Here is a 144,179-nt window from a genome sequence, read left to right as displayed (position 1 = left end):
CCACCATGGCAGATGGTGAAATTAGAATTTAATTTTTAAAAATCTGGAATTAGGAGTCTAATGATGTCTGCGAAACCATTGTTGATGGTCGTAAAAACCCATCTGGTTCATTAATGTCCTTTAGGGAAGGACTGGTCTGGACCTGGCCTGGGCTTCAGTTCCACAGCAATGTTGTTGACTCTCAAATGCCCTTTGAAATGGAGGATAGTTGGAATGGACAATAAATGCTGGCCCAGCCAGTGACACCTACCTCCCCTTAATTAATAAAAAAAACCTCATAGTGGTTTATTTGGCTGTTAAATGTTCAAACTGCAGTTTATAGTAAACATTGCTGACAAAATAGTGTTTAGTCAGGAGTACATTCAGTCTGTTTGTTAAAGTAAATACATAACGTCTTAGAATCTTGTGATAATTTTTCAGTTATTAACTGGAAGTTTGAATTTCTCCTTTGAAAGTTATCAATCTCTAAAGGGATAACAGCACCTCACAAATTACTGCTCTTCCTGGCAATATCCTAAGCTTCTTCTTATGATCTAATATTATTTTTAAGATCTTTATTTAGCCATGGGCAAACCTCTTTTCCTGTGACACTTTCATTTCACAATGGAATGTATGCATGCTGAGAATTGTGAAACATTTATTTAAGTATTTACCATTAGCTCATCCATTGTCATACCATTTAACCTAATTTCCCAATGTACCTTAGCCAACTCACCCTCATACCAATGTAATTGTCTTTTTATCTTTGTCACTCCCAACTCAGTGTGAAATTCATCACAATGTGGTCACTTTTTCCAAGAGGATCCCTTCCTTACTAGGAGATAATTAAGAACAAGATCTAAAGTAACCCTTTCTCTGACTGGTTTCATGATGCATTGTTCTAGAAACTGTCTCAAATTTATTTCATTATTCATTCTCTGAACTACCTTGACCGATTTGATTTGTTTGGAGACTTTTGGCTCGGAGAGTAGGCAAAGAAGTAGCAGATGGAGTACAATGTGGGAAAGCGTAAGGTTATGCACTTTGAGAGAAAGAATAGAGACGTAGACTATTTTCTAAATGGGGAAAGGCTTTGGAAATCTGAAGCACAAAGGGACTTGGGAGTCATTGTTCAAGATTCTCTTAAGGTTAACATGCAGGTTCAGTCGGCAGTTAGGAAGGCAAATTCAATGTTAGCATTTATGTCGAGAGGGCTAGAATACAAGCACAGGGACGTACTTCTGAGGCTTATAAGGGTCTGGTCAGACCCCATTTGGAGTATTGTAAGCAGTTTTGGGCCCCATATCTAAGGAAGGATGTGCTGGCCTTGGAGGTGGCCAGAGGAGGTTCATAAGAATGATCCCACAAATTAAGAGTTTGTCATATGAGGAGTGGTTGAGGAGTCTGGGTCAATACTCGATGGAGTTCAGAAGGATGAGAGGGGATCTAATGGAAACTTACAAAATACTGAGAGGCCGAGATAGAGTGGATGTGGAGACGATGTTTCCACTAGTGGCAGAGACTAGAACTTGAGGGCACAACCTCAGAGTGAAGGGACATTTCTTTAAAACTGAGATGAGGAAGAATTGCTTCAGCCAGAGGATAGTGAATCTGTGGAACTCATTACCATAGAGGGCTGTGGAGGCCAGGTCATTGAATGTCTTTAAGACAGAGGTAGAATCATAGAATTCCTACAGTGCCGAGGAGGCCATTCAGCCCATCAAGTCAGCACCGACGACAATCCCACCCAGGCCCTATTTCCGTAACCCCACCTATTTACCGTGCTAATCCCCCTGACACTAGGGTCAATTTAGCATGGCCAATCAACGTAACCCGCACATCTTTGGACATCTTTGGAGATAGATAGGTTCTTGATCAATAAGGGGATCAAGGTTTATGGGGAGAAGGCAGGAGAATGGGGATGAAAATCATATCAGCCACGATTGAATGGCAGAGCAGACTCGATGGGCAAAATGGCCTAATTCTGCTCCGGTATCTTATGACCACATGGTCTTATGGCTTGGTCTATATAAAGATTAAGGTCCCCCATATTTTCTGCCTGATTATTGAGAGATAGTTAATTGGTTGGGACACGAGGGAAGACTAACTGCTCGTCTGCAAAATGGTAACATGAGATCATTTACAATCTTCTTTCAGGGCATGGTTTAGAATCTGATCCAGAGGACAGCAGGTTTGAGAGTGTAGCATTCCCCTGGAATGTCAGCCTAGATTTCACGCACAGCACCACAGCTTAGGAAGGTATATTGCCCCTGGAGGGAGTACAGCATAGGTTTACAAGAATTATATCGAGGCTTCAGGGGTTAAGTTATGAGGAGAGATTGTACAAATTAGGCCTGTTTTCTCTCTAAGTTAGAAGGTCGAGGGGTGATCTGATCCAAGTCTGCAAGATACTAACAGGAAAAGACAGGGTAGATAAAAATAAGCTACTTCCACTGGTTGGAGATTCTAGAACTAGGGGGCATAGTCTAAAATTTAGGGTCTACCATCCAGGAGAGGTGTTAGGAAGCAGTTCTCAACACAAAGGGTGTAAAGATTTTGAAATCGCTTCCACAAATGGCAGTTGATGCTAGGTTAGTTGTTATCTTTAAGTCTGAGATAGATACATTTTTGTTAAGTAAAGGTTGTAAGGGATATGGGCCAAAGGCAGGTAGATGGAGTTAGGCCACAGATCAGCCATGATCACATTGAATGGCACAACAGGTTCGAGGGGTTGAAAGGCCTGCTCCTGCTCCTATGTCCCGATCTTCCTATTACATGGAGTGGGACTTGAAACTGAAACCTTTCAACTCAGAGGCAAAAATAAAAGCAAATTACTGCAAATCCTGGAATCTGAAACCAAAAGAGAAAATGCTGGAAAATCTCAACAGGTCTGGCAGCATCTGTAAGGAGAGAAAAGAGCTGACGAGTCCAGAATACCCTTTGTCAAAGCTTAAAGGTATAGAAAGCGGGAGATATTTATACTGTAGTGGGAGGGAATGAAAGATGAGTCATAGCCACAGAAACCAGGGGAAAAGACTGCTAATAGCAGCCCACAGAGAGAATAAAGGGTGTGAATGGCCAAACGGCAGAGAATCTGTAAGCTATGACAGACAGATGAAGATGTTGGGGGAGGTGAGGGGGGGGGTGGCGGGTGGGGAATGGGACAGAGGTAGAATGTAGAAAAGGGGAAGCAGGAGGGAGAAAAGGTAAGGGAAGGGGATGAAGTAGGGGAAAAGAGTGGGGAGGGGGGAAGAAAAATGAAGAAAGACAATAAAGAAATAAAAGGTAGAGGACAGTAAAAAATTCAATAAAATAGAATGAAAACAAAGGGGTCGAGGGTGGGGCAGAGCAAATCATCTGAAGTTGTTGAATTCGATGTTGAGACCGGAAAGCTGTAAAGTGCCGAGCCGGAAGATGAGATGCTGTTCCTCCAGTTTGTGTTGAGCTTCACTGGAACATTGCAGCAGGCCGAGGACAGACATGTGGGCATTGGAGCAGGATCGTGTGTTAAAATGGCAAGCAACCGGAAGATCAGTGTTCTGATTGCGCACAGACCGAAGGTGCTCAGCAAAGCGATCACCCAGTCTACGCTTGGTCTCTCCGATATAGAGGAGACCACATTGGAAGCAGCGATTGCAATAGACCACATTGGAAGAGGTGCAAGTGAAACGCTGCTTAACCTGGAATGAATGTTTCGGACCTCGGATGGTAAACATGGAAGAGGTAAAGGGGCAGGCGTAACACCTTCTGCAATTGCATGGGAAGGTGCCATGAGTGACAGGAGAGATATTGGGGATAGTGGAGGAGTGGACTAGGTTATCCCGGAGGGAACGGTCTCTGCGGAATGCTGACAGGGAGTGAAGGGAAGATGTGTTTAATGGTGGCAGCATGTTGGAATTGGCGAAAATGGCAGAGGATTATGCTTTGCATGCGGAGGCTGGTGGGGTGAAATGTGAGAAATAGGGGGACTCTATCCTTGTTTTGAGAGGGAGGGGGTGAGGGCCATGGCGCGGGAGATGGACTGCACGCTGTTGAGGGCCCTGTCGACAAGTGTAGATGGGAATCCACGGTTGAGGAAAAAGGAGCACATGTTAGAAGCACGACTTTGGAAAGTGGCATCATCGAAACAAACGTGACGGAGGCGAAGGAGCTGAGAGAAAGGGTTGGAGTCCTTACAGCTTCTCTGCCGTTTGGCCATTCACACCCTTTATTCTCTCTGTGGACAGCTATCAGCAGTCTTTTCCCCTGGTTTCTGTGGCTACGACTCATCTTTCATTCCCTCCCGCTACAGTATAAATATCTCCCACTTCCCATGCCTTTTAGCCTTGACAAAGGGTCGTCTGGACTCGAAACGTCAACTCTTTTCTCTCCTTACAGATGCTGCCAGAACTGCTGAGATTTTCCAGCGTTTTCTCTTTCAACTCAGAAGCAATTTGTCTATCGCTCTTAGCTATTCCAGCTGTTAAACATGCAAATGTCAACAGGGAAGAACTTGCTCCTCTTGGAGCTTTTAGATGTTTCCTCATCCTGTGAAAGTTTAGTATTTGTGATGGTAGCAACGTTCCTGAGGCATCTTTACACCGATAGCATCAGATTCAGTCCCTGCTGAGAGTTATATAGGGCCAGATGGTCTGCTCTCTAACCTATGAATATTGAGTTCTAGCAATACATTGATTTATTATCAGTTTCGAACTTTGTAAATCCTGCTGCACAGGTGATTGGCATTATATTGGAGCCTCTATCAAGCTGAACCAGAGCGACACGGTCACCTAATGGAAGTCTTATACCGCTTGCCAAAATTGAACTGAAACGGTTCAATCTCCAAATTACACAGTACAAATTTCATCAGTGCGAAGCCAAAACCACTTTGCATCAACCTAGCAAACTGGCCTAATGTTTGAGATGATAGAAAGATTCAAGAAAGCAGCGAATGAGGAACTCTTTCTCTGGTGGGGCCATCTCACGAAAGGAGGCAAAAATGATTAAAATTAGACATAGGTCATTCAAGCCCAAAATTCTGAAAACGCTGCTTCACAATAAGTGGCACAGTGGTTAGCACTGCTACTTCACAGAGCCAGGGACTTGGGTTCGATTCCCGGCTTGGTTCACTGTCCGTGCGGTGTCTGCACGTTCTCCCCGTGTCTGCGTGGGTTTCCACCTGGTGCTCCGGTTTCCTCCCACAGTCCGAAAGACGTACTGGTTAGGTGCATTGACCATGCTAAATTCTCCCTCAGTGTACCCGAACAGGCGCCGGAGGGTGACGACTAGGGGATTTTCACAGTAACTTCATTGCAGTGTTAATGTAAGCCTACCTGTGACATGAATAAATAAACTTAAACTTAGGTATATAAAATATGGAATCTCTCCCAGAAATGGAGGGTGAAGAAAGATTGCTTTCTGAATCAACTCATCTGAGAGCAACAGGTTTTTGTTAGATAAGGGAGTCAAGGAATTTGGATCAAAGGCAAGAAATTAGGGATGAGGTATGGTGGCACAGTGGTTAGCGCTGCTGCCTCATGGCGCAAGGGATCCAGGTTCAATTCCAGCCTCAGCTGACTGTCCATGTGGAGTTTGCACATTCTCCCCGTGTCTGCGTGGGCTTCCTCTGGGTGCTCCGGTTCCCTCCCACTGTCCAAAGATGTGCTGGTTAGGTGGATTGGCTATGCTAAATTTCCCCTTTGTGTCCAAAAATGTGTAGTTTAGGGGGAATAGCAGGGTACAAATGTGCAGTTACGGGCATAGGCCCTGATTAAGATGCTCTGTCGGCCAGTCAGTACAGACCCGATGGGCTGAATATCCTCCTTCTATGAGGAACAGATCACTTGTGATCTATTTAAATGATGTGCAAGTTTGTGGGGAGCTGTGTGGCCCACTGCTGTTCCTCAGATTCTCTAATAAGGTCACAAATGCTTCGCATGTAATGTGATTACTTTGTAACTATGCAAATTATACCTATAGAACATAGAACATAGAAAGCCACAGCACAAACAGGCCCTTCGGCCCACAAGTTGCGCCGATCACATCCCCACCTCTAGGCCTATCTATAGCCCTCAATCCCATTAAATCCCATGTACTCATCCAGAAGTCTCTTAAAAGACCCCAACGAGTTTGCCTCCACCACCACCGACGTCAGCCGATTCCACTCACCCACCACCCTCTGAGTGAAAAACTTACCCCTGACATCTCCTCTGTACCTACCCCCCAGCACCTTAAACCTGTGTCCTCTCGTAGCAACCATTTCAGCCCTTGGAAATAGCCTCTGAGAGTCTACCCTATCCAGACCTCTCAACATCTTGTAAACCTCTATCAGGTCACCTCTCATCCTTCGTCTCTCCAGGGAGAAGAGACCAAGCTCCCTCAACCTATCCTCATAAGGCATGCCCCCCAATCCAGGCAACATCCTTGTAAATCTCCTCTGCACCCTTTCAATGGCTTCAACATCTTTCCTGTAATGAGGTGACCAGAACTGCGCGCAGTACTCCAAGTGGGGTCTAATCAGGGTCCTATATTATGGAAATTAGTGTCTCCTGGGGCTTGGTTTAGAATCACAAGGAAAGTTTTGGCAGAGAAATAAATGTTTCTTTGTGTTTCATGGAAGATTACTGATAGAGTTGAATTGCCTTTATTTGCAAAAAGATCGAGTGGGGACACAATGCTTATTTTTAAAAATTTGACTGTCTTACTGAACACAGCTAGATGGTGACGTTCACTCTGTGAGAGAGACTTAAGAAATAAGAAATAGGAGCAGGAGTAGGCCATCTAGCCCCTCGAGCCTGCCCCGCCATTCAATAAGATCATGGCTGATCTGACGTGGATCAGTACCACTTACCCGCCTGATCCCCATAACCCTTAATTCCCTTACCGCTCAGGAATCCATCCATCCGCGCTTTAAACATATTCAGCGAGGTAGCCTCCACCACCTCAGTGGGCAGAGAATTCCAGAGATTCACCACCCTCTGGGAGAAGAAGTTCCTCCTCAACTCTGTCTTAAACCGACCCCCCTTTATTTTGAGGCTGTGTCCTCTAGTTTTAACTTCCTTACTAAGTGGAAAGAATCTCTCCGCCTCCACCCTATCCAGCCCCCGCATTATCTTATAAGTCTCCATAAGATCCCCCCTCATCCTTCTAAACTCCAACGAGTACAAACCCAATCTCCTCAGCCTCTCCTCATAATCCAAACCCCTCATCTCCGGTATCAACCTGGTGAACTTTCTCTGCACTCCCTCCAATGCCAATATATCCTTCCTCATATAAGGGGACCAATACTGCACACAGTATTCCAGCTGCGGCCTCACCAATGCCCTGTACAGGTGCATCAAGACATCCCTGCTTTTATATTCTATCCCCCTCGCAATATAGGCCAACATCCCATTTGCCTTCTTGATCACCTGTTGTACCTGCAGACTGGGCTTTTGCGTCTCATGCACAAGGACCCCCAGGTCCCTTTGCACGGTAGCATGTTTTAATTTGTTTCCATTGAGATAGTAATCCCATTTGTTATTATTTCCTCCAAAGTGTATAACCTCGCATTTATCAACGTTATACTCCATTTGCCATATCCTCGCCCACTCACTCAGCCTGTCCAAATCTCTCTGCAGATCTTCTCCGTCCTCCACACGATTCACTTTTCCACTTATCTTTGTGTCGTCTGCAAACTTCGTTACCCTACACTCCGTCCCCTCCTCCAGATCATCTATATAAATGGTAAACAGTTGCGGCCCGAGTACCGATCCCTGCGGCACGCCACTAGTTACCTTCCTCCAACCGGAAAAACACCCATTTATTCCGACTCTTTGCTTCCTGTCGGATAGCCAGTCCCCAATCCACTTTAACACACTACCCCCAACTCCGTGTGCCCTAATCTTCTTCAGCAGCCTTTTATGGGGCACCTTATCAAACGCCTTTTGGAAATCCAAAAACACCGCATCCACCGGTTCTCCTCCATCAACCGCCCTCGTCACATCTTCATAAAAATCCAACATGTTCGTCAAGCACGACTTTCCCCTCATGAATCCATGCTGCGTCTGATTGATCGAACCATTTCTATCCAGATGCCCTGCTATCTCCTCTTTAATAATGGATTCCAGCATTTTCCCTACTACAGACGTTAAGCTGACTGGCCTATAGTTACCCGCCTTTTGTCTCCTTCCTTTTTTAAACAGCGGCGTAACATTAGCCGTTTTCCAATCAACCGGCACTACCCCAGAATGCAACGAGTTTTGATAAATAATCACTAACGCATCCACTATTACCTCTGACATTTCTTTCAATACCCTGGGATGCATTCCATCCGGACCCGGGGACTTGTCCACCTTCAGTCCCATTAGTCTACCCAGCACTGCCTCTCTGGTAACATTAATCGTATTAAGTATTTCTCCTGCTGCCAACCCTCTATCGTTAATATTTGGCAAACTATTTGTGTCCTCCACCGTGAAGACCGACACAAAAAACTTATTTAAAGACTCAGCCATATCCTCATTTCATAAGAACATAAGAACATAAGAAATAGGAGCAGGAGTAGGCCATCTAGCCCCTCGAGCCTGCCCCGCCATTCAATAAGATCATGGCTGATCTGACGTGGATCAGTACCACTTACCCGCCTGATCCCCATAACCCTTAATTCCCTTACCGATCAGGAATCCATCCATCCGCGCTTTAAACATATTCAGCGAGGTAGCCTCCACCACCTCAGTGGGCAGAGAATTCCAGAGATTCACCACCCTCTGGGAAAAGAAGTTCCTCCTCAACTCTGTCTTAAACCGACCCCCCTTTATTTTGAGGCTGTGTCCTCTAGTTTTAACTTCCTTACTAAGTGGAAAGAATCTCTCCGCCTCCACCCTATCCAGCCCCCGCATTATCTTATAAGTCTCCATAAGATCCCCCCTCATCCTTCTAAACTCCAACTAGTACAAACCCAATCTCCTCAGCCTCTCCTCATAATCCAAACCCCTCATCTCCGGTATCAACCTGGTGAACCTTCTCTGCACTCCCTCCAATGCCAATATATCCTTCCTCATATAAGGGGACCAATACTGCACACAGTATTCCAGCTGTGGCCTCACCAATGCCCTGTACAGGTGCATCAAGACATCCCTGCTTTTATATTCTATCCCCTTCGCAATATAGGCCAACATCCCATTTGCCTTCTTGATCACCTGTTGTACCTGCAGACTGGGCTTTTGCGTCTCATGCACAAGGACCCACATTTCCCACTATTAACTCCCCCCTCTCGTCCTCCAAGGGTCCAACATTCACTCTAGCCACTCTATTCCTTTTTATATATTTATAAAAACTTTTACTATCATTTTTTATATTAATTGCTAGCCTAGCTTCATAGTCTATCCTTCCTTTCTTTATCGCTTTCTTAGTCTCTCTTTGTTGTTTCTTAAATTTTTCCCAATCACTTGTTTCTCCACTATTTTTGGCCACTCTGCACGCAGCTGTTTTTATTTTAATACTCTCCTTTATTTCCTTCGTTATCCACGGCTGGTTCTCCCTTTTCTTACAATCCTTGTTTTTTGCTGGAATATACTTTTGCCGAGAACTGAAAAGGATCTCCTTAAAAATCCTCCACTGTTCCTCAGCTATCCTACCTGCCAGCCTGCTCTCCCAGTCTACCTTAGCCAATTCATCCCTCATCCTATCATATTTCCCTCTGTTCAAACAGAGGACACTGGTTTGAGACCAAACTTTCTCCTCTTCCATCTGAATCAGAAATTCGACCATATTGTGGTCACTAGACCCAAGAGGGTCCTTCACAATAAGATCCTTAATTCTACCTACCTCGTTACACAATACCAGATCCAAAATAGCTCGTTCCCTCGTCGGTTCCGTAACATGCTGTTCAAGGAAACTATCCCGACAGCATTCTAAGAACTCTTCCTCCATTCCACCCTTACCGACTTGAGTCTGCCAGTCAATGTGCATGTTGAAGTCCCCCATGATTATTGCCGTTCCGTTTTTACACGCATCCCTTATCTGCTTGTTTACAGCCCTCCCTACCTCAACATTATTATTTGGGGGCCTATATACCACACCTACTAGTGTCTTTCTCCCTCTACTATTCCTCATCTCTACCCATAATGATTCCACGTTTTGTTCCTCAGAGCCTATGTCATCCCTCAGTACTACCCTGATATTATCTCTTATTAATAGCGCGACCCCACCACCTTTTCCTTCCTGTCTATTCTTCCTAAACGCCTGATACCCCTGGATATTCATCTCCCAGTCCTGGTCACCTTTCAGCCACATTTCTGTAATGGCCACTAGATCGTACCCACTTGTGCTGATTTGCACCATCAACTCATTCACCTTGTTCCGAATGCTTCGTGCATTCAGGCAAAGTGTCCTTATTCCAGCTTTTATCTGAACCCGCTTTGATGAGTCGCGAACACCGTCTCCCTCTACTCCCTTATCTAAATTACCGCCTTCATTCACTTGCACCCTCTCCTCTACCATTAATTTTGTAATTCCCCTTACCCCTGCATCCTCCCCCCCATCAATTAGTTCCTTGATCCTAGTCAACTCTTCTAGCTCCCCTCCCCCCAACCTATCTAGTTTAAATTCTCCCCAATAGCCTTAGCCAACCTACCGGCCAGGATATTGGTCCCCGTGTGATTCAAGTTCCACCCGTTTTTTGTATACAGATCACCCCTGCCCCTAAAGAGGTCCCAATGGTCCAGGAACCTGAATCCCTGCCCCCTGCACCAGTCCCTCAGCCACACATTCATCCTCCACCTCACTCCATTCCTGCCCTCACCTTCCCGTGGCACAGGCAGTAATCCTGAGATTACTACCTTTGCTTTCCTCTTTCTCAGCTGTCTCCCTAATTCCCTGTACTCCCTTTTCATGACCCCTTCTCCCTTCCTACCCACATCAGCGGTACCAATATGTACCGCTACCTCAGGCTCCTCTCCCTCCCACCTCAGGATTTCCGGGACGCGAAAGCATAGCTTCCCCAACTGGGATTTTTAAACCCCCAAGGGGAGCCCAGGGATTTCCGGAAGCCTTCAGGCTCTGTTAACCAGTCATCTTATTTCTGTAACAAAAACAAATTACTGCGGATTGTGGAATCTCAAACAAAAACAGGAAATGCTGGAAAATCATAGAATCCCTACAGTGCATAAATGAGGCCATTCAGCCCATCCGGTCTGCACTGACTCTCTGACAGAGCATTGCGCCCAGGCACTATCCCCGTAACCCACCTATTTACCCCGCTAATCCCCCTAACCAACACATTTTAGGATGCTTATGGGCAATTTAGCGTGGCCAATCCACCTAACCCTCACAACTTTCGGTCTGTGGGAGGAAACCAGAGCACCCTGGCGCTGTGAGGCAGCAATGCTAACCACTGTGCCATAGTACTGCCCCTCAGCCGGTCTGACAGCGTTTTTGGAGGAAGAACAGAGCTAACGTTATGACTCTCTCCACAGATGCTGTCAGACCTGCTGCGATTTTCCTGCATTTTCTGTTTTCAATCCAATTTCTGTGTCTGTTGACTCACTTACATTTTAGCTCTGCTACTACAGATACATATTTCGTGGAATGTTAGCTTTCGCTTGAGTGACTGTCAGAATTCAGGGCAGGTGTTTCCAATTCTTTGGGCGTGCCTGAGGTTTTATAATGTTTGCATAGATTCGCAGTGGCACAGTGGTTAGCACTGCTGCCTCACAGCGCCAGGGACCCGGGTTTGATTCCCGGCTTGGGTCACTGTCTGTGCGGATTCTGCACATTCTCACCGTGTCTCCCTGCATGGAGGATGCGGAAAGTCTGCAGAGAGATTTGGATAGGCTAAGTGAGTGGGCGAGGATCTGTCAGATGGAGTATAACGTTGACAAGTGTGAGGTTATCCACTTTGGAAGGAATAATAGTAAAATGGACTATTATTTAAATGGTGAAAAATTACAACATGCTGCTGTGCAGAGGGACCTGTGCATGAATCGCAAAAACTCAGTTTGCAGGTGCAGCAGGTGATCAAGAAGGCAAATGGAATGTTGGCCTTTATCGCGAAGGGAATGGAGTATAAAAGTAGGGAAGTCTTGCTGCAATTGTACAAGGTACTGGTGAGGTTGCAACTAGAGTACTGTGTGCAATTTTGGTCCCCTTATTTGTGGAAGGATGTATTGGCCTTGGAGGGAGTACAGAGAAGGTTCACCAGGTTGATACCGGAGATGAGGGGGTTAGCTTATGAGGAGAGATTGAGTAGATTGGGCCTGTACTCATTGGAGTTTAGAAGGCTGAGGGGAGATCTTATAGAGACATATAAGATAATGAAGGGGCTCAACAGGGTAGAGGCAGAGAGATTCTTTCCACTTAGAAAGGAAACAAGAACTAGAGGACGCAGCCTCAAAATAAGGGGGAGTCAGTTTAGGATAGAGTTGAGGAGGAACTTCTCCTCTCAGAGGGTAGTGAATCTCTGGAATTCTCTGCCCATCGAAGCAGTGGAGGCTTCGTTAAATATGTTTAAGTCACAGGTAGATAGATTTCTGATCAATAAGGGAATTAAGGGTTATGGGGAGCGGGCGGGTAAGTGGAACTAAACCACTATCAGATCAGCCACGATCTTATTGAATGGTGGGGCAGGCTCGAGGTGCTAGATGGCCTACTCCTGCTCCTATTCTTATGTTCTTATGTCTGCGTGGGTTTCCTCCGGGTGCTCCAGTTTCCTCCCACAGTCCAAAGATGTGTGGGTTAAGTGAATTGGCCATGCTAAATTGACCCTTAGTGTCAGGGAGATTAGCAGGGTAAATATGTGGGGTGACAGGGATGGGGCCTGGATGGGATTGTTAGTGCAGTCACGATAGGCTGAATGGCTTCCTTCTGCATTGCAGGGATTCTATGAGTGTCGGCAGGATCTCGGTGGTGGGTGGTCTCCCTTTTTAGAGGTTGTCCATGTTTTTGAGTAACAATCAGTTTTGAAATAGCCTATTTTTCCAGAGTTATGACACAGCTTCCTCCCGCGTTCTTATCATTTGTGTGGATGGTTCCAGCCAGAAGGGAGACATTTTAAAATGGTGGTTGACACACTTCTCCCCGTTTTGCCGGATTTAGGCACATTTTCTCTTTTACAGCCTACAGACTGAATGCATCACTCGATCTGCTCCATGAGACCTTCCCTTCCCTGTGAACACACACCCGATTCTGTTTCCTGAGTTCCGTTTGCCTCAAAATCTGCATTGCCTTCACCAGTGTTAAATCCGCACTTTGATTTGATCTGATTTATTGTTGTCACATGTATTAGCAAACAGTGAAAAGTGTTGTTTCTTGCACGCTATACAGACAAAGCATACCGTTCATAGAGAAGGGCTAGCGCTGTGAGGCAGCAGGGCTAACCACTGTGCCGCCTTGCAGAAGCAGGCCAGTCAGCAGTTAGATAGCGTAACATCCCAACTATGTCAGGGATTGTGGGTTTTACACAAAAAGAAACAATGTGGGGTGGAATTTTCCCATCCTGTCCGCCATCGGAATCGTAGCGGTGGGACAAGGACGATGCAAAGGTCCGTTGTAGCCGGACGGGATTTTCCAACCTTGGGGGGAGCGCGGCTGGAAAATCCCGCCCGTGGTTTGCACACTATGAGGGGAATTTTACCATTTTGAGTCTAAGGGCTGGATCAGGGTCAAAGGTAGGGTTCTGAAGACTGTGGAGGAACAGAGAGATCTTGGGGTCCATATCCACAGATCTCTGAAGGTTGCCAGTCAAGTGGATAGAGCTGTGAAGAAGGCCTATAGTGTGTTAGCTTTTATTAACAGGGGGTTGGAGTTTAAGAGCCGTGGGGTTATGCTGCAACTGTACAGGACCTTGGTGAGACCACATTTGGAATATTGTGTGCAGTTCTTGTCACCTCACTATAAGAAGGATGTGGAAGAGCTGGAAAAAGTGCAAAGGAGATTTACCAGGATGCTGCCTGGTTTGGAGGGTAGGTCTTATGAGGAAAGGTTGAGGGAGCTCGGGCTGTTCTCCCTGGAGCGGAGGAGGTTGAGGGGAGACTTAATAGAGGTTTATAAAATGATGAAGGGGATAGATAGAGTGAACGTTCAAAGACTATTTCCTCGGGTGGATGGAGCTGTTACAAGGGGGCATAACTATAGGGTTCATGGTGGGAGATATAGGAAGGATATCAGAGGTAGGTTCTTTACGCAGAGTGGTTGGTGTGTGGAATGGACTGCCTGCAGTGATAGTGGAGTCAGACACTTTAGGAACATTTAAGCGGTTATTGGATAGGCACATGGAGCACACCAGGATGATAGGGAGTGGGATAGCTTGATCTTGGTTTCAGATAAAGCTCGGCACAACATCGTGGGCCGAAGGGCCTGTTCTGTGCTGTACTGTTCTATGTTCTATGGTCTATGTTCTATCTGGGAATCAAATAGATACGAGCCTGGAATCCTCTTTCCAGCGCGCCCATAAGCGTTTTGCCGGCTCTGGCCCGATCCGCGCTGTGGGCGGGGCTTAGCGCTGCCGGACCGATCGGAGCTCTGAACTGCGCATGCGCAGTTCGAAAAAAATCTGAAGCAGCGCCCCCGGGTGTGAAAAAAAAAGCAGCAAGTGGAGAGAGCGGCTCTCTGACTATCATCCTCTGGTCGGTGGGGGTGGGGGGGGGGGGGGGGGGGGGGGAAGGAAGGGGGTGTGACGTATCATCCCCTGGGGGGGTGGGAGGAGAGGGGGTGTGACGTCTCATCCCCTGGGGGTGGGAGGAGAGGGAGTGTGACCAATCATCCCGTGGGGGGGCGGAGGAGAGTGGGTGTGACATCTCATCACCTGGGGGGGAGAGAGGGTGTGACGTATCATTCCCTGGCCCGGGGCGGGTGGGGGAGGTGGGAGGGGAGGAGGTGTGACGTCTCATCCTCTGGTTGGAGGGGTTCCGCTGCGTGTCTGCGGCCGATCCCTCCTGGCACCATCACTGGTACTCTACCAGCCACAGATTACTCTTCCCTGCAGGTGCGAGAGAGCGGGAGAGATGGCTGTGGCTGGTAGTGTACCAGTGATGGTGCCAGGAGGGATCGGCCGCAGACACGCAGCGGAACCCCCCCGACCAGAGGATGAGATGTCACACCTCCTCTCCTCCCCCCCCCCAGGGGATGATCGGTCACACCCCCTCCCACTCCCCCCGCCACCCCTCCCCAGGGGATGAGACGTCACACCCCGTTTCCTCCTCCCACTCCTCCCCCGCCCCGACCAGAGGATGACCTGGGTCAGAGAGCCGTTGCAGTCTCTGACCCCGCTCTGCGGAGGCTGCAGCGGTGACTTCAGACTTTTATTTTGCAGGTCGGTAAGAGCGCGGACGCGGATCGGGCCAGAAGACGGGAAAGTGGGATTTGGCGGTAGGGTTGGGCGCGCGGTTCATTAAGTTGATTTAATTGCATGCAAATGCATTTAAATCGTCGGGCCGCCCGATTCGGGTGCGCGCCGGACCTGCGCCCGAATCGGGTGTCGGTAAAGCCGCGATCTGCTCGGAATGGGGTGCAGATCGCAGTATAGGCCCGACGCCCAACTTTACCGTGATTTCGCGCCCAAAAACGGGTGCGAAGCTTTGGTAAAATCAGGCCCATAGATTCAAACTGACAACAGACTTATTCCACAAGGTCTTTACCTGTAAAGAGTACAAACTGAAAGTAAAAGCAGGAGCCTGTGAAACACCCCAATGGATCACCATCGAATCATGTGACAGGCTCTTAAAGCAATCATGCAACTACTTAAATATAAAACAAACAGTAAAGGTAGGTCAGTGATTTAAGAGGCACCTGTCATCTGAATGTTTCATCTTTTAGATCTCTAAGAATCTTAGAGTTTCCTTTTATCTCACTCACCTGTAGCATACTGTTTTGAAAAAAGTGAGGCAAGTGAACACCTATTGTGGTTGTGAATATAAGTGTGATTGATCTGATAGCATAGGGCGAATTTCCCCCTCCGCCTCTCATGGGAATCGTAGCAGGCGGTGTTGACCTCAGCGGGATTTTTCCGTTTCGGAGTGAGCACGGCTGGAAAATCCCGCCCTATGTGTGACATGGTCGCCTCACTATAGGAAGGATGTGGAAAAGATTGAAAGGGTGCAGAGGAGATTTACAAGGATGTTGCCTGGATTGAGTGACATGCCTTATGAGGATAGGCTGAGGGAGCTCAGTCTTTTCTCCTTGGAGAGACGAAGGATGAGAGGAGACCTAATGGAGGTATATAAGATGTTGAGAGGCATAGATCGGGTGGACTCTCAGAGGCTTTTTCCCAGGGTGGAAATGTCTGCTACGAGAGGACACAGGTTTAAGGTGCTGGGGGGTAGGTACAGGGGAGATGTTAGGGGTAAGTTTTTCACACAGAGGGTGGTGGGCGAGTGGAATCGGCTGCCGTCAGTGGTGGTGGAGGCAAACTCAATAGGGTCTTTTAAGAGACTCCTTGATGAGTACATGGAGCTTAATAGGATGGAGGGTTATAGGTAGGTCTAGAAGGTAGGGATGTGTTCGGCACAACTTGTGGGCCGAAGGGCCTGTTTGTGCTGTAGTTTTTCTATGTTTCTATGTTTAAAGCACTGTACTGCTGTAAGTACCAATGTCATCCAGCAAATGCAATTAACTGTGATGATCAATGAAAATGATTAGTGTCAGCCTGGTTCTAATTTAAGGTTGCTCCCATCTCACCATGGGCAATTTGGGAAATTGGATGCAGTAAAGATGATCATTTGCGATCTGGCACCAGATAAAATCATGAAAGCTGCCAAGTCATTATAAACATTTAGCTGAATCACTGAAGTCAATTGGAGGAGGGAACCTACCACCCCTGATGTATAAATGAGTGGAAACCCACTCCACATTGGTTGATGATGATTGCCCTCTGGTCAACTTTGTTGGAACAACAATTGAGGCCTTGGCAGCATAATCCACATCCTGAAAATGATTTTTTTTAAAAATACAGCTGCAGCAAGATGCATTGCAGCTACTCATCTAGTTTTTCTCACAGGAACTTCCAAACCCATGACCTCTGCCACCTAGAGAGACACGGACTGCAAATCCATGGGAACACCACCACCTGGAAGCTCCCCTCCAAGTCATATCCATCACCGTTCCTTCACTGACATTGGGTCAAAATTCTGGAACTCCCAGCGCTGTTGGGGTGTCTGCACCATACGGACTGCAGTGTTTCAAGAAGAAGGCTCTCCACCACCTTCTCAAGGGCAATTAAAGATGGGAAGTAAATTGTGGTCTTGCCAGTGGTGCCAAAGTCTCAAGAATTAGAATCGTAGAATCATACACTGCAGAAGAGGCACTTTGGCCATCATGTCTGCATGTTCTCCCCATTGCTGTGTGGGTTTCCTTCAGGTGCTCCAGTTTCCTCCCGAAAGACATGCTGGTTAGGTGAACTGGCCGTGTTAAATTCTCCCTCAGTGTACCCACACAGGCGCCCGACTGGGGGATTTTCACAGTAACTTCATTGCAGTGTTAATGTAAGCCGACTTGTAACACTAATAAATAAACTTTAAACTTTAACTTTACTGATTGACATCAATAACCTGTGGTGCGGTGGTTGTGTTACTATATTAACAACCCAGACACCCAGACTGACAATCTAGAGGAGTTGTTACTGTACAGATTGAGAAGCTGCTTGTCAAGCTGGAGAGTCTAACGCTAGAAATAGGGCCTAAATTTTTCAGATGGTGGTATCTTGATCCCCACTATCCTAAGAGTCAGCGGGGACACATCCCCATCGATTCCAAGTGTCCCTCGTGAGAGTTCAGTGGCTGCAGGTGAAACTCCCACCCCTCGCTTGGGAGGAAGTCCTGATTTACAGAGCGACCCATCAATCATTTTTAAAATTCATTCATACAATGTAGGCGCCACTGGCATGGCCAACATTTATTGCCCATCCCTAAATGCCCTTTGAACTGAGTGGTTTGCTCGGCCATTTCAGAGGGCAGTTAAGAGTCAACCCCATTGCTGTGGCTCTGGAGTCACATGTAGGCCAGACCGGGTAAGGATGGCAGATATCCTTCCCTGAAGGACATTAGTGAACCAGATGGGTTTTTCTGACAATCGACAATGGTTTCATGGTCATCAGACAAGATATTTTTAGTGAATTCAAATTTCAACAACTGCCATGATGGGAGTTGAACCCAGGTCCCCAGAGCATTACTCTGGGTTTCTGGATTACAAGTCCAGTGGCAATACCAATGCACCACTGCCTCCCCGCGACACCATCCAATTGGCTGGCAGCTCTCCAGCAACAGCGCTACAGTGGACAAGGCTGGAAGTGCAGGTGAATATCAGAGTCTAAGTCGAGACGCAGGAGGGTCAGTAAGATCAAAGGGTCCCAGAACGGGGAAGGTAGGGAAGTCTCAGGGGAGAGCTTAGGGGTTGAGGGAGGTCCATCTGCCACCAGACCTTAAGAGAATGGGGAGGAAGGAGGTGCGTGTCAGTCTTCAGAAGAGAGCTTCTGAGAGAGGTGCCCCCTCCACTCTCCTTCCCACCTGAGATATAATTCTCCTCTTCCTCAGGCTTCCCTCACGGATGTTCAAATCTGTCGCTAGCCTTCACATTTAAGCTGGATAGGAAATGGCCACTTAAGCGCCATAACTGGGGCAAGGCCTAGGTGTCCCACCCTTGCCCTCCCCAGCATAAAATCACTGTGTGGTCGGGGCAGGTGGGAACCCGGAGGAAATCCCATCCCTTCAACTACACGCGCCTGTCTGTCTAAAACCCGCCAGTTGGGGTGTGTAAAATTCTGGATTCGGACACACGAACATACAAATCAGGAGCAGGTGTAGGCCATTCAGCCCTTCACGTCTATTCCGCCATTCGATACCTTCATGATCTGATCTGATTGCAGCCTCAACCCCACACTCCTGCCATTCCCGATAACCTTTCACCCCCTTGTTACTCAAGAGTCGCTCCGCCGGATAAGGAGTCAGCTACTTATTACCTTGGGAGTTGTGAATTTTTGGAATTCTCTGCCCCAGAGAGCTGTGGATACTCAATCATTAAATATATTCAAAACTGCAATCAGTAGAATTCTGGACAATAAAGGAATCAAGGTAAGGGGATGGGGATGGGGAAATGAGATCAGTTTAAAAAGGATCTCACTGATTGGAAATGAGATAGAAGTTTAGAATTGAATGGTGAAGCAGGCTCAAAGGACTTTATGGCAAATTCTTGCTCCTACTTATCATGTTATATTTTATTTTAATATGAGTTGAAATCTTACCAAGGCAGTTTGAATATTTAAATTCAGTTATCTGGAAATCATTTTTAAAAAGCTGGCATCATGAAACTGTGATACTGTAATTAAAAAAGAAACACATTTTCTTTTAACTAAAATCAGAACACAAATTGCTGGTAAACTCTCCAGGTCTGGCAACATCTGTGGAGATAGGAGCAGAGGGCGCAACTTCCCGACTGTTCATGCCAAGGGATCTTCTGGTCCCGCTGAGGGCACATGCCTTGGCATGTTTCACAGGCTGAGGAGTGCAGCATAGTAAATCTGTGTGATCTCAGCACATTTCTCTAGTAGATGCGTGGGTGAGCGTACTGCCCATTCTGCCAGGCCATTGGACCGTGGGTATAGGGGCTGCTCATGATGTGCTCAAATTCCAATGTGTAGGCAAAATTTCTAAACTCAGTGAAGACGAACTGGCAAGTCTTGTCCAACATTGTCCTCTGAGGGATGACGTGTGTGGCAAAGTGATGACTGTGTTTACTCTTCATGTCTGGCAGGTGGTCAAGTTCAAACCACCTGGAATACAAGTCAACTGGGTCCAAGTGTTGTGCGTTTCATGGTGCACAAATGAGTACTTCCCCCTCCATGTTGGCGTACATGGAGGGCCTGTATAGTGATTCCTATACCTCATTGCTTCAAAGTCTGGGTGCCTCTGATGGAGTTGCTGGGTATAGTACCTCTGAAGAGGGGTAGAGATGACAAACTGCTGGTCACGCAGTCTCAGTCCGTATTGTATGGTCAACTCATCTCTGAGAGCAAAGAATGTGTGGAGCTCGTGGGGAAGCTCCCTTGAGGATTTGGGCCAACCTTTCATGATGATATCGTGAAGCTGTCAGCAAGTGGTATCCTCCTGTAGGGCATGCCTGAGTTCCTGAATCAATGGGAGGACAACACCTCGATGGTGATGATGCCTATGTCTCCCTCACGATCTGCCTGATCAGTGGTGAGTAGGAAGGCTCTGAAAAAGGCATCAGCCAAGTACAGCTCCTTAGCACATTTGTAGAGGACATTGAGTTGCAGCGTTGTAGCTTTAACATCATGCATTGCAGCTGCACAGACACAGTGTGAAGAGACTTTATAAGATAGTTATGAATGGCCAATGGCCAGTTTCAATAGTTACAAAGGGACCACATGTGAAATCATACAATGTCTGACAGGCGAAAACGAGAGTGATGAGCTCTTTGTCGATCTGAGCATAACGAGTCTCAGTGCCAGTGAGGGTCTTTCTCCACAAAACTTTTCTCTGAAAGCTTTCAAGACTGTTAACAAAATTTCCCGCAAGTATGCCTGGATTTGCTAACTGTATTTATTTGAAAGTGGATTTGATCTATGTATGAATGGGGTTTATTTGGAACTGGATCAGTCATAAGCTAGAAAGTAAAGTTGCTTCCTTTCATTTTAGATATTGTTTAACTGTAAATGGTTAAGCTCCTTCATTTGTTAGAGTTATATTTAAACTGTGTTATTAAATACAGTTCATTTCACTATAAAAGATGCAAAGGCTATTGGTCTGACATTCTGGATGCAGGCTGCTCCAAGTCCATCAAGTCTGTTTGCAACCAAACGACAAAACCTCAACTGTACTGTAAGTGGTTAATCTTCAAAACATGCCGATACTGAAACCAAGTCAACGGGGCTTCACAATCTCAACAACAAAACTGTGGCCATCACACAATCCAATTAAAGAAACTGGGAGACTGTCAATGCTGATGGCCCCGGACAAGAACCACTACATGAACAAACATCAACAACAGCTGAGGAGAAATGCACTTTATCACATACACATCAACTTGGCAGCCAGAGACAGTGCAGCTGAATGAGGTTCATTGGTTTGATTGTGGAAACAACATCACGATGAATTGTTTGTCTGGACTAAGGCAGGCACCAGGCTAAAAGATGCTATGCACTGACCATCCAAACAGGATGTCCCCAGGAAAGATGTTATTTTTGATAAAGTTTTGTAATAAAAAGGCCAATTTTGAGTCTGGCACTGCAGTCTCCATGGAGAGTCAGAATGAATGGTCAACCTAATTCACAGACCCACAGGTCGCACCAGGAGGACCAGCCTTGTGCGGAGTTGTATCAGCCAGATCCGAGGGATATTTGGAGTGAGCTGTCAGGATAGTTTAAGGGTAGCACTAAATCCTGAGGGGGGTTGAGATGAAGTTTGGCAGTTTGGGGTGCTGGACCAGAACCCCAAGTCACATTAGGAAGCCAGGCTAAACCTCAACATTTTTTTTCTTTTTGGAAGGATGAGGATAAGATATTTCCCTCCAAGTGTAAGCCCATTAACAATGTATGGACACTTTATAATGAAATGAACTGTATTTAATAACACAGTTTAAATATAACTCTAACAAATGAAGGAGCTTAGCCATTAACAGTTAAACAATATTTAAAATGAAAGGAAGCAACTTTACTTTCTCACTTATGACTGATCCAGTTTCAAATAAACCCCATTCATGCATAGATCAAATCCACTTTTAAATAAATACAGTTAGCAAACCCAGGCATACTTGTTAGAAATTTTGTTAACAGTCTTGAAGCTTTCAGAGAAAGATTTTGTGGAGAAAGAGTGAATTCTCAGGAACAGCCTGCACATACCTCTGACGTCAGCCCACTTGCAACTGCAACTGTGTAGTTTTTCCCTGCTACAGACCTAGCTCCTCCCATTACATCACTAGCACCTGATTGATAACCCATGACCCTGTCAATCAACCTAATCATAAACTCCAGAGGAAATTTCCACCTGTAAACAAAAGTCCATTAGCTCTATCCTAAGTAAACATGACATGGCCAAAATGAGTAATTATCTTGCTCTTTCAGCAGCTGAGCTGCATTCCCTCCAAACATACCGACTACCTGTAGAATAAAGCAAATTTTTAAACATTCCCCTTGAACATAAAAAACCAATGGGCAGTACTTTACAGCCTCGCTCATCCCAAATCTGTAAAATTCCACCTGAGGTCAATGGACCTTCCTATGCTCCATCACCCATCCCACTCCCGCCTCCCCGCCCGCTGTGATTCCCGTGGTGGACGGGCCAGTAAAATTCCGGCAAATATGTGTATATCAACTGCACTACTATTAGCACAGTGGAAATGTGGAGGCTTTTATTAATAAGCTGTGGTTTCGGTCATGGTGCGGCTTCATTACACTGGTTTAGAGCTCTTGTAGTAGAGTATTAAGAGTGTTTCGGCCTTTTGGCTAAGATCAGGTGTGGTCTGCTGATGCTGCACTTGGTCGTGGCCATTGGGTTGCATTTGGGCTTCATTTTCATATGAAGCAATTTTTGGGGGCGGCGTCTCGGCCTTTTGGCTGGGATGTGGGTGGGGTCAAGCCTTGGAGGCGGAGACGTCCGCCTACTCCAATCAACTTGGCTCATGTAGATCAGGCCCAAGACAGGGTAAAGGGTTGCATACCCTGTCTTGTCAGCTTGGATCGGTAATGTCTCAACTTGTTGAGACTCTGAATTGGACTTGATTTGATTGAATTGGAAAAGTATATATTTAAAAAAAATTAAGAGTGTTTCTTGCGTAATAAAAACATTCTTGGTTCAGATTAAAAGCCTTTGTCCATATACATTTGTCTTTTACAAAATCTTAAAGTCACGAACTGACAGTAAGAGTAAATGAGAGCGTGCATCACTTACAGAAGTGACAAAAAAGTTGTTACTGTTGCAATTTTTAATGAGACGGGGCTGCTGACGTGTGGGGCTTGGTACCCCTTCAAAAACGTTGAAAGAGCTGACATAACTGCAGCAATACAGGCAATTGAGGCTGACTGCATCACTGGGAAAGAATTTTTTGAGGATTTACTTTGCACACTTAAATATCAACCTCCCACACGACATATTTACAAGCTCCAGGAGATGTATTGCCGCAGCAGATGATAGACGCTGCCTCAGAGTGAATGTTAAAACCAACAACATTGCTTCTGCCTGCTTGCATTGGCAACCCAGAAACAGTAGCTCATTGAATGATTCATGCAATAAATGCTCTGTCGACCCCTCGCTGTCCTGATGTTGCTGACTCTCTGGATTCATGATCATGTGTACCTTCAGTCTTTGCAAAGGAAAACACCGGTTTGGAGACTGTTTCATGTAGACAGTAAAATGGTGCTGCCCTAGTTTCTGATAAAAGCTAACTGCCCTCACATAAAGTAATACCAGTGCTTGCTAAACCTTGCTGAGAAACTGGGCCCAAGAGAAGGCATTTACCATTTGGAGCAATACGAATTTTCTGGCTGCTTAATTGAGGAGAGCATTCGGGAACCTACATGGAGATTTTGTTGCAGTAAAATTGGAAGATGGAGCGCCGTCCTGGCCATATTTTGGCCACAATGTCATGAAAGTTGAAGACAGGCAGTTTTGGCAATAGCATGCATCATTGCTTTTGGTTTAATTAGACTTTAATTGCTTCCAATTGCTTGAGATTGAATCACATTATAAGTTGTGTAGGACGTGAAAATGTCATTTTTAAATTTGGGGCCTTACTCTGGGCGAGTCTGGATGGGACACATTCGATCAAATCAGATCCAGTTTGTTTTCACTCAGCATGGGAACATTTATGGTCAGTACCAGTTTTCCCCCCTTTTCCTGGCTGTATTCTCCTTTTTTCCGTAAACTTATTCCCAACGATTTGCCCCCACTGTCCCTGATTCGAAATCTGTTGCAACAGACATAGAAACATAGAAGATAGGAGCAGGAGGAGGCTGTTTGGCCCTTCGAGCCTGCTCCGCCATTCATTACCATCATTCTGATCAGACACCTTTCCACTGACCATGGTTTTGGTTTACACCAGATTTGATTTGATTGGATTTGATTTATCATTGGCGCATGTATTAGTAGTCATGATGTGGAGATGCCGGCGTTGGACTGGGGTAAACACAGTAAGAAGTTCAGGTAAGAACCTGGTGTTGTTAAACTTCTTACATGTATTAGTATACAGTGAAAAGTATTGTTTTTTGCACGCTATACAGAAAAAAAACATTGACAGAGAAGGAAAGGAGAGAGTGCAGAATGTAGTGTTACAGTCATAGCTAGGGTATAGAGAAAGATCAACTTAAAAAAGGTAGGTCCATTCAAAAGTCTGACAGCAGCAGGGAAGAAGCTGTTCTTGAGTCGGTTGGTACGTGACCTCAGACTTTTGTATCTTTCTCCCGACGGAAGAAGGTGGAAGAGAGAATGTCCGGGGTGCATGGGGTCCTTGATTATGCTGGCTGCTTTTCCGAGGCAGCGGGAAGTATGGATGGAGGCAATGGATGGGAGGCTGGTTTGCGTGATGGACTGGGCTACGTTCACAATGCTTTGTAGTTTCTTGCAGTCTTGACCAGAGCAGGAGCCATACCAAGCTGTGATACAACCAGAAAGGATGCTTTCTATGATGCATCTGTAAAAGTTGGTGAGAGTCCTAGCGGACGTGCCAAATTTCCTTAGCCTCCTGAGAAAGTAGTGGCATTGGTGGGCTTTCTTAACTATAGTGTCGGCATGGGGGGGACCAGGACAGGTTGTTGGTGATCTAGACACTTAAAAACTTGAAGTTCTCAGAGAAAAGCAAAATACTGTGGATGCTGGACTCTGAAATAAAAACAGACTTTTACTGGAAAATCTCAGCAAGTCTGACAGCATCTGCGGAGAGAGAATAGAGCCAATGTTTCGAGTCTGGATGACCCTTCATCAGAGCTTGATCAGTAAATTCGAGTGGAGGGTATATATATAACATATATATATATATATCAGAATCCAGGATCATTCAGTTCCGAATCCCTTCCTTCACCAGCTCTGACGAAGAGTCATCCAGACTCGAAACGTTGGCTTTATTCTCTCTCTACAGATGCTGTCAGACCTGCTGAGATTTTCCAGCATTTTCTCTTTTTGAACTTGGAGCTTTTTTATTTGATTTGATTTATTGTTGCCACGTGTGGTAGACAAAGCATACTGTACATAGAGAAGGGGTGGGCGCAGAATGTGGTGTGACAGTCATAGCTAGGGTGTCCTAAGGATTGCCAAATCTGTAAGAGATTGAATTAAAAGCATTGTTACAGAGTTTAAAAAACTCACCTGATGAAGGGACAGCGCTCCGAAAGCTTGTGATTCCAAATAAACCTGTTGAACTTTAACTTGGTGTTGTGAGACTACTTACTGCGCGTACCCCAGTCCAACGCCAGCAACTCCACATCATGAGTTTAAAAGAGTTAGAATCGAGTTTTAAAAGCATGGAACGTGAGTAAAAGAGAGCTCTCGACCATTCCCACTTTATCACCATTGATGTAGACAGAGGCATGTCCTCTACTGCTCTTCCTGCAGTCGAAGCTTTGCAAAGTCATGTCTGTCAGATTCAGCACATCACAGATAACAACTCCTGGTGTACAATATGGAACCTTCCGCATTGGAATCAAAAGAGGAACTTTATGCCATCCCTCCCGACATACCAGATGATCAGATTCAATCAGTTTAAGGGATACTGAGCCCGTATGTTCATTGCTTAAAACACACTGGGGGCTGCCTACTGTTGGACAATCGATGGGTCCCCAGTTTGTAGTTGCAGTTGATATCAGTATCACATGGAACCAGTTTATCCTCCCTTGCTTAGTTTCAGGATAGAAGTCTCACAACACCAGGTTAAAGTGCAACAGGTTTATTTGGAATCGCGAGCTTTCGGAGCGCTGCTCCTTCATCAAGTGAGTGGGTCAATATGTGCGATCTTCTTGGCGATCCTCTCCACTTTGAGCCGCCGGTTTGTGTTGTCGATGGCAGCCATGACGTGGAGATGCCGGCGTTGGACTGGGGTGGGCACAATATGAAGTCTCACAACACCAGGTTAAAGTCCAACAGGTTCACCTGATGAAGGGGCAGTGCTCCAAAAGCTCGTGATTCCAAATAAACCTGTTGGACTTTAACCTGGTGTTGTGAGACTACTTACTGTGCCCACCCCAGTCCAACGCCGGCATCTCCACATCATAGTTTCAGGATGGCAGGATCTGGGGTTCATTTTGACTCTGAGGTCACCATTTTATTTTGTTCTCCTGGGACATCAATGTGCGGACGCGAAATGGGCTGCAACCTGGTAAAGTCGGATTCGTCGGTAAAGTTGGGCGCGAGCTTCATTAAGTCGTGGCCGATTCGGGCGCGCGCCAGACCCGTGCCCGGATCGGGGCTCGGTAAAGACGCGATCTGCCATGAGTCGGGCGCAGATCGCGCTTTAGGCCCGACGCCCAACTTTACTGCGATTTCGCACCCGAAAACAGGTGCGAAATTTTGGTCAAATCGGGCCCCTTGTCTTGTGTGTGATGGGTGATGATCCATACGTAGCTATTATTAGGATCTGGATCCATGCCTTTCGATTCTTCTGTGAATACAAAAGAAAAATTCTTGCCTCTGAGCGATCATCCTTTAGACATGCGGCAAGTTCAATTACACACATGTGCACACGAACAGACGCAAACATGCACACACAAACACTTACACACACAAACATGTGCACACATAAACACACACGCAGACACACAGACACCCATGCGCACACATAAACACACAGACACACATACACACACGAACAGACAAGCACACACATAAACATGCACAAGATGTGCACACATAAAAACACACAAACACGTAAACACACACATACAAATAGACACATGCACATGCAGACACACACAAACAGACAGACACAAACACAAACAAACGTACGCGTCCGTATACTGTTTCTGGCTGCACGAACACGCTAATTAGCAGCAACCTCTCGCACGGTTTCTCCTTCAACTACTTTGCCTCGCCAGTAGACCCATACCAATGAGCTGATACTCTTGATGCACATAACCTGCCCCGCTGGGTGCAACGTCCCTTTGTTTAGTTTCATTTGGCTGATGTGGAAGCATTTTGTTCCTTTTGGAAGTTTTGCCACATACCACCAGACTGACTACATCATCCACACTGTAGTATGATGCATTGGGCAAAGAATCAAGCATTCTCACCATGCATGGGTGAGCATCATCACTCGATCATAGCCATTCCTGTGGTTTTGAAAGAGGGCAGGACAAAACTCTCCCTGGGCAGGTGATTCAACACCATGCCCCCTTTGAACAAAAGAGAAAACTAAGAAGTTCCCATTTGCTGTAGTAGTACCTTACACTGCTTCTTTTAAACAGGGAGTATACCTGAATCTACCCCTTTTGATATATTTTGGTTTCAAACTTGTGTTCTATTTTTTCCCTATAACTTTTGCAGATTCCAGAATGTTCTGCTGAGTACTTATTTTAAAATCACCCTTTCAATTGTTTCAAAATTCCAAGCTTAATCAATAAAGCAAATGCATTCTACAAGTACAAGTACAAGAGAAGGATTTGGTGGATGATGAGTCTGGGAAAGGATGTGTAGATAGTTTGAGTCATGTTGAGATCAAAAAGAAAGAGATATTGGGGTTCTTCAGAAACATTAAGGTAGACAAGTCCCCAGGGCCTGATGGGATATACCCCAGAATACTGAGAAAGGCAAAGGAGGAAATTGCTGGGACCTTGAGAGAAATCTTTGTATCCTCACTGGCTACAGGGGATGTCCCAGTGGATTGGAGAATAGCCAGCATTGTTCCTTTGTTTAAGAAGGGTAGCAAGAATAATCCAGGTAATTACAGGCCGGTGAGCCTTACATCAGTGGTAGGGAAATTATTGGAAAGGATTCTTCGAGACAGGATTTATGCCCACTTGGAAATAAGTGGACGTTTTAGTGAGAGGCAACATGGTTTTGTGAAGGGGAGGTCGTGTCTCACGAACTTGATCCAGTTTTTCGAGGAAGTGACGAAGATGATTAATGAGGGTAGAGCAGTGGATGTTGTCTACATGGACTTCAATAAGGCCTTTGACAAGGTCTCTCATGGCAGACTGGTGCAGAAGGTGAAGTCGCATGGGATCAGAGGTGAGCTGGCAAGGTGGATACAAAACTGGCTCGGTCAAGGAAGACAGAGGGTAGCAGTGGAAAGGTGCCTTTCTGATGGAAGGGCTGTGACAAGTGGCGTTACTCAGGGATCAGTGCTGGGACCTTTGTTGTTTGTAATATATATAAATGATTTGGAGGAAAATGTAACTGGATTGATTAGTAAGTTTGCGGACGACACAAAGGTTGGCGGATTTGCAGATAGCAGTGAGGACAATTAGAGGATACAGCAGGATATAGATCAGTTGGAGGCTTGGGCGGAGAGATGACAGATGGAGTTTAATCCGGACAAATGTGAGGTAATGCATTTTGGAAGGTCTAATACAGTTGGAAATATACAGTAAATGGCAGAAACCTTAAGTGTATTGATAGGCAAGGGGATCTGGGTGTACAGGTACACAGGTCACTGAAAGTGGCAATGCAGGTGGAGAAGGTAGTCAAGAAGGCATACAGCATACTTGCCTTCATCGGCCGGGATATTGAGTTTAAAAATTGGCAAGTCATATTGCAGCTTTATAGAACCTTAGTTAGGCCGCACTTGGAATATAGTGTTCAATTCTGGTCGCCACACTACCAGAAGGATGTGGAGGCTTTGGAGAGGGTACAGAAAAGGTTTACCAGGATGTTGCCTGGTATGGAGGGCATTAGCTATGAGGAGAGGTTGGAGAAAGTTGGTTTGTTCTCACTGGAACGACAGAGGTTGAGGGGAGACCTGATAGAAGTCTACAAGATTATGAGGGGCATGGACAGAGTGGATAGTCAGAAGCTTTTTCCCAGGGTGGAAGAGTCTATTACTAGGGGGCAAGGTTTAAAGGAGATGTACGAGGCAGATTTTTTACACAGAGAGTAGTGGGTGCCTGGAACTCGTTGCCGGGGGAGGTAGTGGAAGCGGATACGGTAGTGACTTTTGACAAGTACATGAATAGGATGGGAATAGAGGGATATGGTCCCCGGAAGGGTAGGGGGTTTTAGTTCAGTCGGGCAGCATGGTCGGTGCAGGCTTGGAGGGTTGAAGGGCCTGTACCTGTGCTGTAATTATCTTTGTTCTTTATACAAACAGGACAGTTCAAAATGTTTTCATTTACTCCAACCCAAATTCTGTTACTTGTCTTCTTTTTCAAAACTTCTTGCAGGAAATAAAAACTCAGAAACAAAGGCTATTGGCAAGAAAAACCTTAACATATTTATCTCAAACCAGAGGAAAACTAATATCTGTTGCCGTTGCCTTTCAGTTCGCAGGGACACTTTAAGCTTTGCTAGATCTGGACTCTCTCAGTTTAACTGTTGTGTGCATGTGGTGTCTGTCACTTGAAATCATAGAATCCCTACAGTTCAGGAGGAGGCCATTCGGCCCATTAAGCCTGCACCGACAACAATTCTACCCAGGCCCTATCCCCGTAACCCCATGTATTTATCTTGCTAATCCCCTTGACAGTAAGGGGCAATTTAGAATGGCCAATCAACCTAACACACACATCTTTCAGACAGGGGGAGGAAACCGGAGCACCCGGAGGAAACTCACGCAGACACGGGGAGAACGTGTAAACCCCATACAGACAGTGACCCAATCCTGGAATCGAACCCAGGTCCCTGGCACTGTGAGGCAGTAGTGCTAACCACTGTGCTACTGTGTCGCCCTAAGCCACTTGTTAGAGACCAGATCAGGAACTCCAAAGTATCGTATGAAGTTAGCCTAAACCCTAACTTTTCCTTCTGATTTTGGCATTAGGGTGGGCATCAGGTAGCTCCAAGTATGATTCAATTGACCCATTAGGAACTTTTATCAAAACTAACTTCATTTAAGAACACAGTTAGAATATAACAAAAAGAATTAGCATCACTTTTACCAGTTAAAATATTTAAACATGTCAAAGTGAAATTCTTAACAGCTATCCATCTCTATAGTTCCAGTGCAAAACAATATTCCTGTAGAAACATACCCTTCTTCAGAATTAGTTAGCACAAAAACAAATATCACGTGGGTGCTACGTTTCCAGCCTTTTAACACGTCTGGACAGAGATCCAAACAGACAATTATCTATTGATTGTCATACAGCCACCTCCAGAGGAAGATCCACCCCCAGACAGCAGAATCTCAGAGAAAGAGATTTATTTCTGGGCAGATTCAACTCTCCAACTTCAGGCGGAGAAAGAAAGACAGAGAAAGCGACCTCTTTCTAAAGATCCCAAACAACAGACTGCTCTTGATTTTTCTGTGTAAGCCTAACTCCACCCAGTCACCTGTTTTTTTTCTGTTAATTAACCCTACTCCCAGGGAAAACACAAAACAACAGAACACTTCATTAGTCCAGTTTCAAGCAAGCATTTTAGCAATTAAGATCAATTATGCTGCTCTAACAATACAGTGCTGCCAGATACAGACCCAGTGGCTCCAATAATGAAAACAAACAGATAAAACAGATCCTGCACAAGACACATGACACAAAAACATTTCTTAAAGGCACAGCATCGTCACACACTTTAAGACAGTATAGTAGACGTGAATCACCAGAGCCTTATTGGGAATTCTTTAGAGATCCAATTGAATGATTGAACCACTAGTTGTGTGGAAAAAAAACAAATGTGGAAATAAGAAATCGGCATTCTGCAGAGAGGCAGAAACTGTCCGGTGCTCCGAGAACAAAGCAATGGCAAACCCAAAGAGAGAACACAACTGTTAAACACTTTAGCAATTCAGGAGAAGTGTCTAATGAAAAAAATCGCAAGAAGGAAGAAATGTTAAATGTCGAAGTCGAGTTTTGATGCGACTACAACAAAAGGAGTGTGGCAGTTGTCTGAAAATGTAAGTGTAAGTAGGAAGAGATTGTTACCAAATGTCCAGAGAAATGAATGATGGATTCAACTTGGAAGAAACTCAGAGATGGATGAACTGCATTGATTGCAAAAGCAAATGTATGGAATGAAGAACAACTCAGGTCTAAACAGAAGATGAGTTGATGTGGAAGATGGAAGGGAGTGATTGGTAAATGAATCCATTCAGCTGAAGGAGATGTGCTCGGGAGAACTAGACAAAGCAGCTGCAACCCTCCTGCACTCTTATCAATAAATCCCCTTTATTTCTAACAAAACCTGAAATCTCTTCACGGTGCCATAATAGCTACAACATAACAGGAACTCCTGAGTTCTCCAGTGTCAGGTTTTGGGCAACCCCCAAAGAGGCACTTGACTGGTAACTCTTCTTGGAACCGTGAAGGTAAGCATTTGTATGGCAGTTGCCCAGAAGTGTTAATTACCTCTGGACAATTACGCTGTGCTGGGAACCATCTGAAACTGTGTTTAAATCGCTAACATTGTTTGGTTCGGGCAGATTTACACTAATTGTTAGTATGAAAAATGTAGAAGAATTAAAACATCTTCTAACTTCTGGGTAAAAATTGTAAAGACCCAGGCCGACCCTCTTGCAAGGAATCCCCCACCTCTGAACCCCCATGGAATTCCGCCCACCCTCACGGGGCAATGCCCCCCCTCCCCACCCCCATCAACCTGTAGTTTCCTATTTCCTACCTCCCTTCCTTTTTCAATAATGGGGGACTTGCATTTGCTGCCTTCCAATCTAATGGGACCTTAGAAAAATCTAGGGCATTTTGGAAAATTCAATACAATGCATCGTCTATCTCACTTAGACACTTCTTTTCAGGCCCAAGGATAAAGTCCATCAGGACCGGGACACTTGTCAGCCCACAGACCCAACAATTTATTCAATATCACTTTTCTGGTGACTAATTATCCTGAGTTCCTCTCGACCATTTCCTGGTTTATAGCTGCTCCTGGCATGTCATTTGTAATGATGTGGAGATGCCAGCGTTGGACTGTGGTAAACACAGTAAGAAGTCTGACAACACCAGGTTAAAGTCCAACGTTGGACTTTAACCTGGTGTTGTTAGACTTCTTACTATGTTATTTGTAACCATGAAAGTGACAACTGATGCAAAATATCTGTTCAATTAATCTACCATGTCCTTGTCTTCCAGACTCCAGACTCACTTTCTACAGGATCAATGCTCACTTTGTTATCTCTTCTCTTTGTAAAATATTTATAAAAGCTCTTACTATTGGTTTCTATATTTCTGGCTAGCTTTCTCACATACTCTAATTCTTCCCTCTTTAGTAATCCTTGAGTCATTCTTTGCTGTGTCTTATTTTTTGTCCAATCTTGTGTAGGTGTGTGAGGTTAAGGGGATAGGGCGAGGGACAGGACCTTGGTAAGATACTCTGTCCGGTATTTTTTGTCCAATCTTGGGTAGATGTGTGAGGTTAAGGGGGTAGGGCGAGGGACAGGACCTTGGTAAGATACTCTGTCAGGTAATCGATGGGCCGAATGGCCTCTTCTGCAATGTAGGATTCTATTCGACGATGATTGTGCACCTATTTCCCCACAGGTTCAACTGCAGGGCAGTTTGGAACTCACTGAATGGCAGTGGGAAAATGTCACAGGCCAGAGGACACACTCATTATCTATTGGCTCTTTGGGGATCAGGCATGCTGAGAGGCGGCTCCATATTTGGTCACATGCCCACACTTCATAAATAAAGGTAGTGCCTTTGTGGCACATCAGTCTTATCAAACAACAAGATCCCTGCTCTCACACAAGAAGATAAGCATTGTGAAAGGGAGCTTTCTTCAAGTGTTATTTTTTCTTACTTTGCATTCTCTGCAAGGACATTGATGTCCATGTTTCTGATCTATTTCTCTTTCAGCATCTTATCTCTCCCTACGCTCGGTTTTGCCAATATCTCAGTTGAGACTTCCATTGTCACTTGATGGTGTCAATGAGTCAATGCTAATATTTATCCTCTCCCCTCCCCACGCCCAATTTACAGCACATTGCATCCATCACTTGAAGACAAAAGGGTTGAACAAGGTGGAGATCACGAAGAAGTGAAGAGATGATGGTGGATCTGAACAGAAAATCAAAATTGTCCCTAAGTCAATCAGCAGTTTAGTGTCGTGATAATGTGCAGTTATTGGGGGCGATTCTTCCATCTTGCCGTGCTAATTTTTTAGTGCAGCGGGCCAGGAGAATCCCACAGCTGGTGATGCACAGGATCCGCGCATGCATTCCCACAGCGAGAGTGTCTTCCAATGCCGGATTTCCAGTGGCCTCATTTAAAGAATCATTTGCATACAATTTAAATGAGATTAGCGGGCCCAGGACTGAAGCCTCCAGGCCCATTACATTGGGATCCGGTCGGGGTTGGAGGGAGGCCAGCCATCAAGGTGGGCTGGGCGGGGGTGGTTTGCCGGGGTTCTGCCTCCAGTGGGGGGGGGGGGGTTCTGCCAGGGTGAGGGGGGGAGGGTGTGCCTCCCCTGGGGGGGTTCTGCCAGGGTAGCGGGAGGTCTGCCGGGGTGGGGTGGGTGGGGGGGTATCATCACTACTGGGGGTGGTGCTGGAGTTCGGGGCACTCCAGGATGGGGGGGTGGGGGTCGGAGCTGGCCTGCGACTGCTTGTGGGGCTGCAATCGGGCCGTGGGGGGTGCTGGAGGGGCAGCATTGCCGGGGTGTTGGGATGGCCAGCGATTGAGCTGGCCAGCAAATGGGAGGCTGACGGTTTGGGGCCACTGCGCATGCACAGAGTTTGGAACTGTCAAACTCTAATGAAAATAGGCCTCCCCCGCCTCCCCCGAGCTTTTAATGATATTCACGATTGTGGCCTCTGCTTTGCACAGAATGTGGGAGATTCTTGTCTGAACTCCCACTTAAAAAAACAACCATTTTTCCCACAAATTCAACACTTAGAATTTTTTGAGGAGAATTCCGGCCCTTTGCTTGCTTCCATCTTCCAGCAACAAAACTGGTGCAGCTTTTACTGAAATATTTATTTTGAGTTCCTTTGGTCTGGGATGAATTCTGTATTTTAATTTTGTAATGGTTGTCATTTTTCCCAATAAAATGTTGTCTGGACTTCACTCCCAAATCTGCTGAATCACGCTTATTCATCTTGAGTGCCTTCGTCCATACAAGTGCACATTGCATTGGAACTGCTTACTTCCAGTTTTTGACACCAGTTGATGCTCATTCAAGCTTGCACCATCAATAAAGATAACAGATAAACGCATAAGCAATAAACGTAAGTGAATTGAATTGATTTATTAATTGTTTTATTATTGTCACATATACTGGGATACAGTGAAAAGAATTGTTTCTGGCGCACTACACGGCCAAAACACACCGTTCATCGAGTACATAGGGGAGAGGAAAGGAGAGGGTGCAGAATATAGTGTTGCAGTTACAGATAAGGTGTAGAGAAAGACCAGCTTAATATATGATAGGACTGATGCGCTATCAATAAGGCGAAAGACTACCGATATGCCAATACAAGTGTAGGCTTTTATCCACAACAGAATCAGGAGCAGATCCCAACAAATAACCAACCTGGACTGAACAAGGGGGAGGAGACAGCCACCTTTATACTAGGTGCCGTGGGGAGGAACCAAACTGGAAGGGGATGTGTCCAGGTATGACAAACACACACAACGGTGGTCCATATAGGACAAAGGCACAACTGAGGTCCACCACAAGGACCATTCAAAAGACTGATGGCAGCATAGAAGAAGCTGTTCTTGAGTCGGTTGGTACGTGTTTTCAGACTTTTGTACCTTTTCCCAAAGAACTAAGTTGGAAGAGAGTATGTCCGGGGTGCATGGAGTCCTTGATTTTGCTGGCTACTTTTCCGAGGCAGCAGGAAAATGCACAGGATAAATGAAGAAAATAACCAGTTTGGATCAGTTCTAGGAATATCACCAGTATTGCTAGGAGTTCCTTATGGCACTATCATCAGTGGATGGGACTTTCTGTAACCTCTCCAAGATGTGTTTTGTGGTAAATGCAAAATACTGCGGATGCTAGAATCTGAGACAAAAACAGAGAAATGGTGGAAAATCTCCGCTGGTCTGAGAGCATCTGTGGAGAGAGAATAGAACCAATGTTTGGAGTCTAGATGACAATTCATCAGAGCTGGGTCTGACCAAGAGTCAAGCAGACTCAAAACATTAGCTCTACTCTCTCTCCACAGATGCTGTCAGACCAGCTGAGATTTTCCAGCATTTTTCGTGTGTTTTGTAGTTGCGGAGACAGCCCACCATTAGTCGACGGTGGGACCTTTAGGTCCTGCCTTTGTCAACAGGGTTTCCCGTTGAATGCTCTGCACCCCCACCAACCCACCCCACCTCCGCCCAACCATCCCAACCACTGCCAGGAAACCTGTGGCCCGGGTTCGTCATTGTCGTGGCTGGGAGGACCCACCAGCAGGGAGGGTCAGAGAATGCCGGGCAGTATTCCTATCACTTTGTACTGAAACACCTATTGGGAACTGACTCCCATTTTCCCCTTCAGAACTCAGTCAGGCGGTGCCAACATTGTGGAAACTCCTTTCTGAGAAGGTGATGTGGAATCTGTCTGTGTGGAGTTTGCACATTCTCCCCGTGTCTGCTTGGGTCTCCTCCGGTAGCTCTGGTTTCCTCCCACAGTCCAAAGATGTGCGGGTTAGGTGGATTGTCCATGCTAAATTGCCCCTTAGTGTCAGGGGGACTAGCAAGGGTAAATGCATGGGGTTATGGGGATAGGGCCCGAGTGAGATTGTGGTCGGTGTAGACTCAATGGGCCGAATGGCCTCCTTCTCCATTTCAGAACCATGTCCTGTTATTAAGTCACGATTGAACCCTTTAAGGAACCGTTGATGGCTGCTATAAGATCTGCTTTCTTGTTCGAATTTGCTTTGTTGCTTTAAACATTGGTGCAAACAGGAATCAGTTTTAACAACTTCAGAAGCAGGCTTTTAATGATACATCACAGGGTGGCACAGTGGCACAGTGGTTAGCACTGCTGTCTCACAGCGCCAGGGACCCGTGTTCAATTCCATCCTTGGGTGACTGTCCGTGTGGAGTCTGCACGTTCTCTCCATGTCTGTGTAGGTTTTCTCTGAACACTCTAGTTTCTTCCCACAGTCCAAAGATGTGTGGGTTAGGTGCATTGGCCATGCTAAATTGCCCCTTAGTGTCAGGGAGGCTAGCTCGGGTAAATGCATGGCGTTATGGGGATAGGGCCTGGGATTGTGGTTTGGTGCAGACATGATGGGCCGAATGGCCTCCTTCTGCACTGTAGGGATTCTATGGTCCTATGATTTTAAATAACTGAAATCTGGGAACGTCTTTTCTCGGTTTCATTTCACGTTCCCAATTAAATCTGAGGCAATGTCTAAGGATAGGAATGCTGCACCAGTCCAGTTATTCCACAAGGCACTGGGAACAGGTTTTTTCACCTCATCTTTCAGTACTTCCTTATTGCAGACACATATATCAAATATCTGTCAAAAACTCTCAAGACTCTTTAAGTAAGATTTGAAACAGTGAACGTTCAGTTACTGTGAAGACTCCAAGTCTATTCCAGGCTCTGGCTGTCTCATTATGGATCTCAGGATACTTCCCTGCTTCGTTTTAGTAGCTGCACTTTTCTGTAAGTATTCTGTTGTTTGTTTTATCTCAAAAAAGTCATAAACCTTTACTATATTTAGCCTGGGATTATTCTTTTGGCACACAATGGGGAGGAAGACATAGAAGATATACACTTGGCTCAGCTTATAATATTGATGCTTGAGTGTTTTGCCAGATTAGTTATTAATGATAAGGTAATTTTATTGTTTAGTGTTGTGTTGGGGTGAAAATATTATAAGATACATTTCAAATTCTGCTTTGGTTTAAGGTTAAAGTTTATTTATTAGTCACAGGTAGGCTTACATTAACACTGCAATGAAGTTACTGTGAAAATCCCCCAGTCGCCACACTCTGGCACCTGTTTGGGTACACTGAGGGAGAATTTAGCACGGCCAATGCACCTAACCAGCACATCTTTCAGACTGTGGGAGGAAACTGGAGCACCTGGAGGAAACCCACGCAGACACGGGGAGAACGCGCAAACTCTGCAGAGACTGTGACCCAAGCTGGGAATCGAACCCCAGTCCCTGGTACTGTGAGGCAGCAGTGCTAACCACTGTGCCACCGTGCCACCGTTTGTTGTTTCTCACGTATAAAATGCTCTGTATTTTGTCCTTTTATCTTTTTCTAAGTCACCAGCCTCTTGTGTGTGAGGCGTTGGGTTAATGTTCTGCTCTCATCCCTCTGACACTGTTTCTCTTCAGCTGGCTGTGAGGTAGCAGCCAAGCGATGACTCTCCCTCTGGCTTCACCATGCCAGATAGACCTTCACCAGACAGAAGCGATTAGGGTGAGGCATTCCGTGATGGGTCAAACCTTTCTTGTCCTCTCAATGGTGCCAATGGGATTGATAAACCCATCAGTCGCTTCAGTGAATTTAGCGGTGAGGAGTTTTAGAGCAGTTCATAGGATAGAGTAAGATAAAGATTCATTAATCTGACAGGAAAGGTTGAGTTTTCAAATCCTTTCCAAGAGTATATTGGTCAATAGTGAAACACTCCCTTCAGAGATCCTTTCTGAAGTGTACAAACAGTCATGGACAGTTTTTTAATAGTTTGTCAATGTTTTGCCGTGTGTGGCAGGTCATTAATATATAAATAAGAAATAACTGAAAGATGAAGGTCTATGAAGAAAACTTTTCATTAAAGAGATTTTGTTTTATGAGCAACCAAAGCTTAGAATTTATCTCTCTTGCTAATAAGAAATTGAAGTTTTTATCCAAGATTCTTCAAGTTTCCAATGTAACACAAGTGTTTGTGAAGTGCTAAATAAAAAGAAATCACAGTTAAATTGTGCCCCATCACATCCTCAGAACATCTCAAGGCATTTTCCAACCATTTGTTTTTGAAGTATATCAGTAGAATGTTGGCCTCGCCTAAGTACCCAAGCCTTGGAATGGAACATAGGGCGGCACGATGGCACAATGTTTAGCACTGCTGCCTCACAGTGCCAGGGACCCGAGTCAATTCCCGGCTTGGGTCACTGTCTGTGTGGAGTTTGCATGTTCTCCCCGTGTCTGTGTAGGTTTCCTCCGGGTGCTCCGGTTTCCTCCCACAGTCCAAAGATGTGTGGGCTAAGTGGATCGGCCATGCTAAATTGCCCCTTATTGTCAGGGGCACTAGCTAGGATAAATGCATGGTGTTGCAGGGATAGGCCCTCGGTGGGATTGTGGTTGGTGTAGACTCGATGGGCTGAATAGCCTCCTTCTGCACCATAGGAATTTATAATCTTTGGATTCAGGCCAAAGGGGGCTACCAACTGAATCCTACTGCCACTATACAACAGCTGCTGAGGTACAGACCTGGAGGGGAATTAAATTATCTTGTTCGTCCACAATTTTGTCATGACACATGCAACTTCCTTTTGCAATCACATATTCCTTCTGTGTAGGCAGATTAACAGATAATCCTTAGGTTGCGAAAGTGACTCTGCGATTCAAGCTACTTTGAAATTAAATTGTGCCTTATCCATCCTTAGGGCATCTTGAAACATCTTGCAACCAATTCCTTTTAAAGTATTGCTGTCGAATGTCACCCTAGCTTAGGTACCTAAGTTTCATAGAGCCCCTACAGTGCAGAAGGAGGCCATTTGACCCATTGAGTCTGCACCGACCACAATACCACCAGGCCCTATTCCCATAAACCCACATATTTACCCTGCTAATTCCCTGACATTATTTGATTTGATTTGATTTGATTTGATTTATTATTGCCACATGTATTAACATACAGTGAAAAGTTTTGTTTCTTGCGTGCTGTAAAGACAAAACTTACCGTTCATAGAGAAGGAAAGGAGTGCAGAATGTAATGTTCCAGTCATAGCTAGGGTGTAGAAAAAGATCAACTTAATGCGCGGTAAGTCCATTCAAAAGTCTGACAGCAGCAGGGAAAAAGCTGTTCTTGAGTCGGTTGGTACGTGACTTCAAACTTTTTCCTGAAGGAAGAAGGTGGAAGAGAGAATGTCCGGGGTTCATGGGGTCCTTAATTATGCTGGCTGCTTTGTCAAGGCAGCAGGAAGTGCAGACAGAGTCAATGGATGGGAGGCTGGTTTGCGTGATGGATTGGGCTATATTCATGACCTTTTGTAGTTCCTTGTGGTCTTGGGCAGAGCAGAAGCCATACCAAGCTGTGGTACAACCAGAAAGAATGCTTTCTATGGTGCATCTGTAAAAGTTGGTGAGAGTCGTAACTGACATGCCAAATTTCCTTAGTCTTCTGAGAAAGTAGAGGCGTTGGTGGGCTTTCTTAACAATAGTGTTGGCATGAGGGGGCCAGGACAGGTTGTTGGTGATCTGGACACCTAAAAACTTGAAGCTCTCGACCCTTTTTACTTCATCCCCGTTGATGTAGACAGGGGCATGTTCTCCTTTACTCTTCCTGAAGTTGATGACAATCTCCTTCATTTTGTTGACATTGAGGGAGAGATTATTGTTGCTGCACCAGTTCACCAGATTCTCTATCTCATTCCTGTATTCTGTCTCATCGTTGTTTGAGATCCGACCCACTACGGTGGTATCGTCAGCAAACTTGAAAATTGAATTGGAGGGGAATTTGGCCGTACTATCATAGATGTATAAGGAGTATAGTAGGGGGCTGAGGACACAGCCTAGTGGGGCACCAGTGTTGAGGATTATCGTGGAGGAGGTGTTATTGCCTGTCCTTACTGATTGTGGTCCGTGAGTTGGGAAATTCAGGATCCAGTCGCAGAGGATCTAGGCCAATGGCCAATTTAGTGTCAATTGACTAGGGGCAATTTAGCATGGCCAATCCACCTAACCTGCACACCTTTGTGATGTGGGAGAAAACCAGAACACCCAGAGGAAACCCTGCAGTCATGGGGAGAACGTGCAAACTCCAAACAGACAGTGACCCACGGCTGGAATTGAACCCAGGTCCCTGGCACTGTGAGGTAGCAGTGCCAACCACTGTGCCACACTTAAGGCTTAGAATGGAGCTAGAATCCCATAGGAGCATAGGAAGAGGGGTTGACCATTTAGCCCCTCAAGTCTGTTCTGTACTGTTCAATGGCTAATTTTGTGACCTAACTCCATGTACCTGCCATATCCCCTTCTATTTCTGGTTAACAAAAATCTATCAAATTCAGGTTACAAAGCCAGAGAGGGAGATACAGGAACACATGAGCAGGAATTGGGCCGTCAGCACCTCGAACTCATTCCATCCATTAGATCAAGGCTAATCTGCCCCTCCACTTTATTTACCCACCTCAGCTCCATATCAGGGCGGTACGGTGGTTAACACTGCTGCCTCACAGCACCAGGCAACCGGGTTCAATTCCCGGCTTGGGTCACTGTCTGTGCAGAGTTTGCACGTTTTCCCTGTGCCTGCGTGGGTTTCCCCTGGGTGCTCCGGATTCCTCCCACAGTCCGAAAGATGTGCTGGTTAGGTGCATTGGGCAAGCTAAATTCTCCCTCAGTGCACCTGAACAGGCACCGGGAGTGTGGCGACTGGGGTTTTTTCACAGTAACTTCATTGCAGTGTTAATGTCAGCCTACTTGTGACAAATAAATAATTTTTAAACTTTATATCTTTTGGTAACCTCACAAAAATCTGTCAAGCTCAGTCTCCAGTGTCCAGAGCTGTGGTGGGAAACCTGAGGCCCAGGGGCTACATGTGGCCCATCAGAGTTCCGAATGCGGCCCAGGAGATATTTTGTTGACTGTCGCCCACGCGCAAAGTTGCCAGGTTCCACTGGTTTCCATCCATGTAGCTTTTTTCCGATTGGTATGACTGAAGTGATTTGCATTTAAAGCAAGGGCAGGTGAAGTGAGGTGTGTGCTGATTGCTCACAACATTGACTGTGGGAGCCATGCGCTCCCTCTGCATCCAATGTGTACATACCTCTTTTGCTTTTACCACTTGAATTTGATAACAGTTCTATCATGTTCTGAATGATTAAGCATTTACTGTAACTTGTGAAATATTCAGTATGCGTTAAATGTATTTAACCTTATTCATGGGGTCACAGTTAGCCCGATTTGAAACTTGCGGCCCACTGAGATGAAGGGGGGTAACTCCGCGGCCCACTCACTGGCCTAGGTTGTTCATCACTGGTTCAGAGCCTTCTTGGGGAGGAGGACATTCCAGATTGCTGTGATCCCTTACATAAAACATTGTTTCCTCATGTCTCTTTTAGCTCCAACTTTATGCTCCTTGTCTATTATTCTCCCTTCAGAGGGAATAATCTTTCATAAGCCATCCCATCAAATTATTTTAACCCATTAGGTACTTCAGTCAGATCATTCCCTAATTTTCTAAATGCAAGGGAACACAAGGGGCGGCACGGTAGCACAGTGGGTTAGCACTGCTGCTTCACAGCTCCAGGGACCTGGGTTCGATTCCCGGCGTGGGTCACTGTCTGTGTGGAATTTGCACATTCTCCCCGTGTCTGCGTGGGTTTCCTCCGGGTGCTCCGGTTTCCTCCCACAGTCCAAAGATGTGCGGGTTAGGTTGATTGGCCATGTTAAAATTGCCCCTTAGTGTCCTGGGATGCGTAGATTAGAGGGATTAGCGGGTAAAATATGTAGGGATATGGGGGTAGGGCCTGGGTGGGATTGTGGTCGGTGCAGACTCGATGGGCCGAATGGCCTCTTTCTGTACTGTAGGGTTTCTATGATTCTACAAGTCCAGCTGATGCAACCTGTCCTCATGACTTAACCTTCTAAGCCCTGGTATCATGATGCCAGGGCTTAGAAGGATGGTTTGGAGAGGGTATAGAAGTGATTTACCAGGATGTTGCCTGGTCTGAAGGGCATTAGCTATGAGGAGAGGTTGGATAAACTCAGTTTGTTCTCACTGGAACGATGGAGGTTGAGGGGTGACCTGATAAAGGTTTACAAGATTATGAGTGGCATGGACAGATTGGATAGTCAGATGCTCTTTCCTAGGGTAGAGAAGTCAAGTACTCGGGGACATAGGTTTAAGGTACGTGGGGAAATGTTTAGAGGAGATGTGCGAGACAAGTTTTTTACACAGAGGGTGGTGAATGTCTGGAACGCGCTGCCCGGGGAGGTGGTGGGAACAGGTACGATAACTGCATTTAAGGGGCATCTCGACGAATACACGAATAGGATGGGAATGGAAAGATATGGACCCTATAAGTGCACACGGTTTTAGTTTAGGCAGACATCATGATTGACGCAGGCTTGGAGGGCTGAAGGGCTTGATCCTGTGCTGTACTGTTCTTTGTTCTTCTTTTGATATAGCTTTGGGGCCGGGAAGGGTAACATCATGGCGAGTCAGGGAGGACAAAGTCGTGAGGCTCAATGAGTTTGAAACTTGGACATTTTGTCGATAGATTTTTGGATGATCAGGAAATTAATGGATATTAAGGTTGTGAGGAAAGGTGGAACCGATATGGAAGATCTGCCACGATCGTGCCGATTGGCAGAGATGGAAGGCCTGCTCTCTGGTTTCGATTTCTTATGAAGGCATTTGCAGCTGGTGTAGTGCCAGAATTGTTTTGACAGTCGGCCAAACATTCATGAGTGGCACAATAGATTGAAACTAAGTAAAGGGTGGGACCTTGAAGCCAGACTCTCCGTGCGTGAGATTACTGGTTTGGGTGCAAAATCCGGAGACACCTGGAAATCGTGAACCACGCCGGTGAGATGGCAATTTTTGATTTTCCCCACCCATCACCAGCAACGTAATCAGGTCCACACCCATAACAAGGGTGAGCCTGATTATATACATTTATTAATGGCCCCCCCTCACTACATGATCCTCTTACTAAATTTTTGTACCTCGCCCACATGATGACATACCAGCAAAGTGTACAGCAAATTTGGCCGGACGTAACCCTGTCGAGGGGATCCCTCAAGGGGCACAGAGGTCGGTATAGCCCCCTGGGGGAAAGAGACATGGCCAGGCAGTGCCCTGGCAATGCCCTCTGGCACAGCTCCCTTTCACAGTGTGGCAGTGCCAACCTGTGCCATGGGCAGTGCCAGGGCAAGCCCTAGTGGGACCCCCATGGGTGGGTGAGGGGTTTATTTATTCAAAATCCATTGAAAAAAACTGCCCTGTGGAACTAGAGAGCTTCCTGCCCGTTTTCTGTCTGAGCATGACACTCTGAAATATTTTGGTGAGAATGCTTTAACTTTATATTTGGGGCATAGGAACTTGCACATTTAACATGTTTTAGTTAAACAAAACAGTAAGATGATTACTACATTGTTACCAGACTAAGTATAGCACAGTGGTTAGCACTGCTGCCTCACAGCGCCAGGGACCCGGGTTCGATTCCTGGCTTGGGTCACTCTCAGTGTGGAGCTTGCACATTCTCCCCGTGTCTGCGTGGGTTTCCTCCGGGTGCTCCGGCTTCCTTCCACAGTCCAAAAATGTGTGGGTTAGGTTGATTGGCCTTAGTGTCAGGGGCACCAGCTCGGGTAAATGCATGGGGTCATGGGGATAGGGACTGGGTGGGATTGTAGTCGGTGCAGACTCGATGGGCCGAATGGCCTCCTACTGCATTGTAGGATTCTTATGATTCATTATCTATAAAGATTTATAGATAATGCCCCCCCGACTGGTGCCAGCGATGTCGGGGGGGCTGACCTGTTCATTCAGTGTTGGGGTGAAGGTTGCCCCTCTGTAATCGAGAGTTGTGGGTGTTCCCGTTGTCTACCAAGGGTCCTGATGTCGGTGGGCGGGGGGCGGGGGGGGGGGGGGGGGGGGGTTCTTTAATTTTAATTTGTGATCGGGGCAAGGGCGACTCGATCTCTGTGGCGTCTCAAGAACGGCGATGCAAAATACGCCCCATATTTTTACAAAGTATCAGAAGGCTGCTTTAGTGACTGGAAGCCAGTGCCCAGTGGGGAACCACAGGGGTCTGTGCGGGGTCCCCTATTATTTGTCATTTATATAAATGACATTGATGACTATGTGGGGGGTAGGATTAGTAAGTTTGTGAATGACACAAAGATTGGTCAGGTCGTTAACAGTGAGGCAGAATGTCTTGGGTTACAAGAATATATAGACAGAATAGTCAAATGGGCAGATAAGTGGGAGATGGAATTTAACCCTGAAAAATGTGAGGTGATACACTTTGGAAGGAGTAATTTGACAAAGAAGTGCTCAATGAATGATAGGACACTAGGAAGTTCTGTGGAACAAAGGGACCTTGGCGTGTTTGTCCACAGATCTCTGAAAGCGGAAGGGCATGATACTAGGGTGGTGAAAATGGCATATGGGACACTTGCCTTTATCAATCGAGGCATAGATTACAAAAGCAGGGAAGACATGTTGGAGCTGTATAGAACTTTGGTGAGGCCACAGCTGCAATACTGTGTACAGTTCTGGTTGCCATATTATAGGAAGGACGTGAACACACTGGAGGGGGTGCAGAGGAGACTCACCAGGATGCTGCCTGGGATGGAAGGTTTAAACTACGAACAGAGGTTGGATAGGCTTGGGTTGCTTTTGTTGAAGCAGAGAAGATGAGGGGTGACTTGATCAAGGTGTACAAGATTATGAGGGACATGGACAGAGTGGATAGGGAGCAATTGTTCCCCTTAGTTGAAGGGTCAGTCACAAGGGGACACAGGTTCAAGGTGAGGGGCAGGAGGTTTAGGGGGCATATGAGGAAAAACTATTTTACCAGAGGGTGGTAACAGTCTGGAATGCGCTGCCTGGGAGGGTGGCAGAGGTGGGTTGCTTCACATCCGTTGAAAAGTATCTGGATGAGCACTTGGCACATCATAACATTCAGGGCTGTGGGGCTGATGGGATTAGGTGGGAGTTTAGGTGTTTCTAATGTGTCGGTGCGGATTCGTTGGGCTGAAGAGCCTCTTCTGTGCTGTATGACTCTATGATTCGAAAATCTAAAGAGAAAACCTCTGAGGAGAAACATGTTGGTTTTCATCAGAATCTGATACTCCGCTTCGGAAAATTCCACCCAATATATTTAACTATTCCATCACCTTGGGATAAATGAAATTTGTAAAATGTGGAAATCATTATTTGTCGTCCTGAGAAACATCAAAACCTAACCCTGCTTGGCTACGCAATGGAACAACATGCTCCAAAAACCTGTTTAGAAATCTTGGGAAAAATAACCAATGTTCTAGAATTTCTTTGTTTTTGAGGGGACATTAAAACAAATTGCTCAGTGGCTTATTCAGTTTGGTGCACTCTGTTCCAGCATAGACTAGACCGTGACATTCTTCACCATGGTATAGAGTTAATGGAGGCATTAAATAAAATCAATCGTTCAATAATTGGAATTCTGCTTCCAAACTTATGACAGAATATTGGGAGAAGTTTTGGAAATGTCCCTTTCATGATCTGCAATTTAAGAAGAAAGTCCTGGGAGATTGGTTGTCCATGATACAATGAGCTGCTCTCACTCTCTGTTCCGTCACTGCACCCTTACACTCTGGAATCTAGTTTCCCATTAGGTGGCACAGTGGTCAGCACTGCTGCCTCACAGCGCCAGGGACCCGGGTTCAATTCCGACCTCAGGTCACTGTGTGGAGTTTGCATGTTCTCCCCATGTCCGCGTGGGTTTCCTCCGGGTGCTCCGGTTTCCTCCCACAGTCCAAAGATGTGCGGGTTAGGTTGATTGGACAAATTGACCCTAATGTCAGGGGAATTAACAGGGTAAATGAGAGTTACGGGAATAGGGTCCAGCTGGGATGGTGGTCGGTACAGACTCGATGGACCAAATGGCCTCCTTCTGTACTGTAGGGATTCTATGACTCTATGACTCTTCCCAACAGTACTGTTTCACCATCTCTCTCCCTACCTTCAGCAGATTCAATAGGCCGAATGGCCTACTTCTGCTCCTATGTCTTATAGTGTCTTTAAATCTACCATTTGGACTTTGGTCACCGCCCCTAATGACTTTCTGTCAGGCTCCCTTTAAAATACCATGGGATGACCTAATCACTGAAAAGATGTTTCAAAAGTATTAACTAAAATTCGTTCAGTAACATTTATTCAGTCAGTGCCCATGGGTAATTTTGTTTACTAATGAATCGCAAAGGAATAAAATGCGCCTACTCGCAAACAAATCTTTTCTGAAACAAATCATGTTACATAATTACTGCAACCTTTTAGGCAATCATTAGAAAGGAATGTGAATTTACTTGTTGATGACTTGTCGAACTGCTGCCAACATATTCAAGCAAATGTGTTCCTTTTTGGAGACACCACAGGATCGTTGGGTGTGCCAATTGGAGATAGAAGCTCAAGGGTGTTGCAATATACCTTTAGGGGTTTGTAGCATGACAATGATTTTGACGTCAATGCAGGGGGAATGATCAGGAAATTTGACACATGACACGAAAATTGGCTGCGCGGTCGACAGCGGGGAGGATGGCCATAGATTGCAGAAAGATGTCAGTGGGCTGGTTAATGGGCAGAAAAGTGGCAAATGAAATTCAACCTGAAGTGTCCAAAGATGTGCAGGTTTAGATGGATTGGCCGTGCTCGATTTCCCCTCAGTGTCCAAAAATGTGCAGATTTAGATGGATTGGCCAGGCTAAATTTCCCCTCAGTGTCCAAAGGTGTGTAGGATAGGAGGATTAGTGGGGTAAATACATAGGGTTACGGGGATAAAGCCTGGGTAAGAAGATCTGTCAGAAATTTGGGGCTGAATGGTCTCCTGCACAGTAGGAATTCTCTAATTCTATGATCTAAGTGTCAGGTAATGCATTTATGGAGGTCTAATGTGGCAAAGAATTGCATAATAAATGGGAGGATACTGAAAGGTGTAGAGGAAGTGAGAACCTTTGAAATTGATATCCAAGATCCGAGAAGGCAGCAGGACAGGTTGATAAGGTAGTTAAGAAGGCAGCTGGAATCCTTGCAATTATGAGAACAGACATAAAATAGAAGAGCAGGAAGGTTATGCTGGCCTATGTAAAACATTAGTTAGGGCCATAACCTGAGTACTGTGTGGTTCTGGTCACTTCATTGCAGAAAGGATGTAATTGCGTGAGAGAGGGTACAGAGGAAATTTACGAGGATGTTGCCAGGATTGGAATATTACAGCTATGAGGAATGATTGGATAGACTGGGATCGTTCCTCTTGGAAAAGGGTTCTTTTTCAGTTTGGCAACCTGTAACCAGTGGGGTTCCACAGGAGTCGGTGCAGGACTGCAACTGTTTACAACATATATTAATCACCTGGAGGAAGGAATCAAATATTCTGTAGTCAAATTTGCAGATGGCACAAAAATATGTGGAAGCGCAAGTTGTGAGAGGGATACAAACAATTTACAAAGAGATATTGACAGGTTAAGTATGTGTGCCAAAAGTTGGCAAATGTGGGAAAACGTGAAGTTGTTAAATTTGGAAGGGAGAACAAAAGAACAAGGAATTATTTAAATGGAGAAAAACTGCAGAAAGCTGCAACCCAAAGGGGCTTAGGGGTACTTGTGCATGAAACACAGAAAGCTAGCACACAGATGCAGCAAGTAATCAGGAAGGCTAATGGAATATTGGTCCTTATTTCAAGGGGGTTGGAATGTAACAGTGCAGAAGTGTTGCTGTAACTGTACAAGATACTGGTGAGATCACATCTGGAGCACTGTGAGCAGTTTTGGTCTCCTTGTTTAAGGAAATATATTATTTCATAGGAGGTAGTTCAGAGAAAGTTCACTAGGATGATGCCCGGTATGGAGGAATTGTCTTCTGAGGAAAGGTTCAACAGGTTGGGACTCTACTCATTGGAATTGAGAAGATTGAGAGGTGATCTAATTGAAACATGTAGGATTCTTAAGGGGCTTGAGAGGGTAAATGCTGAGAGGACGTTTCCCCTCATGGGAGAGTCTCAGACCAGAGGGCATAATCTCAGAATAAAGGGCACCAATTTAAGACTGAGATGAGGAGGAATTTCTTCTCTCAGAGGGTTGCGAGTCATTGGAACTCTTTGCCACAGCGAGCTATGGGGGCAGGGAGGAAGTGGTTAGCACTTCCTTGGGAGGGCGGCACGGTAGCACAGTGGTTAGCACTGCTGCTTCACAGCTCCAGGGACCTGGGTTCGATTCCCGGCTTGGGTCACTGTCTGTGTGGAGTTTGCACATTCTCCTCGTGTCTGCATGGGTTTCCTCCGGGTGCTCCGGTTTCCTCCCACAGTCCAAAGATGTGCGGGTTAGGTTGATTGGCCATGCTAAAAAATTGCCCCTTAGTGTCCTGGGATGCGTAGATTAGAGGGATTAGTGGGTAAAATGTGTGGGGATATGGGGGTAGGGCCTGGGTGGGATTGTGGTCGGTGCGGACTCGATGGGCCGAATGGCCTCTTTCTGTACTGTAGGGTTTCTATGACTTCTATGATTTCTATGAGCACTGCGACCTCACAGCGTCAGGGACCCAGGTTTGATTTCAGCATTGGATGACTGCCTGTGTGGAATTTGTTCTCCCAGTTTCTGCGTGGATTTCCTCTGGGAACCAGATGGGTTTTTCCAACAATCGACAATGGTTTCATGGTCATCAGTAGATTCTTAATTGCAAATTTTTATTGAATTCAAATTTCACCATCTGCCGTGGTGGGATTTGAACCTGGGTCCAGTTTCTTCCCAAGGTGTAGGTTAAATGTAGGTTAGATGGATTAGCCATTGGAAATGCGTTGGGTTACGGTGATAGGGCCTGAGTAAGATGCTCTGTCAGAGAGTCAGTGCAGGCTTGAAGGGCAAAATGACCTCTTCTGCACTGTAGGGATTCTATGATTCTATGAAAGTCCTTATGTATATTTAAGACTGAAATAGATTTTTGATCTGTAAGGGAATCAAGGGTTATGGGAAAAGGGCAGGAAAGTGGACATGAGGAATGTCTGATCAGCCATGCTCCTATTGAATGGTGGAGTAGGCTTGAGGAGCCAAAGGGCCTATTCCTGTTCCTATTTTCTTTATATTTATTTGCAGGATGGGGGCGTCGCTGCCTGGCCAGCATTTATTGCCCATCCCTAACTGCCCTCCATTTCAGAGTCAACCACATTGCTGTGGTTCTGAAGCCGCATGTAGGCCAGACCAGGTAAGGGCGGCAGATTTCCTTCCCGAAAGGACATTAGTGAACCAGATGGGTTTTTCTGATAATTGACACTGGTTTCACGGTCATCAGTGGATTCTTAATTCCAGATTTTTATTGGATTCAAATTTCACCATTTGCCATGGTGGGATTTGAACTCGGGTCCCCAGAGCATTATCCTGGGTCCCTGGATTACGAGTCTTATTTCTTATGGTCTTAGGGAACAGAAGAGGTTGAGGGGAGATGCACTGAGATGGGCAAAGGTTTGAGGGATTTGAATGTGAGTCGATGGGAAGGGCCTATTTATTTTAACATAGAGACTAGTGACTAGGGGCTACTGTAAGCTGCCAGATCAAATTTGGACAGATATCTAAAAGCTACAGAATGCACCTTTTCAAAGCATAATAAACACAAAGGAGGAATAATTTGTTGACACTGCCAAGTGCTACTTCCTGAGATATCATTTTTTCTCTTTGGCCTCTGTGACTGTCTCAGCGTCAATTATGTTCAGGAAAGGTTTAACACTCTTTACTGTGACTACCGAGCAAGCTGGCATTATTAGTGCCTCTGAATCAGAAGGCTTTGATTTCAGACCCTGCACTAGAACTTGAGGAGGTCTTGTGACGCAAAGGGTAGCATCCATTCCTCTCAATCAGAAGCTGCGGGTTCAAATCCCACCCCGGAACTTGATGACCATGGAACGTGTGTTCTTAACGCGGTCAAGCAGGTTGAGTTTTTAACCTGCAAAATCCTTCCAAACACACCCATGGCAAGTGGTAAGAGTCATAGAATCCCTAATGTGCAGAGGAGGCCATTCGGCCCATCGAGTGGGAATGTGGGAGGGTCTCCTGGTCAGCCATGCTTGAGTTACAGGCTAGTGACTTGTTCCAAGAAAAACCAGTTTGGCCGGAATTCTCCCATCCTGCCCACCACTGGAATTCTAGCGGGCGGGGGCAGGGGGGGAGGTGGACCATGTAAAGGTCCATTAAAGTCAGGCCAGAGAATCCCGCCCGTTATGTGAACAGATGAGAGTCCGTGATAAAAGCAAAATACTGCGGACTCTGGAATCTGAAACAAAAGCAGAAAATGCTGGAAAATCTCAGCAGGTCTGACAGCATCTGTCGGGAGAGAATAGATGTGGAAGCCTGCTGGACTTGTAGAATCTCACAGGCTGTCCTGTCTGGAGACAATACACATCTCTTTAACCTGTGCTTAATGCTCCCTCCATTCACATTGTCTGTATCTTTAAGACCTGATTGGCTGTAGAGATTCGCACTCTAATCAGTATTCTGTAACTTGATTTTGTGTCTCTTTATGCCCTGTTTGAGAGCAGATTTCCACTCCATCTGACGAAGGAGCAGCGCTCCGAAAGCTAGTGGCGTTTGCTACCAAACAAACCTGTTGGACTTTAACCTGGTGTTGTTAGACTCCTTACTGGGAGAGAATACAGCCAATGTTCTGAGTCTAGATGACTCTTCATCAGAGCTGTGCGTTAGCTCTATTCTCTCCCCACAGATGCTGTCAGATGAAAATCTGTCTTGTGCACCATTAGATATGGGAAGAGAAACAACAACTGGAGCTTGAACATCTGAAAACAGTGCAGGGAGCTTTCCCTCCACCAGATGTCAGTGTAAGATTGCACAATGCTGACGCAGTTCAATATTTCTTCCATCTTGAGGAACAGGAACTAAAAAATAGTAAAGGTTTTGAGATATTTCTCCACTCTCTTCTTCCTGTTACTTACAACTCTGCCATTTCTTGGGATTTTCTTTTCATTGTTTAACAAGCTCAAGACTCAGAACATGGCTCAAGAATGATGTTAATAAAAACAACAACTTGCATTTACATAGCATCTTTAATGCAGTTAAACTTCGCAAAGGCCATTTCACTGAAACATTATCAAACAAATGTTGACATTGAATCACATGACGTGATAGGACAGCAGCTGATCAGGCCAAAGAGGTAGGTTTTAGGCAGTGTTTTAAAGGAACATTTATTGGCAAAGAGGTGAAGAGTTTTAGGAAATGTGACTCCGGAGCTTAAGCCCTGGGGAACTGAATGACAGCCAATGGTAGATGGATTTCAAGTAAGGTCAAGTGGTCGAAACTGGAGGTGTGCAGATTTTTTAAAAAAGTTTATTTATTGGTGTCACAAGTAGGCTTACATTAACACTGCAATGAAGTTACTGTGAAAATCCCCTAGTCGTCACACTCTGGCGCCCATTCGGGTACACTGAGGGAGAATTTAGCATGGCCAATGTATCTAACCAGCACATCTTTCAGTCTGTCAGAGGAGACTGGAGCACCTGGAGGAAACCCTCGCAGACACGGGGAGAACGTGCAGACTCCGCACAAGCCAGGAATTGAACCCGGGTCCCTGGCGCTGTGAGGCAGCAGTGCTGACCACTGTGCCACCGTGCCGCCCACAATCATCTCCGAATGCTGTTGGGCTGGAGGAGGTTCCTGAGATAGGGAGGGGCAAGGAATGGAGGGATTTGAAAATGAGGATAAGAGTTTTCAAATTGTTTAACAATGTAGATTAGTGAGCATAGAGATAATGGGTGAATGGCGTTTAGTGCGAGCTAGGACTTGGGGAGCAGAGTTTTGAATGATCTCAGATTTATGGAGGGCAGAGTGTGGGGGGGCTGTCCAGTAGTGGGTCAAGATAGTCAAGTTTAAGATGAGGCTTTCAGTCGGAGATTAACTGAGGTGGTGGCAGAGAGCTCTCCATTTCCAGCAGGGGAAATACTTGGGGTTACAGGAATAGGGCCTGGGTGGGATTGTTGTCGGTGCAGGCTCGATGGGCCAAATGGCCTCCTTCTGCACTGTAGGGATTCTATGGTTCATATAAAAGATAATTAAATAAATGCGTACCATGGTTTATTTTGACCAGTTAATTTACTTGCCTGGTGCTATCTGTAATTTTTCTTTCTTGTCCAATATATCTTTAAAGTTGGCATTGCATCAGTGGTGAGATGCTGTTGTTTAATAGTGTGTGTTAATTTGTCCAGTGAATGTCCTGTCTATTAATATGAGTGTGCAGGAAACCCAGCAGGTGACTGCAGCCACAGAGATACACTTGGAAAAGCTATGGAGATTTGCATTGATTTGTTAATTCCCAAAGTCTTATCTCTCCCTATCATAGTGTGCCTCCCATGTCTAAAACCACCCATTGTTTGCATTCTAGTTGCGTAATTTAAATACACTAACATCCTGAACCTGCCAATGTCAATCTACTTTTGAATGGACTTACCTCGCGTTAAGTTGATCTTCCTCTACACTCTAGCTATGACTGTAACGCTACATTCTGCACTCCTTTCCTTCTCTATGTTTTAAAAAATTCATTCGTGGCACAAGGGCGTCGCCAGCTGGCCAGCATTTATTGCCCATCTCTAGTTTACTTGAAAAGGGGCTGGTGAGCTGCCTTCTTGAATCGCTGCAGTCCACATATGGCATGCTTTGTCTGTTTAGCATGTAAGAAACTTTTCACTGTCTACCAATACATGTCATGATGTGGAGATGCCGGCGTTGGACTGGAGTGAACACAGAAAGAAGTCTCATAACACCAGGTTAAAGTCCAACAGGTTTATTTGGTAGCAAATACCATAAGCTTTCGGAGCGCTGCTCCTTCGTCAGATGGAGTGGAAATGTGCTCTCAAACAGTGCAGGGGGCACCTTGGCACTGCCCACCAGGCATCGGGCTGTGCCAAGGAGGCGGAGACAGAGGGGGGCGGGGCCAGAGGGTGGAGCCTCTAGGGGCGGAACCTCTAGGGGGCAGGGACCTCTCGGGGTGATCGGTGGGGGTGGGGAGCCCCACTGCATTGGGATTAGTGACAGATGGAGAGAGGGAGGCCAGCGATCAGGGCTGGCCATCGAGGTGGGGTTGGGGGGGGGGGGGGTTGGGCCCGCTGAGTGCTATGTTGCCGGCCTCTCCAGTGGGAATAGGCCCTGCCCCCAGTTTTTCAGCGTCATTCACACTAGGGCACTCTGCAGTGCACAGAGTGGGAGATTCATTTTGAAACTCCGGCTGAAAAAGACAGTGGGATTTATTCCATTTTTATGTGAATTTGACACTTAGAAATCATAGAAATCATAGAAACCCTACAGTACAGAAAGAGGCCATTCGGCCCATCGAGTCTGCACCGACCACAATACCAATGCTAAAATCTCCCCTTAGTGTCCTCGGATGCGTAGATTAGAGGGATTAGTGGGTAGAATATGTAGGGATATGGGGGTAGGGCCTGGGTGGGATTGTGGTCGGTGCAGACTCGATGGGCCGAATGGCCTCTTTCTGTACTGTGGGGTTCCTATGATTTCTATATACACCCAGGCCCTACCCCCATATCCCTACATATTTTACCCACTAATCCCTCTAATCTACGCATCCCAGGACACTAAGGGGAGATTTTAGCATGGCCAATCAACCTAACCCGCACATCTTTGGACTGTGGGAGGAAACCGGAGCACCCGGAGGAAACCCACGCAGACACGAGGAGAATGTGCAAACTCCACACAGACAGTGACCCAAGCCGGGAATCGAACCCAGGTCCTTAGAATCTTTAGAATCTTAGAATCGAACCCAGGACTTAGAATCTTTTTTGGAGAATCCCATCCATTCTCTTTTATTCCTTTGCGCAGGTTCCACCTTTTCCTCAGTGAGTATGGGTCCAACCACCACGCCCTCGCAAGTTGAACATTCAAACCTCAACACTCCCTCAAACAGCACTCCAACCACCAGCCCAAACTCCATATCACTCACTACAGCCTGTGGTAAGTAGAATATTTTAATCTATAACTATTGCATTTTATAAGCATGTCTTGTCACAGTGGAACCTTTATATTAAAGAAATATTTTTTTATATCACATTTTAGCTACGACAAAATGTTGATCCTGTAACTCAGTGGATGCTCCATATTACAAACTTTAGTCGAATCCATTGCAGTTAGAACTGCTATGGTGTTTCTGTTTTACTTATGGGTAAATAAGAACAAAAAACAGTACAGCACAGGAACAAGCCCTTCGACCCACCAAGCCTGTGCCGATCATGTTGTCCTACCTTGACCAACTGCCTGTATCCCTCTGTTCCCCGCCTGTTCATGTGTCTATCCAGATAAGTCTTAAATGTTGCTAACGTATCTGCCTCAACCACCTCACTTGGCAGTGCATTCCAGGCCCCCACCACCCTCTGTGTAAAAAGCTTCCCCCCCACATCTCCACTGAACCTTTCCCCCCTTACCTTGAACTTGTGCCCCCATGTAATTGTCATTTCCGCCCTGGGAAAAAGCTTCCAACTGTTCACCTTATCTATGCCCCTCATAATTTTATAAACATCAATCAGGTCGTCCTCTCAATGTCTGTGTTTCCAGGGAGAACAATCCCAGTTTATTCAATCGCTTCTCATAGTTAATACCCTCCGTACCAGGCAACATCTTGGTAAACCTTTCCTGTGCTCCCTCCAAAGCCTCCACATCCTTCCGGTAGTGTGGTGACCAGAATTGGACACAGTATTCCAAATGTGGCCTAACCAGCGTTTAATTTAATTGTAACATAATTTGTCAACGTTTATACTCAATGCCCCAGCCGATGAAGGTAAGCATGCCATCTGTTTTCTTCACCACCTTTTCCACCTGTGCTGCCAATTTTAAGGACCTGTGGACCTGTACTCCCAGATCTCTCTGCGTGTCGATGCTCCTGATGGTTCTGCCATTTATTTTATAGCTCCCACCTGAACTGGATCTACCAAAATGCATCACCTTGCATTTGTCCAGATTAAATTCCATCTGCCCAAGCCTATCTATATCCTGCTATATTCTCTGACAATCTCCATCACTATCCACAACTCCAGCAATCTTAGTATCATCCACAAACTTCTTGTAAGGAGTTATGTGCTGTTCAGTAGGTCTCACAAAGAAGTTCTAAGTCTTGAAGTGTTAACCGTTAAGTGTTTATTGGTAACACAGAACTACATGCTGTTACGATCCCAGCTATTGGTCAAGACCATAAGACCATAAGACATAGGAGCAGAATTAGGCCACTCGGCCCATCGAGTCTGCTCTGCCATTCAATCATGGCTGATATTTTTCTCATCCCCATTCTCCTGTCTTTTCCCCATAACCCCTGATCCCCTTATTAATCAATAAACTATCGATCTCTGTCTTAAAGACACTCAATGACCTGGCCTCCACAGCCTTCTGCGGCAAAGAGTTCCAGAGATTTATTACTCTCTGGCTGAAGAAATTCCTCCTCATCTCAGACACCAGGGTGAAACCTGGCTTGATAATTCCTGAATTTGATTTTTTTTAGAAACTGTGGAGTAAAGTTACTGAACAAATTCACAGGAGTTTACTGATGAACTTTTAACATCAAGAATAAAACATTTATTAAAAAAAAACATAGAACATAGAACAGTGCAGCACAGTACAGGCCCTTCGGCCCTCAATGTTGTGCCGAGCTTTGTCCGAAACCAAGATCAAGCTATCCCACTCCCTATCATTCTGGTGTGCTCCATGTGCCTATCCAACAACCGCTTAAATGTTCCTAAAGTGTCTGACTCCACTATCACAGCAGGCAGTCCATTCCACACCCCAACCATTCTCTGAGTAAAGAACCTACCTCGGACATCCCTCCTATATCTCCCACCATGAACCTTATAGTTATGCCCCCTAGTAACAGCTACATTCACCTGAGGAAATCGTCTCTGAATGTTCACTCTATCTATCCCCCTTATCATCTTATAAACCTCTATTAAGTCGCCTCTCATCCTCCTCCACTCTAAAGAGAAAAGCCCTAGCTCCCTCAACCTTTCCTCATAAGACCTACCCTCCAAACCAGGCAGCATCCTGGTAAATCTCCTCTGCACTCTCTCCAATGCCTCCACATCCTTCTTATAGTGAGGTGACCAGAAGTGCACACAATATTCCAGATGTGGTCTCACCAAGGTCCGATACAGTTGCAGCATAACCCCACGGCTCTTAAACTCAAACCCCCTGTTAATAAACACTAACACACTATAGGCTTTCTTCACTGCTCTATCCACTTGACTGGCAACCTTCAGAGATCTGTGGATATGAACCCCAAGATCTCTCTGTTCCTCCACATTCCTCAGAACCCTGCCGTTGACCCTGTAATCCGCATTCAAATTTGTCCTACCAAAATGAATCACCTCGCACTTATGAGGGTTAAACTCCATCTGCCATTTTTTGGCCCAGCTCTGCATCCTATCAATGTCTCTTTGCAGCCTACAACAGCCCTCCACCTCATCCACTACTCCACCAATCTTGGTGTCATCAGCAAATTTACTGACCCACCCTTAAGCCCCCTCCTCCAAGTCATTGATAAAAATCACAAATAGCAGAGGACCCAGCACTGATCCCTGTGGTACACCGCTGGTAACTGGTCTCCAGTCTGAAAATTTTCCATCCACCACCACCCTCTGTCTTCCATGAGATAGCCAGTTACTTATCCAATAGGCCAAATTTCCCTCTATCCACACCTCCTTACTTTCTTCATGAGCTTTCCATGGGGAACTTTATCAAATGTCTTACTAAAATCCATGTATACGACATCAACTGCTCTACCTTCATCTACACACTTAGTTACCTCCTCAAAGAATTCAATCAAATTTGTGAGGCAAGACTTACAAATCCTTCACAAATCTGTGCTGACTATCACGGATTAAGCTGCATCTTTCCAAATGGTCATAAATCCTATCCCTCAGGACCTTTTCCATTAACTTACTGACCGCCGAAGTAAGACTAACTGGCCTATAATTACCAGGGTCATTCCTATTTCCTTTCTTGAACAGAGGAACAACATTCGCCACTCTCCAGTCCTCTGGCACTATCCCCGTGGACAGCGAGGACCCAAAGATCAAAGCCAAAGGTTCTGCAATCTCATCCCTTGCCTCCCAAAGAATCCTAGGATATATCCCATCTGGCCCAGGGGACTTATCGACCCTCAGGTTTTTCAAAATTGCTAATACACCTTCCCTCAGAACATCTACCTCATCCAGCCTATCAGCATGTATCCCATTCTCATCCTTAGAAACATGGTCCCTCTCCTTGGTGAACACTGAAGAAAAGTATTTATTCATCGCCTCTCCTATTTCTTCTGACTCCATGCACAAGTTCCCACTACTGTCCTTGACCGGACCTAACCTCACCCTGGTCATTCTTTTATTTCTCACATAAGAATAAAAAGCCTTGGGGTTTTCCTTAATCGACCCGCCAAGGACTTCTCATGCCCCCTCTTAGCTCTCCGAAGCCCTTTTTTTAGCTCATTCCTTGCTACCTTGTAACCCTCAAGCTACTCAACTGAACCTTGTTTTCTCATCCTTACAAACGTTTCCTTTTACCTCTTGACAAGACATTCAACCTCTTTTGTGAACCATGGTTCCCTTACTCGGCCATTTCCTCCCTGCCTGACAGGGACATACCTATCAAGGACACTCAGTATTTGTTCCTTGAACAAGCTCCACTTTTCATTTGTGCCTTTCCCTGACAGTTTCTGTCCCATCTTATGCTCCCTAATTCTTGCCTAATCGCATCATAATTACCCCTCCCCCAATTATAAACCTTGCCCTGCCGTAAGGCCCTATCCCTCTCCGTTGCAATAATGAAAGACACCGAATTATGGTCACTATCTCCAAAGTGCTCTCCCACAACCAAATCTAACACTTGGCCCGGTTCATTTCCCAGTTCCAAGTCCAATGTGGCCCCACCTCCCGTCGGCCTATCCACATATTGTGTCAGGAAACCCTCCTGCACACACTGTACAAAAACTGTCCCATCCGAACTGTTCGACCTATAAAGGTTCCAATCAATGTTTGGAAAGTTAAAGTCACCCATGACAACTACCCTGTGACCTCCACACCTATTCATAATCTGCTTTGCAATTTCTTCCTCCACATCACTATTACTATTTGGGGGACTATAGAAAACCCCCAACAACGTGACCGCTCCTTTCCTATTTCTAACTTCAGCCCATATTACCTCAGTAGACAGATCCCCCTCGAACTGCCTTTCAGCAGCCGTTAAACTATCCTTGATTAACAATGCTACTCCTCCACCTCTTTTACCACCTTCCCTACTCTTACTGAAACATCTATACCCCGGAACTTCCAACAACCATTCCTGTCCCTGTTCTAACCATATCTCCATAATGGCCACAACATCGTAGTCCCAAGTACCAATCCACGCTCCAAGTTCACCTACCTTATACTGGATGCTCCTTGCATTGAAGTAGACACACTTCAACCCACCTTCCTGTCTGCTGGTACACTCCTGCGACCTTGATACCCTCCTCAGTACCTCACTACACTCAACACTGGCTTCTGGACTGCAGCTCGTTTTCCCATCCCCCTGACAAATTAGTTTAAACCCTCCCGAAGAGCCGTAGCAAATTTCCCTCCCAGGATATTGGTGCCCCTCTGGTTCAGGTGCAAACCATCCTGTTTGTACAGGTCCCACCTCCCCCAGAATATGCTCCAATTATCCATGTAACTGAAACCCTCCCTCCTACACCATCCCTGCAGCCACGTGGTTATCTGCACTCTCTCCCTGTTCTTCAACTCACTAGCACGTGGCACCGGCAACAAACCAGAGATGACAACATGGTTTATCCTGGCGCTCAGCTTCCACCCTAGCTCCCTAAATTCTTGTTTTAAATCCCCTGCTCTTACCTATGTCATTGGTACCGATGTGTACCACGACTTGTGACTGTTCCCCCTCCCCCTTAAGGATCCTGAAAACACGATCCGAGACGTCATGGACCCTGGCACCCGGGAGGCAACATACGAAATGTGAATATAAATTAAACTTAAAGTTATACATCATTGTACAGTACACATATATATGGTGTATAGTCCAAGCGAGCAGCTAACTTCTACATATGTCTCTGTCACATTCAAGACAATGTCCTTATACTCATGCAGTCATTTGGTCCTTTACTTCAAACAGTAATGTTTCCAGTTCCTTGGTAACCTTTTCTATGCCACGCCCCTTATACTACACTAGTCTGGTGTCTTTATAATGCTTCCAGATCTTGTTCTAGTAATACCGAAGAGGGGTGGTAGCCTGCATTGAACTGGGAAAGCCTTGTTGTGGATTTTGAGATTGTTTTATTCATTCTTGGGATGTGGGCATCACTTGCTCAATCAACATTTATTTCCCATCCCTAATTGTCTGGGTATCTCATTGTTGTTTCTGGGACTTTGCTGTGTATCAATTGGTTGGAATGTTTCTGACTACAATAGTGAGCTCTCTTGAAATGTATTTCATTCCATGTGAAGCAGTTTGAGGCATAAAAAACAGAATGTTTCTTTCTTTCTGATACTTCATAAATTTTTTTTTCAGTGCCGCTGAGGTTCCTTCGTATGAATTTGATATCAGTGGGAAGTGAACTAATCTTTATTACCTGGGATACCAACAATACATTCCAACAGCCTCAGTTCACTGTCACAATCTCCACGGAGCACGATACGAAGCAAATTCAAACTCAACAAAATGTAGCAGAATTTAGACATTTGCAGCCCGGCGTTCAATATCAGATAACAATATCCATCACAACATGCGGTCAGCAGCAGACAATTACAAGGAAGCTCAGGACAGGTACGTCTGATAAACCAAATTTTGCTTTCCCTTCTCATAGCACATCCCTCCTAAACATAGAGTCAGAGAGGTTAACAGCATGAAAACAGGCCCTTTGGCCCAACTTGTCCATGCCGCCCAGTTTTTACCACTAAGCTAGTCCCACTTGCCCGCATTTGGCCCATATCCCTCTATACCCATGTTAACCATGTAACTGTCTAGATGCTTTTTAGAAGACAAAATTGTACCCGCCTCTACTGCTACTTCTGGCAACTTGTTCCAGATACTCACCACCCTCTGAATGAAAAAATTGCCCCTCTGGACCCTTTTATATCTCTCCCCTCTCACCTTAAACCTATGCCCTCTAGTTTTAAACTCTCCTACCTTTGGGAAAACATGTTGGCTATCCAGCTGATCAATGCCCCTCATTATTTATAGACCGCTATAAGATCACTCCTAAACCTCCCATGCTCCAGGGAAAAAAGTCCCAGTCTATCCAGCCTCTCCTTATAACTCCGTGAGCTGTGGAGATAGAGGATTGAACATCAACTGAGATAGCAAATTTTCACAACAAATCCTCATTGTTTCTCTGTGGCGCCCAGGTAGCTCTGTGGCCTGAGCATTGCCTTTAGTCACTTTAGACTTCAGTACAATCTTCCACTTGTGATTTGAGAGTGGATTTTTCAGTGCTGAGAAAGAGGGGAAGAGAGGCTAGCATTTTGGATACGAGATGTTGGCATTTTGAACGAGAAGAGAGCCCCTGCCAGAGTATTTCTACCTTCCCTGTCGATCTGTCCAAACTCCCTTCAGCACTGGTGCATTTGCTGTACTTCATGTTCACCCTTGTTCTACTCAGTTTGCACTCACCAGGTGTTGATTGAAGCTACGCGGGTGGTGTTTCAGGGTCAATGAGTAGGGAAAACCCAGCAGGTTGCTAGCTGATGGGGAGGGATTTTGATGCAAGAAGCCACATCCGAGGCAATGTCAGAATGGTTCCCAGCATAAAGTTAATTGGTTGGGGTGTGAGGTGGGGTAGGAGAAGTTGTAACATTACTTGAGAGACCTGAAGGAGCATTCTTGCTCCAGAAAGCACAAATATAACTAAAAGTATTGAATCACAGAACCACTACAGTGCAGAAGGAGGCCATTGGGCACATCGAGTCTGCACTGACTCTCTGACAGAGCACCCCCCCACCCTATCCCGTAACCCCACATATTTACCCCGCTAATCCCCCTAACCTACACATCTTGGGACACTAAGGGGTAATTTAGCATGGCTAAGCCACTAAACTGCACATCTTTGGAGTGTGGGAATAAACCGGAGCACCTGGAGGAAACCCACGCAGACACAGGGAGAACATTCAAACTCCACACAGACAGCTACCCAAACCAGGAATCGAACCTGGGTCCCTGACGCTTGATTTAACTTGCTGGACTTCTTCTTGTCTTGATCTTCTTGACGGTAACCCTGTTTTACTCTCCACAGATGCTGTCAGACCCGCTGAGCTTTTCCAGCACTTTCTGTTCCAGCATCCACAATATTTAGGGAGAGAACCGAGCTAACATTTCGAGTCCACATGACCCTTTGTGCCAATGGGTCATCTGGACTCGAAACGTCAGCTCTTTTCTCTCCGTACAGATGCTGCCAGACCTGCTGAGATTTTCCAGCATTTTCACTTTTGGTTTCTGCAGTAATTTGCTTTCATCCACAATATTTAGCTTTTATTTTAATTAAAACCTTCACCATTGTTCCAACTCCTCACTCATTGTCTTCTCATTAATTGTGGGATGTTAATGTCTGAAACTTCCAGTTCAAACTATAACCATGGCAACATCCATAAATTTGCCATTTAAGTTTTATTCCAAGAAGTAACTTCTTTCTCTCTCACTTTTTGAAGTTGACACGGTGGTAGATGCATCACCAAGAATTGCAAATAAGTTGATCGCACCAAAATTGATCATTGAAAATAACCAGAAGTTCGATGACTTTGTAAAGAATTTCACTGATAAAGTAAGTCATTCTTGCATGTGTGTTGATGGCGGGGTGGGGAGGGGGATATTTTAATATTGTTAACTGCTGACATAAACCACTGATTATGGGCAGCACGGTGGTACAGTGGTTAACACTGCTGCCTCACAGCGCCAGGGACCTGCGTTCGATTCCCGGCTTGGGTCATTGTCTGTGTGAAGTTTGCACATTCTCCCCGTGTCTGCGTGGGTTTCCTCTGGGTGTTCCAGTTGCCTCCCACAGTCTGAAAGATGTGCTGGTTAGCTGCATTGACCTGAACAGGCGCCGGAGTGTGGTGACTAGGGGAATTTCACAGTAACTTCATTGCAATGTTAATGTAAGCCTTGCTTGTGACTAATAAATAAACTTTAATCTTGTTCTTCTTTGATCATTTTCCAAATTTCCAAATGGTCCCAAATGTACATTGATAACAATCATGGGCTATCTAGAAGATCTTAATTTTTCCCATCTAAATCTATCCTTAACACACATTCTAATCAGCTAATACAGGAAATCAAAAAGCAGACAAACAGATACAATTGGGAATAATTATAACAGAAAAATGAATCAGTGGCTATTAAGTATCTATTTAAGATACAACACCTCTTTATTTGTGGCTTGAAAAGTCATATTTTGCTTGTAGACTATTATTTAAAGTTTATTTATTTGTCACAAGTAGGCTTACATTCTCAGTGTAATGAAGTTACTGTGAAAAGCCCCTAGTTGCCACACTCCGGTTCCTGTTCAGGTACACTGAGGGAGAATTTAGAATGGCCAATGTACCTAACCAGCATGTCTTCCAGATTGTGTGAGGAAATCAGAGCACCCGGAGGAAACCCAAGCAGGCATGGGGAGAACGTGCGGTCTCCGCACAGACAATGACCCAAGCCAGGAATTGAATCCATGCCTCAGGCACTGTGAGGTAGCAGTGCTAACCACTGTGTTACTATGCTGCCTTCTCCACTTCGATTAAATCTTGGAAATGGTAGCATAGAATGTGGCCATTCAGCCCATCGTGCCTGTGCTCGTGCTGCCTCAGTTACTGGAGCTTTCTGCTCGTATCTCCATGTGAATGAGGAATGGGTAAGAGTAGACTTGCCTTTTTGAAATGTATAATTATGAAGAGACTTTTAGCCACACTCACATTTCTGTGGGAAAATCACGTCTTCACCATGTGAGGGTGCGTGGGTTGGGTGGATTGGCATGGGGTTACAAAGATGGGGCAGAGTGGCGGGCCTGGGTGGGATGCTGTTTCGGAGAGTCTTTCTGCACTGTAGGGATTCTGTGATTCTATGATGTATGGATGTTTCATCAGTCACGCATGCACAGGGCGTACTGACAGGCTGGGCATAGCAGAATTGCATTATTGCCTGCCCATGCATGCACAGGCCTGTTTTGGTGATGAGGCTACTACATTGGCAGGAGTTACAGTGTTTCTTGTTTCCTTCATTTCAGTTGGAAGAAGGACTTTGCACAGATATCCGGGATTTAATCAAGATTGGAAAACTAACTCTTACAGTCAAATCTATTGAAGAAGGGAATGTGGTAATTCAATTTGCTCTGACGACCTCAGTAAACCTGATTGGCCTTCTGGCCAAAATCAAAGAATTGATTGATATATCTTTAAACAACAAGGAAATGTGTGACAAAGACTTTCAAAGCACAACCATTTCAGGTAAGGAATTCCACAGCAAGCCTTTCAATCACTGAACTCAGAGACCTTGGGAAAATTCTGGAAGAATGAGGAAAGGCGGGAGGTGTGCCTCCGGGTGATGCAGAAATGTTAAAGAACAGAAGGGAGAGAAAGCTGAATCATAAAGTGAATCAATGATTCCGAACTGAGAACATAGAACAGTACAGCACAGAACAGGTCCTTCGGCCCACGATGTTGTGCCGAGCTTTATCTGAAACCAAGATCAAGCTATCCCACTCCCTATCATCCTGGTGTGCTCCATGTGCCTATCCAATAACCGCTTAAATGTTCCTAAAGTGTCTGACTCCACTATCACTGCAGACAGTCCATTCCACACCCCAACCACTCTCTGATATCCTTCCTATATCTCCCACCACGAACCCTATAGTTATGCCCCCTTGTAACAGCTCCATCCACCCGAGGAAATAGTCTTTGAACGTTCACTCTATCTATCCCCTTCATCATTTTATAAACCTCTATTAAGTCTCCCCTCAGCCTCCTCCGCTCCAGAGAGAACAGCCCTAGCTCCCTCAACCTTTCCTCATAAGACCTACCCTCCAAACCAGGCAGCATCCTGGTAAATCTCCTCTGCGCTCTTTCCAGCGCTTCCACATTCTTCTTATAGTGAGGTGAGCAGAACTGCACACAATATTCCAAATGTGGTCTCACCAACGTCCTGTACAGTTGCAGCATAACCCCATGGCTCTTAATCTCCAACCCCCTGTTAATAAAAGCTAACACACTATAGGCCTTCTTCACAGCTCTATCCACTTGAGTGGCAACCTTTAGAGATCTGTGGGTATGGACCCCAAGATCTCTCTGTTCCTCCACAGTCTTCAGAACCTACCTTTGATCCTGTAATCCACATTTAAATTAGTCCTACCAAAATGAATCACCTCACATTTATCAGGGTTAAACTCCATTTGCCATTTTTCAGCCCAGCTTTGCATCCTATCTATGTCTCTTTGCAGCCTACAACAGCCCTCCACCTCATCCACTACTCCACCAATCTTGGTGTCATCAGCAAATTTACTGATCCACCCTTCAGCCCCCTCCTCTAAGTCATTAATAAAAATCACAAAGAGCAGAGGACCAAGCACTGATCCCTGTGGCACTCCGCTAGCAACCTGCCTCCAGTCCGAAAATTTTCCATCCACCACCACCCTCTGTCTTTGATCAGATAGCCAATTACCTATCCAATCGGCCAACTTTCCCTCTATCCCACACCTCCTTACTTTCATCATAAGCCGACCATGGGGGACCTTATCAAACGCCTTACTAAAATCCATGTATATGACATCAACTGCCCTACCTTCATCAACACACTCAGTTACCTCCTCAAAAAATTCAATCAAATTTGTGAGGCATGACTTGCCCTTCACGAATCTGTGCTGACTATCCCGGATTAATCTGCATCTTTCTAAATGGTCGTAAATCCCATCCCGAAGGACCTTTTCCATCAATTTACCAGCCACCGAAGTAAGACTAACCGGTCTATAATTACCAGGGTCATTTCTATTCCCTTTCTTAAACAGAGGAACAACATTCGCCACTCTCCAGTCCTCTGGCACCATCCCCGTGGACAGTGAGGACCCAAAGATCAAAGCCAAAGGCTCTGCAATCTCATCCCTTGCCTCCCAAAGAATCCTAGGATATATTTCATCAGGCCCAGGGGACTTATCGACCTTCAGTTTATTCAAAACTGCCAGAACTTGGCTTTTTAAATCCTGAAACGTTTAGGAAGAAGGAAAAAATGAGGATTGGGTAGAGTTCCAAAGCTGTGAGATTTCTGGTAAAGCCAAAGGGCCTTTTCCTCACTGTATGACTCGATGATGTGTGTCCAGGCCCCAGGTGCTGGACTGTTAAATGGGAGGATGCTGCTCTGGATCTGAAGGCCTGGCTAGCATGGATTGACATAGTCCCTGAGCCAGCTCTCTGATGGGCAAACAGCATGGTTATCTGGAAACGCACAAAATACTGCGAATGCTGGAACCTGAAACAAAAAGAAATGCTGGAAAATCTCAGCAGGTCTGACGGCATCTGTGGAGAGAGAACAGAGTCAACGTTTTGAGTCTAAATGATCCTGGCTCTGATGAAGGGTCATCTCGATTCGAAATGTTGGCTCTACCCTCTCGCTACAGATGCTGTCAGACCTGCTGAGCTTTTCCAGCATTTTTCTGTTTTTGTTGTGAACATGGTTGTCCGATTGTGACTGGGCCATTAGTGTGCCAGGTTTCCTTGTCTTTATCTGAAACTGCTGGAAAGAAAATGCGGAGGCCTTAAATGGGATCAGAGGGAAACTCCACTACATCTGAGGTGTGCACTTTATTATGAATGAAATTACTAATTAATGCCAAAATGCAATGCTGGCATCTTCCAGCCCAGAGATGCCAAGGCAATGCAGGATGGGAACTTGGGATGCTCCAGGTGAAGGCAGGGTTAGTAATCAGGCGATGTTGTGCCTGAAGCTTTCTCTATGCACACGAAGCTGATATCACTCGCATCCATGACTGGGAATACTGTGTCCGAAAGAACAATCTCATCCTGGGGACTCAGTATGAGGATGAGGCCTGAACATTAGTTTTGTATGAGGGATAGCCTGTGGAGAGGTGCTGCAGTCTGGATTCCAATCAATCCTCAGACCTTACATGACAACCAGAGAAGATGATTGTTCTCCTTGATGCACCTTGCAACGCTCCGGACATACTGCCTATGTGTGCTCTGAGGTTGGCAGTGCTGTTCCTGTCTCATGAAGGCTGGCATCAGCAGTGAAATGTGGGCATGACGCTTGAAAATATGCCACCATATCTAATTTATTCACAGTGCCCGTTCATAGAATCCTTGCAGCGCCATTCGGCCCATCGAGCCTGCACCGACAGCAATCCCACCCAGCATCCTATACCCCTAACCCCAAACATTTACCCATGACACTAAGGGGCAATTTAGCATGGCCAATCAACCTAACCTGCACATCTTTGGAGTGTGGGAGGAAACCGGAGCACCTGGAGGAAACCCACACAGACATGGGAAGAATGTGCAAACTCCACACAGGCTGGAATTTAACCCAGGTCTCTGGTGCTTTGAGACAACAGTGCTAACCACTGTGCCACCGTGCCACCACTTGCTGGTGTATTTCTCAAAATGTTGTCATTCTCATTAAAAATAAAATAAATGGGTACAATGGTTTATTTTACCATTTCATTTAATTGCCTGTTGCTATCTGTAATCTTCCTACGTTGCACATTCTATTTCTAAATTCACAGTGCCCATTCATAGAATCCTTGCTTATACTGCTGTTTACAGATATTGTGTTCGTTCATCCAGTGAATGTCCTGTCTTTTACAATGGGTGTGCAGGAAAGCCAGGCAGGTAACTGCAGCCACAGGGAACTCCATAATGTGGGATTTGATTCACCCGGAAAAGCAATGGGAAGTGTCGTTAATTTGTTCATGTTTCCTCTTCTGCCAGTTTATGTTTCCTTCATTCCCAAAGTGAAATCTCTGTCTGTCACGACAAACTCTCCATTGATGAATCAACTGCTTCCCAGTTGTTTGATTTTAATATCCAAACATCCTGAACATTCCTTAAGTGGTAAAAGCAAAATACTGCGGGTGCTGGAATCCGAAACAAAGCTGGGAATGCTGGAGAAACTCAGCAGGTCTGACAGCATCCGTGGAGAGAGAATAGAGGCAACGTTTGGACTCTGGATGACTCTTCATCTGTGTCATTCCTTTAGTGGCAATTTGTAACGTTGCTACTATTTATACCAGTGTTTGCCTCAACAGTTTTACATTGGGTTATGCTGCAAAATGTTCTGAGTAATTTTGCCAAAATTACTATTCACGTTCCTGTCTCTTCAATCTTTATTGCAGGTTTTTCCTCAGCGAGTACGACTCCAACTGTCACTTCGTCAAGCAAGGAATCTTCAAACACCAGCACTCCCTCCATCAGCACTCCAACAACAAACACACTTACCACAACACCTACCACCAAAACCCCCAACACAACTAATCCAATCACTTCCACTGTTGTCATCACCAGCTCAACTACCTCTCCCACCTCCACCACAACCACTGCACCAACGCCCACCTCAAGCATCATCCCAACGCCCACCTCAACCACCCCAACAACACCCACCTTGACCATCGCACCAACATCCACTTCAACCACCCCATCAACGCCCATCTCACCCACCACACCAACCTCGACCATCACATCACTGCCCACCTTAACCACCATCGTACTAACGCAAACAAGCATCACACCAACAACCACACTTATTACCACTACCACCACGCCAATCTCCACAACACTCACTACAGTCTGTGGTAAGTTGAATGTTTTAATCTATAACCTTTCCATTATATAAGATGAGAGGTCACACAACACCAGGTTATAGTCCAACAGGTTTATTTGAAATCACAAACTTTCAGAGGATAGGGGCGGCATGGTGGCACAGTGGTTAGCACTGCTGCCTCACAGCGCCAGGGACCCGAGTTCAATTCCGGGCTTGAGTCACTGACTGTGCGGAGTCTCCCCATGTCTGCGTGGGTCTCCTCCGGGTGCTCCAGTTTCCTCCCTCAGTCTGAAAGATGAGCTGGTTAGGTGCATTGGCCATGTTAAATTCTCCCTCCGAACAGGTGCCAGAGTGTGGCGATTAGGGGATTTTCACAATAACTTCAATGTGCAAACTCCGCACAGTCACCCAAGCCGGGAATCGAACCCGGGTCCCTGACACTGTGAGGCAGCACTGCTCGCCACTGTGCCACCCCATGCCCCCCACTGTTCTATTGCACATAACCTGCCTATCTTGTTGCAATATCAAAGCCCTGCAATTCCCTGCTAGTAGGCAAATTTCAACTGTGTATGTCGATTGCCACCATCCCCCCGGTACTTGATTAGTTTTCCAGAGCTACAGTGGATGTTATGCATCATCTCTAGACATTGTGGAGGTCATGATAAGTGTTATTGATTTTTTATTGTTGCTGTAATCTCCGAAGGGTATCAACTGGGGTGTGACTGCCTAGTGCTACCTGGGAAGTAGTTATTTGTAATTTATCATGTGTCTACCTGCAGTGGGTTTGTGTATTACAGCCAGGCTGTCTGTTTAGCCCTTTCCGTTCTTTCCTATCTTGCTGCAACCAACCCAAGCTCCCTGGGCGTCCTACTACAAGTCCCATAAGAGAGTGCCACAGATTGCCCACAATCACACAGCAGAGGCACTAAGTGCAAGCCTCCGGGAACTGTCACACAGTGCGGATCAATTAAAATGTCATCACAGGTTTGGCAAAGGTAATCCAGAATAGGATAGGTGTTTGATCTACAGTTTAGTGAATGTTTCCGGAAACAGGCAGGAAAGACAAGTTGAGGCCACAATCAGATCAGCCATGGGTGGCATGGTGGCACAATGGTTAGCACTGCTGCCTCACAGCACCAGGGACCCAGGTTCAATTCCGGCCTCGGATAACTGTGTGGAGTTTGCATGTTTTCTTCGTGTCTGCATGGGTTTTCTCCGGGTGAATAGAACCATAGAATGCCTCCTTCTGCACTGTAGGGAATCTACGAATGCAGGAACAGGCAGAGGGGATCAATGACCTTCTCCTGCTCATATTTCTTATTCTGAAACTACCCCTCCCCCATCACTAATAGAGCCCTCGCTCACCTTTTGACCTTTCATTAGATCTATCTCACTCTCTGTCTTTTGATCTCCAGTGAAATGTCAGTGATACTCCCCAATGCAAGAGGCAGCCTGGTGTCCTGGCCAATGGTTATGTTTTTCCCCAAGGCTATTTAAAATATATTTTCTGGTTCGTATCTTATTGTTGTTTCTGGGACTAAGTTGTGTGTCAATTGTTCACAATGTTTCCCACATTTCAATCGTGAGTCCTCGTGAAATATACTTCATTGTCCATGAAGCACTTTGAAGAATAAAAAACAGAATGCTTTTAGCAAATGCATGTTTTGTTCTTTCTGATGCTGGATAATTTTTATTTCAGCACCACTGAGGTTCCTTCGTATGAATTTGATATCAGTGGAAAGTGAAGTCATCTCCATTACCTGGGATACTAACAACGCATCCAAACAGCATAATTTCTCTCTCACAATCTCCACGGGGAATGGTGTGGTGAGGCAAATTCAAACGGAGCAAAAAGCAGCAAGATTTAGCGGATTGCAGCCCGGCGTTGAATATCAGATAAAAATATCCACCACAACATGCGGTCAGCAGCAGACAATTACAAGGAAGGTCAGGACAGGTATGTTTGAGAACCCAGATTTTGTTTCTCCTTTGGCCTGCAGATAATGTAGGCAGGGAAACTCTAGAGTGTTTATCGGTTTATTTATCTATCCATGGCTCAGTCTGAAATAATTCATTAAATCAGACATCTAGACATGGGAGGGACAATTGATATCTACAAATCCAAACTCAAGCGAATATGTTAAGGACAACTTGTAACAATAACAATAGGTCAGCTAACGTGAATAAATCTTCACGCTGGTTGAATATTATAATTACGCAGGTGTGCAAAGGTGGTGATTGGAGTTTAACATTTGTATCTTATGCATGATGTAACCTTAATCAATAGTTTTGTGTGGATGGAGATAACTCCTATATCTTGATTGATGTATGTTAATTCCTTGTAATCAAATCTGAAAGTATATTTGATGGTGTAATCCTGAATCCCATACTGGCCACTAATTGGTTTTACAGGGTCCTTGATAAATGGCTTGAATAAGCAGCTGTATAAAAATCTCCGTGACTTGGTCTGGCTACTTAAAGGGAACAAACTTGTAATAAATTAAAAGGCTGAATGCCAAACAACCCCACAAAAGGGTGGGAGAGGTTTGGATGACATCATAGCCATTAGAGGAAGATGGGGGTGGAATCCCCCGGACAGTGGAAGTCATAAGTTTCCTCGAGAGACCCAAAGGAGCACTCTAACTCGAGGAGGCCCCCCCCAGCTCCCCACCCCCCCCGCCCCCTCCTCTCTGCTCTCTCTGCTGTTTTTTTATTTCGCGCCCGGGCGCGCTGCTTCAGATTTTTTTTGAACTGTGCATGTGCAGTTCAGAGCTCCAATCGTTCCGGCAGCGCTAAGCCCCGCCCACTGCGCAGATCGGACTGGAGCCAGCACTAAGCTTTTTGGGCGCGCTGCAAAGAGGATTCCGGGCTCAGATCTGCATTACGTCCGGATCCGGCCCTCAGACTCCAAATCGTAAAATTAGTGTCAGGGGGACTAGCAGGGTAACTGGGGTTGCGGGGAAAGGACCTGGGTGGGATTATGGTTGGTGCAGACTTGATGGGCCAAATGGCCTCTTTCTGCAGTGCATGGATTCTATGATTCTATAACAAGTATTATGATCCCAAGTTATAATTACATAAGGATCTTAAGAATGATATGGGTCCCCCACTTAAATATAGCCATTTCATAGAATCATAGAAACCCTACAGTGCAGGAGAAGGCCATTTGGCCCATCGAGTCTCCACCAAAAACAATCCCACCTAGGCCCTATCCCCATGACCCCACATATTTACCCTGTTAATCCCTCAATTTACGCATCCTGGAACTGTAAGGGGCAATTTAACATGGCCAATGCACCTAACCTGCACAGTTTTGGACTGTGGGATGAAACCGGAGCACCCGAGGGAAACCCACGCAGACGCAGGGAGATCGTGCAGACTCCACATGGGTGATGACCCAAGCCGGGGATTGAACCTGGGTCCCTGGTTCTGTGAGGCAGCAGTGCTAACCACTGTACCACTGTGCCGCTCATGTATCACATGTGCCTGACTGTGGCAGAGGCCTTTGAAACTTTTCAAAACCTGGAAGCCCAAATGGCAGCGGTAAATACTTCACCATTGTTTTAACTCCTCACTCGCTGTCATCTCACTGTGTCTGGGAGGTTAATAATGTCTGTACTTCGAATTCAAACTAGAACTGTATCGATAACCATGAATTTACAATGCTAGTTTTACTCACAAAGTATTTTTTTCGCTATTTGTAGTTGCCGCGGTAGTGGAAGTGTCAACAAGAATTACAAATGTGCCGTTCGCAGCAGATTTGAAAAATGAAAGCAGCCAGGGGTACAAAAACTTTGTGAAGAATTTCACTGATGAAGTAAGTCTTTGATGTGTTGGAGACGAGGGGTGGGAGGGTTGGAGTCAGAGGGCACAGTTGATAGAAAATTAATATAATCTATGTGCGAGAATTTACAGCCTCGCTCTGCCCGAAACCGTAAAATCCCACCCGAGGTCAACAGACCTTCCCATTGTCCGCCCCTCGCCCGTTCCGATTCCCGTGGCGAGCAGGGCGGTAAAACTCCGGCCCTTGTCTTTTTGCAAATAAGCTGCCTTTTGCTACCTGTGAACTTTCAAAATACATCTTCAAGTTCCTGATTCTGAGTATAGAAGTCAAGCTTTTGAATACATTCCAGCGTCCTCAGCAATTGGTATCCTGCTCTAACTGATACCTTTCCAAATTTTGATCAGGTGACTAAACACACTGATAGCATTGGTTTGTCCTGAGCAACCTGTAAGATCTTAACATTTGTCATCTAATCCACCCTAGCACACATCCTAATCAGATAATACAGGAAATAAAACAGGGAAATGGACACAACTGGATTTCATTGTAAACGCTATGAACTCACTTTCGGGAAATGAGAATGGATTTCTGTTTGCTTCATTTCAGTTGGTGAAAGGCCTGAGTCTAGCGATCCAGGCTTTAATCAGGGATGGAAAACTGACAATCACTGTCACATCTATTGAAGAAGGCAGTGTGGTCGTTAAGTTTGAGATAGCATCATCAACAAACGTGACTGTCCCTGTATCTGACATCAAACAATCAGTCGCTGATTCTTTAACCAACAGTTCAGCGTTCGCTGTAGACCTTCAAAACACAACCATTTCAGGTAAGGAATTCCACAGCGAGCATTTCAATCACTGACCTCAAAGAACTTGGGAAATTTCTGGAAGAATGAGGAAAGTTGGAAAATGAACCTCCAGCTGTTGCCAGAAATGTTAAAGAAGAGAAGGGAGAGAGAACTGAATCATGAACATAAGAACTAGGAGCAAAAGTAAGCAAATGTGAGGCAATGCATTTTGGAAGGTCTAATACAGATAGGAAATATACAGTAAATGGCAGAACCCTTAAGAGTATTGATCGGCAAAGGGGTCTGGGTGTACAGGTATACAGGTCACTGAAAGTGGCAATGCAGGTGGAGAAGGTAGTCAAGAAGGCATACGGCATGCTTGCCTTCATCGGTTGGGGCATTGAGTTTAAAAATTGGCAAGTCATGTTGTAGCTTTATACAACCTTAGTTAGGCCGCACTTGGAATATAGCGTTCAATTCTGGTCGCCACGCTACCAGAAGGATGTGGAGGCTTTGGAGAGGGTACAGAAAAGGTTTACCAGGATGTTGCCTGGTATGGAGGGCATTAGCTTTGAGGAGAGGTTGGAGAAACTTGGTTTGTTCTCACTGGAACGACGGAGGTTGAGGGGCGACCTGATAGAAGTCGACAAGATTATGAGAGGCATGGACAGAGTGGATAGTCAGAAGCTTTTTCCCAGGGTGGAAGAGTCAATTACTAGGGGGCATAGGTTTAAGGTGCGAGGGGCAAAGTTTGAAGGAGATGTACGAGGCAGATTTTTTACACAGAGAGTAATGGTGCCTGGAACTCATTGCCGGGGGAGGTAGTGGAAACGGATACGGCAGTGACTTTTAAGGGGCATCTTGACAAATACATAAATAGGATGGGAATAGATGGATATGCTCCCCGGAAGGGTAGGGGGTTTTAGTTCAGTTGGGCATTAGGGTTAGTGTTAGGGTTATGGTTAGGTTTGATGCAGGCTTGGAGGGCTGAAGTCCTGTTCCTGTGTTGTAATTTTCTTTGTTCTTTGTTCTTTCGGCCATCTGGTCCCTCGAGCCTGCTCCGCCACTCAATAAGATCATGGCTGATCTTTTCGTGGACTCAGCTCCACTAACCCGCTCACCGTAACCCTTAATTCCTTTATTGTTCAAAAATGCATCTATCCTTGCCTTAGAAATATTCAATGATGTAGCCTCAACTGCTTCACTGGGCAGGGAATTACACAGATTCACAACCCTTTGTGTGAATAAGTTCCTCCTCAACTCAGTCCTAAGCCTGCTCCCCCTTATTTTGAGACCATGCCCCTAGTTCTAGTTTCACCTGCCAGTGGAAACAACCTCCCTGCTTCTATCTTATTTATTCCCTTCATAATCTTATATGTTTCTATAAGATCTCTCCTCATTCTTCTGAATTCCGATGGGTGTAGTCCCAGTCGACTCAATCTCTCCACATCAGCCAAACCTCTGAACTCCGGAATCAACAGAGTTGATCGATGATTCCAAATTTGGCTTTTGAAATCCTGCAGCGTTTAGGAAGCAGGAAAAAGGAGGATTGGGTAGAGTTCCACAGCTTTGGGATCCCTGGAAAAGTGGCTATTATAGTGGGTGATGTTCCAATGAGGTTTGATTCTGGGGAGGGGACACAGAACATTAGTAAAACAGAGACACATCATGTTACAGTAATGGAAACAAGTCAGAATGTGTTCTTTTATGTTGAGTGTCAAGAGAGTAAAGCAAGATTGGATGGTCTTTACTTTGATGTAATAGGTAAGACTGATGAGTTAAAGGCGTGGATTGACACATGGAATTGTGTAATAGGTAAGACTGATGAGTTAAAGGCGTGGATTGACACATGGAATTGTGATCTTGTTGCCATCACAAAAACATGGTTGAGGGAAAGGCAGAACTGGCAATTCAACAATCTGGGGTAGAGGATCTTTAGGCAAGTCAGAGGAGGGTGTAAAAAGGCAGGTGTTGCATTATTAATTAAGGAATCAATTACTGCAACAAGGAGAGATGATATCTTGGAAAGGTCTTCAAACGAGGCTTTGTTGGCTAGAACTTAGGAATATAAAGGGGGAAAATAGATTACTGAAAGTGTATTATACGCCCCCAAAGATTCAGTAGGAAATAAAGGTGTAGATATGTAGACAGATCACTGAGGTGTTTAAGAATAATAATTGGATAATTATACTAGGGGATTCCAACTTGAACTAAATTGGGATAGTCTTAAAATAAAGGATTTAGATGGAGTGGATGTTTTGAAATGTATTCAGCGGAGTTTTTGTATCAATATGTAGAAGGCCCAACAAAGGATGGCACAGTACTGGATCTGGTTCTGGGAAACAAAGCCGGATAAGTGTTCAATGTGGCCGTGTGGGAGCATTTTAGTCATAGTGACCTTAATGCGGTATGATTCAAGTTTTTTTATGGACAAGGAGAAAGATGACCGACAAAAAACAGCTTTGGATTTGATTAAAATAAGGCACGATCTGGCCAAAGTTGACTCGGAACAGTTGAGGGAGCCCTGGATGTCCAGGACTGTTCAGGACTGAATAAGGAAAAAGAGAAATGTTTTCAGCAAGACCAAAGGGAGCAATTCAGCTGTGGTCCAAGAGGAATATATGAAGTGCAAGAGAGAACTTAAGAAACCAATTAGGAGAGCAAAAATGGGACATGAAAAAGGACTTGCGAACGGGATTAAGGAGAATCATAAAATATTCTATAAATACATCAAGGGGAAGAGGTTATCCAGGGAAAGAGCAGGGCCCATTAGAGACCGGGGCGGCGGGGGGGGGGAGCAGGGGTGGGGTCTGTGAGGGTGGGGGGGGGGGCAACCTGTGTGAGAAGCCGCAGGACATTGGAAGGGTGATAAATGAATTCTTCTCATTGGTCTTCACTCAGGAAAAGCAGGACATAGGTACGGAATTCAAGGAAAAGGGACTTTGAGCTTCTTAAGCAGTTTGACATTGGAAGTGTGGGAGGCATTGGAGGCTTTGATGGACTTACAAATGGACAAATCCCCAGGCCCGGATGAATTGCATCCCAGGCTGCAGTGGGAAGCGAGGCAGGAAATTGCAGGGGCTCTGACGCAAATTTATAATTCCTCTCTGGCCACGGGGGGGAAGCAAATACCATTCGCTTTCGGAGCGCTGCTCCTTCGTCAGATGGAGTGGAAATCTGCTCTCAAACAGGGCACCGAGACACAAAATCAAGTTACAGAATACTGATTAGAATGTAGGGATTCGCCAGAGAATTACAGTGAGTCTCATATGAGTGGTCGGGAAACTATTGCAGAAAATTGGATTGGATTGTTTTCCTCAGAGCAGAGCAGGCTGAGGGAGGAGCATGATGGAGGTGTATAGGTTTATGATGGGTATGGACAGGGTGAGTAGGAAGCAACTGTTCCCTTTGGTTGAGGGGTTAATCACAAGGAGGTATAGTTTTTGGGTGAGAAGCAGAGGATTCAGAGGGTATCCAATGTTGACATTACACTGATGTTATTGATATTGGTTATGAGCTGTGGCTCAGCTGGTCCGTGGCAATATTTTGAAGGAGAGCAGGAGAGGTCTCCCTGATGTTCTGACCGATGTTTATCCAGCGATCAACATCATAAAACAGACAATCTGGTCATGATCACATTGCTGTTTGTGGGAATTTACTGTGTGCTTATTGGCTGCTGTGTTTCCTACATTACAACAGTGGCTACACTTCAAAAACATGACATCGTTGTAAACCTTTTTCAGACAGTCGCTGGTTGTGAGAAGCACTATATAAATGCAAGACTTTCTTTCCTTATTACCAATCAAAAAATTGAATCATTTTGACTTTATCATACTGAGGCTTTAAATTGAGTATATCAGAATAGCTACAATGATTACATCAAGGATGAGGGTTAGCCCTGATACAGAAAATAACATTAAAAAGGTGAAATCTGAATTTCTTGGCAGACTGTTGTGTTTCCAAGACACTGATTAATTCCACCGTCTTCAAAAAACAAAGAACAAAGAAAAGTACAGCATAGGAACAGGCCCTTCGGCCCTCCAAGCCCATGCCGATTATGATGCCCCAACCAAACTAAAATAAAACCTTCTGCCCTTATTCGATCCGTATCCCTTTATTCCCTCCCTATTCTTGTACCCATCCAGATGTCTCTTGAATATTGCTGATGTGCCTGCTTCCACCACCTCCTCTGGCAGCGCGTTCCAGGCACCCACCACTCTCTGCGAGAAAAACATCTCCAGATGCTCCATGCTGGAAAGAATAATCTGACAGGAGTGAAATAAACTCAGAAACTGAGCAAAAGTGATTTTTCTTAATGCATTTTTCAATACGATGTTCAAGAAAAGAACAATGTGAGAAAAGCAAAACCACAATCATAATTCAGTTGGGATTAGCAATGAATCACCAGATTGACAAATCATAAATTTGGCATGTCAGTTATGACTCACCAACTTTTACAGATGCACCATAGAAAGCTTTCTTTCTGGTTGTATCACAGCTTGGTCTGGCTCCTACTCTGCCCAAGACTGCAAAGAACTACAAAAGGTCATGAATGTAGCCCAATCCATCACGCAAACCAGCCTCCCATCCATTGACTCTGTCTACATTTCCCATTGCCTCGGCAAAGCAGCCAGCATAATTAAGGACCCCACGCACCCCGGACATTCTCTCTTCCACCTTCTTCCTTCGGGAAAAAGATACAAATGACAGGTCATGTACCAACCGACTCAAGAACAGCATCTTCCCTGCTGCTGTCAGACTTTTGAATGGACTTACCTTGCATTAAGTTGATCTTTCTCTGCACCCTAGCTATAACTGTAACACTACATTCTGCCCTCTCTCGTTTCCTTCTCTATGATCGGTGTGTTTCGTCTGGATAGCTGCAAGAAACAATACTTTTCACTGTATGTTAATACATGTGACAATAATAAATCAAATCAAATCAAAGCCATTCAGACATAGCAACCAAAGGAAACCCTCCTCCAATCAACCTTAACCCAGATTCAGACAGTGTGAATTTCTCCATTTCCTGCACCATCCATCCTTATGCCAACTCTCAATGTGATTCCCAATTCAATGCCAGTTTGTGTCACATTGCGAGTAGTTTTGTGCTTTAGGTTTGTATCTTTTGGAAGTTGGGTTTAAAGTCCTCACAGTTATTTCACTCAGGACTTCTGTCACCAGAAGAGAATGTAGACCTTCATTCTTTCTGACTGGTTTAAAACTGGGTAAGAAGTTTAACAACATCAGGTTAAAGTCCAACAGGTTTATTTGGTAGCAAAACCACACAAGCTTTCAGAGCCATAAGCCCCTTCTTCAGGTGAGTGGGAATTCTGTTCACAATTCTGTTTGTGAACAGAATTCCCACTCACCTGAAGAAGGGGCTTAAGGCCCTGAAAGCTTGTGTGGCTTTTGCTGCCAAATAAACCTGTTGGACTTTAACCTCGTGTTGTTAAACTTCTCACTGTGTTTACCCCGGTCCAACGCCGGCATCTCCACAGCATGGTTTAAAACTGACAGCGTTATCCAGTTCATGTCACATTCTCCATCTCTCCGTGCTGTTTGGGGATGTTTCTGGTGAATTGTTCCCCACCATTAGGAGATGACATTTCGAACTGAGTAAAGTGAGGAATGAGGAGTCACATGAAACTCCATAATTATCAATTCTTCAGATACTCCCAGCTGGTTAAATTCAGACTGAAGCAGTGTTCTAACACAGATCTTTCCCCTTCATTACAGACAAAGACAGCTGCCAGTCAGGGCAGAATGACTGTTCAGTGAATGCAACTTGTATCAGACTGAACGCAACGTACACTTGTCAGTGTAATGATGGGTTCAACGACACAAGCCCCAATGTACCTGGAAGGACATGTGAAGGTAGGACATTGCCTGAGTTTAACTTGACTGCCAGTTGTTGGCTAAAATACCCTGCGCTCAGAATGACAGTTTTGATCGAATTCTTGTTTCCAATGTTTTTGAGTGTCAGAATGGTCTTTGAAAAGGTGGTCTGGAAGTTGAAATTTTCACTCTGGGAGAGTGGGATGAAAGGCAATTTGGTCTCACCCCCCGGAATGAGAGTAGAGGCCGCTGGCTATGGAGATGGGTTGGCTGAAAGGCATGACTTTCTGGACCAGCACTTTGTCAAAAAAACAATGAAACAAAGGGCATCCCTTCAACCTCCAGCCCTCAGCCCACACACATCATTCCCATGCTCCATCCATGTCAACATATGTGACAGATTATCCCCCCATCCACCCTGTCAACCCATATGCTTCGGGTCTACTCATGTTATCATCTAGCTTTCTACTAATGGCAGGCTACATTTTTATATCACTCTGTGTGGTTATCAAAGTAGTTTCAAGAGCAGGACTTTTGAAAGCATGACAGAGCGGAGGCCAGGACCGAGTGGTATTATCATTAGCTATGAACCCAGCAAGTTAGGTAATGTTCTGGGGACCTGAGTTCGAATCCTGTCATGGCAGATGGTGGAATTTGAATTCAATTAAAAATATCTGGAATTAAGGATCTACTGATGACCATGAAGCCATTGTCGATTGTCAGAAAAACCCATCTGATTCACAAATGTCCGTTAGGGAGGGAACTCTGCCATCCTTACCTGGTCTGGCCTACATGTGACTTCCACCCCGACATCCACCCCGACATCCACCCCAACCTCCACCGTTACCTCCACCCCGACAATAAGTGATTGACACTCAAGTGCACCCTCAGGGGACCCAGAGCTGGGCAATAAATGCTGTAAGAAGTCTCACAACACCAGGTTAAAGTCCAACAAGTTTATTTGGTAGCAATGATGATATTTGCTACCAAATAAACCTGTTGGACTTTAACCTGGTGTTGTGAGACTTCTTACTGTGTTCACCCCAGTCCAACGCCGGCATCTCCACATCATGACAATAAATGCTGGCCAGTCAGCAACTCCGAAACAAAAGGTTTTCTTGATGTTTGGCAATAATGGGTCCTCTTTGTAGTTTGGACTTGTTCTCCGAACAGCCTTGACAGTTTCTCTTGACACTTCTTGCAAGTCGTCCTGATAGTCCCAATGACAGACCGAAAGTCTCCTCTTGAATGTTATGACGAGTTATGCTGATACTCTTGATATGAATATGAATCTTGGTGATATTAATACATGAATGCTTGAGATATTTATGGTACATTCATCTCACTGCCATTTTGAAGTTCCTCTCCACATTGAAAGGAAACAGATTCATGAGTTATTTCATGAGCTGGAATCGACCCGGGTTCAATTCGATCCTCGGGTGACTGTCTGTGTGGAATCTGCACATTCTCCCCGTGTGTGTTTGGGTTTCATCCGGGTGCTCTGGTTCCTGTTGGACTTTAACCTGATGTTGTTAAACTTCTTACCCAGTTTTAAACCAGTCAGAAAAAGATACAAATGACAGGTCATGTACCAACCGACTCAAGAACAGCATCTTCCCTGCTGCTGTCAGACTTTTGAATGGACTTACCTTGCATTAAGTTGATCTTTCTCTGCACCCTAGCTATAACTGTAACACTACATTCTGCCCTCTCTCGTTTCCTTCTCTATGATCGGTGTGTTTCGTCTGGATAGCCGCAAGAAACAATACTTTTCACTGTATGTTAATACATGTGACAATAATAAATCAAATCAAATCAAAGCCATTCAGACATAGCAACCAAAGGAAACCCTCCTCCAATCATCCTTAACCCAGATTCAGACAGTGTGAATTTCTCCATTTCCTGCACCATCCACCCTTATGCCAACTCTCAATGTGATTCCCAATTCAATGCCAGTTTGTGTCACATTGCGAGTAGTTTTGTGCGTTAGGTTTGTATCTTTTGGAAGTTGGGTTTAAAGTCCTCACAGTTATTTCACTCAGGACTTCTGTCACCAGAAGAGAATGTAGACCTTCATTCTTTCTGACTGGTTTAAAACTGGGTAAGAAGTTTAACAACATCAGCTTAAAGTCCAACATGTTTATTTGGTAGCAAAAGCCACACAAGCTTTCAGAGCCTTAAGCCCCTTCTTCAGGTGAGTGGGAATTCTGTTCACAATTCTGTTTGTGAACAGAATTCCCACTCACCTGAAGAAGGGGCTTAGGGCCCTGAAAGCTTGTGTGGCTTTTGCTGCCAAATAAACCTGTTGGACTTTAACCTGGTGTTGTTAAACTTCTCACTGTGTTTACCCCGGTCCAACGCCGGCATCTCCACAGCATGGTTTAAAACTGACAGCGTTATCCAGTTCATGTCACATTCTCCATCTCTCCATGCTGTTTGGGGATGTTTCTGATGAATTGTTCCCCACCATTAGGAGATGACATTTTGAACGGAGTAAAGTGAGGAGTGAGGAGTCACATGAAACTCCATAATTATCAATTCTTCAGATACTCCCAGCTGGTTAAATTCAGACTGAAGCAGTGTTCTAACACAGATCTTTCCCCTTCATTACAGACAAAGACAGCTGCCAGTCAGGGCAGAATGACTGTTCAGTGAATGCAACTTGTATCAGACTGAACGCAACGTACACTTGTCAGTGTAATGATGGGTTCAACGACACAAGCCCCAGTGTACCTGGAAGGACATGTGAAGGTAGGACATTGTCTGAGTTTAACTTGACTGCCAGTTGTTGGCTAAAATACCCTGCGCTCAGAATGACAGTTTTGATCGAATTCTTGTTTCCAATGTTTTTGAGTGTCAGAATGGTCTTTGAAAATGTGGTCTGGAAGTTGAAATTTTCACTCTGGGAGAGTGGGATGAAAGGCAATTTGGTCTCACCCCCCGGAATGAGAGTAGAGGCCGCTGGCTATGGAGATGGGTTGGCTGAAAGGCATGACTTTCTGGACCAGCACTTTGTCAAAAAAACAATGAAACAAAGGGCATCCCTTCAACCTCCAGCCCTCAGCCCACACACATCATTCCCATGCTCCATCCATGTCAACATATGTGACAGATTATCCCCCCATCCACCCTGTCAACCCATATGCTTCGGGTCTACTCATGTTATCATCTAGCTTTCTACTAATGGCAGGCTACATTTTTATATCACTCTGTGTGGTTATCAAAGTAGTTTCAAGAGCAGGACTTTTGAAAGCATGACAGAGCGGAGGCCAGGACCGAGTGTTATTATCATTAGCTATGAACCCAGCAAGTTAGGTAATGTTCTGGGGACCTGTTCGAATCCTGTCATGGCAGATGGTGGAATTTGAATTCAATTAAAAATATCTGGAATTAACTACTGATGACCATGAAGCCATTGTCGATTGTCAGAAAAACCCATCTGATTCACAAATGTCCGTTAGGGAGGGAAATCTGCCATCCTTACCTGGTCTGGCCTACATGTGACTTCCACCCCGACATCCACCCCGACATCCACCCCAACCTCCACCGTTACCTCCACCCCGACAATAAGTGATTGACACTCAAGTGCACCCTCAGGGGACCCAGAGCTGGGCAATAAATGCTGTAAGAAGTCTCACAACACCAGGTTAAAGTCCAACAAGTTTATTTGGTAGCAAAGATGATATTTGCTACCAAATAAACCTGTTGGACTTTAACCTGGTGTTGTGAGACTTCTAACTGTGTTCACCCCAGTCCAACGCCGGCATCTCCACATCATGACAATAAATGCTGGCCAGCCAGCAACTCCGAAACAAAAGGTTTTCTTGATGTTTGGCAATAATGGGTCCTCTTTGTAGTTTGGACTTGTTCTCTGAACAGCCTTGACAGTTTCTCTTGACACTTCTTGCAAGTCGTCCTGATAGTCCCAATGACAGACCGAAAGTCTCCTCTTGAATGTTATGACGAGTTATGCTGATACTCTTGATATGATTATGAATCTTGGTGATATTAATACATGAACGCTTGAGATATTTATGGTACATTCATCTCACTGCCATTTTAAAGTTCCTCTCCACATTGAAAAGAAACAGATTCATGAGTTATTTCATGAGCTGGAATCGACCCGGGTTCAATTCGAGCCTCGGGTGACTGTGTGGAATCTGCACATTCTCCCCGTGTGTGTTTGGGTTTCATCCGGGTGCTCTGGTTTCCTCCCACAGTCCAAAGATGTGCAGGTTTCGTGGATTCTCCTGTTCGCACCTTCAACCCAACCCCCACCCCGACCTCCACCGCAACCTCAATCCCGACCCCCACCCCGACTTCCACCCCGACCCCCAGCCCGACCTCTACCCCGACCTCCACCCCAACCCCCACCCTGACCTACACCCTTTAGTGGCCCAAGAAGTGTATGTTAGGGAGATTAATGGGGTAAAAATGCTGGATGGAAGGGGTGGCCCTGGTCGGATGTTCTGCTGGAGAGTTGGTGGGTCGAATGGCCTCCTTCTGCACTGTACGTAGTCTGTGATCCAATGACACCTGTTTTCATGGCCATACCAATGTGGTGAGTGATTTACTTCAGACTCCGAGTTTGATGCAGACACCAGCCACTGTATTGGATGCTGTGCAGCACATTTTACTGAGGCTGAACGTCTAGACGGATATATTTTGCTTTTGCTGCTGTCAACTTTCCTGAACCAATTTCTAAACGAGAGTAGCGATTGCTGCTTTTCTGGTGTTGATCCTGAGTGTTTGCAAGCAGCAAGAGATTCAATCGAGAATTATTCCCCTTGCTTTTCATTCTCTTTGTCATTCTGAGTTGATGTATTTCTCCACATTTTGTGATTCTCGATTAAAAAATGAATCAATGATGATGATGGTTAATTGTGACGATTTAATTGAATTGCCTGCTGCTGTCTGGAATGGTTCTGCTGCCCATTTTGTGCCCGTGAGAAGGAAAGCTTTCTGAGCAATGTCACCGAGTTCACTGTTTAACATTTCTTATCTTTGATTTATATTGCAGCTTTCCCAGTGACTCCCACCTCAATTTCCACAACCAGTGAAAAACCAAATCACGTCAGTTCCTCAACTCCAACAATTGAAACATCGAGCAGCACAACTTCCAGCACAACCAATCCAAACACTTCTCCTGTTACCACCGTCAACCCAACCTCCACCCCGACCTCCAGCCCGACCCCCACCCCGACCCCCACCCCGACCACCACCCCGACCTCCACCCCGACCTCCACTGTAACCTCCACCCAAACATCCACCCCGACCCCCACCCCGACCTCCACCCCGACCTCCACCCCGACATCCACCCTGGCCTCCACCCCGACTTCCACCCCGACCTCCACCCCGACCCCCACCCCGACCTCCACCCCGACCCCCACCCCGACATCCACCCCGACCCCCACCCCGACTTCCACCCCGACCTCCACCCCGGCCTCCACCCCGACCTCCACCCCGACCTCCACCGTAACCTCCACCCCGACCTCCACCCCGACCTCCACCGTAACCTCCACCCCGACCTCCACCCCGACCTCCACCCCGACCTCCACCCTGACCTCCACCCCGACCTCCACCGTAACCTCCACCCCGACATCCACCCCGACCCCCACCCCGACATCCACCCCGATCTCCACCCCGACCTCCACCCCGACCTCCACCGTAACCTCCACCCCGACATCTATCCCAACCTCCACTGTAACCTCCACCCCGACCTCCACCCCGACCTCCACCCAGACCTCCACCCCAACCTCCACTGTAACCTCCACCCCAACCTCCACCCCGACCTCCACCGTAACCTCCACCCCAACCTCCACCCCGACCTCCACCGTAACCTCCACCCCAACCTCCACCCCGACCTCCACCGTAACCTCAACCCCAACTTCCACCCCGACCTCCACCGTATCCTCCACCCTGACCTCCACCGTAACCTCCACCCCAACCTCCACCCCAACCTCCACCGTAACCTCCACCGTAACCTCCACCCCAACCTCCAACCTGACCTCCACCCCGACCACCACCCCGACCTCCACCCCGACCTCCACCGTAACCTCCACCCCAACCTCCACCCCGACCTCCACCGTAACCTCCACCCCAACCTCCACCCCGACCTCCACCGTAACCTCCACCCCAACCTCCACCCCGACCTCCACCGTAACCTCAACCCCAACCTCCACCCCGACCTCCACCGTATCCTCCACCCCGACCTCCACCGTAACCTCCACCTCAACCTCCACCCCGACCTCCACCCCGACCTCCACCCCGACCTCCACCGTAACCTCCACCCCGGCCTCCACCGTAACCTCCACCCCGACCTCCACCCCGACCTCCACCGTAACCTCCACCTCAACCTCCACCCCGACCTCCACCCCGACCTCCACCCCGACCTCCACCATAACCTCCACCTCAACCTCCACCCCAACCTCCACCCCGACCTCCACCGTAACCTCCACCCCAACCTCCACCCCGACATCTATCCCAACCTCCACTGTAACCTCCACCCCGACCTCCACCCCGACCTCCACCCCGACCTCCACCGTAACCTCCACCCCAACCTCCACCCCGACCTCCACCGTAACCTCCACCCCAACCTCCACCCCGACCTCCACCGTAACCTCCACCCCAACCTCCACCCTGACCTCCACTGTAGCCTCCACCCCAACCTCCACCGTAACCTCCACCCCGACCACCACCCCGACCGCCACCGTAACCTCCACCCCAACCTCCAACCTGACCTCCACCGTAACCTCCACCCCGACCTCCACCGTAACCTCCACCCCGACCTCCACCCCGACCTCCACCGTAACCTCCACCCCGACCTCCACCGTAACCTCCACCCCGACCTCCACCCCGACCTCCACCGTAACCTCCACCCCGACCTCCACCGTAACCTCCACCCCGACCTCCACCGTAACCTCCACCCCGACCACCACCCCGACCGCCACCGTAACCTCCACCCCGACCTCCACCCCGACCTCCACCGTAACCTCCACCCCAACCTCCACCCTGATCTCCACCGTAACCTCCACCCCGACCTCCACCCTGATCTCCACCGTGACCTCCACCCCGACCTCCACCCCGACCTCCACCGTAACCTCCACCCCGACCACCACCCCGACCTCCACCGTAACCTCCACCCCGACCTCCACCGTAACCTCCACTCCAACCTCCACCCTGATCTCCACCGTAACCTCCACCCCGACCACCACCCCGACCTCCACCGTAACCTCCACCCCGACCTCCACCGTAACCTTCACCCCAACCTCCACCCCGACCTCCACCGTAACCTCCACCCCAACCTCCATCGTAACCTCCACCGTAACCACCACCCCGACCTCCACCCTGACCTCCACCGTAACCTCCACCCCGACCTCCACCTCAACCCCGACCTCCACCCCGCTATCTATCCCAACCTCCACCATAACCTCAACCCCGACCCCCACCCCGACCTCCAACCAGACCTCCACCCTGACCACCACCCCGACCTCCACCCTGACCTCCACCGTATCCTCCACCCCGATCACCACCCTGACCTCCACCCCGACCTCCACCTCAACCTCCACCCCGACCTCCACCCCGACATCTATCCCAACCTCCACCGTAACCTCCACTGTGACCTCCACCCCGACCTCCACCCTGACCTCCACACTTAACACCACCACCAGACCAATCTCCACATCATTCACGACAGTCTGTGGTAAGTTGAATATTTTAATCTTTAACTATTCCATTATATAATCATAGCCCTCGTCACAGAGGAGACTTTCTATTCAAGAGGTTGGGTGGGATTTTCTGGCCCAATTTGCACAAGGCAAGAATCGTTGCTGACGAGGTTATAAAGGGGGCGGGCCCAGCCGATTGAGCGCCGGGCTCACTAAGCAGGTTTTAAACAACATTTAAATATATTTTAATACATTAACCTGCCTCTCGCCCATTTACCGCGAGGGGCTGTCCGCACCGGAAATCCGGCGCTCGTAAAATGGCACCAGTCAAGAAAACTAGTGCCAATCGCGCGAAGCACCTTACGGCCCACTTTACCACTGTGTCGCACCCAAAAACGGACGCAACTCAATGGTGAAATCACCCCCTGTGTGAATGTTTGTTTGTTTCCGATGTTTCACAATAAATAATATTTTTTTCAGAGCCACTGAGATTCCTTCGTATGAATTTGATATCAGTGGAAAGTGAAGTCATCTCCATTACCTGGGATACTAACAACGCATTCAAACAGCCTCGTTTCTCTCTCACAATCTCCACGGGGAATGGTGTGGGGACGCAAATTCAAACGGAGCAAAAAGCAGCAGGATTTAACGGATTGCAGCCCGGCGTTGAATATCAGATAAAAATATCCATCACAACATGCGGTCAGCAGCAGACAATTACAAGGAAGGTCAGGACAGGTATGTTTGCTGAAGCAGATTTTGTTTCCCCTTCTCATAGCACATCCCTCCAGAACATGAGCTGTGGAGATGAAGGACTGGTCATTGGTTCCAGCAGAAAGTTTTGGGAAAAACTAATCGTCTCTCTGTGGCACCCATGGGCGGCACGGTGGGCCAATGGTTAGCACTGCTGCCTCACAGCACCAGGGATCCGGGTTCAATTCTGGCCTTGGTTGACTGTCCATACGGACTTTGCACGTTCTCCCCGTGTCTGCGTAGGTTTCCTCCGGGTGCTCTGGTTTCCTCCTACAGACCAAAAGACGTGCTGGTTAAGTGGATTGGCCATGCTCAGTTGCCCCTATGTCCCAAGATAGATATGGATTAGGGAGATTAGTGGTGACAAATATGTGGGGTTACGGGGATAGGACCTGGTTATAAGTTGGTGCAGGTTCGATGGGCCGAATGGCCTCCCACCATTTCCTAAATTAATCCGCTGGCAGTTTCTGGCATTAGACATTCCAATGGCAGGGGCCATATTTCCCTCATTGCAAGCTGCTTTTTACTAAATGCATGAACGTATAATCAAACACATTGACATTGCTGGGATTGTCTTCTTGGAAAGATATGAAGCCAGGAGTGTATCGGAGAAGGATGTAGTTGACCTATCGATCCAGATTGACTGGAAATCCGCGTCTTGGGAACGGAATGTCCAAGTCACTGTCGCTCCAATATCCTCTCCAGGCCTGATGCTGTTTGCAGGGGATGGTGGTAAATGGAAAGTCTTAAGTTTCCCTAAGAGAACCGAAGGAGCGTTCTTGCTCATGGAGATTCCCAACATAGTAAGAAGTACTTACATTGCGGGGCCTCTTCTTGCCTTATATCTGTTTACCATTGAGTAGCACTGGCATCAGATCCCTGTGTAATTCTGTGATCCTGAGATCAAATCGCACAGGGGTCCTGACAGGGATCCGGATCCCCAACTTTAATCCCGAATAACCCCTGTGGCTGACTGTGGCAGGGCCTCTGACTGCTTTCAAATGCTGCCAGTTAAAATGGTGGTGAGCAGGTGACATGTTGAGAAGAGAGCGATAAATACTTCACCGTTGTTTCAACTCCTCACTGACTCTCATCTGATTGGGTGTGAGAGGTTAATGTCCCAAAATTAGTCAATTGTAAAATTAGCTCTCAGCTGAGTATTTAGGTTTTACTCATAAAGATTTCTTTTCTTCATTTCTTGTAGCTGCCGCGGTAGTGGAGGTGTCAACAAGAATTACAAATGTGCCGTTCACAGCAGATTTGAAAAATAAAAGCAGCCAGGAGTACAAAGATTTTGTGAAGAATTTCACTGATGAAGTAAGTCATACAAGTGTCGCAGTCTTGGGCGAGCCTGGTTCGGATCCGAGTCTGGATGGTGCTGGAAACAATTTCGGGGGTTCCGTAAAATTGAAACTTTATTTATTCGTGTCACAAGGCTGACATTAACACTGCAGTGAAGTTACTGGGGAAATCCCCCAGTCGCCACACTCCGGTGCCTGTTCGGGTACACTGAGGGAGAATTGAGCATGGCCAATGCACCTAACCAGCACGTCTTTCAGACTGTGGGAGGAAACCAGAGCCCCCGGAGGAAACCCACGCAGACATGGGTTTACTTTGCTTAAAGTTATAAAATATCTCCTTCAATCTCTGCAAATGCATTTCAACTCGTCCAACCTTCAACCAATTTCCCAGTTAACTTCACACAATGAATCATAATAACTCTTGTACCTAAGGCGCCCGCAACAACGGGCACCCTGTGCATAGCACGATCTAATCGAGACAATGAGGAGATTAAGCATTTTTCATTTTTAAAAAATTCATGCGTGGGATATGGCCGTCGCTGGCTGGCCAGCATTTATTGCCCATCCCTCATTGCCCATTGAGGGCAGTTGAGAGTCAACCACATTGCTGTGGCTCTGGAGGCACATGTGGGCCAGTCCAGGTAAGGACTGCAGATTTCCTTCCCTAAAGGACATTAATGAACCAGATGGATTTCCCCGACAATGGCTTTATGGTCATCAGTAGATTCATAATTCCAGATATTGTTTATTGAATTCAAATTCCTCCATCTGCTGTGTCAAGATTCAAAGGCGGGTTTCCCAGAGCATTCGCTGAGTGTCTGGATTGATAGTCTCATGATAATATCACTAGGCCATCATCTCCCTTGGCTTTTGCTATCTGTGGGAAGTAGAACTGGTGCCAAGTGTTCCCAGTTGACTATGAAGAGAACTTCCTTACTCATATGTACATTCAATTGAGGGATGGATTGGGAAGCCTTGCCTTTTTGGAAAAGTATAAAAGAGCCTTTGATTCGGACTCATATTCTGTGGCAAAAACAGTTATTTCTGAAATAGATTCTTGTTTGCTTCATTTCAGTTGATAAAAGGCCTGAGTCCAGCTATCCAGGCTTTAATCAGGGATGGAAAACTGACAATCACTGTCACATCTATTGAAGAAGGCAGTGTGGTCGTTAACTTTGAGATGGCATCATCAACAAACGTGACTGTCCCTGTATCTGACATCAAACAATCAGTCACTGATTCTTTAACCAACAGTTCAGCGTTCGCTGTCGACCTTCAAAACACAACCATTTCAGGTAAGGAGTTCCACAGTGAGCATTTCAATCACTGACCTCAGAGACCTTGGGAAATTTCTGGAAGAATGAGGAAAGTTGGAAAATGAGTCTCCAGCTGTTGCCAGAAATGTTAAAGAACAGAAGGGAGAGAGAACTGAATCATGAACATAAGAACATAAGAACTAGGAGCAAAAGTAAGCAAATGTGAGGCAATGCATTTTGGAAGGTCTAATACAGATAGGAAATATACAGTAAATGGCAGAACCCTTAAGAGTATTGATAGGCAGAGGGGTCTGGGTGTACAGGTATACAGGTCACTGAAAGTGGCAATGCAGGTGGAGAAGGTAGTCAAGAAGGCATACGGCATGCTTGCCTTCATCGGTTGGGGCATTGAGTTTAAAAATTGGCAAGTCATATTGTAGCTTTATAGAACCTTAGTTGGGCCGCACTTGGAATACAGTGTTCAATTCTGGTCGCCACACTACCAGAAGGATGTGGAGGCTTTGGAAAGGGTACAGAAAAGATTTACCAGGATGTTGCCTGGTCTGGAGGGCATTAGCCATGCGGAGAGGTTGGAGAAACTTGGTTTCTTCTCACTGGAACGATGGAGGTTGAGGGGGCGACCTGATAGAAGTCGACAAGATTATGAGAGGCATGGACAGAGTGGATAGTCAGAAGCTTTTTCCCAGGGTGGAAGAGTCAATTACTAGGGGGTATAGGTTTAAGGTGCGAGGGACAAAGTTTGAAGGAGATGTACGAGGCAGATTTTTTACACAGAGAGTAATGGTGCCTGGAACTCATTGCCGGGGGAGGTAGTGGAAACGGATACCATAGTGACTTTTAAGGGGCATCTTGACAAATACTTAAATAGGATGGGAATAGATGGATATGGTCCCCGGAAGGGTAGGGGGTTTTAGTTCAGTTGGCCAGCATGGTTGGTGCAGGCATGGAGGGCTGAAGTCCTGTTCCTGTGTTGTAATTTTCTTTGTTCTTTGTTCTTTCGACCATCTGGGCCCTCGAGCCTGTTCCGCCACTCAATAAGATCATGGCTGATCTTTTCGTGGACTCAGCTCCACTAACCCGCTCACCGTAACCCTTAATTCCTTTATTGTTCAAAAATGTATCTATCCTTGCCTTAAAAACATTCAATGAGGTAGCCTCAACTGCTTCACTGGGCAGGGAATTCCACAGATTCACAACCCTTTGGGTGAAGACGTTCCTCCTCAACTCAGTGCTAAGCCTGCTCCCCCTTATTTTGAGACCATGCCCCTAGTTCTAGTTTCACCTGCCAGTGGAAACAACCTCCCTGCTTCTATCTTATTTATTCCCTTCATAATCTTATATGTTTCTATAAGATCTCTCCTCATTCTTCTGAATTCCGATGGGTGTAGTCCCAGTCGACTCAATCTCTCCACATCAGCCAAACCTCTGAACTCCGGAATCAACAGAATTGATCGATGATTCCAAATTTGGCTTTTGAAATCCTGAAGTGTTTAGGAAGCAGGAAAAAGGAGGATTGGGTAGAGTTCCACAGCTTTGGGATCCCTGGAAAAGTGGCTATTATAGTGGGTGATGTTCCGATGAGGGTTTGATTCTGGGGAGGGGACACAGAGCATTAGTAAAACAGAGACACATCATGTTACAGTAATGGAAACAAGTCAGAATGTGTTCATTTATGTTGAGTGTCAAGAGAGTAAAGCAAGATTGGATGGTCTTTACTTTGATGCTAGGGGTGTAATAGGTAAGACTGATGAGTTAAAGGTGTGGATTGACACATGGAATTGTGATCTTGTTGCCATCACAGAAACATGGTTGAGGGAAAGGCAGAACTGGCAATTCAACAATCTGGGGTAGAGGATCTTTAGGCAAGTCAGAGGAGGGTGTAAAAAGGCAGGTGTTGCATTATTAATTAAGGAATCAATTACTGCAACAAGGAGAGATGATATCTTGGAAAGGTCTTCAAACGAGGCTTTGTTGGCTAGAATTTAGGAATATAAAGGGGGAAAACAGATTACTGGAAGTGTATTATAGGTCCCCAAAGATTCAGTAGGAAATAAAGGTGTAGATATGTAGACAGGTCACTGAGGTGTTTAAGAATAATAATTGGATAATTATATTAGGGGATTTCAACTTCAACTAAATTGGGATGGTCTTAAAATAAAGGATTTAGATGGAGTGGATGTTTTGAAATGTATTCAGCGGAGTTTTTGTATCAATATGTCGAAGGCCCAACAAAGGATGGCACAGGACTGGATCTGTTTCTGGGAAACAAAGCCGGATAAGTGTTCAATGTGGCCGTGTGGGAGCATTTTAGTCATAGTGACGTTAACATGGCACGGTTCAAGTTTTTTTATGGACAAGGAGAAAGATGACCGACAAAAAACAGCTTTGGATTTGATTAAAATAAGGCACGATCTGGCCAAAGTTGACTCGGAACAGTTGAGGGAGCCCTGGATGTCCAGGACTGTTCAGGACTGAATAAGGAAAAAGAGAAATGTTTTCAGCAAGACCAAAGGGAACAATTCAGCTGTGGTCCAAGAGGAATATATGAAGTGCAAGAGAGAACTTAAGAAACCAATTAGAAGAGCAAAAATGGGACATGAAAAAGGGCTTGCGAATGGGATTAGGGAGAATCCTAAAATATACTATAAATACATTAAGGGGAACAGGTTATCCAGGGAAAGTGTAGGGCCCATTAGAGACCAGGGGGGGGGGTGGGGGGTGGGGGGGCGGCTGGCAGGGGGGGGAGCAGGGCTGGGGTCTGGGTGGGTGGGGGGGGGGGCAACCTGTGTGAGAAGCCGCAGGACATTGGAAGGGTGATAAATGAATTCTTCTCATTGGTCTTCACTCAGGAAAAGCAGGACATAGGTACGGAATTCAGGAAAAGGGACTTTGAGCTTCTTAAGCAGTTTGACTTTGGAAGTGTGGGAGGTATTGGAGGCTTTGATGGACTTACAAATGGACAAATCCCCAGGCCCGGATGAATTGCATCCCAGGCTGCTGTGGGAAGCGAGGCAGGAAATTGCAGGGGCTCTGACGCAAGTTTATAATTCCTCTCTGGCCACGGGGGAAGCAAATACCATTCGCTTTCGGAGCGCTGCTCCTTTGTCAGATGGAGTGGAAATCTGCTCTCAAACAGGGCACCGAGACACAAAATCAAGTTACAGAATACTGATTAGAATGCGAATCCCTACATTCTAATCAGTATTCTGTTCCTTGATTTTGTGTCTCTGTGCCCTATTTGAGAGCAGATTTCCACTCCATCTGACGAAGGGGCAGCGCTCCGAAAGCTAATGGCATTTGCTGCCAAATAAACCTGTTGGACTTTAACCTGGTGTTGTTAAAACTCTGACTGTGTTCACCCCAGTCCAACGCCGGCATCTCCACATCACGGGGGAAGTGCCAGAGGACTGGAGGACAGCTAATGTGGTTCCACTTCTCAAGAAGGATGGTGGAGAGGAACTAGAGAATTACAGACCGGTGAGACTCACATCAGTGGTCGGAAAACTATTGCAGAAAATTCAGAGGGAGAGAATTAATCTCCACTTGGAAAAGAATGGTTTGATTAGGGATAGTCGGCATGGTTTCGACAGAGGGAAGTCATGCCTAAACAATCTGATAATTTTTTTTAAGTGATTGAGTGTATGGATGAGGAAAGTGCTGTTGATGTCGTTTATATGGACCTTTGACGAGGTACTGCTTGAGAGACTGATTGAGAGGTTAAAGCATGTAGAATTCAGAGAAACTCAATGATATGGATCCAATACTAGCTTAGGAATAGGACACAAAGGGTGGTGGTAGAAGGCTGTTTGAATGACTGGAGGCTGGTGTCCAGTGGCGTACCACTAGGTTCAGTACTGAATCCCTTATTGCTTGTTATGTATATAATAATATAGATGGGAATATGTGGGGAATGGTAAATAAGTTTGCAGATGACACCAAGATTGGTAGGATGGTTAATAATGAAGAAGAAGGCTATAGGTTACAGGAAGATACAAATTGGTTGGTCAGATGGGCAGAGCAGTGGCAAATGGTACTTAATCCTGATAAGTGTGAGGTGATGAACTTTGGAAAAAGTAACAGGACAAGGGAGTATTTAATGAATGGAAGGACACTGGAAAGCTCAGAGAAACAGATGGACCCTGGATACTTATTCACAGATCCCTGAAGGCAGCAGAGCAGGTGAATAGGATAGTTAAGAAGGCATATGGGACACTTGCTTCTATCAATCATGGCAGCGAGTATAGGACAGTAAGAAGTCTCACAACACCAGGTTAAAGTCCAACAGGTTTATTTGGTAGCAAATACCATAAGCTTTCGGAGCACAGCTCCTTCGTCAGATGGAGTGGATATCTGTTCTCAAACAGTGCAAACAGACGCAGAAATCAAATTACAGAATACTGATTATTCTGCAATTCTCTACAGCCAGCCAGGTCTTAAATGTACAGACAATGTGGGTGGAGGGAGCATTCAACAGAGGTTAAAGAGATGTGTATTGTCTCCAGACAGAACAGCTAGTGAAATTCTGCAAGTCCAGGAGGCAAGCTGTGGGGGTTACTGATAATGTGACATAAATCCAACATTCCGGTTTAGGCCGTCCTCATGTGTGCGGCATCTCCACATCAGTGAGTATAGGAGCAGGGAGGTTATGTTGGAGTTGTACAGAATGTTGGTTAGGCCACTGCTGGCGAACTGTGTGCAGTTCTGATCACTTCACTAGAGGGGGTACAAAGGCGATTCACCAGGATGTTGCCTGGGATGGAGCATTTGAGCTATCAGGAGGGACTGGTGAATCCAAATTTTTGATTGCCCTCTGTCCACGGGGGAAGTGCCAGAGGACTGGAGGACAGCTAATGCGCTTCCACTTCTCAAGAAGTGTGGTAGAGAGGAACCAGAGAATTACAGTGAGTCTCATATCAGTGGTCGGGAAACTATTGCAGAAAATTGGATTGGATTGTTTTCCTCAGAGCAGAGCAGGCTGAGGGAGGAGCATGATGGAGGTGTATAGGTTTATGATGGGCATGGACAGGGTGAGTAGGAAGCAACTGTTCCCTTTGGTTGAGGGGTTAATCACAAGGAGGTATAGTTTTTGGGTGAGAAGCAGAGGATTCAGAGGGTATCCAATGTTGACATTACACTGATGTTATTGATATTGGTTATGAGCTGTGGCTCAGCTGGTCCATGGCTATATTTTGAAGGAGAGCAGGAGAGGTCTCCCTGATGTTCTGACCGATGTTTATCCAGCGATCAACATCATAAAACAGACAATCTGGTCATGATCACATTGCTGTTTGTGGGAATTTACTGTGCGCTTATTGGCTGCTGCGTTTCCTACATTACAACAGTGACTACACTTCAAAAACATGACATCGTTGTAAACCTTTTTCAGACAGTCGCTGGTTGTGAGAAGCACTATATAAATGCAAGACTTTCTTTCCTTATAACCAATCAAAAAATTGAATCATTTTGACTTTATCATACTGAGGCTTTAAATTGAGTATATCAGAATAGCTACAATGATTACATCAAGGATGAGGGTTAGCCCTGATACAGAAAATAACATTAAAAAGGTGAAATCTGAATTTCTTGGCAGACTGTTGTGTTTCCAAGACACTGATTAATTCCACCGTCTTCAAAAAACAAAGAACAAAGAAAAGTACAGCATAGGAACAGGCCCTTCGGCCCTCCAAGCCCATGCCGATTATGATGCCCTAACCAAACTAAAATAAAACCTTCTGCCCTTATTCGATCCGTATCCCTTTATTCCCTCCCTATTCTTGTACCCATCCAGATGTCTCTTGAATATTGCTGATGTGCCTGCTTCCACCACCTCCTCTGGCAGCGCGTTCCAGGCACCCACCACTCTCTGCGAGAAAAACATCTCCAGATGCTCCATGCTGGAAAGAATAATCTGACAGGAGTGAAATAAACTCAGAAACTGAGCAAAAGTGATTTTTCTTAATGCATTTTTCAATACGATGTTCAAGAAAAGAACAATGTGAGAAAAGCAAAACCACAATCATAATTCAATTGGAATTAGCAATGAATCACCAGATTGACAAATCATAAATTTGGCATGTCAGTTATGACTCACCAACTTTTACAGATGCACCATAGAAAGCTTTCTTTCTGGTTGTATCACAGCTTGGTCTGGCTCCTACTCTGCCCAAGACTGCAAAGAACTACAAAAGGTCATGAATGTAGCCCAATCCATCACACAAACCAGCCTCCCATCCATTGACTCTGTCTACATTTCCCATTGCCTCGGCAAAGCAGCCAGCATAATTAAGGACCCCATGCACCCCGGACATTCTCTCTTCCACCTTCCTCCGTCGGGAAAAAGATACAAATGACTGAGGTCACGTACCAACCGACTCAAGAACAGCTTCTTCCCTGCTGCTGTCAGACTTTTGAATGGACTTACCTTGCATTAAGTTGATCTTTCTCTACACCCTAGCTATAACTGTAACACTACATTCTGCACTCTCTCGTTTCCTTCTCTATGATCGGTATGTTTTGTCTGTATAGCCGCAAGAAACAATACTTTTCACTGTATGTTAATACATGTGACAATAATAAATCAAATCAAAGCCATTCAGACATAGCAACCAAAGGAAACCCTCCTCCAATCAACCTTAACCCAGATCCAGACAGTGTGAATTTCTCCATTTCCTGCACCATCCATCCTTATGCCAATTCTCAATGTGATTCCCAATTCAATGCCAGTTTGTGTCACATTGCGAGTAGTTTTGTGCTTTAGGTTTGTATCTTTTGGAAGTTGGGTTTAAAGTCCTCACAGTTATTTCATTCAGGACTTCTGTCACCAGAAGAGAATGTCGACCTTCATTCTTTCTGACTGGTTTAAAACTGGGTAAGAAGTTTAACAACATCAGGTTAAAGTCCAACAGGTTTATTTGGTAGCAAAAGCCACACAAGCTTTCAGAGCCTTAAGCCCCTTCTTCAGGTGAGTGGGAGTTCTGTTCACAATTCTGTTTGTGAACAGAATTCCCACTCACCTGAAGAAGGGGCTTATGGCTCTGAAAGCTTGTGTGGCTTTTGCTGCCAAATAAACCTGTTGGACTTTAACCTCGTGTTGTTAAACTTCTCACTGTGTTTACCCCGGTCCAACGCCGGCATCTCCACAGCATGGTTTAAAACTGACAGCGTTATCCAGTTCATGTCACATTCTCCATCTCTCCATGCTGTTTGGGGATGTTTCTGATGAATTGTTCCCCACCATTAGGAGATGACATTTTGAACGGAGTAAAGTGAGGAGTGAGGAGTCACATGAAACTCCATAATTATCAATTCTTCAGATACTCCCAGCTGGTTAAATTCAGACTGAAGCAGTGTTCTAACACAGATCTTTCCTCTTCATTACAGACAAAGACAGCTGCCAGCCAGGGCAGAATGACTGTTCAGTGAATGCAACTTGTATCAGATTGAACGCAACATACACCTGTCAGTGTAATGATGGGTTCAACGACACAAGCCCCAATGTACCTGGAAGGACATGTGAAGGTAAGACATTGTCTGAGTTTAACTTGACTGCCAGTTGTTGGCTAAAGTACCCTGCACTCAGAGTGACAGTTTTGATCGAATTCTTGTTTCCGATATTGTTGAGTGTCAGAATGGTCTTTGAAAATGTGGTCTGGAAGTTGAAATTTTCACTCTGGGAGAGTGGGATGAAAAGCGATTTGGTCTCATCCCCCGGAATGAGAGTAGAGGCCGTTGGCTATGGAGATGGGTTGGCTGAAAGGCATGACTTTCTGGACCAGCACTTTGTCAAAAAAACAATGAAACAAAGGGCATCCCTTCAACCTCCAGCCCTCAGCCCACACACATCATTCCCATGCTCCATCCATGTCAACATATGTGACCAGATTATCCCCCCATCCACCCTGTCAACCCATACGCTTCGGGTCTACTCATGTTATCATCTAGCCTTCTACTAATGGCAGGCTACATTTTTATATCACTCTGTGTGGTTATCAAAGTAGTTTAAAGAGCAGGACTTTTGAAAGCATGACAGAGCGGAGGCCAGGACCGAGTGGTATTATCATTAGCTATGAACCCAGCAAGTTAGGTAATGTTCTGGGGACCTGAGTTCGAATCCTGTCATGTCAGATGGTGGAATTTGAATTCAATTAAAAATATCTGGAATTAAGGATCTACTGATGACCATGAAGCCATTGTCGATTGTCAGATAAACCCATCTGATTCACAAATGTCTGTTAGGGAGGGAAATCTGCCATCCTTACCTGGTCTGGCCTACATGTGACTTCCACCCCGACATCCACCCCGACATCCACCCCAACCTCCACCGTGACCTCCACCCCGACCCCCACCCCGACCTCCACCCCGACAATAAGTGATTGACACTCAAGTGCACCCTCAGGGGGCCCAGAGCTGGGCAATAAATGGTGTAAGAAGTCTCACACCAGGTTAAAGTCCAACAGGTTTATTTGGTAGCAAAGATGATATTTGCTGCCAAATAAACCTGTTGGACTTTAACCTCGTGTTGTTAAACTTCTCACTGTGTTCACCCCGGTCCAACGCCGGCATCTCCACAGCATGGTTTAAAACTGACAGCGTTATCCAGTTCATGTCACATTCTCCATCTCTCCGTGCTGTTTGGGGATGTTTCTGGTGAATTGTTCCCCACCATTAGGAGATGACATTTCGAACTGAGTAAAGTGAGGAATGAGGAGTCACATGAAACTCCATAATTATCAATTCTTCAGATACTCCCAGCTGGTTAAATTCAGACTGAAGCAGTGTTCTAACACAGATCTTTCCTCTTCATTACAGACAAAGACAGCTGCCAGCCAGGGCAGAATGACTGTTCAGTGAATGCAACTTGTATCAGATTGAACGCAACATACACCTGTCAGTGTAATGATGGGTTCAACGACACAAGCCCCAATGTACCTGGAAGGACATGTGAAGGTAGGACATTGTCTGAGTTTAACTTGACTGCCAGTTGTTGGCTAAAGTACCCTGCACTCAGAGTGACAGTTTTGATCGAATTCTTGTTTCCGATATTGTTGAGTGTCAGAATGGTCTTTGAAAATGTGGTCTGGAAGTTGAAATTTTCACTCTGGGAGAGTGGGATGAAAAGCGATTTGGTCTCATCCCCCGGAATGAGAGTAGAGGCCGCTGGCTATGGAGATGGGTTGGCTGAAAGGCATGACTTTCTGGACCAGCACTTTGTCAAAAAAACAATGAAACAAAGGGCATCCCTTCAACCTCCAGCCCTCAGCCCACACACATCATTCCCATGCTCCATCCATGCCAACATATGTGACCAGATTATCCCCCCATCCACCCTGTCAACCCATACGCTTCAGGTCTACTCATGTTATCATCTAGCCTTCTACTAATAGAACATAGAACATAGAACATTACAGCGCAGAACAGGCCCTTCGGCCCACGATGTTGCACCGACCAGTTAAAAAAAAAACTGTGACCCTCCAACCTAAACCAATTTCTTTTCGTCCATGAACCTATCTACGGATCTCTTAAACGCCCCCAAACTAGGCGCATTTACTACTGATGCTGGCAGGGCATTCCAATCCCTCACCACCCTCTGGGTAAAGAACCTACCCCTGACATCGGTTCTATAACTACCCCCCCTCAATTTAAAGCCATGCCCCCTCGTGCTGGATTTCTCCATCAGAGGAAAAAGGCTATCACTATCCACCCTATCTAAACCTCTAATCATCTTATATGTTTCAATAAGATCCCCTCTTAGCCGCCGCCTTTCCAGCGAAAACAATCCCAAATCCCTCAGCCTCTCCTCATAGGATCTCCCCTCCATACCAGGCAACATCCTGGTAAACCTCCTCTGCACCCTCTCCAAAGCCTCCACATCCTTCCTGTAATGTGGGGACCAGAACTGCACACAGTACTCCAAGTGCGGCCGCACCAGAGTTGTGTACAGTTGCAACATAACGCTACGACTCCTAAATTCAATCCCCCTACCAATAAACGCCAAGACACCATATGCCTTCTTAACAACCTTATCTACTTGATTCCCAACTTTCAGGGATCTATGCACACATACACCTAGATCCCTCTGCTCCTCCACACTATTCAAAGTCCTCCCGTTAGCCCTATACTCAACACATCTGTTATTCCTACCAAAGTGAATTACCTCACACTTCTCCGCATTAAACTCCATCCGCCACCTCTCGGCCCAACTTTGCAACCTGTCTAAGTCTTCCTGCAAACTACGACACCCTTCCTCACTGTCTACCACACCACCGACTTTGGTGTCATCAGCAAATTTGCTAATCCACCCAACTATACCCTCATCCAGATCATTAATAAATATTACAAACAGCAGTGGCCCCAAAACAGATCCCTGAGGTACACCACTTGTAACCGCACTCCATGATGAATATTTACTATCAACCACCACCCTCTGTTTCCTATCCGCTAGCCAATTCCTGATCCAATTTCCTAGATCACCCCCAATCCCATACATCTGCATTTTCTGCAGAAGCCTACCATGGTGAACCTTATCAAACGCCTTACTAAAATCCATATATACCACGTCCACTGCCTTGCCCCCATCCACCTCCTTGGTCACTTTCTCAAAAAACTCAATAAGGTTAGTAAGGCACGACCTACCTGCCACAAAACCATGCTGACTATCACCTATCAATTCATTACTCTCCAAATAACTATAAATCCTATCCCTTATAATTTTTTCCAACATCTTGCCGACAACAGAAGTGAGACTCACCGGTCTATAATTCCCGGGGAAGTCTCTGTTCCCCTTCTTAAACAATGGGACAACATTCGCTAACCTCCAATCTTCTGGTACTATACCAGAGGCCAACGACGACCTGAAGATCAGAGCCAGAGGCTCTGCAATCACTTCTCTTGCCTCCCAGAGAATCCTTGGATAAATCCCATCCGGACCAGGGGATTTATCTATTTTCAGACCCTCCAGAATATCCTGCACATCCTCCTTATCAACCTAATGGCAGGCTACATTTTTTATATCACTCTGTGTGGTTATCAAAGTAGTTTAAAGAGCAGGACTTTTGAAAGCATGACAGAGCGGAGGCCAGGACCGAGTGGTATTATCATTAGCTATGAACCCAGCAAGTTAGGTAATGTTCTGGGGACCTGAGTTCGAATCCTGTCATGTCAGATGGTGGAATTTGAATTCAATTAAAAATATCTGGAATTAAGGATCTACTGATGACCATGAAGCCATTGTCGATTGTCAGATAAACCCATCTGATTCACAAATGTCCGTTAGGGAGGGAAATCTGCCATCCTTACCTGGTCTGGCCTACATGTGACTTCCACCCCGACATCCACCCCGACATCCACCCCAACCTCCACCGTGACCTCCACCCCGACCCCCACCTCGACCTCCACCCCGACAATAAGTGATTGACACTCAAGTGCACCCTCAGGGGACCCAGAGCTGGGCAATAAATGCTGTAAGAAGTCTCACAACACCAGGCTAAAGTCCAACAGGTTTATTTGGTAGCAAAGATGATATTTGCTCCCAAATAAACCTGTTGGACTTTAACCTGGTGTTGTGAGACTTCTTACTGTGTTCACCCCAGTCCAACGCCGGCATCTCCACATCATGACAATAAATGCTGGCCAGCCAGCAACTCCGAAACAAAAGGTTTTCTTGATGTTTGGCAATAATGGGTCCTCTTTGTAGTTTGGACTTGTTCTCCGAACAGCCTTGACAGTTTCTCTTGACACTTCTTGCAAGTCGTCCTGACAGTCCCAATGACAGACCGAAAGTCTCCTCTTGAATGTTATGACAAGTTATGCTGATACTCTTGACATGAATATGAATCTTGGTGATATTAATACATGAATGCTTGGGATATTTATGGTACATTCATCTCACTGCCATTTTAAAGTTCCTCTCCACATTGAAAGGAAACAGATTCATGAGTTATTTCATGAGCTGGAATCGACCCGGATTCGATTCGAGCCTCGGGTGACTGTCTGTGTGGAATCTGCACATTCTCCCCGTGTGTGTTTGGGTTTCATCTGGGTGCTCTGGTTTCCTCCCACAGTCCAAAGATGTGCAGGTTTCGTGGATTCTCCTGTTCGCACCGTCAACCCAACCCCCACCCCGACCTCCACCGCAACCTCAATCCCGACCCCCACCCCGACCTCCACCCCAACCCCCACCCTGACCTACACCCTTTAGTGGCCCAAGAAGTGTATGTTAGGGAGATTAATGGGGTAAAAATGCTGGATGGAAGGGGTGGCCCTGGTCGGATGTTCTGCTGGAGAGTTGGTGGGTCGAATGGCCTCCTTCTGCACTGTACGTAGTCTGTGATCCAATGACACCTGTTTTCATGGCCATACCAATGTGGTGAGTGATTTACTTCAGACTCCGAGTTTGATGCAGACACCAGCCACTGTATTGGATGCTGTGCAGCACATTTTACTGAGGCTGAACGGCTAGACGGATATATTTTGCTTTTGCTGCTGTCAACTTTCCTGAACCAATTTCTAAACGAGAGTAGCGATTGCTGCTTTTCTGGTGTTGATCCTGAGTGTTTGCAAGCAGCAAGAGATTCAATCGAGAATTATTCCCCTTGCTTTTCATTCTCTTTGTCATTCTGAGTTGATGTATTTCTCCACATTTTGTGATTCTCGATTAAAAAATGAATCAATGATGACGTTGGTTAATTGTGACGATTTAATTGAATTGCCTGCTGCTGTCTGGAATGGTTCTGCTGCCCATTTTGTGCCCGTGAGAAGGAAAGCTTTCTGAGCAATGTCACCGAGTTCACTGTTTAACATTTCTTATCTTTGATTTATATTGCAGCTTTCCCAGTGACTCCCACCTCAATTTCCACAACCAGTGAAAATCCAAATAACGTCAGTTCCTCAACTCCAACAATTGAAACATCGAGCAGCACAACTTCCAGCACAACCAATCCAAACACTTCTCCTGTTACCACTGTCAACCCAACCTCCACCCAGACCCCCACCCCGACCTCCACCCCGACCTCCAGCCCGACCTCGACGGCGACCTCCACCCTGACATCCACCCCAACTTCCACCGTAACCTCCACCCCGACCACCACCCCGACCTCCAACCAGACCTCCACCCCGACCTCCACCGTAACCTTCACCCCAACCTCCACCCCGACCACCACCCCGACCTCCACCCTGACCTCCACCCCAACCTCCACCCCGACCTCCACCCCGACCTCCACCCCGACCTCCACCCCGACCTCCACCCCGACCTTCACCCTGACCTCCACCGTAACCTCCACCTCGACCTCCACCCCGACCTCCACCCCGACCTCCACCCCGACCTTCACCCTGACCTCCACCGTAACCTCCACCGTAACCTCCACCCCGACCCCCACCCTGACCTCCACCGTAACCTCCACCCCGACCTCCACCTCGACCTCCAACCAGACCTCCACCCCGACCTCCACCTCGACCTCCAACCAGACCTCCACCGTAACCTCCACCCCGACCACCACCCCGACCTCCACCCGAAACTCCACCCTGACCTCCACCCCGACCTCCACCCCGACCTCCACCCCGACCTCCACCCTGACCTCCACCCTGACCTCCACCCTGACCTCCACCCTGACCTCCACTCCGACCCCCACCCCGAACTCCACCCTGACCTCCACACTTATTACCACCACCACACCAACCGCCACATCATTCACGACAGTCTGTGGTAAGTTGAATATTTTAATCTTTAACCATTCCATTATATAATCATATCCCTCGTCACAGAGGAGACTTTCTATTCAAGAGGTTGGGTGGGATTTTCTGGCCCAATTTGCACAAGGCAAGAATCGTTGCTGACGAGGTTATAAAGGGGGCGGGCCCAGCCGATTGAGCGCCGGGCTCACTAAGCAGGTTTTAAACAACATTTAAATATATTTTAATACATTAACCTGCCTCTCGCCCATTTACCGCGAGGGGCTGTCCGCGCCAGAAATCCGGCGCTCGTAAAATGGCGCCAGTCGAGAAAACTGGTGCCAATTGCGCTAAGCACTTTATGCCCCAATTTACCACTGCGTCGCACCCAAAAACGGGCGCAACTCAATGGTGAAATCACCCCCTGTGTGAATGTTTGTTTGTTTCCGATGTTTCAGAATTAATAATATTTTTTTCAGAGCCACTGAGATTCCTTCGTATGAATTTGATATCAGTGGAAAGTGAAGTCATCTCCATTACCTGGGATACTAACAATGCATTCAAACAGCCTCGTTTCTCTCTCACAATCTCCGCGGGGAATGGTGTGGGGACGCAAATTCAAACGAGGCAAAAAGCAGCAGGATTTAACGGATTGCAGCCCGGCGTTGAATATCAGATAAAAATATCCATCACAACATGCGGTCAGCAGCAGACAATTACAAGGAAGGTCAGGACAGGTATGTTTGATGAACCAAATTTTGTTCCCCTTCTCATAGCACATCCCTCCTGAACATGAGCTGTGGAGATGGAGGACTGGACATTGGTTGCAGCAGAAAGTTTTGGGAACAACTTTCTGTTTGTGCTGTGGCTTTCTATGTTCTATGTTCTATGTCTCTCTGTGGCACCCATGGGCGGCACGGTGGGCCAATGGTTAGCACTGCTGCCTCACAGCACCAGGGATCCGGGTTCAATTCTGGCCTTGGTTGACTGTCCATACGGACTTTGCACGTTCTCCCCGTGTCTGCGTAGGTTTCCTCCGGGTGCTCTGGTTTCCTCCTACAGACCAAAAGACGTGCTGGTTAAGTGGATTGGCCATGCTCAGTTGCCCCTATGTCCCAAGATAGATATGGATTAGGGAGATTAGTGGTGACAAATATGTGGGGTTACGGGGATAGGACCTGGGTATAAATTGGTGCAGGTTCGATGGGCCGAATGGCCTCCTACCATTTCCTAAATTAACCCGCTGGCAGTTTCTGGCATTAGACATTCCAATGGCAGGGGCCATATTTCCCTCATTGCAAGCTGCTTTTTACTAAATGCATGAACGTATAATCAAACACATTGACATTGCTGGGATTGTCTTCTTGGAAAGATATGAAGCCAAGAGTGTATCGGAGAAGGATGTAGTTGACCTATCGATCCAGATTGACTGGAAATCCGTGTCTTGGGGACGGAATGTCCACGTCACTGGGCCCAATTTTACCATTCAGGGACTAAGTGCCGGGTGCGGGCGTCAAATAGATCCGAGCCCGGAGGCCGCGCTCCAGCGCGCCCATACACTTTTTTCCGGTGCCGGTCCAGTGGGCGGGGCTGAGCACCGCCGGAACGATATGCGCAGTTCGGAAAAAATCTGACAGAACGCGCCCAGGCGTGAAAATAAAGCAGAGAGCGGCGGGAGCCTCTCTGCCATTCATCCTCTGGTCGGGGGGGTTGGTCGGGGGGGGTGACAAGGTGCCTCACGGGAGACTGCTGAGTAAAATAAGGGCCCATGGTATTCGAGGCAAGGTACTAACATGGATTGACGATTGGCTGTCAGACAGAAGGCAGAGAGTTGGGATAAAAGGTTCTTTCTCAGAATGGCAACCGGTGACAAGTGGTGTCCCGCAGGGTTCAGTGTTGGGGCCACAGCTGTTCTCTTTATATATTAACGATCTAGATGACGGGACTGGGAGCATTCTGGCCAAGTTTGCCGATGATACAAAGATAGGTGGAGGGGCAGGTAGTATTGAGGAGGTGGGGAGGCTGCAGAAAGATTTAGACAGTTTAGGAGAGTGGTCCAAGAAGTGGCTGATGAAATTCAACGTGGGCAAGTGCGAGGTCGTACACTTTGGAAAAAAGAATAGAGGCATGGACTATTTTCTAAACGGTGACAAAATTCATAATGCTAAAGTGCAAAGGGACTTGGGAGTCCTAGTCCAGGATTCTCTAACGGTAAACTTGCAGGTTGAGTCCGTAATTAAGAAAGCAAATGTAATGTTGTCATTTATCTCAAGAGGCTTGGAATACAAAAGCAGGGATGTACTTCTGAGGCTTTATAAAGCACTGGTTAGGCCCCATTTGGAGTACTGTGAGCAATTTTGGGCCCCACACCTCAGGAAGGACATACTGGCACTGGAGCGGGTCCAGCGCAGATTCACACGGATGATCCCAGGAATGGTAGGCCTGACATACGATGAACGTCTGAGGATCGTGGGATTATATTCATTGGAGTTTAGGAGGTTGAGGGGAGATCTGATAGAAACTTACAAGATAATGAACGGCTTAGATAGGATGGACGTAGGGAAGTTGTTTCCATTAACAGGGGAGACGAGGACGCAGGGGCACAGCCTTAGAATAAAAGGGAGTCACTTTAGAACAGAGATGAGGAGAAATTTCTTCAGCCAGAGAGTGGTGGGTCTGTGGAATTCATTGCCACAGAGGGCTGTGGAGGCCGAGACGTTGAGTGTCTTCAAGACAGAAATTGATAAATTCTTGATTTCTCGAGGAATTAAGGGCTATGGGGAGTGAGCGGGTAAATGGAGTTGAAATCAACCATGATTGAATGGTGGAGTGGACTCGATGGGCCGAATGGCCTTACTTCCGCTCCTATGTCTTATGGTCTTATGGGTGTGACTTATCATCCCCTGGGGTGGGAGGAGGGGTGGCCGTGTGACGTCTCATCCTCTGGGGGTTGGGAGGGGAGGGTGTCTGACGTCTCATTCCCTGGGGGTGGTTGGGGGGGGCGGTCGGAGGGGGTGTGACGTCTCATTCCCTGGGGGTGGGGGGGGGAGGGGGGGGCGTGTAGAGGGGGTGTGACTCTCACCCTCTGGTCGTGGGGGGTTCCGCTGCTTGTCTGCGGCCGATCCCTCCTGGCACCATCACTGGGACACTACCAGCCACAGATTACTCTTCCCTGCAGGTGCGAGAGAGCGGGAGAGATGGCTGTGGCTGGTAGTGTACCAGTGATGGTGCCAGGAGGGATCGGCCGCAGACACGCAGCGGAACCCCCCCCGACCAGAGGATGATACGTCACACCCCCTCCTCCCCGCCATGGGATGAGACGTCACTCCCCCTCCATCCCCCCACCACCCAGTGGATGAGACGTCGCACCACCTCTCCCCCCCCGCCCCTCCCCCCCCGATCAGAGGATGAGACGTCACACACCTCTCCCCTCCCACCCCCCCAGGGGATGATAAGTTACGCCCCCTCTCCCCTCCCACCCCTCCCCAAGAGGGCGATGTGGGCCCGCCCCCTCTCCTCAGCCCACCCCCTCCCCCCACCAGAGTTCCAATTGGGCCTGCCCCCCCCCCTCCCCCAGCAGACGCCAGCGGGCCAGTCTGAAGCCCGGTCACTTCAGCCGTGGCTCGAAGTCAGTGTCCAGGAATGTGCTGCAGGCTGTCGAAGGACTGAAGGTGAGCGGGAAGGATGGTAGAGGGAGACCACGATCGAGGTAGGTTAAGGCTGTGCTCTGCTGGGGGGGGCCTGCCTCCCAGAGGGGTCCAGTCCTGGAGTTGGCGGGGGGGCGGGGGGGGGCTGCCGCCCAGAGGGGTCCGATCCCAGGGGAGGGGGGGGGGACTGCCTCCCAGAGGGGTCCAGTCCCGGAGTTGGCGGGGGGGGGGGGGGGGGGGGGGGGGGGGAGTGGGGGGGGGGGCTGCCGCCCAGAGGGGTCCGATCCCGGGGGGGGCGGGGGGGGGAGGGGTGGCTGCCTCCCAGAGGGGTCCGACGGGGGGTGGGGGGGGGGGGGGTGGGCGGGTCTGCCGGGGTGGTTAGACGGGGTATCCGCGAAGGGTGGGCCTCGGCGATTCCCCTGCCGAATAAAAGTACAGGTTGGACTTTTATTTATCAGGTTGATAAAGGCGTGGACGCGAATTGGGCCGAACGCTGGTAAAGGGGGAATTGATGGTAAAGTTGGGCGTGCGCTTCATTATGCCGATTTAAATGCATGCAAATACATTTAAATCGTCGCGCCGGCCGATTTGGGCGCGCACCGGAACGGCGCCCGAATCAGCTGTTGGTAAAGGCACGATCCGCTAGGAATCGGGTGCAGATTGCGGCATAGGCCCGACGCCCAACTTTACCGCGGCGCGAAGTTTTGATAAAATCGTGCCCACTGTCGCTCCGATATCATCTCCGGGCCTGATGCTGTTTGCAGGGGATGGTGGTAAATAGAAAGTCTTAAGTTTCCCTAAGAGACCCGAAGGAGCGTTCTTGCTCATGGAGATCCCCAACATAGTAAGAAACACTTACATTGCTGGGCCTCTCCTTACTTTGTATCTGTTTACCATTGAGTAGCACTGGCATCAGATCCCTGTGTAATTCTGTGATCCTGAGTTCATAAGAACATAAGAAATAGGAGCAGGAGTAGGCCATCTGGTCCTTTGAGCCTGCCCCGCCATTCAACAAGATCATGGCTGATCTGAAGCGAATCAGTTCCACTTACCCACGTGCTCCCCATATCCCCTAATTCCCTTATCGATCAGAAAACTATCTACCCGTGATTTAAACATATTCAACGAGGAAGCCTCCACCACTTCAATGGGCAGAGAATTCCAGAGATTCACTACCCTCTGAGAGAAGAAGTTCCCCCTCAATTCTGTTCTGAACCGGCCCTCCCTTATTTTGAGGCTGTGCCCTCTAGTTCTGGTTTCCCTTCTAAGTGGAAAGAATCTCCCCACCTCTACCCTATCCAGCCCCTTCATTATCTTATATGTCTCTATAAGATCACCCCTCATCCTTCTAAACTCCAACGAGTACAGACCCAATCTGTTTAATCTCTCCTCATAAGCTACACCCCTCATCTCCGGTATCAACCTGGTGAACCTTCTCTGCACTCCCTCCAAGGCCAATATATCCTTTCGCAAATAAGGGGACCAAAACTGCACACAGTACTCCAGTTGCGGCCTCACCAGTGCCTTGTACAGTTGCAGCAAGACCTCCCTGCTTTTATATTCTATCCCCCTCGCGATAAAGGCCAACATTCCATTCGCCTTCTTGATCACCTGCTGCACCTGCAGACTGAGTTTTTGCGATTCGTGCACAAGGACCCCCAGGTCCCTCTGCACAGTCGCACGATGTAATTTTTCTCCATTTAAATAATATTCCAATTGACTATTATTTCTTCCAAAGTGGATAACCTCACATTTGCTAACGTTATATTCCATCTGCCAGATCCTCGCCCACCCGCTCAGCCTATCCAAATCTCTCTGCAGACTTTCTGCGTCCTCCACGCAATTCGCTTTCCCACTCACCTTCGTGTCATCAGCAAAGTTCAAATCGCACAGGGGTCCTGACAGGGATCCGGATCCCCAACTTTAATCTAAAATAACCCCTGTGGCTGACTGTGGCAGGGCCTCTGACTGTTTTCAAATGCTGCCAGTTAAAATGGTGGTGAGCAGGTGGCATGTTGAGAAGAGAGCGGTAAATACTTCACCGTTGTTTCAACTCCTCACTGGCTCTCATCTGATTGGGTGTGAGAGGTTAATGTCCCAAATTCGACAATTGTAAAATTAGCTCTAAGTTGAGTATTTAGGTTTTACTCATAAATAAATTTATTTTTTTCACTTTTTGTAGATGCCGCGGTCGTGGAGGTGTCAACAAGAATTACAAATGTGCTGTTCACAGCAGATTTGAAAAATAAAAGCAGCCAGGAGTACAAAGATTTTGTGAAGAATTTCACTGATGAAGTAAGTCATACAAGTGTCGCAGTCTTGGGCGAGCCTGGTTCGGATCCGAGTCTGGATGGTGCTGGAAACAATTCCTGGGGCTCAGGAGAGAGTAAAATCATGTAAAGTTGAAACTTTATTTATTAGTGTCACAAGGCTGACATTAACACTGCAGTGAAGTTACTGGGGAAATCCCCAGTCGCCACACTCCGGCGCCTGCTCGGGTACACTGAGGGAGAATTTAGCACGGCCAATGCACCTAACCAGCACGTCTTTCAGACTGTGGGAGGAAACCCACGCGGACATGGGTTTACTTTGCTTAAAGTTATAAAATATCTCCTTCAATCTCTGCAAATGCATCTCAACTCGTCTAACCTTCAACGATTTTCCCAGTTAACTTCACACAATGAATCATAATAACTCTTGTTCCTAAGGCACCCGCAACAACTGACACCCTGTGCATAGCACGATCCAATCGAGACAATGAGGAGATTAAACACTTCTCATTTTAAAAAAATTTATGCGTGGGATATGGCCGTCGCTGGCTGGCCAGCATTTATTGCCCATCCCTAATTGCCCTTCGAGGGCAGTTGAGAGTTAACCACATTGCTGTGGCTCTGGAGGCACATGTGGGCCAGTCCAGGTAAGGACTGCAGATTTCCTTCCCTAAAGGACATTAATGAACCAGATGGGTTTCCCCGACAATGGCTTTCTGGTCATCAGTCGATTCATAATTCCAGATATTGTTTATTGAATTCAAATTCCTCCATCTGCTGTGTCAAGATTCAAAGGCGGGTTTCCCAGAGCATTCGCTGAGTGTCTGGATTGATAGTCTCATGATAATATCACTAGGTCATCACCTCCCTTGCCTTTGCTTTCTGTGGGAAGTAGAACTTGTGCCAAGTGTTCCCCATTGACTATGAAGAGAACTTCCTTACTCATATGTACATACAATTGAGGGATGGATTGGGAAGCCTTGCCTTTTTGGAAAAGTATAAAAGAGCCTTTGATTCAGACTCATATTCTGTGGCAAAAACAGTTATTTCTGAAATAGATTCTTGTTTGCTTCATTTCAGTTGATGAAAGGCCTGAGTCCAGCGATCCAGGCTTTAATCAGGAATAGAAAACTGACAATCACTGTCGTATCTATTGAAGAAGGCAGTGTGGTCGTTAACTTTGAGATGGCATCATCAACAAACGTGACTGTCCCTGTATCTGACATCAAACAATCAGTCGCTGATTCTTTAGCCAACAGTTCAGTGTTCGCTGTAGACCTTCAAAACACAACCATTTCAGGTAAGGAATTCCACAGCGAGCATTTCAATCACTTACTTCAGAGACCTTGGGAAAGTTCTGGAAGAATGAGGAAAGGTGGGAGATGAGGTTCCTGTTAAAGAACAGAAGGGAGAGAAATTTGAATCATAAAGTGGATGGATGATTCCAAACTTGGCTTTTCAAATCCTGATATGTTCAGGAAGAAGGGAATAATGAGGATTGGTTAGAGTTCCACAGATTTGGGATTCCTGGCAAGGTGTGTATTATAGTGGGTGATGATCTTATAAAATTTGATACCAGCACTTGAATTCAGAACAAAGAGAAAGAGCATGTCAGTCCGGAATAATTTTCAGTTCGGTGGCAATGCTGATATTTCATTGGTATAACTGATATTGTGTCAGAGGTGATTCCATTGATGACATTCTCACCCTGTGCCATATGAATAAATGTAAATCATACAAATCATACAAACCCTACAGTGCAGAAGGAGGCCATTCGGCCCATCGAGTCTGCACCAACCACAATCCCACCCCACATATTTACCCGCTAATTCCTCTAACCTACGCATCCCAGGACTCTAAGGGGCAATTTTTAACCTGGCCAATCAACCTAACCCACACATCTTTGGACTGTGGGAGGAAACCGGAGCACCCGGAGGAAACCCACGCAGACACGAGAAGAATGTGCAAACTCCACACAGACAGTGACCTGAGCCGGGAATCGAACCCGGGACCCTGGAGCTGTGAAGCAGCAGTGCTAACCACTGTGCTACCGTGCCGCCCTAAAATCAAATTTCACCATCTGCCTTGGTGGGATTCGAACCTAGGTTTCAGCGTTACTAATCCTGACACAATACCACTACACCACTGCCTCCCTCACGTTGTATCCACTTTGGTAACAAAATCAGGAAAGCAGATTATTATCTGAATGGCTATAAATTACGAGAGGGGAATGTGCAACAAAATCTGGGTGTCCTCATATACCAGTCACTGAAGATAAGCATGCAGTGCAGCAGGGGGTAAAGAAGGCAAATGGTATGTTGGCCTTCACAGTGAGAGGATTCGAGTACAGGAGCAGGGATATCTTAATGCAATGATACATGGCCGTGGTAAGACCATGAAATATTGCGTGCAGTTTTGGTCTCCTTATCTGATAATGGGTGTTCTGGTTTTAGAGGGAGTGCAGCAAAGATTTATTAGACTGATTCCAGGGATGGTAGGACTGATGTATGAGGAGAGGTTGAGTCGGGTCGGATTATATTCACTGGCGTTTCGAAGAATGAGGGGAGATCACATAGAATCCTTTAAAATCCTAACAGAACTAGACAGGATAGATGCAGAAAGGATGTTCCCGATGGTGGGAGTGTCCAGAATCAGGGGTCACAGTTCAAGGATATGGAGTAAACCTTTTAGAACTGAGATGAAGATAAATTTCTTTATCCTGTGAGTGGTGAGCCTGTGGAATTCACTGTCAGCAGTTGAGGCCTGTTATTACGACCACAGTGGCCACAGGGGATCATCAAAAGATTTACCCATGATCCTTGTGGATTGCGAGCTGCCATGTTGAGTGAGTGGAGGCTCGCCCAATGAGAAGCAGCCAGCTGGGTTTTGGAAGCTTGTAACCAGAGTTGTGAATTCTGAGGTGAAGACAACCTGACTGCAAGCAGTGGGATCGGCCTTTTCCTTTGTTGAACAATAAAGGTTTTGGTGACAGGAAACTGGTGTTTGGTTGAATTACTACCAGGCCAAAACATTGTGTGTTTTCAAGAAGGAGTTAGATTTCGCTCTTGGGGTGAAGGGAATTAATGGAGATGGGGGGGAAGGCAGGATTTGGCTATTAAGTTGGATGATCAGCCATGATCATAATGAATGGTGGAGCAGGCTTGAAGGGCCAAATGGCCTCCTCCTGCTCCTTTTTATCCTGTTTCTTTGTAAGATCAAGTATTTAAGTCCCACTCAAGACCTTGAACAGAAAATCAGTGCTGACACTCCAGTGCAGTACTGCAGCGCGACATTGTCAGAGGTACCGTGTTTCAGTTGAGATATTCACATTTGCTTCTATTGTGGATGATAGGATTCCATGGTACTAGCAAACAAAGGATATCTTCCTCCAATCAACCTTAACCCAGATTCAGACAGTGTGAACTTCTCCATTTCCTGCACCATCCATCCTTATGCCAACTCTCAATGTGATTCCCAATTCAATGCCTGTTTATGTCACATTGCGAGTAGTTTCGTGCTTTAGGTTTGTATCTTTTGAAAGCTGGGATTAAAGTCCTCACAGTTATTTCACTCAGGACTTCTGTCACCAGAAGAGAATGTCGACCTTCATTCTTTCTGACTGGTTTAAAACTGACAGCGTTATCCAGTTCATGTCACATTCTCCATCTCTCCGTGCTGTTTGGGGGTGTTTCTGATGAATTGTTCCCCACCATTAGGAGATGACATTTCGAACGGAGTAAAGTGAGGAATGAGGAGTCACATGAAACTCCATAATTATCAATTCTTCAGATACTCCCAGCTGGTTAAATTCAGACTGAAGCAGTGTTCTAACACAGATCTTTCCCCTTCATTACAGACAAAGACAGCTGCCAGCCAGGGCAGAATGACTGTTCAGGTAATGGAACTTGTATCAGACTGAACGCAACGTACACCTGTAAGTGTAAGGCTGGGTTCAACGACACAAGCCCCAATGTACCTGGAAGGACATGTGAAGGTAGGACATTGTTTGAGTTTGATATTACTTTAAATCATTGGTTAAAGTTACATTTACCCTGATAGCTGTGATCTAATTCTTGTTTCAGACATTGACGAGTGTCAGACTAGGAACACGTGCTCTGATTTATCCGTCTGCATGAACACTCCAGGGAATTTCTCGTGCAGCTGTTTCCAGGGGATTGTAGATAGCAATCCAGCAAACCCAGGAACACAGTGCCGAGGTAAAGATCTGAACTGTTTAAACCAGAAGTCATGAGATAATAAGGAATGTGAAAGTGCGTCAACATGAATCATGGTGATATTAATGTGTGAATGCTTCACATGTTCATCATAGAGTCATAGAGAAATACAGGGGTGGTACATTGTCATTTCTTTTCTCACTCAAGGAACCAATGGGCAAATTCTGAAAAGATAATGGGTGGGATTTTTCAGCCCTTCCAGTTGGCAGGATCTTCTTGTCCCACCATAGGTGATCTCCCCACCCCTCCTCCTCCCACTTTCCCGTGCTGGGTTCCGTGACAGTGGAACTGGCCAACCATGCAAAACGGCATCAGCATGTGTGGGACCGGGAGAACCCAGTGGCAGTCAATGGACATTTGTCACTGGAAAACACGTTGTATTGGGGCTGGAAAATCCCATCCAATGATTGGCCAAACTTTTAACTGAATTTCAAAAAAAAAGGTTGCGGTATTAAAGAACAATTGCTGAGCAAAAGTAAAGCAATGTCATCGCAATAAATTGATACGTTTAAAAAATCAATGGAAATGACCAGTGGACCTGATATCTCCATCATGCCTGTTGCTCTCAAGGCTTCTTGCTGGGATTGGAGCCTCTCTACACCACACAAATGCCAGTAGACCATTCCAGAGGAATTGCCTTTTCTCCTATGATTATAGATAGTCTATGGTCAATTGTTTGTTGATTATAAATAGTCCACCCAGCTCCTGTTCCACACATATCCTGGATAGAACCGTGGGTCACATTCCTCTCTCCCAAGTTCAGAACTGATCTCCCATTTGGGATCAGATAACTCAACACAGACTGAGGATAGAGGAGTGCAGTCAGCAGGCTGATATTCTTAATCATGCATTAAGCAGGGTTTTTATCCATCAGAAGAATTCAAAGGTCTTTTTGAATGATGTGTTGATATTTCATTGACCCATCAAAAGTATTCATGACGAAAATGTTCAATTTGTAACCTACAGATCCTAATACCTGTTTCGTAAATCAGATGAATATCTGTGATTTGTCTAAATGCTCAACGATGGTGGTCAGTGAATGCAGCAGTAAGTATCTTTATCTTCACAGGTCTTTGTCTGTGATGCTGTCCAGATCTGTTCCTACATCCAGTCCAGTTCTCTTTGCAAAATTTGCTTTAAGTACTTTAATTATATTTGTAAATTAGCAAATCATTGTCACAGTAATGCTGGTGAGTTATTATGAATGTAACTTATTTCCCCTTCATGAACACGAACATTTTATAAATCACAACCTGTCCACGGCTTGAACTCTGTTCTCTGGAGAAGTTTCTCCAACAACTTCTCAGATTGCAAAGTAAGTTTCAGGTGAAGACTTTTCCTTCTCAAGGCAGTCCATCATCCATCAATAGTCTTTCTCTCCGTCACAGCCTTTTCTATTCTCTGCATCATTGTTTTTCCTGAATTTCCCACTGTTGTTCCCTCCTTATTGTTTGATTATACTTCCTTCAGCTAGTTTTATGGTTACTTCTATCAATTTCAAAAATATCATTGAAATGTATCGCATAGAAGGGGACAAGTGGATATCCAGCCTTATCCCTTTTTCCAGCGCTGGCTCCAGAGCTTTGGAGGTTCATATCCAAGTTCCTTTTCAATGTAACGAGAGTTCTGCCTCTGCTACAACTTCAGGCAATGAATTCCAAATCCTTCTCATCCTCTGGGTGAAAACATTTCTCGTTGAATTCACACGAAACTTTTTTCCTGCATCTGTGCATCTGGTTAGGACCCCTCAACCAAAGAAATAGGGGCTTCTTATCCACTCTATACAAACCATTCATAATGTTACATCTGTAACCCCCTGCTGACCACTATATGGGGCTACTATTTAAATATTCAATCAACAGGATCCCGAATTCCTAGCGGTTGATGTTGATTTGGCTAATTCCCTGTTTACCCATAAATGTCAGTACTGTAATCGGAATATCAAAAATAAATTTAATAACAAATAGAATTAACAGACATAAAACAGTGAGCTCTGATCTATAACCGTTGGGGCCCATCCGTTGGTGCACACATGGGGAAACTCATCCTCAGTAACACTTTGTAGATACTGTTCCAGTTGGATTGTATAGTCCCCACCAGTTACTCACCACACACACACACAGTCCAGAAGAGACACACGTGTGGAAGATGATGCCGCAGGAGGCAGAGGTGCCGCGAGCTATCCGTGCAGCAACGTAGGTCGAGTGCGCTGAAGGCTGTCCTCCTCGGCAGTAATGAAAAGAACAGGCAGGGGAACGCCTGGCTGCCTCTCACTCCAAACTGAATTCTCACTGCCTGGCTGCCTCTCACTCCAAACTGAATTCTCACTGCCTGGCTGCCTCTCACTCCAAACCGAATTCTCACTGCCTGGGAAAAGCTCTCCCTCTGCTTTTTTCTCTCTTCAGCTCTGCACACTCCCTGCCTTACTCCACAGCTGCTTCACTTCCTGGCACCTTTTTTTCCTCCCGCCCCCAGAGCAATCCCATTGGCCCAGCCCACATCACTCAACCAACAGCATCCTGTTCACAGCACCCGCCTGGCAAACAGGACACTGAAACCCACAAGGGACAAAGAACACTGGTAAATGTCTTCCCCACAAATTTTCCTCAGTCCCTTACACATCCTTAAATGATGGCCTGATTTTTGAGTCCTGCGTTGGTGTTATGGTCCAGGTCACAACCTCCAAAATCTTTTTGGAGCCTGCCTGGGTCATATTTTGCATCTTGAATTTGACTAGGATAGTCATGAAATGTTTCACTTCAGGTATGATTCAAATGACCCACTAGGGAGCTTTTATCAAACAAAGTTTATTTAAGAATATAGTTAACATGCATAGTAAGAAAATTAGCAAGAACCTTTATCAATTGCAAACAAGAAACAAAACAACCACTATAATGTATAACCCTTAACAAAGATGCCTAATGAGTTTCAATCAAACCAAAACCCTTGCCATAGATGAAACACTTCAAATAGGTTCAATACAGCAATATAGAATTCATTGCCTGAAAGAGTAGCAGAGGCAGAACTCTTGTTACATTGAAAAGGAGGTTTGATATGAACCTCGAAGGATATGGAGCCAGAGCTGGAAAAGGGGATAAGGCTGCGTATCCACTTGTCCTCCTTCTATGTGATACATTTCAATGATATTTTTGAAATCGATAGAAGTAACCAGGAATACAGCAATACAGCAATACTGCTCACGTGATAATGGAAATTGAGTCCTTTGGTTGAGGTCTGCAGTTCTCTGGATTCACTCTGAACAGTTTGAAGACAAGACAGCTTCCCAAAACATCAGAGGGACTTTGGTTCAGCCCCCAACAACAGCAGATCTTCACCCTTCAGGAAAACAAGAGAATTTCCAAAGAAAATAAAAAGCGGGGAGAGAGAGAGACTTCTGTTCAGCTTGCTGTCCCTGTTAAAACCCAACTGCAGCTCAGAACTGAAAATAAAGCCTCAAACTCACTGGGAAAAAACCTGTCCTAAAACACATGACCATCCTCCCAACAATGCAGGCTCATAAAACTAATCCCAGAGTAAACACAAACCACTTAAGTAACAATAAAAGGATTCATCGTAGTCAACCCGGCAACATAATGACATCAGCTAAGACTGTGAGCTGAGAAACACTGACTGTGAGAGCTGCAGAGATCATGATTTAAAAAAACATCTCTTAAAGATACACTAATGTCACAGTCAGGAACGCGGAGTTGGGACAATTCGTGGCTCTGCAAACTCAACCCAAGGGAAGTGCCCCGGAAGATTGGGCTTTAAGTTCAGAGGAGTGGATGAAAGTGAGAGTGGTTTTGAATGATCCCAGAATGAGTGCAGAGGCAGCAGGTGTGGAAACAATCTGTGTGGATTGCCTCCCTCAGGGTGCCGGCATTATCACAGATTTAAGAAACATAAATTAGCCATCCATCCCACATTCCTCATGCCCTCTCACCATTGCCCCTCCCCACCCCCTCGCTCCCCCCCCCCATCCAAAACACACTCATCTTACCCCACCCATGCTAACCCATTCCTAATCATGGCCCATGGGGGGATCTCCCTTGTGAAACTTATGGCTCCTGTCACTCAAAGCACTTCAAAGAGGTTTCAGAGCAGCTGGGGCTTATGAGAGAAAGCAAGGGGATCTCCTTCGTGAAACTGAATGCTCCTGTCAATCAAAGCACTTCAAAGAGGTTTGTTAACACCTGGGGCTTCTGAAACCAAGAAAGAGCAATCCTTTAATTTGGTGGCTTCCAGGTGTTCGGGGTGTGGGGGTGGGGCAGGGAGAGTGAGGGGTGCATGAATATTAATGAGATCAGGTCACTTCAAAGTTTTACAGAACACAGACAATAATAAAGACTTTTACCAGAAAAGTGTCTGAAATCAGCATCCCCAGAATGATTTCCACATTCTCAAGGGCAACAAGGAGAAGTGCAGCCACAAGAACTCCATCCCAAGGAAGACTACCAAGGTACAACCCCTTACCCCAAGCCCCCACCAATGCACAGGTCCCTGAGCGGACCACTCCTTCTGTAGTCTGAGAGCCGCAGAGGACACTGTGGGCACAGTTGGAGACAGCACTTACCTCCTTGCCACCCACTCTCCCTCCCCTCAGAGTCTGTGGTTCCTGGTCCCCACTTGTCAGGACGAGGAGAGATTAGCGCCATAGAAATTAAAGCGGGGTTGGGCGGAGCGGGGGGGCTGGCAGGTGGGGGGTGGGCGAAGGGGGATGGTGCGGGATCATACCCAGGGGCCAAATCATCCGGCCTCAAAGCCGGTAATTATATTTCACAGAATCACAGGATGCTACAGTGCAGAAAAGGCCCTCCGGCCCATCGAGTCTGCACCGAAACATGAAATTCACCAAAGATCCTTAGACAGCACCTTCCAAACCCATGATCACTTCCATCTAAAAGGACAAGGGCAGCAGAAACATGGGAACACCACCACCTGCAAGTTCTCCTCCAAGCCATTCACCATCCTGACTTGGAAATATATCGCTGTTTCTTCGCAGTCGCTGGTCAAAATCCTGGATTTCCATCCCTAACGGCATAGAATCATAGAATCATAGAAACCCTACAGTACAGAAAGAGGCCATTCGGCCCATCGAGTCTGCACCAACCACTATCCCACCCAGGCCCTACCCCCATATCCCTACATATTTTACCCACTAATCCCTCGAACCTACACGTCTCAGGACACTAAGGGGCAATTTTAGCATGGCCAATCAACCTAACCCGCACATCTTTGGACTGTGGGAGGAAACCGGAGCACCCGGAGGAAACCCACGCAGACACGAGGAGAATGTGCAAACTCCACACAGACAGTGACCCGAGGCATTGTGGGTCAACCCACAGCACATGGACTGCAGGGATCCAAGAAGGCAACTCACCACCACCTTCTCAAGGGCACCTAGGGATGGGCAATAAGCCAGCGATGCCCATGTCCCACAAATGAATAAAAAAAAAGAAAGGTCCTGACCTGTCCATCTAACTCCATTTGCCAGCACTTGACCCATAGCCTTGAATGTTACGATGTGCCAAGTGTTCACCCAGGTACTTTTTAAAGGATGCGAGGCATCCCACCTCCACCACCCTCCTAGGCAGCGCATTCCAGACCCTCACCACCCTCTGGGTAAAAGGTTTTTTCCTCAATTCCCCCCGAAACCTCCCACCCCTCACTTTTAACTTGTGTCCCCTCGTAACTGACCCCTCAACTAAAGGGAACAGCTGCTCCCTATCCACCCAGTCCATGCCTCTCATAATCTTGAACACTTCAATCAGGTCATCCCGATATTTAAATGGATTTAAATTATTTCTGATCAGGTGAGTACCTGATCCCACCAGGTACAGCAGGCCAGGAGACTAACAACAAACTCGATGCCTGGCAAGAATCCTGATTCGCACTCTCGCCAGATTCAACAGGCCATTGGAAATCACAGCTGGAACTTGTGACCCGGAGAATCACCCCCTAAGTTTACTTTGGGGAAAATAGATTGGAAGGGAGGGTGGAAAAATGAAGAAAAAAGGAACAGTGAGGATTGAGGCCTTGTGTGAAAATTGAAAGGATTGAAAGAGAGAGCTTGAGAGAACATGGGTTGTAAAGGAGCATGCGAGTTGAAAGACGTTAAGAGAGGTGGTGGAGAGGTGAGTGGAAAGCATGAGTAGGTTGCGAGAGAGCGAGATTGTGCAAGATGTGAATCGAATGAGAGTTAGGGTTGAAACAAAGAGAGAGGAGGGTGTGAGTGGGTGTTGATGAGGGATATATAGAGAGAGGGAGCAATGATGTCTACATGACATGTTTGCAGCAACACTTCTCAATGTTGGCTGGGATTCTCCCAAACAAATTCTAAGCATCGAATTCATGTAAAGACTGGAATAAATCCTGCTGGTTTTTTTCAGTGGGATTTTTAAAATTAATCTCCCACACACTGTGCACAGAGTGCCCCAGCATGAATATCATTAAAGCAAATTACTGCGGATGCTGGAATCTGAAACACAAACAGAAAATACTGGGCCTATTCGCACTGGAGGGGCCAGCAGCATAGTGCAGAGTGGGACACTAAGCATGCACTGATCCATCAATGCCGAGATCGGCGCAACAGCCCCGCAGTGACGGCCTCCCGATCGCTGGCCAGCCCCGCGACCCTGCAACACTGGCCATGCGACCCCCCACCCCACCCCCCAGATCTTTGGCCTCCCGGACATGTCCGGACTAGCCTTGACATGCCCTCTCCCCCCCGCCTCTCCCCCCAACCCCCCCCCCCCCCCCCACTCCCCCCCCCCCCCCCGGCCCACCTTAATCTCCTCCCCCCTGCATCCCGATCTCCCAGTACACGCCCACCGGCAGCGCCAAGGTGCCCCCCCCCGGGCAGTGCCAGGTGCCTCCACGGTCCCCCTTTCACTCCAGCGGGGTCCCCGCAAGTGCCAGCACTTGGCCCATAGGAGTGAAACACTCCTGGCGGGAGGTGAAGGGTGGACCCTAGCGGGCCCGGGGACTACAGTCCTGGGTCGGTGAATGATATTTAAATAATCATTTAAATAACTTATGCAGCTCCGCACCAATTCCTAGCACTGAGCTGACGGTGCCAGAAATCCGGCGGTCGGAGACTCGCGGAGGCCGTGGCATCCAGCGGAAAGCTCGTTACACGGCCCAGCCCGCCGCGCTGAATTAAATACAATAACAAAGAGAACATCAAGAATTATTTGTTGAACTATGTCAGCACGGCCATGGCTAATTACCCCACCACCCTCAGTTTGACATCGGGACGACACTTAGGCTGGGATTTTCCCATCCCACCATGGCGGGACCCGCTGGAGGGAATGCGGTGAGACAGGGAAAAGTCCACTGACGTTAAGACGGACCGGATAATCCCAGTGGCAGGCAAGGCTGGAAAATCCCGCGCTTAAGCGTGACAACCCGGATGCAATTCCCGCTGAAGACTGACTTGTAACAGTGAGTAACGATTGGCTGACTCTTGTGTCCACAGATCGAAAAGCATTCAGAATGAAGGCGACATTGAGGTCCCGAAAATTCAACAACGAGCTAAAGAATCCCAGCAGTGCGGCCTACAGGAAATTATCGGCTGAAATTACAAGCGCGGTAAGTGAAAAACAACAATCTGCCTTCACAGTTGAGGCCTGAGGGCAGACCCCAGCTGGTGTGAACGGCAACAGTTCAGCTGTTTTATTTAACTGATTTAATGTTCACTTTTCTGAAACTGCCTCAGACACGAGGCTCCCTCGTGTTCTCTTTGTTGTCCAGCCAGCATTGGCCTCTCTTGGTGGCATTGTCGAAGTTCCAGAGCTGCCTCGAATCGGGTGGGTAGTGGTGAAAAGTCAGGCCATTCACATCCTTAACTGGCCTTCACCCACTGCCTGCCCGCTCTTAATGACCCCCTCCTGCCAACATCAGAGGTAAGTCCCACTTCCTGCCTGGGTGTCCCAGCTACCCAAAATCCATCCCAGTGACGGGACCTCCACCTCTCCAGTAAAATTTCACCTAAAACACAGATTTTGACCCTTTGAAAGAATGCATCTTGGACAATATCCGATCAGTTATATGGAGTACAGGAATCCAGCCTCAGAGTTGGTTGCTTACTGGTGTTTATTGACCAGTATGCATCAGATAAGACCATAAGATATCGGAACAGAATTAGGCCATTCGGCCCATTGAGGCTGCTCTGCCTTTCAATCATGGCTGATGTTTCTCAACCCCATTCTCCCGCCATTTCCAATATCCTTTGATCCCCTTACCAATCAAGAACCTATCGATCTCTGTCTTAAATACACTCAATGATCCGTCCTCCACAGCCTTCTGTGGCAATGAATTTCATAGGTTTACCACCCACTGGCTGAAGAAATTCCGTCTTGTCTTGGTTCTAAAGGGTCGTTCGTCCCTTTATTCTGAAGCTGTGCCCTCAGATCCTAGTGTTCCCACTAATGAAAATATCTTTCCCATGTTCATTATCCTGGCCTTTCAGTAATTTGTAAGTTTCAATGAGATCCTCCCTTATCCTTCCAACCTCCATTGAGTACAGACCCAGTGTCCTCAAATGCTCCTCATACGTCAAAGCCTGTCATTCCCAGGATCATTGCTGTGAAGATAATCTGGACCAAGGCTAGCACATCCTTCCTTAGATATGGGGCCCAAAATTGCTCGCAATACTCCAAATGTGGCCTGACCAGAGCCTTATAACGCCTCAGCAGTTCATCACTGGAGGGTAAATGTTCCCTTGCCTTTCCCCATCAGTTGTATCCATTTCCCTCCATTTGAAATGAATTATTGGCGATAATGTTAGATGATTTCAAATAAAATTCCATTGGACAGCACAGGGGTTAGCACTGCTGCCTCACAGCGCCAGGGACCCGGGTTCAATTCCAGCCTCGGGTCACTGTCTGTGTGGAGTTTACACATTCTCCCCGTGTCTGTGTGGGTTTCCTCCGGGTGCTCCGGTTTCCTCCCACATCTAAAGATGTGCGGATTAGGTTGATTGGCCATGTTAAATTGGCCCTTAGTGTCAGGGGATTAGTAGGGTTAATATGTGGGGTTACGGGAATAGGGCCTGGATGGGATTGTGGTCAGTGCAGACTCCATGGGCTGAATGGCCTCCTTCTGCACTGAATGGAATCTATAGACATTTAATAGACGCTGCAATACTCTGAATCATAAGGAGGAAAGGACTTGCCATTGGCTGTGAAAAATAGAAAATGCTACAAATTCACAGCAGATCCATTAACAACATAAAGATGACTCTCAGGAATGGGGAGTGAGCTGCATCGTAACATTGATACAAATAAAGGGGGAAGGGGACAACAAGAGGTTGTTTTTAAATATTACCCATCTACATAAAGTGTGATAAAAGCAAATTACTGCGGATGCTGGAATCTGAAACACAAACAGAAAATGCTGAAAATTTTCAGAAGGTTTGGCAGCATCCGTGCAGAGAGAATAGAGCCAACGTTTCAAGTCTGGATGACTCTTCGTCAGAGCTGAAGACAAGTGGAAATAGGATGAGTTTATACTGTTGTGGTGAGGGAGGGTGGGGGGAGGTTGGGGGCTGTGGGGGCTGGATGGAGGGTCAGCGATAGGCGGAAGCAAGGGAGAGACTGACAAAGATGTCATGGATAAAAATGCAAAGGGAATGTCCACAGTGGCGGTCATTGAACAAAGAACAAAGAAAATTACAGCACAGGAACAGGCCCTTTGGCCCTCCAAGCCTGCACTGACCATGCTGCCCGACTGAACTAAAACCCCCTACCCTTCCAGCGACCATATCCCTCCATTCCCATCCTATTCATGTATCTGTCAAGGCGCCTCTTAAAACTCTCTATCGTATCTGCTTCCACTACCTCCCCCAGCAGCAAGTTCCAGGCACCCACCACCCTCTGTGTAAAAAACTAGCCTTGTACACTTCCTTTAAACCTTGCCCCTCACGCCTTAAACCTGTGCCCCCTAGTAATTGACTTTTCCCCCCTGGGAAAAAGCTTCTGACTATCCACTCTGTCCATGCCCCTCATAATCTTGTAGACTTCTATCAACTCGTCCCTCAACCTCTGTCGTTCCAGTGAGAACAAACCAAGTTTTTCCAAGCTCTCCTCATAGCTAATGCCCTCCATACCAGGCAACATCTGGTCAAGAAGGGTGCTGATGGCGGTCCTTTAAGATGTCAGAGGGTGATAATGGCAAAGCAAAAGGAAACAGTGTGTCAAAGGACAAGCTAAAATAGATAACAGTTGGCCTTGGTGAGGTGGGTCATTGTGGCAGCACAGCGGCACAGTGGTTAGCACTGCTGTCCACAGTGCCAGGGACCTGGATTCAATTCCAGCCTTGGATAGATGCCTCTGTGGAGTTTGGTTCTAATTCTCTCATTGATATTAGAACAAATGGCATCAGTTGGAACTTACTGCTTCTGTATATTATTTTAAATTAAAACAAGTGATTTTCCACCAAACCCTCTAGCTGAGTAACAGGGTTTATTTATGGATTCTGTTCTCCAGTAATTAACTTATCGTGATTCAGTGTTAATTGTTAAACGTGGGTTCCAACTGCCAATCTAAACTCGATAGGAAACGGTGATGAAGATTTCAGTCCTTGAGATATCTGTGCCTATGGCAACTGTGGTCTCATTGTGAAGATGAGAATGGTGCTAGAATTGTAACATGGGGGTAGCCCTAGCATTGCCAGCTCAAACATAATCTCCATCACTAAAGAGGTGGGTGAATGGATGAATGGAACTGGGAGATATTCTTAACAATGGTTGTTGATGTTCTCCTTATTATTGTAGCAATATTAATATTCGTGTTTATTCTTTTCAGGTTGTACAAACAGTACAAAGTCAACTGAAGGATGACAATTTTAATATCACCATCATTGGCTTTGAAAGTGGAAGTGTGATCGTGAATCTCCTGGCTTTTCTGAGCCCCAACTCAAATGTCACCACAGAAAAGCTGCAAAGTGCTTTTGCCAATGCTCTCAAAGCCGTGGATAACCAAAGCTCCGTCACTGTAACAGGTAGGCATTCTGATAATCTCAGAAAGAAAGAACTCGCATTTAAATAGCACCCTTCACATCCTCAGAATCACCCAAGGTGTTTGAAACAAAATGCATTGCAACTTCTCCAGGTCCAGACTGCTTGGGACCAAGTCATTTCTGGCTTTTGGATGTTTCTGGATCATAGAATGAGATCACAAAGCCAAACCACAAGTGTGTGAACTGGCAAACGCTGCAGATATATATATATATACTTTTTTTACATGAAGCATAAAACAGTGACAAGACATAATAAAGTGGTAATAAAATTTGTTTTGCTGACCCAAATACCATAACCAAATTCTCCACCCTTGTCCGTGGCTGGGATTCTCCAGTCCCGCTGCTGTGTGCCAAATTCTTCGTTCTCACTGACAGCGGAAAGCAGGGTGTGTTCCTTTGTGCCAGGTATGATTCCAACCAGTGGAGGGTTTTCCCACTGACTCCAGTTTTGCTCGGGCTCCTCGATGCCACACTCGCCCAAATGCTGCCTTGATGTTAAGGGCAGTCACACTCACCTCACTTTGGCAGTTTCAGCTCTTTTTACCACGTTTGATCCAGGGCTGTGATGAGAACTCTACTGGCTTGGGATGGGACATGCAATCAGAAAACTCCCCTCTATCAGTATAGTTTCCAGAGTGTTGCTGAGTCACATAGGTCTTTAAATACATTTTCTAACCTATCTTGTTCCAGGTACTACACAAGCATCGACTGCGACCCCAACTCAGCCTCAGACCATTTCTACAGTGCAGATTCAACCAGGATTTTCCGGATTCCGTGTAGCCACGATAATACTGGGAGTTTTTCTAGGTTTGGCTCTGCTGATTGTTGCAACAATGATAATTGCAAATTTCTGTATGCTGAAGAAATATGAGTCGTTTTCCTTTTAATCTTTTAATACACCCTCCCATTTACACCGTTCAGTCGTATAGTTTGACATGGGAAAATCCAAAATGGACACACTCATTTGCTTGGGGTTTATACGGTAATTAGAACCGATCTTTAAAATTTGAAAATTTAGGTGAGGAAAATAATGCTAGCAATAATATAAAGGTTCACATATTCCAGCCTCCAGATTGTTGGAGAGATGATTGATTGAAAATGTGCACCGGCACACTGTGGGTCTTCTGCAATGTTAAAATATTGTTATAATACGATGTATAACTCCTGGGTAACTCCAAAACTCTGGACCCTGTTGTATCTCTCTCCTCTCATCTTAAACCTAAGACTTCTAGTTTTAGACTCCCATTTCTTTGGGAAAAGATGTTGATTGATAGATGTATGTTGGTGAGTCATGAGTGGATGAATAACTAACTGAAAGGTTCAGGTGGTTGGGCGGAGAGTTGGGTGAGGTAAATGGGTATGGTGGCCAAGGCTGGCTGGTTGGGGTTAGTTGCTTCAGGTTAAGTGGGGGCGGGGTGGGGAGGAGAGTGGGGGGGAGGGGGTGGTTAGCTTGTGGGGGCCAGGCTCCGAAGCATAGTAGGGTATTTGAAGGGATAGTTAAGAGGGGTCAATGTGAGTGATTGACAAGCTGCCAGAGGCAGTAGTAGAGGCGGGTACAATTTTGTCTTTTAAAAAGCATTTTGACAGTTACATGGGTAAGATGGGTATAGAGGGATATGGGCCAAATTCTGGCAATTGGGACCAGCTTAATGGTAAAAACAGGGCGGCATGGACAAGTTGGGCTGAAGGGCCTGTTTCCATGCTGTAAACCTCTCTGACTCTATGACTCTACCCAATGATTCACCAACATTCATCCATCCATTAATATTCACAATGGACATTTAAACTTACCATACGACAGCTAATGCAGTGAAAGGGGTGTGGGTCCCATCTCCCCCTTGACTCTACTGCCCTGCGACAGAGTTCTCCGAGGGCCATTGCAGTCCATGTTTATGGTATAGCCAAGCTCAGAGGACTTGGCAAGAAATACGGAGCGGCATCGAGGTGAGGGAAAGTCTGAGTGGAGCAGCCATCTGACAATGATTTCCACTCCTCAGAAGATCTGGGCCCATACATAATGTATGATATAGAAAGCAAGAAATGGGAGCTGGAGTAGATCATCAGACCCGCTTGATATGCTCATGATTAATCTTCTACCTCAGTGCCACATCCGTCCACGTTCATCTTGTGTCCTAAATGTCCAAACATCCACTGACCTCAGCCTTGAACATATTCAACAACTGAATATTCAAAACTAGCTGGGGTAGAGAATTCTAAAGATCCACAACCCTTTCAGTAAATCCTAAAAAAGATTGCTCCTAATAAGTGTGTGGCTCTAACCTTACTGTCATTGTAAAATTGTATTAAAAATGATCATAGAATCCTACAGTGTAGAAGGAGACCATTCAGCCCATCGAGTCTGCACCGACCACAATCCCATCCAGGCCTTATCCCCATAACCCCATGTATTTACCCTAGCTATTCCCCCTGACATTAAGGGGCAATTTAGCATGGCCACTGCACCTAACCCGCACATCTTTGGACTGTGGGAGGAAAGCGGAGCACCCGGAGGAAACCCACGCAGACACGGGGAGAACGTGCAGTCTTTACACAGACAGTGACTCAAGTCGGGAATTGAACCCAGGTCCCTGGCGCTGTGAGGTAGCAGTGCTAACCACTGTGCCACCGTGCCACCCTAATCTTCAACTTAAATAATAATCTTCAATTTAAAACCATCTTTGTCACTGTCCACAAGCTGGTCATCACAAGTTGTAAATATAAATCAGTGACACTGAGATTGCTGTGATTGATCTGTACTGTACTGATATCCTTTACATTGTTGTATCTCAGAGAAGGGCATTTACTGTTTCTCTGGGAATGTTTAATGTAATTTTAATCTTTCATTCGAGAAATAAAAACACTTCTTGTAAAACTTTGTGAAATTTGTATTGCAGACTCCGAATGGAAGGATGGTTATTACTGTTCATCTCCTGGTGTTGTTCACAGTGAGACACCTTGCATTTATATAGCACCTTTAACATGGTTAAACATCCCAAGGGGCTTCACAGGAGCTTCATCGGGTAAAATCCGATAGTGAGTCACAGAGGGATAGAATCATAGACTGGACTCTCTACAGTGCAGAAGGAGGCCATTCAGCCCATCAAGTCTGCACCGATCTCACAAAGAGCATCCCATCCAGGCCCTATCCCCCCACAACCCAGCAGATCCACCATCGCTAATGCACCTTATCTACACACAAGGGGCAATTTACCATGGTCAACCCACCTAACCCGTTAGACTGTGGGAGGAAACCGGAGCACCCAGAGGAAACCCACACAGACATGGGGAGAACGTGCAGACTCCACACAGACAGTGACCCAAGCCGGGAATCGAGCCCGGGTCCCTGGCGCTGTGAAGCAGCAGTGCTAACCACTGTGCCACCGTGCCGAAACCAGAACAAAAAGGTGGGTAAAGGATGTATGCTTTAAAGAGAGTTAGAGAGAGGGAGAGAGATTCAGGGCATGAATTCCAGAGCTCAGGACCAAGGCAGCTGAAGGCTGAAGGTTAATGATGGCACGAGGAAAATGGCGATGCTCAAGAGGCCAGGATTGGAGCAATGGAGAGATCTCTGAGGATTGCAGGGCTGGAGGAGATTACAGTGGGGTCTGGTGCTGGGGCGAAGGGGTGGGTATTGTAGGAGGTGGGGGGAATGGACCAGTGTTGCCAGCCCTCCTGCGTTGCTCTAGAGTCTACAGCAATAACAGATGGATCTCTAGGAAACTGCTGAAAGTGAGTCAGGAAAACAAATCAATGGAGTTTTACAGAATTCTTTCAATAGTGACAATTTTTAAAATTCATTCGTGGCACATGGGCGTCGCTGGCTGGGCCAGCATTTATTGCCCATCCCTAGTTGCCCGAGGGCAGTTGAGAGTCAACCACATTGCCGTGGCTCTGGAGTCACATGTAGGCCCGACTAGGTAAGGATGGCAGATTTCCTTCCCTGAAGGACATTAGTGAACCAGATGGGTTTTTCCTGACAATCAACACTGCTTTTCATCGTCATCATTGGATTCATAATTCCTACTTTTTTTTTTATTGAATTCAAATTCCACCACCTGCCGTGGCGGGATTCGAACCCGGGTCCCCAGAACATTAGTTGAGTTTTCCAGATTAATAGTCTGGTGATAATACCACCAGGCCATCGCCTCCCCTGACATTTCTTCGTTATAAAAGTATTGGAGATGTGTGTTGGTTGGGAGATGGCAGGGAGGTGGGGTAGGGGTGGGAGCGGGGGGAGGTGGGTGAGCTGCTCTTCTGAGCAGGTGGAGTTGGAAGGCCATGTGATGAAACCTCCAGGAATATTTCCAAATGGAGTTAGCAAAAATCTTCCTATTTTCACACGCACTCGCATGCACGCACGCGCACACAGAGAGGGGTTTCTTCCTTGAGAGAGGCCAAGGCTGCAGGAGCCCAAGAGACGTCGATAGAGGCCAAGAAGGGTTGGGGTCATGGGGGCAAGAGACACAGAGATAGGCCGGGGCTGTGGGGGCCTGAGAGATGCCAAGAGGAGCAAAGGCTGGGCCTGAGGTGGGGGGAGTTTGTAAGTGTGAGAGGGGCGAGTGTGTGTGTGTGTGTGTGTGTGTGTGTGCGTGTGTGTGACCAAAGAACAAAGAAAATTACAGCACAGGAAGGGTAGGGGCCCTTCGGCCCTCCAAGCCTGCGCTTACCATGCTGCCTGGTTGAACTAAAATCCCTAACCTATCGGGAACCATATCCCTCTATTCCTATCCTATTCATGTATTTGTCCAGACGCCCCTTAAAAGTCACTATCGTATCTGCTTCCACGACCGCCTCCAATATTTGCACCTATTGCGCAATAATAAGCATTTTTTGTGGTTTGACTCTGCAATATAATAAGAATATTTCGAAGGGGTCCTGTCAGAACTTTTGGAGGTCAAAAGGGTTCATTGGCTGTAAAAGTTTGAGAACCCTCTTCTAGCTCGGAGATAAGAGAGAAGAAGATGTCAACAGAGGTGCCAACGTCGCCAGAAGCAGGAGCCAAACTATGTGGAGAAAGGAGTGGCAGGACCCACTTTGCCCACAGTGCAGGAGTCCCAGAGAGCTGTCGTTTGGAGACGCCTCACTAGACACAGGGTATACATACCCAAATTTGCAGATGACATAAAGCTGGTGGGAGGGTAAGCTGTAAGGGGGATGCAGAGATCCTTCAGTGTTTTGGACAAGTTTAAGTGAGTGGGCAAATGCATGGTAGATACAGTATAGTTTGGATAAATGTGACGTTATCCGCTTTGGTAGCAAAACTGGGAAGGCAGTTTACTATCTGGTGCAGGTCAATATCAGGAATCACGTCTTTTATATTTTAATTTATGTGTCCGTTCATATTTTGTTTGATTTCCAAGTAATGCATGCAGAGTCACATAGAGCAAGCCCAGAGAGCCAGGCCTCACCAGAGGGAAGGAAAGGGTTAACGCAGACAATTAGAGGCCTGCCCTGCTGACAGATAGCGATTATCACGGGGGCGGCACGGTAGCACAGTGGTTAGCACTGCTGCTTCACAGCTCCAGGGGCCTGGGTTCGATTCCCGGCTTGGGTCACTGTCTGTGTGGAGTTTGCACATTCTCCTCGTGTCTGCGTGGGTTTCCTCCGGGTGCTCCGGTTTCCTCCCACAGTCCAAAGATGTGCGGGTTAGGTTGATTGGCCAGGTTAAAAAAAAAAATTGCCCCTAAGAGTCCTGAGATGTGTAGGTTAGAGGGATTAGCGGGTAAATATATAGGGATATGGGGGTAGGGCCTGGGTGGGATTGTGGTCAGTGCAGACTCGATGGGCTGAAGGGCCTCCTTCTGCACTGTAGGGTTTCTATGGTTTCTATGGTTCTAACACATGCCATCATCTTCTAACAACAGTCATGAGCAGGAGATCTTTCCGAGTTATCACTACAATGGGATAACCAGCATTAAGACAGCCAGACTCCATACAGTCTCGGGAGGTCATAGTCTTCTGGAAAACATGATCACCTAGTGGGGGGAGGAGCGATTAACACATCATTGTAGATCGGTTGGGCAAACACAACGCTTTCACATTATAACCGGATAAGCGTCCAGAGGAATGATTAGCAGGGATGTACTGAACAATGTATTTGTAGAGATTAAAAGAACCATTTTGTATCCAACTTGAGGAATTAATATAATAATGTAAAACTTTGCGACTTGGAAAAGTATAATAGCTTGTATGAATCGACAACGGGCAGAGAGAACTCGCAGGAAACCTGGGATTTCAGGCCCAAACTCATCTCTCCCTCATGCCCGTGGAATAAAAACTTTTCTTGAAGTTCAACACAGTCTCCAAGGCTCGACTTAGTTTATTTCCCTCCTACACTATCTGACTGGCCATAAATTATGAGAGGGGATTGTGCAATGAGACCTGGGTGTCCTCATACACCAGCCACTGAAGGTAAGCATACAGCTACAGCAGGCGGTAAAGAAGGCAAATGGTATGTTGACCTTCATAGCGAGAGGATTCGAGTTCAGGAGTCTTGATGCAATTATACATGGCCGTGGTGAGGCCACACCTGGAATATTGTGTGCAGTTTTGGTCTCTTTATCTATGGAAGATGTTCTTGCTCTCGAGGGAGTGCAGAGAATGTTTACCAGACTGATATCTGAGGTGGCAGGATTGACCTATGAGGAGAGATTTAGTCAGTCAAGATTATATTCGCTGGAGTTTAGAAAAATGAGGAGGGGGGTTCTCACAGGAATCTATAAAATTCTAACAGGACAAGACAAGGTAGATGCAAGAAGGATGTTCCTGATGGTGGGGCTGTCCAGAACCAGTGGTCACAGTCTGGGGATACAGGGTAGACCATTTAGGACAGAGATAGGAGAAGTTTCTTCACTCAGAGAGTGGTCAGCCTGTGGGATTCTCTACCACAGAAAGTAGTTGCGGCCAAAACATTGAATGTTTTCAAGAAGCAGTTTGATACAGCATTTGAGACAAAGGGAATCAGAGGTTATGAAGGGAAGGTGGGATCAGGCTACTGAGTTGGATGATCAGCCATGATCATAATGAATAGTGGAGCAGGCTCAAAGGGCTGAATGGCCAAATCCTGCTCCAATTGTCTATGTTTTTATGTATCATCTCATTAAAGGGATATGGTGACGGAAGGGCAGGATGTCCTGGCCTTGCTCGCCCCCTGAAACCGGAAAATCCCACCCGAGGTCAATGGACCTTTCCATGGTCTGCCCCTCACCCGCTCCGATTCCCATGGCGGGCGGGAGGTTAAAATTAATCTCCCAAGTGACTTAATTTTCTATAGCAATTTTTCTTCCTGTCTATTATGTGTGTGTGCAATAACTTCACACAGTTCACTAGATTTAAATAGGGAAAACAGACAATGGGAAGCTGTATTTGTGAAGCTAAAAGTGGAGCAGCTCTTTTCTAACAGCAACATTTCAGTTTCTGGTTCTAATCACACAGTTCACCTGAAGTTTCGGTTATGTGCACACATTGGAATCTGGGTATCAATTTCAAGACCAATATATTAGCGTCGCACTGACTAGTTGTAATTACCAAATTGTTAATCCATAATCCCTACAAGACCATTAGACCAATGTTCTCATCATAATTCTCTCTCCAGAAACTCATCTAATTTTGCAATCCACTTATATATAAACATATTGTGGAGATGTTGGTGTTGGACTGGGGTGGGCAAAGTCAGAAGTCTCACAACACCAGGTTAAAGTCCAACAGGTTTATTTGGTAGCACAAGCTTTCGAGGCGCTGCTCCTTCCTCAAATGACTCACCTGAGGAAGGAGAAGCACTCCGAAAGCTCATGATACCAATTAAACCTGTTGGACTTTAACCTGGCGTTGTGAGGCTTCTTGCTATATAAACACAGAAACAATGAAATATAGAAACCAATTAGAAACCGGGGCGGCACGGTAGCACAGTGGTTAGCACTGCTGCTTCACAGCTCCAGGGTCCCGGGTTCGATTCCCGGCTCGGGTCACTGTCTGTGTAGAGTTTGCACATTCTCCTCGTGTCTGCGTGGGTTTCCTCCGGGTGCTCCGGTTTCCTCCCACAGTCCAAAGATGTGCGGGTTAGGTTGATTGGCCAGGTTAAAAATTGCCCCTCAGATTCCTGGGATGTGTAGGTTAGAGGGATTAGCGGGTAAATATGTGGGGGTAGAGCCTGGGTGGGATTGTGGTCGGTGCAGACTCGATGGGCCGAATGGCCTCCTTCTGCACTGTAGGGTTTCTATGATTTCTATACTGTCCATTTCAATGCCTTATCCTGGAAATTTATTCCGCAATCTATTACCCTTTGATTAATAAACCTTTGACCTCCCTTTTTACACCCGATTCCTATATTTTGTCCTTGATTGCAATTCATATTTCAGCAAAGGAAGATGCTCATCACCACATCTTGGGAAAGACTAAAGTATCTGAAATAAAAACAGAAAATACCAGACAAAGCCAGCAGGTCTGGTAGCACCTGTGAAAAGAGTCCAATGTTTCGAGTCCAATGTGACTCTTCTTTGGAAATCTATCTCCACAGACACTGCCAGATCTGCTGAGTCTCCAACATTTTTTGTTCTTATTATAGATCTCCAGCATCCACAGCATTTTACTTTTGCGATTATGTAACCTGCAGCAGGGCAGAATCCTGAATTGGGGCAAATCCAGGGTGTGCATGTAACAGCAGGAAAAGGAATGTCTAAGAAAGGGTTAAAACACAGGGTCCACCGTAACTCCAAGCAGACATGCCCAATTAACATCTCAGACTGCCAACACAGTTACTTTACAGGTGAGATCATTTCAAGGCCTTGGTGAACAATGCAGGGTCGATACTGATTAGCAAGGCTCCACTGAGTCTAGAGAAGCCATTGTTTCTTGAAACTGGGGAGATGGGACGGTTATCACGCCATCGAAACCTATTTATCACGCACATAGACGAGGATAGCTGGACACAACCGATTAACGTGAAGTACCCAGGACAATAGACCCGAATGTGATCAACTATAATAAATTCAAGCTATTCGTATCATTGATATCCTGTATTACAATACTCTGGACCCCAGAGAACAGTATAAGTAATGTGGACAGCCTTCCTATCTTCAGAATCAGCCTAAATACAGACTGGACTTCCCTGGGGCCGGGCTGATTCTCCCTCATGCGTGTGGAAATAAAACTGTTTTACTGAAGCCTGACACAGGCTCAAAGATTCCTCGTTTATTCCCTCCTACATAAGCAGATTCCTTAAATGTGTTGCTTCCTCACAGCCGATGGTGTGAAGCTCGATCCAGATCAGACGAGAGCTGGAAGATATATGTCCAGTCCTGAGGACAAGCACACTTTGCAGTGCTTGCTTGGTATGACAAAATATTGTTCCAAGTTCCTTCTTTGTTACAGTGCATTCACCAGACCCTTTCTCCATCTCCTCCACCAAGAGGTTGAGTGGTGTTGGCAGGAGAGCCATCCTGTTGTGTACAACAGACTCGAACAGGCACTCTCAACCCCTCCAGTGCTACAATACTTCAACATTCAAGCACCCATACTCATATCGGCAGATACCTCCCAGCACGGACTTGGTTCAGTCTGCATCCAGAATGGCAGACCAATGGCCATTGTACCAAATGTCCTGACTGACACTGAGACTCGTTACGGCCAAATCAAGAATGAACTCCTTGCCCTACTCTTTGCTTGTCAGAAACTTCATGACTTCATATGTGGTCATCCTGTCAGTGCTGAAACAGATTATCAGTCACATATAACTATTCTTAAATGGATGGCATGGTGGCACAGTGGTTAGCACTGCCGCCTCACAGTGCCAGGAAACCGGGTTTGATTCTAATCTCGGGTCACTGTCGGTGTGGAGTTTCCACGTTCTCCCCGTGTCTGTGTGGGTTTCCTCCGGGTGCTCCGGTTTCCTCCTACAATCCAAAATATGCAGGTTAGATGGATTAGTCACGCTAAATTGCCCCTTAGGCACTGATTTTAGCAGCACGCCCACCCCAAAATTGGGGCGGTCAAGGTTCGCAGAATGGCATTCTCCGTTGGCTTTGGGCAAGGTCTTACGAGCCTCAGGCGGGAGTGCCAGTAAAATTCTGGCCCTAGTGTCAGGGGCGTTAGCAGGGACAAGATATGGGGCTATGTGGATAGGGCCTGGGCGGTATTGTTGTCGGTGCAGACTCGATGGGCCGAATGGCCCCCTTCTGCACTGTAGGGATTCAGTGATTCTCCTACTCAGCTGATGAAGGAGCAGCGCTCTGAAAGCTCGTGATTCCAAATAAACCTATTGAACTTCAACCTGGTGTTGTGAGACTTTTACTGTGCCCACCCCAGTCTAACATCGGCATCCCCACATCATGTCTATGATTCTATGATTAATTAAAAATTCTCTTCACAAAGTAGGCAGCACGGTGGCACAGTGGTTAGCACTGCTGCCTCACAGCGCCAGGGATCTGGGTTCGATTCCCGACTTGGGTCACTGTCTGTGTGGAGTCTGCATGTTCTCCCCGTGTCTGCGTGGGTTTCCTTCGGGTGCTCAGGTTTCTTCCCACATTCCAAAGATGTGCAGGTTACGTTGATTGGCCATGCCAAATTGACCCTTAGTCCCGGGATGCGTAGGTTAGAGGTATTAGCAGGGTAAATATGGAGGTGACGGGGATTGTTGTCAGTGTAGACTCGAATGGCCTCCTTCTGCACTGTAGGGGTTCTATGATTCAAAGAATCTATCAGTGGCTGCAATGTATGATGCTCATGCCACAGCGCTACAACATCAGTATCATCTAAAAGCATGGCATGGAGCTGTACCTGGCTGACGTCCTTTCCAGAGCTTTCCTACCACCACTGACCAGGCAAGGTGTGAGGGGGGCATTGACATCAGACTTCTACAGGCACCTTCGCCTCTTCAAATCAAGGGACTTATGGATGCCCCGCAGGTGGATCTCAGGTAGGCAGCTCTACAATGTCATTGTGAGGATTGGTCAGATCTTCAAAGGAGATTCCCCATGAGATCCGCACATTCTTCTCTATGAGAGAGGATCTAACCCTCTGTGAAGCTGCATCTACACAGAACCAACACCTACATCCCCCCTCCTCACCCCCCCCGCCCCCACCAACCCAGCCTATGACCACCGGTACCCAGCACACCTTCCCCAACCCCCGTCCCACCATCCCATGTCAAAGCGTCCCTTATTTTATTCTGTATCTTGGTATCGGATGGCAACTTCTCCCGCCAGCTTACTGGCACAAACTGATTTGCTAGCTTAGGAAACTTGCCGATGAGGATACTTATTGTCAGGTATCCAGTGTAAAGATGAGCTATTGAATATTAATTTATTTTTATCTAATTCTTTTACAACACATGTCCTGACAGCGTTATTGTGAATGGTTTCCTTGAATCAGTTAGGAAATGATTGAAATCATTTTCAAAGAACAAGCAACACACTTGGTCTCCTCAGGAAAAGCACAGAGAGCCAAGTGCCTCAACAACTGGCGTCAACAACTAGATAGTGCTTCATTTTTTTGTCACCTCAGGCTCCATTTTCTTTGAGGGCTGGGAGCTTTTCGAGCTTCTGCACTTGTGTGGTGGACCTCAGTTGTGCCTTTGTCCTATATGGACCACCGTTGTGTGTGTTTGTCATACCTGGACACATCCCCTTCCAGTTTGGTTCCTCCTCTCAGCACCTAGTATAAAGGTGGCTGTCTCCTCCCCCTTGTTCAGTCCAGGTCGGTTAATTGTTGGGATCTGCTCTTGATTCTGTTGTGAATAAAAGCCTACACTTATATTGGCATATCGGTAGTCTTTCGCCTTATTGATAGCGCATCAACTTGATTCTGTTTTTTAATTCTTTATGGGATGTGGGTGTCGCTGGCTGGGCCAGCATTTGTTGCCCATCCCTAATTGTCCTTGAACTGAATGGCCATCTAGGCTATTTCAGCAGGGAGCTAAGAATCAACCACATTGCTGTGGGTCTGGAGTGACATTAGACCAGACCCAGGTTGGCAGATTCCCTTCCCTAATGCTGTGAAATAGATTACAAACAAGAACCTCAGTGGACTGAGTTAGAGGGAGAGATTGGACAGGCTAGGACTTTTTTCTTTGGAGCGTAGGAGACTGAGGGGTGATCTTATAGAGGTGTATAAGATCATGAGGGGCATGGATAGGGTATCTAGTTGTTGACGCCAGTTGTTGAGGCACTTGGCTCTCTGTGCTTTTCCTGAGGAGACAAGTGTGTTGCTTGTTCTTTGAAAATGATTTCAATCATTTCCTAACTGATTCGAGGAAACCATTCACAATCACGCTGTCAGGGCATGTGTTGTAAAAGAATTAGATTAAAGTAAATTAATATTCAATAGCTCATCTTTTCACTGGATACCTGACAATAAGTATCCTAATCGGCAAGTTTCCTAAGCGAGCAAATCAGTCTTTTTCCCAGGGTTGGGGAATCGAGAACTAGAGGGCTTATGTGAAAGTTGAGAGGGGAAAGAATTAATGGGAACCTGAGGAGCCACATTTTTTACACAGAGGGTGGTGCATATGTGGAATGAGCTGCCGGAGGAAGTGGTTGAGGCAGGGACATTGACAACATTTAAAAGGCATTTGGGCAGATACATGGATAGGAAAGGTTTAGAGGGATATGGGCCAAATGCAGGCAAATGGGATTAGCTTAGATGGGCATTTTGGGTCAACATGGATCAGTTTGGGCCGAAGGGCCTGTCTCCGTGCCGTAGATTCTATGATTCTATGATTTCACAGTGAAGAAGGGTCACTATCTGCAGGGTTTTATTGATGTGATTTCACCCCAAAAGGAACGTTTAAATCTTCAAAATCCTCAAGTTGTTTTGAAGGAATACAGTGCTGAGGTAACTGTGCTTTGCACAGGGACAAAACTTCGAAGTCAGTGGGTTTGAACCTTGGATGAGGTGTGTAATAAGCTGAGCATGACCACACATCCTGTCCCCTTCTCCCCCTCCTCTTTCCCCCTCCGCCTTCTCCACCTCCCCTTCCCTTCCCTCTCTCTTATCATCCACAGCTTCCTATCAAGTTACACTGATCGTTTGGGAGCCAGATGATAAGAACGGGGTTAGCACAGAGCACTCGCACTCATTCTAAATGCAGCATGTTTATTTGGAATGAAGGTTAAATGCCTTTTGTAAAAACTGACAGAGGGATTTCGCCCAACTCATGGCGCATTATGTCATGGGGTTAGGTTTACATTGTGTTCAGTCAATCGCAAACCAGAGAGATGGTGGCGTATGGGTATCGTCACTAATCCAGAGACATCGGGCAAGACCTGGGGACCCAGGTTTGAATCCCACCACAGCAGATGGTGAAACTTGAATTCAATAAAAATCTGGAATTAAAAAGCCGAATGGTAACCATGGAAACCATGGTTTATTGTCTTAAAGACCCACCTGGTTCATTAATGTCCTAGAAGGAAGGAAATCTGCCATCCTTACTTGGTCTGGCCTACATGTGACTCCAGATCCACAGCAATGTGATTGACTGTTAAATACCCTCTGAAATGGCCGAACAAGCCACTCACTTTAAGGCCAATTAAAGATGGGCAACAAATGCTGGCCCAACAGGCGATGCCGACATAAATTAAGTTTAAAAAAGGATTGGAAGCTTCAAAATGTTTCAATTCTAACAAGGAACAAGGCTGCAGAACGGAGCTACCACTGGCTCAACTTACATATAATTTGATCCTTTATTCTTTTAAGAGATAACATCAGTATAAATTACTCCTCAGTTGAGTGCGCCATGCTACATTAAACAGAGAGTATGTTCACAGCTATAATTCAGCCTTATCTGATAAACAGGTGAGAATCCTGACTTCCTTACTGATGAGCACAGCCTGTATTTTCAGAATTGCTGCCAGCTATGGCTACATTGCTTCACTCTTAGCAGAAGGCTGGGGGTTCAAAGCCTGTGCCAGAGACTTGAACACCTTAGGTTAATTCTGAGGGAGGGCTGCACTGTTTGGCAGTGCTATCATTTACAATCCATAGAATCCCTACAGTGCAGAAGGAGGCCATTTGGCCCATCGAGTCTGCACCAACCACAATCCAACCTAGGCCCTATCCCCGTAGCCCCACATATTTACTCTGCTAATCCCCTGACACGAGGGGCAATTTAGCATGGCCAATCAACGTTACCATCTTTGGACTGTGGGAGGAAACCGGAGCACCGGGAGGAAACCCACGCAGACACGAGGAGAACGTGCAGACTCCGCACAGACAGTGACCCAAGCCGGGAATCGAACCCAGGCCCCTGGCGCGGTGAGGCAGCAGTGCTAATCACTGTGCCACCGTGCGGTGAATTCAGTTGGTTTGTAAAAGATCCCACTGTACAATTTGAAGATGAGTTGGGTAATTCTCCCAGTCAACTACAACAAAACCAGAAACTGCTGGAAAATCTCAGCAGGTCTGACAGCATCTGCGGACAGAGAATGTTTTGAATCTGGATGACCCACAGTCGCTGTAGAGTGGGGAGGTGGTGAAGGGACAGATCTTTCTCTGGTGTTTCCTCTTCAATTATTTTACCATCATTATTCTCCTTACTTATTTATTATTAATAAAGCATTTGCTTTGGGCTGTGATCTGCCAATTTAATTGAAGAGTATTTTTGCTATTATAGACAGGAGAGAATTTAATTTAAACCATCCTGATTTCTCCACTCACTGCCCAGGAAGGTTCTTTGATATTGATTCCCCCTTTTTATAACTGGTGATGTATTTTCCCAACCCCTCAGTTTTAGGGCAATCTAATTTTAATCACAAACTCCGCAAAAAAACTCATGAGTAAAGTTTAGTTATTAGTCACAAGTAAGGCTTACATTAACACTGCAATGAAGTTACCGTGAAAATCCCCTAGTCGCCACAGTCTGGCGCCTGTTCAGGTCAATGCACCCTAACCAGCACGTCTTTCAGAATGTGGGAGGAAACCAGAGGAAACCCACGCAGACACGGGGAGAATGTGCAAACTCAACACCAGCAGAGACCCAAGCCAGGAATCAAACCTGGGTCCCTGGCGCTGCGAAGCAGCAGTGCTAACCCACTGTGCTACCGTGTCACCCCATGATAGGACGAACGCAGAGGGGACCAACAAAATTCTAATTGCCAAACAAGTGTGAAAGCCGGAGAGTTTCAGATCCAGTTTTTCAGCGAGAGAAAAAAATCAAATCTTATGACAGAAAAAAAAATAGGCAAAGTGTGGTTTTCACCATTAGGGGGAATTGACAGAGTCTGGTCTGGGAGATGGAGTACAATGTTGGTAAATGCGAGGTCATCCATTTTGGTAGGAATAACAGCAAAATGGACTATTATTTAAATGGTAAAAAATTGCAGCATGCTGCTGTGCAGAGGGACCTGGGTGTCCTTGAGCAAGAATCGCCAAAAAATTGGTTTGCAGGTGCAGCAGGTAATTAAGGCGGCAAATGGAATGTTGTCCTTCATTGCAAGAGGGATGGAGTTTAAAAACAGTGAGGTTATGTTGCAGCTGTATAAGGTGCTGGTGAGGCCACACCTGGAGTGCTGTGTACAGTTTTGGTCTCCTTACTTGAGAAAGGATATACTGGCACTGGAGGGGATGCAGAGGAGATTCATTAGGTTGATTCCGCAGTTGAGAGGGTTGGCTTATGAGGAGAGACTGAGAAGACTGGGGCTATACTCATTGGAATTCAGAAGAATGAGGGGTGATCTTATAGAAACATATAAGATTATGAAGGGAATAGATAAGGTAGAAGCAGGGAAGTTGTTTCCACTGGTGGGTGAAAGACGAACTAGGGGGCATAGCCTCAAAATAAGGGGGAGCAGATTTAGGACTGAGTTGAGGAGGAACTTCTTCACACAAAGGGTTGTGAATCTATGGAATTCCCTGCCCAGTGAAGCAGTTGAGGCTACCTCATTGAATGTTTTTAAGGCAAGGGTAGATACATTTTTGAACAGTAAAGGAATTAAGGGTTATGGTGAGTGGGCGGGTAAGTGGAGCTGAGTCCACAAAAAGATCAGCCATGATCTTATTGAATGGCAGAGCAGGCTCGGGGGGCCAGATGGCCTTCTCCTGCTCCTAGTTCTTGTGTCCTTATGTTCTTATCCACACCGGGAGCTGACTGCTGATTGCTGGAGGGTGTGATTGTACATGCGCCCTGATCTCCCACTGCACTGTCAAGGATACATCCCGCCCCCGCCCCCTGGACATCGCCTCCCCCACCCCCCCGATTGCCTCCCAATTCCAGCCCCCAATTGCCGCCCCAGGTCATGGCCCCCCTCGGCCAATTGTCCCTCCAATTCCCCCTCATCAATCGCTGCCCCAGCAACTCCCAATTGCAGAGTGCCCTGCCCCCTCTCCTTAGGCCCTGCCCTTGGCACTGAATGGTACCTGGTAGACAGTGCCAGGGTGCTGGGTGGGCACTGCCACAGTGCCAGGCTGGCGGAGTCCAAGAGGTACTGCCTGACCCTGCCTCCAACCACTCGGGGAGTCTCAATGGCCTCCGGCCCCACACGTGAGGTCATCACGTCTGGTGCCCGTTGATGGGGAACCTACATGATCCTTGCTGGTGAGGACCTCCACCTGCAAGGCCATTAAGGCGAGTGAGCCCAGGCTCATCATATTTAAATTGACTTCTAACTGTATAAATCAGCCTTCCCGGGCGCGAGGCTGATCATGCCAGCTTCACAGGGCTGGTAATATCTCAAGTGGTGAGAAACTGGGCGTAAACCCAATTTTCCATCTCTCTCGTGATCTTACCAGCGTGACAAGCTGGCACGATCACCCCCACAGGGCAAGTTTGGTTGCACGTATTCAAAATGTGAGAGGAGTCTGACACTACGTAGACCTCTGCGTATTTTCAGATTATAGCACTTCCCGCTGCCTCGGAAAAGCAGGACCCCGGACATTCTCTTCCACCTTCTTCCATCGGGAAAAAGAAACTGAAGTCTGAGGTCTCGTACCAACCGACTCAAGAATAGCTTCTTCCTTACTGCTTTTGAATGGACCTACCTTATATTAAGTTGATCTTTCTCTACACCCTAGCTATGACTAATACTATGGCCAGAATTTTATGACTTTGCTCGGTCGAGACTCGTATAATCCCAAGGCCAATGGAGAATTCTGTTCTGTGAGCGTCGCAGAGGTCAGCTGGTTGGAAACTGATGATTGATAATTCACTTGACTTCCACAATGAGATAGGCATGTCAAGATAAATTAGTTTTGTAGGGATGGTACAGAAGTTCCAATAGAAAGAGATTAGATGGGGACCAGCATTCAAACCTGCACAGAGCTTTTGTGCTGCTGCTTGGTCTGGCCCCTTGGTCTTTTGGACTGTGGGAGGAAGTCTGTGGTTAGGTGCATTGGTGCATTAGGTGCATTAGGTGCATTGGCCATGCTAAATTCTCCCTCAGTGTACCCGAACAGGCGCCGGAGTGTGACGACTGGGGGATTTTCACAGTAACTTCAGTGCAGTGTTGATGTAAGCCTACTTGTGACATGAATAAGTAAACGTTAAAAAAAAACTTCCAAACCCGCGGCGTCTATCTAGAAGGACAAGGGCAGCAGACACTTGAGAACATTATCCTTTACTTGGAACAATATCACCGATCCTTCACTGCCGCTGGCTCAAAAGCCTGGATCTCCCTCCCTAACTGCCTTGTTGGTGCACCTACACTCAATGACCTGCAGCAGTCCAAGAAGGCAACTCACCGTTACCTTTTCAAGGGCAAGTAGAGAAGGGCAACAATGCTGACCTTTCCCGCGACACATCCCACGAATGAATGAAAAACAAACTAAAAGCTATGGGTGGCCCGGTGGCACAGTGGTTAGCACTGCTGCCTCACGGTGCCAGGGATCTGGATTCGATTCCCGGCTTGGGTCACTGACTGTGTGGAGTTTTCACGTTCTCCCCGTGTCTGCGTGGGTTTCCTCCGGGTGGACTTAGTGTTATGTAATGAGCCAGACGTGATAAAAGATCTTAAAGTAAGGGAACACTTAGGAAGCAGTGATCATAGTATGGTAGAATTCAGTCTGCAATTTGAAAGAAGGAAGGCAGAATCAGATGTGAAGGTTCTACAGTTAAATAAAGGTAATTACAGGCGCATGAGGGAGGAACTGACAAAAATCGACTGGAAGCAGAGCCTAGTGGGAAAGACAGTAGAACAGCAATGGCAGGAGTTTCTGGGAGTAATTGAGGACACAGTGCAAAGGTTCATCCCAAACAAAAGAAAGGTTATCAGAGGGGGGATTAGGCAGCCATGGCTGACAAAGGAAGTCAGGGAATGCATCAAGGCAAAAGAGAGAGCCTATAATGTGGCAAAGAGTAGTGGGAAGTCAGAAGATTGGGAAGGCTATAAAAACAAACAGAGGATAACAAAGAGAGAAATAAGGAAGGAGAGGATCAAATATGAAGGTAGGCTAGCCAGTAACATTAGGAATGATAGTAAAAGTTTCTTTAAATACATTAAAAACAAACGGGAGGCAAAAGTAGACATTGGGCCGCTCCAAAATGACGCTGGTAATCTAGTGATGGGAGACAAGGAAATAGCTGAGGAACTTAATAAGTACTTTGCGTCAGTCTTCACAGTAGAAGACATGAGTAATATCCCAACAATTCAGGAAAGTCAGGGGGCAGAGTTGAATATGGTTGCCATCACAAAGGAGAAAGTGCTAGAGAAACTAAAAGGTCTGAAAATTGATAAATCTCCGGGCCCAGATGGGCTACATCCTCGAGTTCTAAAGGAGATAGCTGAAGAAATAGTGGAGGCGTTAGTTATGATCTTTCAAAAGTCACTGGAGTCAGGGAAAGTCCCAGAGGATTGGAAAATCGCTGTTGTAACCCCACTGTTCAAGAAGGGAACAAGAAAAAAGATGGAAAATTATAGGCCAATTAGCCTAACCTCAGTTGTTGGCAAAATTCTAGAATCCATCGTTAAGGATGAGATTTCTAAATTCTTGGAAGTGCAGGGTCGGATTAGGACAAGTCAGCATGGATTTAGTAAGGGGAGGTCGTGCCTGACAAACCTGTTAGAGTTCTTTGAAGAAATAACAAATAGGTTAGACCAAGGAGAGCCAATGGATGTTATCTATCTTGACTTCCAAAAGGCCTTTGACAAGGTGCCTCACGGGAGACTGCTGAGTAAAATAAGGGCCCATGGTATTCGAGGCAAGGTACTAACATGGATTGACGATTGGCTGTCAGACAGAAGGCAGAGAGTTGGGATAAAAGGTTCTTTCTCAGAATGGCAACCGGTGACAAGTGGGTGTCCCGCAGGGTTCAGAGTTGGGGCCACAGCTGTTCTCTTTATATATTAACGATCTAGATGACGGGACTGGGAGCATTCTGGCCAAGTTTGCCGATGATACAAAGATAGGTGGAGGGGCAGGTAGTATTGAGGAGGTGGGGAGGCTGCAGAAAGATTTAGACAGTTTAGGAGAGTGGTCCAAGAAGTGGCTGATGAAATTCAACGTGGGCAAGTGCGAGGTCTTGCACTTTGGAAAAAAGAATAGAGGCATGGACTATTTTCTAAACGGTGACAAAATTCATAATGCTAAAGTGCAAAGGGACTTGGGAGTCCTAGTCCAGGATTCTCTAAAGGTAAACTTGCAGGTTGAGTCCGTAATTAAGAAAGCAAATGTAATGTTGTCATTTATCTCAAGAGGCTTGGAATACAAAAGCAGGGATGTACTTCTGAGGCTTTATAAAGCACTGGTTAGGCCCCATTTGGAGTACTGTGAGCAATTTTGGGCCCCACACCTCAGGAAGGACATACTGGCACTGGAGCGGGTCCAGCGGAGATTCACACGGATGATCCCAGGAATGGTAGGCCTGACATACGATGAACGTCTGAGGATCGTGGGATTATATTCATTGGAGTTTAGGAGGTTGAGGGGAGATCTAATAGAAACTTACAAGATAATGAACGGCTTAGATAGGATGGACGTAGGGAAGTTGTTTCCATTAACAGGGGAGACTAGGACGCGGGGGCACAGCCTTAGAATAAAAGGGAGTCACTTTAGAACAGAGATGAGGAGAAATTTCTTCAGCCAGAGAGTGGTGGGTCTGTGGAATTCATTGCCGCAGAGGGCTGTGGAGGCCGAGACGTTGAGCGTCTTCAAGACAGAAATTGATAAATTCTTGATTTCTCGAGGAATTAAGGGCTATGGGGAGAGAGCGGGTAAATGGAGTTGAAATCAACCATGATTGAATGGTGGAGTGGACTCGATGGGCCGAATGGCCTTACTTCCACTCCTATGTCTTATGGTCTTATGGGTGCTCCGGTTTCCTCCCACAGTCCAAAGATGTGTGGGTTAGGTGGATTGGCCATGCTAAATTGACCCTAATGTCAGGG

The 144,179-nt window shown here is 46.3% G+C and overlaps 3 protein-coding genes across 3 annotated transcripts; all 3 read left to right on the top strand.

Annotated features, from left to right (window-relative positions):
* The first annotated feature begins 36,504 nt into the window (after nucleotides 1–36,504).
* Nucleotides 36,505–124,757, top strand: LOC144506092 (uncharacterized). Its single transcript, XM_078231908.1, has 15 exons — nucleotides 36,505–36,581; nucleotides 53,681–53,812; nucleotides 59,396–59,650; nucleotides 61,528–61,640; nucleotides 63,093–63,312; nucleotides 67,203–67,658; nucleotides 69,327–69,584; nucleotides 71,332–71,444; nucleotides 109,697–109,916; nucleotides 112,473–112,610; nucleotides 112,699–112,833; nucleotides 113,818–113,898; nucleotides 120,329–120,441; nucleotides 123,657–123,852; nucleotides 124,561–124,757. The coding sequence occupies exons 1-15, from the start codon at nucleotides 36,533–36,535 to the stop codon at nucleotides 124,755–124,757; spliced, it is 2,676 nt and encodes an 891-aa protein (XP_078088034.1). The 5' UTR covers nucleotides 36,505–36,532.
* On the top strand, nucleotides 78,579–84,715 carry LOC144506234 (uncharacterized). The gene is made up of 4 exons (XM_078232092.1): nucleotides 78,579–78,639; nucleotides 80,650–80,787; nucleotides 83,057–84,615; nucleotides 84,692–84,715. The coding sequence occupies exons 1-4, from the start codon at nucleotides 78,579–78,581 to the stop codon at nucleotides 84,713–84,715; spliced, it is 1,782 nt and encodes a 593-aa protein (XP_078088218.1).
* Nucleotides 85,696–108,746, top strand: LOC144506233 (uncharacterized). The gene is made up of 9 exons (XM_078232091.1): nucleotides 85,696–85,738; nucleotides 86,184–86,441; nucleotides 87,661–87,773; nucleotides 88,833–89,052; nucleotides 96,415–96,552; nucleotides 97,843–97,980; nucleotides 101,858–102,733; nucleotides 103,179–103,436; nucleotides 108,529–108,746. The coding sequence occupies exons 2-9, from the start codon at nucleotides 86,204–86,206 to the stop codon at nucleotides 108,744–108,746; spliced, it is 2,199 nt and encodes a 732-aa protein (XP_078088217.1). The 5' UTR covers nucleotides 85,696–85,738; nucleotides 86,184–86,203.
* Nucleotides 124,758–144,179: the final 19,422 nt, after the last annotated feature.

The sequence above is a fragment of the Mustelus asterias genome, chromosome 17 (assembly GCF_964213995.1).
Source record: "Mustelus asterias chromosome 17, sMusAst1.hap1.1, whole genome shotgun sequence".
Lineage (NCBI taxonomy): Eukaryota > Metazoa > Chordata > Chondrichthyes > Carcharhiniformes > Triakidae > Mustelus > Mustelus asterias.
Note: the sequence above shows the minus strand (reverse complement) of the source record. Positions and strands in the feature narration are given on the sequence as shown.

Excerpts from the sequence above, each read along its gene's own strand:
- LOC144506092 (XM_078231908.1), top strand. The coding sequence starts at position 36,533 with ATGGATCTCAGGATACTTCCCTGCTTCGTTTTAGTAGCTGCACTTTTC. Across the intron at positions 67,659-69,326 it reads AACACTCACTACAGTCTGTG|CACCACTGAGGTTCCTTCGT; the intron begins GTAAGTTGAATG and ends TTTTTATTTCAG. Across the intron at positions 123,853-124,560 it reads AAGCTCCGTCACTGTAACAG|GTACTACACAAGCATCGACT; the intron begins GTAGGCATTCTG and ends ATCTTGTTCCAG.
- LOC144506234 (XM_078232092.1), top strand. The coding sequence starts at position 78,579 with ATGACAGAGCGGAGGCCAGGACCGAGTGGTATTATCATTAGCTATGAA. Across the intron at positions 78,640-80,649 it reads CTATGAACCCAGCAAGTTAG|ACAAAGACAGCTGCCAGTCA; the intron begins GTAATGTTCTGG and ends CCTTCATTACAG. Across the intron at positions 80,788-83,056 it reads ACCTGGAAGGACATGTGAAG|CTTTCCCAGTGACTCCCACC; the intron begins GTAGGACATTGT and ends TTTATATTGCAG.
- LOC144506233 (XM_078232091.1), top strand. The coding sequence starts at position 86,204 with ATGAATTTGATATCAGTGGAAAGTGAAGTCATCTCCATTACCTGGGAT. Across the intron at positions 86,442-87,660 it reads TACAAGGAAGGTCAGGACAG|CTGCCGCGGTAGTGGAGGTG; the intron begins GTATGTTTGCTG and ends CATTTCTTGTAG. Across the intron at positions 96,553-97,842 it reads ACCTGGAAGGACATGTGAAG|ACAAAGACAGCTGCCAGCCA; the intron begins GTAAGACATTGT and ends TCTTCATTACAG.